Below are 141,089 nucleotides of genomic sequence, written 5' to 3' on the forward strand. Positions count from 1 at the left end.
CAACTTATTGGGTCTTTTTATTTGATGAGTTTCCTGTCAGGAGACGTTTCAGAAGTTTCATTTAAAGGAAACAAACAATGAAATCTAAATTCATTTGAATAATTTAAGCTGCTGATTTTGTAGAAAATAGAAATGAACAGAAATTTTCCTCACTGACAGAAAATCAAAAATTCAGCGGTTAATTTGTTCCAGCTGCAATTATAACATCGTCTTTTTGGACAACTTTGTTTCCAGATCTGTTTTCCATCTTAACTTTCATCTCTTTAGGACCAAAGTTTACAGAAGAAGCCACCAACGCTCAGCAAGAGTCAAACTCCTCACAAAATTAACCACAGCTTAAGAAATACAGGATTCATCAAAGGAGAAAGTCCAATAGATGCTAGAAGCATCTTTGTTTTAGACTTTACATTTTGTGTCAAAACAAAAAGCTTTGTTCAGGAGGGAGCCGCTTATCTGGCTGCGGGAAATTTTTTAGGTTTAGAGGAAGCTGGGAAGGAAGGGCGAAGTGGTACCGGTTGTGTTTATTTTAGCTGGTGTAACTGGTCTGAAATCAGTCAACTCAGCAAAGACAAAGTTCCTTCAAGCAGTTCACTTCTAATGGTGCAACAATGATGTTAAAAGGTCAACGTGGACATTTTTACTTTGTGGATTTAAAGAAAATAAAAACGTCAGGGAGAAAAAGAAAAGTTGCTGAAATAAAACAAAAGCAGCATAACGAGAGAACATACTGGTAGGACAAGAAGGAAGAAATCAAAAACAGGGAATCATGAAAAGAAAACTTTATAAAACATTTTCTGAGAAACGCTGGGAAGAAAACAGGAAAAGGGGAATTGGAGTTAAGATGAGGCCTAACCGTCTGTTTTCATCTGAAAAAGAGAATCTGATTCTGGAGGGTTTCAGATGTTCATGTCAAGGCCAATTTCCCCTCCTTTCATCATTTCAACATATGTAATCCTTACTGGTATGTTGCTGGTCAATGAGCTCATTGCTGTGGAGGGAAATCAGCTGCTGAGGTTTCAGTTACCAACAACAACCAGGAGCTCCAGACTAAACCCAGGAACTAAACTGCTACAAAACCAAGGAGCTGAAAACAAGAAACAAACTCAGGAATTAAAGGTCAGACGTTTACAGAGTCAGGAAGTAAACACAGGGATCTGAGAAAATGATCCGAAGGGACTAAATCTAGAAGTAGAATCAAAGTAAGGAGTTCTGACCCCAGATTAAACCTTAAACAACAAAGTCTGGGTCACAGATGGTAAAATCAGGCTACATTAAGAGATTAATTCTGGAAATAAACTTCAAAAATAAACTCCGAAATACATTTAAAGACTAAAGTCGGAATTAATTCCAGCAATAAAATGAGAAAAAGTAAAGAACCGAACAGAAACTAAAACTGTTCAGATCTAAATATCACTGCTGTCAGACAGAAACCTCACGCCTCCAAAAAAAAATGATAAAAAAAATGAAAAAGAAAATATTGCTTTTAAAAGTAAATTCATACAGTTGGGTCAAAGTTTCAGGCTCCTTTTAATACTTTTAACTGGAAATGTTTCACTGAAACCACGGACAGATGATCAGTCAAGGCAATTTTCACAAGGAAACAAAAAAGACTAAAAATGAAGATATGAGCACTAATCTTAAAAAAAAAAAAAACAAGAATATTAACTCTGGACCTCAATTCTGGACCAGAAATCTAACCATTAGAACTGAACTTTTCAAATTTCATATGGAACCTCTAAAGTAACATCTGGACCTCAGTCTCCCAAACTAAAGTCTGGAACAAAGTTTTTACATTTTTCTCTGTAACTAAACTCTGGAACAATTTCAAACTAACCTGAAACCATCTCTGGAACAGAAATCTAGTTTCACACAAACAAATCAAACGAAACTCTGGAGCTAAACCAGAAACTCCATGTCAGGTCTCACAGACTAACTTCAGGCAACAAAATCTGGAGCAAAGATCTCAAGTTAAGCCTGAAAATATTTGGATCAAACTGGGACTAAAATCTGAGGCAACGTTCTAAAAATAAAATCTGGGGCCAAACTTTCATAAAAAACCTCTGGAACTGAGTCTGGAAATATACATTTAAATACAAACTTATATTTAATATATCCAGCTAAATTAAGGCACTATTTGCAAATCCTTAAATTGATTCTGGTAAAAACAATTCTTACATTTCTTTGTCAAACTAAACTCTGGAACTAAATTCAAGAACCACAGACAGAAATTAAACTCAGACAAAACTCTGGAACTAAACACTAAAACTAAACTTATCAGGTTTGAGGAGCTTTAAACTGTAAATCTAATCATTTAACCCTGGAATTAAATTCTGTAATACAAAGATCTAATTTCAGGACTAAAATGACAACCAAACATAAAACCTTTCAAAGTAAGTTCAGGAACTGACCAGGACCGGTTTGGACACAAGTTAAACGTAAATCCTGAACTTAGTTTTTAAATGATTCTCAAGAACTAAAGTTTGAGAACATTTGTGACTAAACTTAAACTTTTCTCTGCAATTAAATCCAAATAATGTCAGCAAACAAAATCATTTCTGGGCTTTAAAATCTAAAATAAAACTGACTATAAACAGAAAAGTTACATTTAGGATTTATTTGTAACTGACCTCTCAAATTAAACTCTGGAACTAAAATGTAAAAGGTAAATTCCAACTAAAGTCTGGAAATAAACTCTGAAACTATTTACAAACTGAATTCACTGCAACTCAAACACTTGAAAGCTGAACGTTTAAAATTAAAATTTCTAAATTAAATTATTCTAAATTATTATTTTTTTATTAAAATTCTAAATTAAATTAAGAACCCTACACTCAAGACTACATTTTGGAAACAAATTCAGAAATTGAAACTAAAAGATGAACTTTATTGCACAAAAGATCTTAAACTGTCTCTAAATCCACCTCAGACGAGGCGAAGTTGATGATAACCAGACCGTCTAACTGTTTGTATTTTGGAAGAAAAGCTCTCCTGTCTCCACTGCATAGATGACCCAGTATGTCTGAGATGCTGATTATATTCTTGAAAATGTTTTACAGAAAATCAATATTTATATTTTTTAAATTATTGAACAGCTACTTGCTTTCTGCGAGTTTCATTTTCAGAGGTTTGTCTATGACTTTATTATACTGACTAAAGAGAATATATGTACACATATAGTCTAAATAATTTCATATATATACGTGTGTGTGTTATAATTAGGATTTTTATTGTTCCACCTGTAGAAGCTGTATGGACAATGCTTTGTACTACTGTGTGTTGGATATTAACCCATTTCTGCAGAGCATTTCTATGCAGAGTTGTTACAGTTTAAAAGGGTTAAAAACTAAGACGAGTTCAACGTCAGCTTGTTTTAAATCCATGTCCAGTCTGGAACATCTTCAGGGTTCAATGTAAGTCAGTGTGCCAGGTGTTCCTGGAGTTCCTGTTCTTGGAAATTCTGGAGGAGGACCGACCTTTGACTCTGAAGATATGTACACTGGTGCCGTGACATAGTCAAAGCCTGTGAGAGAGGGGCATATATCAGCAGTTTATACGTTCCCATAGGGCAGAGATAATCTTAAGCTTTCACCGGTGACAGGCAGCAGAGTAGACTGATAAGCACCACCATCCACGCCAATCTTAAACCCAACATCTTATCCTGAGGGGGATGACCCTCAGAGGTCAGAACCCTCTGAGGACTGAGCAGAAGGTCCTGAAAATCCAAATATGTTATTCAGTAATGTTCTACCTCTGTGATTACATCTTCACAGAAATATCACCACTGTCCATAAAAAGAACGGATATCTTTATGAAGTTCTTATTTTCCAAAAATGTCGCAAATTTGTTAGAATTTCTTCATTGTAAAAAACTGTCCCTTTAAATTTTATTTTTCCATAAAATGTCCCCACCAGCACATCAAGAGGTCTCTGCTTCAAACTATTCCCAAATTTACAAACCGGGTCACGGTTCTGTTGCTTTCTGCCAAAACATATCTTCACTTTTCAAACCTTAGATGTGCGAAACACAACCAAGGCGCCTTATTTTTACCGAACATGTTTGCAATTTTCTAGAAATAACCTGGCTCTAAAAATGTTCCCGGTCTGGGACTGCAGGTTATCAGTTCCCAGTGTCCTTAGAAGCTTAACTTTTTTTTAAATTTTCCCTCTTTTCTAATTATTTTACATTTTGGAAAAAATATCTTCAATTAGAAATATTCAAGGGGTTTGTCAGATACCATTACATTGATTTCCAGAATGTCCATGAAATATTCTTTTATTAAAATGTCCAGAAATGTAATCCTCTTTAAAGAAATGTTCTTATATTTCAGAAACCTTTTTTAAACGCTGACATGACTGTCCATGTCGGTGTCATCTGCGTCCTCGTCCTTGTAGTGATAAAAATGTCCTCCCAAATATTCCAAGACAATTTCAAAAGCATCAAAATAATTTACAGATGGTCAGAAAATATTCTTTTTAACATTAAAAAATGTAATATTATTCAAAAATTCCAGGAAACTTCTAAACAATTTTTACGAGGCCTTTTGAACTAACACTGTAATATAAATACTTGAGATTAAAAGATGGTTTCAGTTTCCTCTATGTCCCTGTCCTTCTGGTGACAAAAATGTACTTATAAAAATATTCCAAAACATCTTCTAAATACATTTAAATAATTTCCAGAACAGCCCAAAATTTCCCTAAAATATTTCCCTTTTAAAAATGATGAAAATATTTCTTATTTTCCTGAATCTTATTGAAAGCTTCATAAAAACGGACATCCCAGTGCGTGCTAACACCGTAACGTCATTTTAAATATTTTAACATACGTGTTTGGCATGATTAAAACAAGGTCACCTTGAGAGGGATGGACCATGACTCTCCCGTGTTTTTCAAAACCTAAAATACTTCTTATGCAGTCGAATAATCAAAGTAAAAGTAATAGCCTTCTTACAGCCAGCTGGCGGGCAGTGTGCAGCAACAGGTGGGGAAGGGGTGATGGTCAGGTATTTAATTGTCCGTACAGCCGAAAAAAACTAGACGTTTTTTTTTTTTATTGAAACCATAGAAACGGGATGACATTTTTTGGTTTTAAAACCGTAATTTGTTAAAAACCTGGGTGTCCCTCCGGAACCGACCCACGCCTTATACTGGGTTCATTCAGGCTCTTTGTTTCCATGGTGACATCCAGACAGTTCAAAAATATAGTATAGTATAATATATCTTACACTGCAAAAACTGATCAAAGAAATAAGTAAAAATATTCTGAAATAAGTGTATTTTCCCTTGATTTGAGCAGATAAGTAAAACAATTTGCCAATGGAATAAGATAATTTATGTTTATAATAAGAAAAAACGAATTATCTGATTTTGAGGGAAAAATACTCATTCAATTGGCGGTCATCTTATTTTCCTGCTCAAATTAAGGGCAACTTAATTTTGGGAAATTTTAACTACTTTTTTATCGGTTTTTGCAGTGTACTTAGCAAAATGTTCAAATTTACAACAGCAATACCCTAAGGTAGTAATTTTCTTCTCTTCTTTTATATTTAGACATTTTTACCCATTTTAAAAACTGTGTTCACTTTCTAAAACTGTCCTATCGGGTAGAAAGGTCCTCAGATCTTCACTACATTTATGGGGTAAAACAGAAAGCAGGAGCTGTGACTTTTCAAAGCTTGGTCTGTTTTTAATAATGACCTCAGAGTTCCTCCCAGTTCACTTGTTTTCACACTCACTGCTGGGGATTTTCTGGACATCAGAGGTGTTTTGGGCGCTCAGTAAACCACCTTAATAAACAGGTCTTTAGCTTCACAGAAACAGTGTTCAGAATCAGGAGTGGCTTTGGGGTTTTGTGGGTTCGGGAAGAAATGGGCTGGAGGATTTTTCCTCCTGGCTCCCTGAAACAGCTGAGCTCAGTCTGTGATTTCCTCCTGCACAAGTCTAGGACTGTTTTCTGCCTGGAAACTGTTTTTTATGGACAGACCGCCAATGTGTTTCCCTCTTTTTCCCCCTTTTTTTAACTCCACAACCTCAGTGAACCTGGAAGCCGGAATGAACTCACGTCACCCTGCCTGCTGCTGCCAGATCCAGACTTTGTCCCTGTTCCTGCCTGCAGCGGAGAACCTACAACCCCTTACTGTTAGCATTAATGTGTTAATGTATGTGGACATGAACGCTGCAGCTGTCAGGTAAACTCAGGAGAGCAGGTGACGCCTCTTATCAAACACATCACCAACAAGGCGCTTTGTTTCACACAAAGCTACCATCTCATCTTCCTCCCTGTTTGTCCATGATGATGATGATGATGATGATGATGATGATAGTGACACCCCTCTTGCCCACCCTCACCAAGCTGCACCTAAAAGGGTTAACATGCAGCTTCAACAAAGGAGCCAGTGCAGGGCCAGCATGTGCACGAGCCTGGGTGAGGAAAAGGGGGAGAATGGTGGTGGTGGTGGTGGGTGCTCCGGCTGCCTTTTAGCCCCGCCCTGAAATTCTTCACTGGAGAGACTGTTTACAACCTCTCCGCTCAGGAGTCCCTGGGTTCATTGGCCTGGTGGGGAGGGGGCGAGTCACAGACAGGAAAACGGTGCAAGAAAAAGACAATAAGGAAATATGTTGAGGGGCTCTGGAGCTGCAGAATCTCAGCTCTCTATTGTCTCACCTTCACTCCTTGTTTCCACTTTAAAAATAATTTTAATATGCAGACCGATGAGACAGAGCATGCGCGTTAGGGTAAAAACTCACCATCCCTGCAACCTTCTAAGAAGTCTGTTATCTCATGAACTGCTGTTCCCTGCAGCAGAATTCCCATGTCCTGCACGTAAACACAAGCTGGACTCCCCCGACATATTGTCTGCAGCTTCAGTTTCTGACTCCTTCAGGGAACAAAGTAACACTTTGACCTGTTGTCATCGGTGTGTTTTTTGTTGCTGTCCAGATGTGTGTTTATGTGTCTCACCCATGTCTACCTGCACGCTTGTTTTCACAGCCATGTCAGTCTAAAATATTCACACGGAAGAAAATAAGTTTTATTATACAAGTTAATTACAGAGCTGTGAAAAGTATTCAGCCTCTTACAAATCCCTATTCTTTTACCAGATGTACATGTTTCAGATAATTACATTATTTTTTTAATTAGACAAAGATAATCTGAGTAAATACAAAAAGCAGTTTTTTTTACAAAGCTGACTTCAATTTCACCATCCATACTCAGGCTCCATTACTGCCAATCAGTAAATCACTTAAACAGAACCTGTCTGACAACATGAAGTAGGCAAAACATTTTAAAAAGCAACATATGGTGTCCCAATTTAAAGAAATTCAGGAAAAGATGACAAAAAGCTCATGGAAATCTATCAGTTTGAGAAGGATTGCAAAACCATTTCTAAGGCTTTGGGACTCCTGGGACTCCAGTGAATTACAATGACAGCCAGTATCCACTAATGCAGAAAAACAGCTCAAAATCCTGTACCAAAATTACTCTAAGAGCTCGTCAGCCACTCATCCAGGAGGTCAGAGGTGAACCCAGAACAGTATCTAAAGCTCTGCTGGCCGCACTGCCTCAGTTAAGGTCAGAGGTCATGATTCACCAATAAGAAAGTGAGACTGGACAAAAATGGCCTCCATGAAAGAGTCCCAAGGCCAGAACCACTTCTGACCCAAAAGAGCACAAAGGCACATCCCACATTCACTAAAAACATCTTGATGATCTTCAGGATTTCTGGGAAAATATTCTGTGAACTGATGAAAGAAAAGAGAAACGTTCTGGAAGGTCTGTGTCCTGTTACATCTTGGCTAAAACTAGCAGCATTTCAGAACAAGAACATTATACCTACAGTTGAACATGGTAGAGGTGGTGTGATGGTCTGGCTCTGCTTTGCTGCTTCAGGACCTGGGCATCTTACTACTCACTATGATCTGCAATGTCAGTGCAAACATTAAGCATATATTAATTTATTAAGCTATCCTAACGTCTAATGTTATCCAGAAAAGTGTAGAATCTTACTACATTCGTTCACAAAATCTGTTCCTACGATGCCAAGGGCTCACACAGCGTTGGGAATAAAGTATTCAAGTACTTTGCCCCTTATGCATGGAATCAGCTCCAGAATGAGCTGAATTTTAAGGAACTTGTTTCTTTGAGTGAGTTTAAACAAATGCTTAGTATTTGAAATAGTCAAAGATGCAAGTGTTTGATGATTTTTTTTGACTACCTTGTTGAAAATGTTACTGGACTTTTTTGTTTATATTTTGGTGATCACTAATGTTTAATCAATTGTAAAATTGTATGTGTAATGTCTTTTAGAGCTGTTTTTGTCCAGGTCATCCTTGTAAATAAGATTTTAAATCTAAATGGGTCTTTCCTGGTTAAATAAAGTAATAATAAATAATATTAAACTTCTTGTAATAAATGAAACTATGAATTGCACTCTACTGGAAAATCCCAAAAGAAGAATGTCCAGCCATCGGTTTGTGACCTTGAGGTCAGTAAGTTTACCCCTGAATGATTAAAAAAACAGGTTTTATAGATGCCTAGTCAAAGTCTGGAACTAAATTTAATTGAGATGCTGTGGCATAAGCCTTAACAAGTTGTTATTGCCGGAAAGCTCTTCAATGTTGTTGAATGAAAAGAATTCTGCAAAGCAGAGTGGGTCAAAATTCCTCCACAGAGATGTAAAACAAACAATTGATTGCAGCTCCCACTGCCAAGGGTGTAGCAAAGTGTTTAGGGGCAATTACTTTTTCATATTGCCAGTTTGGTTGGGATAGCAATAAACCTGATCATCATTTGAAAAATGCTTTTTGTATTTATTCAGGTGATTTATGTATAATCTTAACATTTATTTGCTGATCTGAAACATTTAATTGGAACAAAAATGCAAAACCAGAATAATTCTGTAGGGGGGTAAATATCTTCTGCTGCATCCTGTTATCATTCTCCAAGTACTGTTATATATAACATTAATGTTATATATAACATTCTATCATCTATTCTATCATCAATTCTATCATCTATTCTATCATCAATTCTATCATCTATTCTATCATCAATTCTATCATCAATTCTATCATCTATTCTATCATCAATTCTATCATCTATTCTATCATCAATTCTATCATCAATTCTATCATCAATTCTATCATCTATTCTATCATCAATTCTATCATCAATTCTATCATCAATTCTATCATCTATTCTATCATCTATTCTATCATCAATTCTATCATCTATTCTATCATCTATTCTATCATCTATTCTATCATCAATTCTATCATCTATTCTATCATCTATTATATCATCTATTCTATCATCAATTCTATCATCTATTCTATCATCTATTCTATCATCAATTCTATCATCTATTCTATCATCAATTCTATCATCTATTCTATCATCAATTCTATCATCAATTCTATCATCTATTCTATCATCTATTCTATCATCTATTCTATCATCAATTCTATCATCTATTCTATCATCAATTCTATCATCTATTCTATTATCTATTCTATCATCAATTCTATCATCTATTCTATCATCAATTCTATTATCTATTCTATCATCTATTCTATCATCAATTCTATCATCTATTCTATCATCTATTCTATCATCAATTCTATCATCAATTCTATCATCTATTCTATCATCAATTCTATCATCTATTCTATCATCTATTCGATCATCAATTCTATCATCAATTCTATCATCTATTCTATCATCAATTCTATCATCAATTCTATCATCTATTCTATCATCTATTCTATCATCAATTCTATCATCTATTCTATCATCTATTCTATCATCTATTCTATCATCAATTCTATCATCAATTCTATCATCTATTCTATCATCTATTCTATCATCAATTCTATCATCTATTCTATCATCTATTCTATCATCTATTCTATCATCTATTCTATCATCTATTCTATCATCAATTCTATCATCTATTCTATCATCAATTCTATCATCAATTCTATCATCAATTCTATCATCAATTCTATCATCTATTCTATCATCAATTCTATCATCAATTCTATCATCTATTCTATCATCTATTCTATCATCTATTCTATCATCTATTCTATCATCTATTCTATCATCTATTCTATCATCTATTCTATCATCAATTCTATCATCTATTCTATCATCTATTCTATCATCTATTCTATCATCTATTCTATCATCTATTCTATCATCTATTCTATCATCAATTCTATCATCAATTCTATCATCTATTCTATCATCAATTCTATCATCTATTCTATCATCTATTCTATCATCTATTCTATCATCAATTCTATCATCTATTCTATCATCAATTCTATCATCTATTCTATCATCAATTCTATCATCTATTCTATCATCTATTCTATCATCTATTCTATCATCAATTCTATCATCAATTCTATCATCAATTCTATCATCTATTCTATCATCAATTCTATCATCAATTCTATCATCAATTCTATCATCTATTCTATCATCAATTCTATCATCTATTCTATCATCTATTCTATCATCAATTCTATCATCAATTCTATCATCATTCTATCATCTATTCTATCATCATTCTATCATCTATTCTATCATCAATTCTATCATCTATTCTATCATCAATTCTATCATCTATTCTATCATCTATTCTATCATCTATTCTATCATCAATTCTATCATCAATTCTATCATCTATTCTATCATCTATTCTATCATCAATTCTATCATCAATTCTATCATCTATTCTATCATCAATTCTATCATCTATTCTATCATCAATTCTATCATCTATTCTATCATCAATTCTATCATCTATTCTATCATCTATTCTATCATCTATTCTATCATCAATTCTATCATCAATTCTATCATCAATTCTATCATCAATTCTATCATCTATTCTATCATCAATTCTATCATCTATTCTATCATCTATTCTATCATCTATTCTATCATCTATTCTATCATCTATTCTATCATCTATTCTATCATCTATTCTATCATCAATTCTATCATCAATTCTATCATCAATTCTATCATCTATTCTATTATCTATTCTATCATCAATTCTATCATCAATTCTATCATCAATTCTATCATCAATTCTATCATCAATTCTATCATCTATTCTATCATCAATTCTATCATCAATTCTATCATCTATTCTATCATCAATTCTATCATCTATTCTATCATCAATTCTATCATCAATTCTATCATCAATTCTATCATCTATTCTATCATCTATTCTATTATCTATTCTATCATCAATTCTATCATCAATTCTATCATCTATTCTATCATCTATTCTATCATCAATTCTATCATCTATTCTATCATCTATTCTATCATCAATTCTATCATCAATTCTATCATCAATTCTATCATCAATTCTATCATCTATTCTATTATCTATTCTATCATCTATTCTATCATCTATTCTATCATCTATTCTATCATCAATTCTATCATCTATTCTATCATCTATTCTATCATCTATTCTATCATCTATTCTATCATCAATTCTATCATCTATTCTATCATCAATTCTATCATCAATTCTATCATCTATTCTATCATCTATTCTATCATCAATTCTATCATCAATTCTATCATCTATTCTATCATCAATTCTATCATCTATTCTATCATCTATTCTATCATCAATTCTATCATCTATTCTATCATCAATTCTATCATCTATTCTATCATCTATTCTATCATCTATTCTATCATCTATTCTATCATCTATTCTATCATCAATTCTATCATCTATTCTATCATCAATTCTATCATCTATTCTATCATCAATTCTATCATCTATTCTATCATCTATTCTATCATCAATTCTATCATCTATTCTATCATCTATTCTATCATCTATTCTATCATCAATTCTATCATCTATTCTATCATCTATTCTATCATCAATTCTATCATCAATTCTATCATCAATTCTATCATCAATTCTATCATCTATTCTATCATCTATTCTATCATCTATTCTATCATCATTCTATCATCTATTCTATCATCTATTCTATCATCTATTCTATCATCAATTCTATCATCAATTCTATCATCTATTCTATCATCAATTCTATCATCTATTCTATCATCTATTCTATCATCTATTCTATCATCAATTCTATCATCTATTCTATTATCAATTCTATCATCTATTCTATCATCTATTCTATCATCAATTCTATCATCAATTCTATCATCAATTCTATCATCTATTCTATCATCTATTCTATCATCAATTCTATCATCAATTCTATCATCTATTCTATCATCTATTCTATCATCAATTCTATCATCAATTCTATCATCTATTCTATCATCTATTCTATCATCAATTCTATCATCTATTCTATCATCCGATCCGAATATTTTGATGGTTTACTTTTTTGAGGCGCTCATTGTGTCTCACTGCAGCCTGTCGCGCGCGTTCCCGCGGGTTTTTCGCGGGCTCGCCTGCCTCGTCTGTCCCCCCCCCCCCCCCGCCGCTCACCCCCCTCCTCCCAACCTTTCTCCCACTTCGCACGCGCTGCCGGGTTCACCGGGTTTGTTCTGACACCGCTGACTCCGCAGCCACGCCCCCTGCCGGCCACGCACCCCGCCTCTGACCAATCGTTTCGCGGCCACGTATTAATCTCGCACCGCCTCGCTGGTGATTGGCCCCCGCCCGCTACACCTTTAGCTGTGATTGGCTGCGTGTTACCACCCGCCAGACTTGCTCTGAATTTCGTTTCTGTGTTGTTTTTTTTTTTTTTGGCTGCTCACAGCTGAACTGAAGCTCGATGCGGACAGAACCACAGCGCTCCTAACTCACAGGACTCCTCTGCTCCTCTTCGTTCTGCTCGAGGAGCTCCGCGGCGGAGACTCCCTGTCAGGTGAGTCCATGCTGGCTGCAGTTGTTCCGGTCCGTTCCGCCCGGTCCGTTTTTTCGGGTGAAAGTTGGCGGTCATCTGCCCGGACTAAGATCAGCCTGCGGCAGGCTCTGTACCGGCTCTGGTACGGTGCGGTTCCGGGACTGTCAGCCGGTTTATCCGAGGTCACAGCGAACCTGATGAACCCCCGTGTGCGCGCGCACGTTTGTTTGTGTGCATACGCAGGGTCGCACGTGCCTGTGTGTGCGCGCGCTCGCGCTCTAACAACAGTTGCATCCCTGCAATGCATCCATTTATCGCTGGATCACAAAGTTTGCATGTTGCTGTCTGGTTAATGGTTTCACTGGTTTCCATCGTTACTGCGCAGAATTACATTCTGGAACAACAATCGACCCAATCGGGAAATTATTCCCCACCTCTTAAATCGATCCGTTTTCTCTTTGTCGTCATGAAAAATTAACCATATTTCATGTGATGTTTTCTTTGTTATTCTCTTGAAGTGAACACATTCACCTCAGTGAGACTAGTTTTGATCAGAAAATTAATGTATTAATAAATAAGGATGTTGGAGTAGTGATGAAACATTTATAAACATTGATAAAAAACTTATTAATGTCCAATAAAACAAAAAACAGGAATTTCCTTATATAATTTTCATTTTCTGTTTAGTCTGCAAAACCAAGAAGATGTATGTTTACAAAAAAAAAAAGTGAAGATGTTAAGTGTCTGTGTTCAGAATAAAGTGCAATAAAATCAGTTTTTAAGGTTCTAAGAAATGTTTAAAATACATGTCACTTGTATACAAAGCTGTTATGTTCAGGAATCAGTCCTATAATATGCAACAAGGGATTTTTTGGTTGTAGTTTTCCCAGACATTGCTTATAATTCGGTGGAGCTCTTTTAAAGTGTGGATTTGATCAGGCAGTCATTTCCAGGGTCAGTCTGCCATGAAAGCGGCCCTGAAAACAAAGACCGACAGACGTGGGTGAGTGTGGGAGGGAAGGAAAACACAGAGACACTGGGAGAGAGGACAAAACACGGTGATCAGGAGCTGATAGCTGCTCTGTGATCCTGATCAGTTCACCTGATTGATGGATTGGTTGGTTGTTGAAGAGACTTTAACGTGTCAATGAATCTGTGTTGTTTATAATCAGGCGGTGTGTTCGCGTGATGCTGGGAAATGGGAGTTTTGGCGTGCTTGTTGCAGATTGACAGTTTTGTTTGACTTCCTGTTGTTATGCTCGTTCTCTCTCTCTCTAGGTGAGTCGGTGCATGTAAAAGTGGTAGCGATGAAGGGGGCGTGGTCTATTTTTAGGGGGTGTAACATCTTCCGTCATCTATTCTGGGTGCAGGGAGGGTCGCCTGTAGCCTTTGTGAAACACAGCAGAAGGGGCGGTGGGGTGTCTCTCCCCTGCTCGCTCACTCTCCTCCACCCTTCCTGCATGTGCAGCTGAGCCTTTGCTGCACAGGGTCCAACTCGGTCAAATACCCGAAAGCCTTTTGTCCCTGAGTCGCCTCCCAAAAACAGCTCCTCAGTTTATGTGTCCATAATTTATATCTCTATATGCTTTTTTTAAACTGATGTGGTGGTTCAGGCTCAGGAGCAGCTGGGGGAACTATGATATCATTGGTAATTAGATGGGTGGTGTTCGCCCTCGTTCCCAAAGGAAGAGGAGAGCAGGCTGGAAAACCGCCTCCCTACAGTCGGATGGTGCATCCAGTTCATGAGGGAATGATTGGCTTGTTTGTGCTGCTGCTGCTGCTGCTGCTTTTTGCTCACTAAGACATTACGAGCTCTAGAAGCGTCTTGGTCGAGATTTTCTTTGTTTTCAATACAAACCATTTAGAATGCAGTATTTACCAACTTTAAAACTCACAATGTTAAAAGAAATGCAGTTTTCCTGTGATAACAACACAGTTTCTTTCATTGAAAAGGGAAGATTTTAAAATACAAAACACCTTCAAAGGAAGCCCTCGCACTGCAACAGTTGACTCTGGGACATCAGAAAAAAGCGAAAGCTTTCAAATAAAATGTTTCATCCTGAAATTGAATGTACCACTGGTTCTCAGGGTCAAGGAAAAACTGGGATTTTTGAAGTGTTTTTTAGGTTTGGATGAACATAGAAAAATATTTGTTGGTTATTTTTTCAGGCTTTATTTCCTATCCCATTTTCTACTATTCAATCATCTACATATCCATCCATCCATGTTGTATTAATGCAGCTGCACATGAGGCAGTACTCTCAACTAATAGTGAAACGTTTAGAGCGTTGCAGTTTTTTTAGTCTTTCATTTTTCATACTTTAAAAAGAAACAAAACTTGCACATTCGGTTAGACAAGCAGGAATGTCTCAGTCTCAGTCATTGTGCCCTCAGACAAGACACTTCATCCACCTTTCCTGCTGATGGTGGTCGGAGTGACGGGTGGCAGCGATTGTATGGCAGCCCCACCTGGCAGCTGTGGCTACAGTGTAGCTCACCGCTGTCTGTGAGTGAATGTGTGGATGACTGATTGTAGTGTAAAGCGCTTTGGAGTCTTCGGACTTCAAAAAGTGTTTTACAAGCACAGGCTTTGACATGAAAGCATGCTAATCTTTAAAAACAGAGACGTTAATGAATAAAAAGCAAAAACTGACCTCGTGATCTCTTCCAGGTTGATCTTGTGAACAAACACACGGCGGCGCTGGCGGCCATGGAGCAGAAGCCGTGCATTGAGAACCACGACCTTGAGGCCGCCGAGGCACTCGTCAGCATGAGCTTCTGGTGTCAAAGGCCTCCAAAGCCCCGCCCTCTCACTCCCACCTCAGACTCCTGCGACTCCATCCAGCTCCAGCCAGAGGGAGGGGACGTTCCCAAAGATCTGATCGCTCTGTCCTCACTGGTAAGAAACATCTCGTTAGAATCCAGCTGATGTTAATGACTCTTTACAAATATTACAAAAAGGTTTTTCTCTTTCAGTGTATGACTCCGCCTCACAGTCCGAGCTTTGCCGAAGCATCCACTATAACTGTCCTCACCACAACCTCCGCCCTGAGCCCCGCTCCCAGACAGCTCCTGATCTGCCCCACCTGCCCCCCACAGCCCTGCTCTTCTCCCAGCTCCACAGAGATCTCCACACCTCCACCTCACGCCGTGTCATCCTGGATGGCTCCAACCAGTAAGGCAATGGCCACTAGCGTCATCCGCCACACTGCCGACAGCCTCGGCATTCCTTCATCACCACCCACTACCCTGCAGATGGAAACATCCACTCCACCTCAACTGCAAACCCCAGAGTTGCCTTCCATGGAGAAGAATGCACCTCCTCCATCTTCCCCACTACTTTCTGCTTCACCGTCTTCCTCTGTGGTTCCCTCTTCTCCAGTTCTCTGTCAGGTCTTCCCAGTCAGCAGCCAGACAGGAATGATTTCAGCCTTTGTCCAGGGTCCAGTTCAGGTGCAGACTCAGGGTGGACCAAAGCCCATCCTACCCCAGTCACCACCTCCTACCTTCGCCCAACCCTTGCTGGTTGGCTCCACCGTAGCGCAGGGGGCTGTTATGTTTGTGGTGCCCCAGGGACCCATGTCGCAGACAGCACATGGTCCTCAGGCTGTGATGACCCTGGGCAACACCAAGCTCCTCCCCCTGGCCCCTGCCCCTGTTTATATGCCATCAGGATCAAGCAACGGCGCCTCACAGACAGACTTCTCCCGCAGGCGGAACTATGTTTGCACCTTCCCCGGCTGCAAGAAGACCTACTTCAAGAGTTCGCACTTGAAGGCTCACCTGCGCACTCACACAGGTACGGGTCAGACACTGAGCAGGACAAAGTAAACACACTGTGGTTCTGGTCGCCCTCTAACCAAGCTGTCATATTTTCCTGCAGGGGAGAAGCCGTTCAGCTGTCACTGGGATGGCTGCGACAAGAGGTTCGCCCGCTCCGATGAGCTTTCCCGCCACCGCCGAACACACACAGGTGAGAAAAAGTTTGTCTGCACCGTGTGTGAGCGCCGCTTCATGCGCAGCGATCACCTGACTAAACATGCTCGCAGGCACTTGACCACCAAAAGGGCGACTTCATGGCCCACAGAAACCAGACAACTTGTGAAAGGAGCTGCACCCAAGGGCCAAAACAAAGGCCCCACACTTCCTCTTGGCATGCTAGTCCCGACCGCCAACTGAAAGACTTGTGGAGGCCGTAGGGCCAACTCAGGACTCCAAGGGTTAGGATCAGCTCCATCAGGAGTGTCTTCAGGGCCCGGCTTTGTTTACAAGACATCAGAACAGGGTCCGAATATCCTGGTGAACTCAGATCAAGAACTTCCTGTAAAGATGTCCGTCCTCATTGTGATTGAAGAAACACTACAATCCCTTAATTAGACTGAAGTACTGCTTCACATACACACCACAGTCACTCGAGATGTTTTAAAATATTTGTATAAGATCCGAGTGCTGCCATAACCCGGACTCACAGCTTTTCCGCTCTACTCAGGACATTTTACTACCAGAACCACAAAACTTGCTGCAAAAGGAAGGAGAAGAAGACAAAGGCTGCTACTCATCCACAAACAGAAACCTACAAAAACCTGACTTTGCACTGGATTTTTAAAAATAAAAATCTTACTTGTTTTTATATTCTCTCTATGTATGATGTTTACTTCATGTGTAAATGTCACATTTAGCAAAATGTATGCACACGGTTTATTGTTTGCCAAAGCTTCTGTATCGTGCTTCTGTTACTAGCCGACTTCTGTTTGTTTGGCTGTAAATATTGTAAATATACTGATATCTATATAAATGTTACATGTATTCCAGTCTCCATTTATTGACGATAGAACTTATTAATATTTTTAAAATGTCAGTGGACAGTATTCATCACTGTGATACTACCTATATTTACTTTATTCATTATTATTATTATTATTATTATTATTATTATTTAACATTTGTTGAGGAAAAGTGCTGTTTTTAATATCTTGATTTGGCCCATAGTGTAGCCAGTAAGAATACCTCATGTTATTAAAATGTTATTCTCAACAATTTATATCAGAGTAATCCCATTTCCATACATTTGTTTGTTGACAACAGTGAACAACATAGCTTTTATAATAAAACTTACAGTGACATTTTGGCCGTTTTGTGTTTTTGTTGTTTATTGTAAGTAGGGGAGATGATATGGGGAATTTACAGTACTTTTTATGCAGCATTTCTAATAGAAAAATAAGAAAATGTTAATATTTGATACTTACTACAATTAGTGATCTATAGATCAAACAGCCATATTGTAGATATAACATTATATTTCCCAGGAGTTCATAAACAGTTTCAAATGAAACTATAGCAAAGCAAAGATGCAAGAATCAAAGTAATGATTCTTCAAAAATAAGAGAAATAAATAAATTTTATATAAAACGATACAAATACAAAGGTAGAAATAAATCATAATAGATTCAAAGCAGCCGAGTGTGAAGCAGCTGGGATGAAGATCAGCTCCTCCAAGTCCGAGGCCATGGTTCTCGACCGGAAAAGGGTGGCTTGTCCTCTTCAGGTTGGAGGGGAGTTCCTGCCTCAAGTGGAGGAGTTTAAGTATCTCGGGGTCTTGTTCACAAGTGAGGGAAGAATGGAGCGGGAGATCGACAGACGGATCGGTGCAGCTGCCACAGTAATGGGGGCGCTGTGCCGGTCCTTTGTGGTGAAGAGAGAGCTGAGCTGAAAAGCAAAGCTCTTGATTTACTGGTCGGTCTACGTTCCTACCCTCACTTATGGTCATGAACTTTGGGTCATGACCGAAAGAACGAGATCCCGGATACAAGCGGCTGAAATGAGCTTCCTCCGTAGGGTGGCGGGCTCTCCCTTAGAGATAGGGTCAGGAGCTCGGCCATCCGGGAGGAGCTCGGAGTAGAGCCGCTGCTCCTCCACATCGAGAGGAACCAGTTGAGGTGGCTCGGGCATCTATACCGGATGTCTCCTGGACGCCTTACCTGGGAGGTGTTCCAGGCACGTCCCACCGGGAGGAGGCCCAGGGGACGGCCCAGGACACGCTGGAGGGACTATGTCTCTCAGCTGGCCTGGGAACGCCTTGGGCTCCCCCTGGAGGAGCTGGAGGAGGTGTCTGGGGAGAGGGACGTCTGGGCGTCTCTGTTGAGTCTGCTGCCCCTGCGACCCGGTTCCGGATAAGCGGAAGACAACGAGTAGGAGATTCAAAGCATTCACATGAAAATGCAATAATAAAGTTGTTGAGTGTGAAGTTGCCAGGGTGAGAATCAGTTCATTTAGCTCTGTAGTCAAGAGTTGGGCTGCTAACTGGGTGAGGGAAGTCACCCTGAAGCAAAAAGGTTCAAGTATATTGGCACCATGTGATGGCATAATGAATAAAAAGATCTGGGTATTTCTCTGAAGCATATATGGTCCAGCAGCGTTGTATCTCTCACCCATAGTCACAAAATGTGAAATATGACAGAAGAACTCAGATCCAGGAGACAAACAGCTAAAAGGAGCTTCCTCTTAAAGGTGGAAGGGCTCTGCCTTAAAGAGAATCCATCTTTGGACTTTCCAATGATGAGCTGGTGATTTACACTGGAAAGAGGGAAGTCTAGGTTTCCTTCCTGGATCTGTCCACTTGGCAATCCAAACTCACATAAGCAGAAGAAAATGAAATTGGTAAATTAGGTTATGCTGCAACATAAAAGAAGTAACTGCTAAAATTAAATCACCTCCTACTTGGACAATCTCAGAGATCTAGATTATTTCTGATAGTTAAACATCATGAACAGGTAAGATGGAGCTGAATCAGTAAGAACATTTAATACCAAAAACTAAAATCTAAAAATAAATCCTGTAACAGACAGGATATCAGTGGACAAAGGCCAACAAAGATTGTATTTGTTCATAGTATCTCTTCGATCTCTTAGGTCCAGTTGAACCTAAACAGCAGATTTCCCTTTATTAGGATTTAAAATAAAACTAAACAAAAAACTCTTAATATAGATTGAATTTAAATAAAGACAAACTTCCAGAAGAAATGGCAGCTGGATAAACATTGATTGATTGAAATGATTTGCCAAACCTAGCATATTTAACGTTGCTAACACAGACAAGCAGAAAGATAAGCTAACACAGCAATATTCAAAGACCCTTTTAATATTTTTTCCTGGATAATGTTGTATTTGGCTTTTCTTCGAGTACATTTACTATTAGGCTGAATTATTAGTTTTTGTTTTCTAAATTTTGTTTTATCCACCGGAGCTGGAGTGAGACTTAATTAGCTTAGTTATCATAGTAACCAGTTATATGAAGCTGAAAAATAATAAATCCCAAATCGAACCAGAATAATTGCAGTTAATTGTATAAGAAGAAGAAGTTTTTTATACATTTCCTACTGAAGAAAGGATGTTTTTATAAAGGTGTGTACTCCATAGAGCTGAAGAAGCATCTCATTAGGAAACAGTTCAGAGACTGAATTCCAAACATTATGGATCCATCCAGCTTTTGAAACTTCTCCTTGAAGGAGACCTGTGACCAGTCAATTCTCTGAACCAGATATGTTGATGGTAACAGACAAAATAACTGAGGATCTGTAAGACGGCTGAAGAGTCCAACTGATCCATGGTGGAGCCAAACCACAAAGGTAGCTGGTGCAGAAGGTGTAACTGTTTCCCACCTAATGGAAAATATCAACAGAAACATAATCTAGGATTAATCCCATGAGATAATTTTCTCCTGAAAGTGGTTTTGTTAGTGCTATCTTTAATACTATTTTCTTTTGTTTAAGTCCATCTGTGCTGTGATGGGATAGTTTTATGTTAAAATGTGGCGCAATAACTCTTATTGTTCCATAAATCATTATCAGGAAGACAAATGTGGCTGTAATTGTTGCTCCTAAGAACCTAAAACCTTACGTTTAAGACATTCAGGTGATTATTAAACAGCAAAATCCTGGCTTTAAATGTTGGAAATTGCAAGAAAAAAAATCATATATGCTTTTTTTGCTCTTTTTTTTCATATTTTTATTTCTGTTCATTTTTTTTTCTGGGTCAATTATTGTGTCTTTTAGTACATGAACATAGAAAAAATGTCATAACATACTTCATAATGCTTGCAGATTTTTGCGTTGAATTGAAACAAACTGAAGTTCCTTCACCTTCTTTTCTGCAGACTCTTATATAAACACAGCGTCCCGTTTATGACCGCAGAACTGACGTATGAAGTTACGAAACCGTAGCTCCACCGCTCCCTCCTGCACCACCCGGTAACAACCATCATCCAATCCTGGGACAGCGCTGAGGGGGCGTGACCAATGGGAGACCACGGAGGCGTGTAACTAAAACTTCGTGTCTCCGCCCCTTTGCCTTACTGACCGACATTCATCTGCGGCCAAAGTGAGAGAGAGAATCAACAAAAAGACCGCGGAGTCTGGCTGGGGTTGCATTCTATAGGAAACAGCGACACGATGTGGCCGGTTGAGGGCACTGCAAATTGCAACAACCCTGAGTTACATCTCAATATATTAAAACAGCACTGAAAAATGTATATAATTGATGTAATTCATTCAGTAGGAGAAGTATTGACTAGATATTCTTCAGTGGATGTACATACTTTTCAATCTGCCCACATTTCGTGTATTAAAAATCCTTTTTTATTGGTCAATTTTACAACAGATGTAACAGGATGCACACTTTCCAAGAAGTTTAACTTTTGTCTCATGAGTACACAGAACATTTTCCCAAAAGTCTTGAAGATCATCAGGATGTTTTCTGGTAAATGTGCAATGGGCCTTTGCGTTCTATTGGGTCAGCAGTAGTTCAGGCCACTGCAACAGGTGAAGTCTGCAGTGCTTAGGATGTTGCTTTGTGACCTCCTGGATGAGCCGTCATTCGACTCTTGGAGTAACTCTGGTAGAGGAGTTCCATGTTTTCTCCATGTGTGGATAACGGTTTCCACTGTGGTTCTCTGGCATTCCAAAGCCGTAGAAATGGCTCTCTAACCCTTTCTAGACTGATATGGCAGCAACTTTGTTTCTCATCTGTTTTTGAATTTCTCTAGATTTTAGCCTACTTCATGTTGCCAGATTGGTTTTCTTTTAGTGATTTCTTGATTCTAGAAATAAATCAGTAATCAGACCTGAGTATAGCTGGTAAAAATCAGGCCATAAATTGTTAATTGCTGTTAAATCAGGATTTAACAAGGGGGGCAGTTCTATTTTATCATACAGCCAGGTTGGTTTGGAAAGCTGTTTTTTCACCGAAAAAATTAAATCATCATTTGAAAACTGCATTTTGGTTTTAGAGAACGGCTTTTGGACTCATACTCTTAGTTCCAGTGTCAGGAACTCTTAATATCTCACCTTATCCAGACATTTTGATCAATTCCATGCTCCTTACTCTGCACGCTAGCGCTCAAAACATGGTCCATAAGGACATGAATGAGTGAGTTTGGTGTGGAAGAACTTGACCAGCACAGAGTTCTGACTTCAACCTGACAGAACACCTTTGGAATTAACAAGAGTGGAGACTGCCTGGCCTTCTGGTCCAATATCAGTGCATGACCTCACAAATGGGGTTCTGAAAAAATGTTCAGATACTTCTAAACCCTGTAGACTGCCAACCGAGACCAAGGAGGAGGTTGATAGAGGAGTTATGTATCAAAGGACGGGAGGAGGAAGGACTTTTATATTAGAGGTGAGAGAAGAGGTTCCAGAGCTCGTCCATAAAGAGATAGAAACCTGTGATTGTTTGGACCATCAGTTTTAATATGGTTACTCCGTAGAGTGGAAGTGGACTGGTCAGTAGAGGAGGTGCTTAGAGGACAGGCGGAGGATGTGGTGAGAGAGAGAGTGCTATCCAACTCGGCTTTTCATTTGCAGATCTTTACTGATGGATCTGTTGACCCATTTAATCAGAAATCTGTATTTGGAGTTTATATTCCAGAGTTGTCCCTGAGCAACCCAGTCGGATAACAGATGGAACAGGATATTTACATCTAAGATTTTGGCTATTCTATGGGCAATAAAATGGGTCATATGTTCTGACTCAGCTGCTGCTCTGATGTCCCTGCAGTCAGGTCCATCCTGGATACGCCCAGATATAATTTTTCAGACTCTTATTCTCTCCCTTCCACGCTTATGGGTTCTGGTCCATGTTGGGGTGGTAGGGAATTAATGCATCGACCTGATTGCCAAAGAGGCTTTGAAACGGGCCAGCAAAGACATTCAAGTGACATGGGGATTCTCTGAAGTTCGAAGTTTTATTCAGAAGAAAGTTCTTTGTCAGTGGCAGAGGGAGTGGAGTGATGAGAAAAGAGGAAGGCATTATTAAAGCCCTTAATGATCTAGCTCCATCATACATCAGAGATCTGATTGGTCCATATGTTCCTAACAGAGCACTTTGTTCTCAGACTGCAGGTTTACTGGTGGTTCCTAGAGTCTCTAGAAGTAGAATGGGAGGCAGATCCTTTAGTTATCAGGCTCCTCTCCTGTGGAACCAGCTCCCAGTTTTAGTCCGTGAGGCAGACACCCTGTCTACTTTTAAGGCTAGGCTTAAAACTTTCCTTTTTGATAAAGTTTATAGTTAGAGTGGCTTAGTTTATCCTGAGCTATCTTCCTTATTTTTTTTACCTCCGTCTTCTTCCCTCCCTGTTGGTTGGAGTAAGGTGGAGTCAGGTTTAGCCTAAACCGGCTCAGTTATGGTTGAGGTGCAAACACACCCTCCATTTCTGCTACCTGTATGACCCCTTCTCTTTTCCAATGGTTATAATCAGTCTGACAGAGAGAGGTATCCCAATCCTTGTGGTTTTTAGTATAACAATGACCATCAGTTGGACCCTTTGTGGGGTTCCTTGAGACGACATTTTTGTAAATAAGCGCCGTTTAACTAAATAATCTGAACTGAAACTATCTGTGTAGTTATGCTGCTATAGGCTTAGGCTGCTGGAGGACATAACGACCACTTTCACCCTCTTCGCTACATTCTCACACTACTCTCCAATTTTGCATTATTTGCTGTTATTTAACCTTGTTCTCTCTTTTCTCTTCCTAGAAGCTACACCTGGCCTGACTCTGTATCTACCTGTGACACCTTTCTGGAGAGGGGAATCGTCCGAGCTTCTGCTGGTAACAACTTAATGCTCACCTTCTACAGATGATCCACATGGCCCTGTCTTTCAGTGTTTAACCCTTTCTCTCTCCTAGACATGGCTACTGACTGAGCTTCTACTGTAACTAACTCTATGTTCTCTCTTTCAGACTCTAACCTTGAAAACTGGCTCAGAGTTTATCTGTTCTTTCTTTCTAGATGAAACGACTAAAGGAGCTACATCCATTAACATTTACTTTTCCTTCCCATAGAAAGTACTCCTGGATCAGTGCTTCTTTGTTCTCTTTGTGTCTCTGCTCTGTTCTCTCAAACCCCCAGTCGGTCGTGGCAGATGGCCGCTCACACTGAGCCTGGTTCTGGTTCTGCTGGAGGTTTCTTCCTGTTAAAAGGGAGTTTTTCCTCTCCACTGTCGCTACATGCATGCTCAGTATGAGGGATTGCTGCAAAGTCAACACCAGTGACTGTCCACTGTCTCTACATGCTCATCCAGGAGGAGTGAATGCTGCAAGTCACTGGATGCAATCTGCTGGGTTTCCTTAGATAGAAAAACTTTTTATCCAATTTGAATAAATAACTGAATCTGACTGAACTGTTCAATGATTAGGATTAATTGAAATGTATGAACCTGACTGTTGTGAAGAACCTTGAGACGACATGTGTTGTGAATTGGTGCTATATAAATAAAACTGAATTGAATTATTATAACATTCAACAGTGTGTGATGGGAGAAGTTACCCAGGGAAATAACAGAACAGAACCGGTCCTTAAAACAAGGTGGACTGGCCTCTGATCCCAATCTCATTGGAAAGCACAATAAACTATGTGAAACGTGTGGCAAACAAGAAAGTTAAATGATCATAGAAGAATCCTCTTCTCAATGATGTTCGATCCGGAATTTAAATCAGTGTCGGTTAAATTATTACTTGGTCCAACAAATTACCAGCAACATGCGTACAAAGCCCTGTTGATATTTGCTCTTGGTACAAGACTTAAGACGCTGATTGTACAATGGAGTACGTCATATCCGCCAGTGAAAGGCAGCAATGCGCCACAAGGCGCGTAGTCTGCCGGAACAGAAGAAGAAGAAGGAGGAAAAGGAGGGAAAAATAAGAGAAGCAGCCATTTGTAGATGTGAGTGTCGTTGTTAGCTCAGCTTTCTGCTCCGTTTAGCCGCAGATTTTCCGATTTTGACCGTCAGTATCTTTTTATTTCAGGAGGTTTGTGTGAAACCGAGGCAGCGACGATGCATCTCTCCGTGAAGAACCGGCAGACTCCCCGGAGTCAAATGGACGGCGGGTGGGACTCTGGACACGGAAAACACGGTGAGGAAATACAGAAAAAACCCTACTGCAATATTTTAAAGAAATGTTTAATTATTTTTAAGAAGTCAACCCGGGTTTTAATAATACGTTTATTTATGTCAGACCATGGCTCGGGAATTCAATGTAATAAGCCGTTAAAGACAAATAATGCTTATATAGTCATTTCCAGGCCATTTACATCAATAAATTTACTCTTTAAGTCTTTTCAGGCCCTCACAAAAGTAGAAAAATAAAGTTTGGGTGACTAGAAAAATGTTTTGGACTCACTGCCACAAACCACTGAGCAAAACGTTTATCTTAATCTTTCTTTTATAAGATAGAGCTTCTAATTAAAAACGACAATTTTCTGGTGAGTGTTTTTGTATGTCTAGGGTGACAGTAATAAAGACCTAAATCAGTGAAAAGGTGATGACCTCTTCTAACCTCTGGAGCAGCTCGTTGGAGGAGACTCATCCATGCCTCATCATCCCCAGATGACTTGTTGATGTCATGTTAACATCTCCTACATGTCCAGGTGGATTTGACCTGCAGCAAAGTTAGATATTCCTTCAGACCTCTTTATTTTTACTTGCATCCTCCCTTTCATCCCACCTTCTGTCTTCCCTTCATTTCTTGTCTTCGTTCATCTGTCTTTCCATCTGTCCTCACTGCCTTGCAGTTTTTGGTTCTAGACTTAACGTCGGCCCGTCGTAGGAATATCTGCCTTAAATTGAGTCAACTTTTATTTTCTAAAACGAGGACTGAGAACTCTGGAAAGTTGAGACTAAAGTTTTTATGAAGACTTTTGTAGAGTTGGCTACTGGACTCTGGTTCTACTGGGTTCAATAAGAGTCTCTGTGTCTCTGCAGGAGTTCCTGACCGACGTTCTGCCGGTGAAGCTGATCGGGATGAACTGTGACATGATGAAGCGGTACATCGAGTTTGTGGCTGACAGGCTGCTGCTGGAGCTCGGCTTCTCAAAGGTACGGACAGAACCAAACCCGAAGTCTGTTTCCGTTACGACCTGAGATCAGCAGGTGTGTGGTGATGATCCGCGCAGGGGTACGGACCTCAGCCAATGATGGGGGCTGAGCGCTGCTGCAGGAACTGATCAGGAACATGTGGTTCTGTCAGAATCGGCAGCAGAGCGACAAAGACGCCTGTCTGAACACACCTGCAGTCTTTCCATTGTCATCTGTTGCTTTGGGATCCTGAAATCTCATCAGAGTTTGACCTCCTGCCTTGTTTCTATGTGTCAATCTACAGGTCCTTGAACCTCTTTGACTTCATGGAGAACACCTCCAGAGAGAAAGAGCTGCGAAGCCTGAAGGCTCACCTGTGATGCTACTTCTGCCTGATTGGACCGACACAACTGCCATATTCCTTTCATTGATACAGAGCACTTTGACCTTCTTTACAGTTTTTCTGCTCCAGAAGTTTAAGAACCTTTAGGTCCATCCTACCTCATTCAGTTTAGTTACAGTCTTTATGTGGAAGATTTCTTCAGTCCTCCTAATCTTCTCAGAAGCAAGTTTTGTCATCATCTGTGTGAAGCATTACGTATCTGTGTTTGTGAAAGACTTTCTTTTGTGTAGAAAACAAGTCTGAACCTAACTGAAGGTCCCAGTTTTCTGAGTCGAGACCTTCTCCCCAAGATCTCCTTGGGCTGTGCTGACCATCGGGTGTATTAATGACTGACCCTGCTGAGAAGCTGTCTGGTCAGATGTTGATATGAATGAATGAACTGAGCTCCGGCTCCAGAGTACCAGGGGTCATCTAGCCTACTACCACATGTAGTTCATTCTTTTCAAACAACGCTTCCTTAGAAAACATGCAAGCTACACGATGAACCAATCAGTGGAAGGTATTTGAGTTTTGTTGTGGAATTTTCTTATCAAAGTGGGTAGAAGTTGACTCATAACGAGAAAATCCAGACTTTGTCTTCATAAGTTTTATTCAAAGGCATTCAGCGTTTGAAGACCCTGACACTGAGGTTAGTCAGTGAAACAGAGCCCCGATCAACATTTACACACAGTATTTATACCAGAACATGACAGTGTTATTTCAACTTCAATGAGTCTGAGTTTTATGACCCCAGACCCTTCTCGGGTTCAGAGGTGAGAAGGTTACCTAGGAACAACCATCTACTCTCCCCGAGGCATCACCCTAACAAATGTCCTTAACCATTAAACTTCTGATAATGGCTTTTACAGCTTCCTCCTCTAACACAGATGTTCACAGGAGTGAGGTAAACCAAAGGTCACACTGTGAAATGTTTACTGCAAGAATTTCCATCACACTCCTTTCTTCTGATTACAAGATAATCACAACTAAAGGAAAATTCTTCAAAACCATCACCGCTCTCAGCTAACAGATAATCCAAAGCCATTCTGGTTTGCAAATAACATACTCCAGACCACTTAGCAGGCAGATACAGATATAATCTATTTCCACACATCTAACCCATGTTCTGAGGACATGAGAACCCATCTCTACTAGGAAAAGGAACAAAAACCCTGGTTAATTTACCTGCCTGGTCATACAACTAACCTCCATCCAGTAAAGCTGTAAGATTAAAAGTTAACACAAAGGGATCTGGATCCAAAGATTCTGAAATAGTATAAGGATCAGTTCTGATAGGACATGACTCAAATTTATGTCTGTTGATTAAAGCACATAAAACACATATAATAGCTTCGCACCTACTGTCTTCCCAAGGAAATAAGGTGTACTTTCCTCCTGTGTAATACAAATATCTGGATCTTTAATCGGATTTCTATTACCCCGAATTCTATAAAGAGTTCCTGTAGACGCACACGTTAAATTAATCTCACTAGAAAATCTACTAACATTTCTGCTTTCCCTTACACTATAAGTCCTCACAGTTTTGATGCATCAGTTGCCACCAAACATTATCAGTATGATCATAGTAGTCAGAAAAGTGATGAATCTCTCTTTGAATCCGCTGATGAATATTATTAGTCAGATTAACCACACATTGTCTTTGCTGTACCTTTTCCCAAAATGAACACAAGAGTTATAAAAATACTTGCAATACCAATCATTAGCATCAGAACAAACCATCTTCCATATAGCTGCATCGTGACCTTGAAGTGGAATGTCCTTTCTTCTGGTACTGAAAGCAAACAGTTTTTTTTCAAAGAAAACTAAAAATCCTGCTGACTCTTCTGAGTGGCTTCAAGCTGCCCTGTTACCAGTCTGGTACAGGTGGGCGGTCATAGGAAGCTCCTCTAGAAATATATTTAGAAACAGGAACTCTAACCTGCTGGAAGTTAGGCTTCCATAGTCCAACTAAACAACGGTGGAAATGAACACATTCAAATTTATAATAATACCATAATGATAAATATCAAGCAATAAACATGAAAGTTAGATAAAAGCATCCAAGATTTCCTCCTCAGAGTCAGTCTCGCTGTCAAAGTGGGAGGAAAGAATCTCTCACTGTGGTGTGTGTGCAGTGAGGCAAATGACCTTATGATTTTTAACTTTCAGGCAATGCGATGGCCTTAAGTAGATTCTGAAATAACGTTGCACTGCCCAAGGGATTATTGTGCCCTTGTAAGAACAGTGTTCTTCAACCACCTCTTCAATCACTCGCCAGTGATCAGCTTACAGTTCTTTGTCTTGTGGTGGTCCGCTGTCCTCACACCTTTCAGGCCGTGGATGATCCAGTTAGAAGATGACTTGTCCTGGAAGCCAGATGAAGCTGGAGCTTTCCTGCAGCTTTCCTGGGTGTCTAGTAGGATCTGATATGGGCCATTCCAGCACCTGGACTTCCTGTGTTTTCTCCTAAATTCTCTGACCAGAATCCAGTCGCCAGGAATAAAGGACTGGAGGGTGGAAGTTGCTGTTTCTGGTAATGCAGACTTCACCGTTTGTGAAACTTGAGAAAACACAGTGGACAGGTTTTGACAGTAAAACAACATCCTATCTTCACACAAAGATGTGGAAGAAAATGATCTTGGCAATATCCCCATGTCCAAATTAGGAGACCTGCCACACAGCACTTCAAAAGGACTGAGATTTGCCTGTGTCCTTTGTCTCAATCTCATATAAGTGAGAACAATAGGTAGAGCCTTCACAACGCTTGGCTAATTTTCAATTCAAAGTCCCATTCTCAAACCTAAGTGCTTAACTACATGAACTCCATCAAAACATCCAACAAAATCCAAAGAATTAATGTTCTGACTTCACCTGATATACTAGCAGTGACCATCAGCTAAATATTCTGAATATCAAAAATGTGACATGATGTTTGAGGAAGGTCTGATTACAGGTCAACATTTCATAGTTTCAGAAAACCCAAAAAGAATTTCAAAAATGGTCTAATCTGTGGAGATATAAAATTTCACAAAAGAATCAACACCATAATTTCAGAGAGGTTTTCATAATGTGGTCTTAGGGAGCTATGCACCATTTATAGAAACAAAGTACAACGTCTCTCTCGCATTGTCACTAAGTCCTCATTGGAGGTCTGAGCTACCCTTTTTCCCATGAGTGCTACAACTTTTGGAACCCCATGTTGCTTTATTCTGACATTCCTCTCTTCTGGCGCAGGGTCCAACCCATGCGACAATCCAGCAAAAAGTTTGTACAAAAATGTTTTAATAACCAAGATCACATAACCTAGAACCAAAGAAATGAATTCTGACATAACTATGTGTCTCTATGAATTTAACGAAAGCAACATAAAGAAAATCCAGATGTTTTTAACTGCAATTCAGTTCCATTAACAACTAAACACAAACTTTAGTTATTCACGTCATCAATGTCTCACTTAGAAATTAGTCACATATCATCCTAATTTGTCTTGTACAAAGATGAGTATTAGATTAATGGACATCCAATGTAATTTGGATGAATAAACCCTACAAATTGAATCAAATAAATAATTCCCACCAAGTATAAAGTCATAACTCAGATTCTTTATCAAAAATATATTCCTTACTTTTGGCATATCTTGAACTGTCAGCTAGTTTAATGGCACCAGGGAAACTTTCAATCTAATAAATCACCAATGATTCTTTATGCAAAACTAATTCTTCAAACTAGTTTAAACTATTTCATTAACCTTTTAATAATAAAACACATAAATCTAAAAGTCATGCTACATCCTTAATCATTATACAAAAAAAAAACATGTTATTAAGGCAACAATCACTACAAGCATTTTGATTCTATTGTCTCTTAAACAGTGTTAAAACTCAGGAAGGGAGGTGCTGAGCGTTACCATGACAACAAAGGCGTGAACCAACCTAGTAGGTGGGCGGAGTCAGGCAGAACTAACCTCTGATTGACAGCCTATGGGCGGATCCACAGTTTCTTCATCCCATCCCACATTAGTGTAACTTAAACTACAAAACTGTTAACATGAACCTACCTCAGAAACAAGCTGCTTCTTAACTCTCCTGAAAACTCAAAGTTTTAATCAATCTGAGATTTAGAAACATTATTTTAAACATGGATTATTGTTTCATGCAACATATAATCAAACATTCATACCAACAAAACAAACACAAAACATCAGAGACAAACAAATGGCCAAATTTGAAGCTTCAAGAATTCAAAGAAATTTTTAACAATCTCTTTTCAGAATATGTTTTCTCAGCCATATCTTTTAATGCTGTAAGTGATAAATTTTGTTATGACAATCGTCAGGATCCTTTTTAAAAATGAGTGCACATAGTCCAAAAAATCTCAAAGTATTTAGAAACACAGCAACAGTTTTCTCTTAAATGAATCCAAATTTACTGATGCTGAAACCTTTTGCTAATTCTTTGTACTGTAACTCTATAATAATAACTACAATCCTGAGAGTTATTGTTATAGTTCTCTTTTTGTTTGACTCAATTTGATCGCAGCTGCATTGCAGAATTTCAAGTTAAATGCAAAGAAGTATTTTTAATTTAATTCAATTCAAATTCAAAGATACTTTATTGATCCCCGAGGGGAAATTAGAAAAGTCAGCGTTGACATTTTTATGTTATACCCAAACTAAACAAAACTGCAGTGTTTGACTTAATCAGAAATTAAGATAAGAAGCTTGTCTCCAAACTGGACTTTTTCCCACATAGTGTTTCAAAAAGAACAAACATCATTTTCTTTAATTTGGACTATTTAAATTTTGAGAGTTGGGGAGAACTTATTACTATAACCCCTCTTTAATAATCCAAATGCTGATAAATGTTTCAATATTTTATCTCTTAGTAATCTGGAATCACCTTGTGTACCTTTGTATTCCTATGTATTCCTTTAATCTTTAAACCCTAAGAAATCAAACAAGGAGACTGGAGTTTGAGCCGACCATCCTCTTACTGTTAAGAGAGCCTTTATTTCTTTTCTTTTCCTAAAATGAAGGATTTTACTTGTCTTGATTCTGTTATAAAAATCCTAACCTTGGTTCGAAAACTAAACTCTTCAACCCCAATCTGTGTTCCCCAGAGTAGACATTTTGAGTATTATTGCATTTCAAAACCACCAAATGACTGGAACTCATCATTGGCTTAGATCTGTTTTAATAGGTAATCGGTCTACCTTTAATTAAATATTATAATTTTATGGACCCAGAATCTATGGCTTACGGGCTTCAGGAGTCCAGGAACCACAGGTTGAGTACTACTGCATTGAACAATGGTGTTAACTTTCTGCAGAGATTGAAGGATTGGCTAAATATATTATTTCTGCTTGGACAATAATCAGATTTAAAATTATTAGTTCACAGCTCCTAATTTACCTCAGATCATAGTTGCTTCTAACACAGTTCATAAGAAGCTTCAGACAAACTTTATGCTAAAAAAACCAAAAACAAAACAAACAAAAACCCAGATCTGTTTTAAAATAAAGAAAAAGCATGCTTAAAAACTTGTTACTGTGGTGGAAAATAACTCCACAGTTCTGAAGGCCTTTTCATGCAGAGTCTTTTAGGAAACATGAGATTAATTTAATTTTTGTGTGGTACCACTGTCCAATCAGATTCTTTCTAAATAGCCCAATTTTTCATACTCATTTTAAAGGTTTGTTTTACCAAGGGAAATGTGTTGAACAAAACCAATGACTCTCAAAAGTTTTAAAAGTTTTAGCTGGTGATATCTTAGAAAACAACAAGTGTTTTAATATTTCTATGCAACACAGAACTGATCCGGTGTCCTTTCCTTCTCCAAAGGGAGAAAAAGAACCTGCAGAACCAAACCTTTCATAGTTTTTGTCAGGACCTGATATAAGGTACAGTTTAAATCAACATGCTGCATGAATCAGAAGAGGGAAGAAAAACCTGATATAATAGAACTTGCTTCTCTAAAAGAATTAACTGGAAAGTATCAAATGAGTTAAGTTATCACCCTTTTAAAGATACTTTTCTAACCCTAAAATAATATTTTAACCCGCTATATCTGTCAACGTCAAGCAAGCGTCACATGAGCAGCGGTTAATAAGCGTTCTTCATTGCAGAAAATAGGAAAAGATTTATGCAAATGTGTGTTTGTACGTTACCCCCATCAGTTTCTTAATCGCTCCAGAGTCAGACTGTCATGGCACACAGTCCTCTATCAGTCCAAAAAAACAACCAGGCCCTTCCCAGGTCTGTTGGTGAGACATTCAATCATTCTTTGTCCACTTTAACTTCTCCAGGAGGGAGAAAGAAGAAACTTTTGCTCCGGTTTCTCTTCTGCCCGCATAAGATGCTTTCAATATAAATCCAGTGTATCGCTCTTCTGGCTCTTGCAAACAGCATGGATCTTTGTCAATCTCAGTGGGTCCAGACTTCTTCTGAGTTTCGTTTTTTTTTTTCCTTGTAGAAAGTCACACTGCGATTTTCAACAAGCAGGAAGGCAGATCTCTCTCTTTCAGGCTGTGCTGGAGAAGCGTCTCTGGCGGAGTAGCCATGGAGAAGGGCAGGTTTCTAAAATCCAGACTCAAAAACGCAGATGTTGAACTCAAATCCCATATATGTGTGTATTTGTGTGTGAGAGAGGCAGAAGAAAAGTTTAATATAGGTTCAGATTTTGCACAAAGAAATATTATCAGTCAGTCAGTCAGTTGTCCACCTGCCTGTCACTTCCTTCCACAACATGAACTATACTCCTTTCTAAAACAACTTTCTTTTCGACTCTCTAATGTCCCTTTTCACTTTTACCTTCTTTACCGACTGATCGCAATATTTAAGACAAACAAAACTTCCTTCAGGAAAGTTTTAACTCTTTAACCCCTTAATTGATGCACTCTGTGCTTTTTAATATTTTTCTCATGTTTTTATTTTTCCATCAACTCTTTTACTTGAAACTATTGAAACTATTTAACTTATTTACACTCAAACTTCCACGCTGTGAAAAACCAAACGTATCTTCCAAATTAAAGCACATTTAACACAATCATCCCCACTTTTTCCTTTCATTATTTTATAAACCAGATAATGAAGAAGGAGACACCCCTGATGCCTCAAGGTTCCGGAACCATTTTTTTTTTTACCCGTTCAGCGGCACGTCTGCCGTCTGGCTTTTCTCCTTTATGAGGTGTAGAAAATTGCTAAAAACCACCCCGCAAAACCCTGTGTTCTGCTTTATCTTATTGTTACCAATAAGTTTTTCTTTCCTCTATAAAACTCTACATGTTTTCAGCCTCGACATCTACCATGTAAGATATAGAACAAGGTGTAAAACAGTGGAAAAAGATCATAATTGGTAGTGTCAAAACTCTCCCCGTGTTACAACCATTCTCGGTCTCTTACAATATTTAGTTCTGGTTTCACAGATAAATTAACTATTTTAGGGACATAGCGTTCCATTTTACGTGTTTTATTTTATTAAACAAGTCGTTATTAAGTACTAAAACTAACATATGTTAAATTATTCGTCTAAATGAGTTAAACGTAAACTTTGGGTGTTTATTTTATTCAGAATACCAGGTTGATGGGAAGAATTGTGCTGGTTTCTCAGAACTTTCCACTCACAATATGGCGGACATCTGACGTATGGCCTCTTTTGATGAGGCGTCTGTTCTCCACGTTGAGAACAAGCTGTCATGTGACTGCTACACGCGGTCTCATTTGCTCTGTTGGTTTAAAGGGACGGCACCCCCCCCCCCATTTCCTATTGGCCAGAGCGACTTCCAGCGCGAAGCTTTCAATATAGAACCAGGCGGAACCGGGAACCGCTTCACTCTTTCTGACATTTTTAATGCTTTAAGTTTTCCCGCTGTCGCTCTTTTTAACTTGCTTTATTTGTCGTGTTTGGGTGACACGGAAATAGTGACGACATGCAGTCTGCTCGCTCTCCTCTCTCTGTGAAGAACCAGCAGAACCTCAGCGGTCAGATGGACGGCTTGTCGCTGGACAAAGAGAACACGGTGAGCGGAGAAACACAGTCCTCCACCCCGGAGTTGGTGGCTCATGTATCGGTAAAGAATATCCCGCTGGCCCCTCTAAACGTCTTGGTTTCTTTTACAGCCTCCGGGCTTGAGCTACAGCCGCTTCCTGGCGTCCAGAACCGCCCGAAAGATCTTCACCGACACCCCGGTGAGTTAATGGAAATGATTCGGAGAAAGTTCTGAACATGGACCGAGCCGTAGTGCCGTTTAAACGGGCTGAAAGTCACTGGAAGTGGCGCCAACAGGCTCCAGTCAGAGCCGATGTAGCTGGAGCTCATCTGAGATCATTCCTTAATAAACGTGGTCTCCATGATGTCATTAAAATGGCTTTAAATAAAACGCTTGGATCCTCACATGTTTTAAGTCTTCATGACTGGAAGGTCATGAACCTTGGCTTATAACCTGCAGAGAAATTGGTTCCCTTTTTTTAAATTCTATAAACTAAGACCAGTCAGTGTTAAACAAAAAGCTTGGCTGATCTGTAGCTGATGTTTCCTTCTTTCCAGCCTGAAGCTGTGAAGACCAGCTTGGAGGAAGAGGAGCCTCTGCTGAAGGAGAACCCTCGGCGCTTCGTCATCCTGCCGATCCAGTACCACGACATCTGGCAGATGTACAAGAAGGCAGAGGCTTCCTTCTGGACGGCTGAGGAGGTACGCTGCAGCAGTTATCTTGGATGTATTGCTCCAATTCTTCCTACTGCAAGGTCCCACGTTTTCACAGCAGGAAGGATGCATTTAGATGGCCCATGTTGCATTGGGTTCTCTTCTGAATCAGTTGTGAATATATTAAGCAAAACCCATGGGAACTACCCCATACTGGAGAAGTTGTATTTAAAAGGTTACTAAATTTGACTTGCCGAAACTTGCCAAAAACCAGATTTTGGAGTTTCTGAGAACTCTTTAACTGGAAAACCTTTAAAATAAGTATTTAAAACTGCACGATCAGAGGTGGTTCAAACACCAAAGCACTGAAACATACCTCCAACACCAATCAGAACACAACTGGTTTTAGAAATCTCATCTGATGCTGGTACAGAGTTTGAGGTCCATAGTTACATTACTGTAGTTCAGGTGAAGCTGAAGCACAGTGAGACTTTTAGCTGCTTCCATTAACTACAAGTTTGGTTTAACAACCAGCTGATCTATGCTAAGACTTGAAGATTAATATATCACAAGTAACTGTTTGCCCTGTAGTGAAATGCAGGTAGACTTTCCATAAACGTTTTAATGTGACACGACATCCCTGTTTTAATGGTAACACCTCAGATCTTCCCAGGTGGATCTGTCCAAAGACCTGCAGCACTGGGAGTCTCTGAAGGATGACGAGCGCTTCTTCATCTCTCATGTGTTGGCCTTCTTCGCCGCCAGCGACGGCATCGTTAACGAGAACCTGGTGAAGAACCTGCTGCTGGTTATTGATCTGTTATTGCAAATCTTTTCATGCTTGACCTGTTTCCTAATGCTGTTCCTTGTTTTGGCCACTAGGTGGAGCGCTTCACACAGGAAGTGCAGGTGACTGAGGCCAGGTGTTTCTATGGTTTCCAGATCGCCATGGAGAACATCCACTCGGAGATGTACAGCCTGCTGATCGACACCTACATCAAGGATCCCAGTGAGAGGTGAGCTGCTCTAACTGGTGATACTGGGAGGAATTACTGGGTTCTACCTTTTCTGACGGTGTGTTTAATGACCCTCAGGGAATACCTGTTCAACGCCATCGAGACTCTGCCCTGTGTGAAGAAGAAGGCCGACTGGGCGCTCAACTGGATAGGCAACAAGAACGCCGCCTACGGTAACTCCGCCCTCCGTGACGTCATAGTGGTGTTGCTGCTGGTCTGGGTGCTGATGTTGATCAGGGGTGTTTTTGATCATTCAGGAGAGCGTGTGGTTGCCTTCGCTGCCGTGGAGGGAATCTTCTTCTCTGGCTCGTTCGCTTCCATCTTCTGGCTGAAGAAAAGAGGCCTGATGCCCGGCCTGACCTTCAGCAACGAGCTCATCAGCAGAGACGAGGTGACCACACGCTGATCAATAACTGATCGCTTCCTTTAGACCTGATCAGGTTCTGCTCAGGTTGTTGAAGATGTAACCGTTTCTGTGCTGCCTTCAGGGACTGCACTGTGACTTCGCCTGTCTGATGTTCAAACATCTGGTGAACAAACCGTCATCAGAAACCGTCACCAAGATCATAAAGAACGCCGTGGAGATCGAGCAGGTGGGTCAGCAGCTGCAGATCTGGTTCCTTCAGCTGGTCATACTGGTTCTACTGGGTTCAATAAGAGTCTCTGTGTCTCTGCAGGAGTTCCTGACCGACGCTCTGCCGGTGAAGCTGATCGGGATGAACTGTGACATGATGAAGCGGTACATCGAGTTTGTGGCCGACAGGCTGCTGCTGGAGCTCGGCTTCTCAAAGGTACGGACAGAACCAAACCCGAAGTCTGTTTCCGTTACGACCTGAGATCAGCAGGTGTGTGGTGATGATCCGCGCAGGGGTACGGACCTCAGCCAATGATGGGGGCTGAGCGCTGCTGCAGGAACTGATCAGGAACATGTGGTTCTGTCAGAATCGGCAGCAGAGCGACAAAGACGCCTGTCTGAACACACCTGCAGTCTTTAAACTGGGCCATTGGTTTATTAATCTCTCTGTTTCTGCAGATCTACAGGGTGGAGAACCCCTTCGACTTCATGGAGAACATCTCTCTGGAGGGAAAGACTAATTTCTTTGAGAAGCGAGTGGGAGAGTACCAGAGGATGGGCGTCATGTCGGGCTCCACAGACAACACCTTCAGACTGGACGTTCATTTCTGAGGACAGTTACCATGGATGCTACCTCTGCCCTGGTGCATGCTGGGACAAATGTTCAAAACTAATGAACTGTTAGTTCATCCAGAAAAATCTAGATTTCTGCATCGGTGTACAGTTGGCACTAATTTTATCTGATTATCCAGATGTTCTGGTTAATGTTGGACTGCAATAAAGTAAATCAACCTCTTTAGTGGCTGTGCTTAATTTTTGGCATTAAGGTTTTGTAAGTATATTAAACCTCCAGTTTTAAAGGTAACGTCAGTCTGGAGGTTGGTGTCAGGATTCTTCATGCTGTAAAAAGCTGCATTTAACTAAAACCTTCGTTTTCTGGAGGTCTCAGACTCAGAGCAGCTAAACACTTTAGATGATTGTAATTACTTGATCAGACGCTTTAATTTCTGGTCACTGGTATATTCTGATAATCCTGGTTTGTAATGGCTGATCAGGTGGGGAATGGGTCCATCTTAACAAGTAACTATTTAATCCTCCAGCTGCACAAGGAGCCCAACACCTTATACATCGTACTATACTCCACGATATAAAATGCATCATGCTGTGCACTGTCATTGTGAAATAGGTAATACGATATGTGTGACACAATAGTATGTGATAGAAATACATCATACTCTACTACATCTAATCTCTTCTACGCAGTAAATAATCCGCCAGCAGCTTCGACCTTCAGCAGAGAACATGGAGCATCAACAACAATGATGACGCTGCCTCCAACAACTCCAGCAGAAACAATCAGCCAGTTGGCTGAGAAAGAGAGGTCATCACTCCCCGTTGAAATCCACTGGAGAAGTGGACCCCCCTTTTAATACCGACCCAGACCACACAGAACTCTGGATTCTGATAGCATGGAAGGAGCTCTTAAAATCAGAACCCAAATGGTTCTGACATCTTCTCCATTCAACACCCCCCGTGGCCGAAGCCCTGCTACTAAACCAACATCTTCCAAAAGCCGCAGAGCTCCACCACCTCCTAATCAGGACCTTTAAATCACTTCTCTGTGATACAGTCTGGGCCCCAGTGGTAACTCTATCAGAAATGATCATGTCCAGGAAAAACTTGGGCCCCTAATAGGAGATAGTTGTAAAATCTCTGTGCTTATATGTGACAAAGAACAAAGCTAAAAGGATAAGAGACAGTAATAAACAATCAAAAAAAGCCATAAACTGTCAGGAAAATCATTTTTAATCAATGACTTCATTACTGACCACGATCTTGATGTTCTGTTTTTAACAGAAACATGGTTTCATGAATTTAATGAAGCTCCCATTCTGATAGAGGCGACGCCTCCAAACTACAGTTTTCTTTGTGAGAGCAGACAGCAAAGAAAAGGTGGAGGGGGGGGCCACTTTGTTTAAAGATTTATTAGAGTGTAAAAAAGTATTTCTGGACAAATTTGACTCTTTTGAATATTTGGCTCTCCAGGAAAAGAGCCCGGTCTGAACCATGTTCTTGAATATTTACAGGCCTCCTAAGTCCAAAACAAACTTTATCAGTGATTTTAATGAACTTTTATCTGTGATATGTGTTGATTATGACTGTTTAATTATTGTGGGAGATTTCAACATTCACATGGACAATCCTGAAGACAGAAGTACAATAGATCTATGTGACACTCTTAGAAATATTGGTTTGACTCAACATGTTAAACAGCAAACAGGGACATATTTTAGACTTGATCATCACTAAGGGTCTAAACATTTCCAAGGTGTCTGTAACTGATGTTGCTCTATCTGACCACTTTTCTATTATTTTTGAAAGCATCATCTGCAATGACTCAGTTTGCCGAAGAGACATGATAAGAAAACGTATCTTTAAGGACGGTGCTGCTGAAACCTTTAACCAGATTTACTCTTCTACCTCCACTTTGCCCTGTAACACTGTAGATGAGCTGGTAGATAACTTTCATTCTAAAATCTCAGACATCATTGATTCAATTTCTCCAATTAAAGTGAAAGTCATTTCTGGGAAGATATTGTCTCCATGGAGAAGTGCTCCACCAGTCAGAAGTGAAAGAAAATGAGTGTTGAAAAGCTGAAGGCAGGTGGAGAAAGACTGGACTCCAGGTTCACTATATTATCTATAAAGAGAGACTATACAGATATAACCTACAACTGAAAAATGCAAGAGAATCTTTCTTTTCTGAGATCATCAGCAAAAACATAAACAATGCTCGTACATTATTTGCCACAGTCGACAGGTTAACAAACCCTCCTGTAACTGTAGCATCTGAACTCCACTCTACCAGGACCTGCAATGAATTTGTTAACGTCTTCACTGAACAAACCCAAAAGATCAGAGAGGCAGTCAGAACATCCACATCAACTCCAGGACCAAAGTTGTCTCCAACTAGAACTGATTTTGACAAAATGTCCAAATTTCACCAAATAAACAACAAAATCTTAGAAGAAATCGTACAGCAACTAAGCTCTTCTTCCTGCTGTCTCAATGTTTTACCAACAGCTTTCCTTCAGAAAGCTTTGCCTGTAATAACATCTGATTTAACACAAATAATAAACACGTCCCTTTTGCCAGGAGTTTTCCTGCAGGCCCTGAAAACAGCAATTATCAAACCTCTATTGAAAAAGAGCAACTTGGACAAGCTGCTACTGCAGAACTACAGGCCTATATCAAACATCCCCTTCATCAGTAAGATTATTGAAAAAGCTGTGTTTCAACAGTTAAACAACTTCCTAACAACGACCAACCGCTTCGATGTCTTCCAGTCAGGCTTCCTGCTCACCACAGTACAGAGACTGCTCTTGTCAAGGTGTTCAATGACATCCGTATAAATGCAGACTGTGGAAGAACCACAGTGCTGGTATTATTGGACCTTAGTGCAGCATTCGACACTGTTGATCACTCCATTTTATTAGAGCACCTGGAAAACTGGGTCAGCCTTTCTGGTACAGCACTCAACTGGTTTAAATCCTACTTGAAGGACGGACTTTTTTGTGTCAGTAGGTAACTTTACATCAGAGACCACAAAAATCACATGTGGCGTTCCCCAAGGGTCCATCTTAGGGCCACTCCTATTCAATATCTACATGCTCCCCCTAACTCAGATTTTAATAAACAACAACATAAGTTATCATAACTATGCAGACGACACACAGCTATATGTGACGATGTCACCAGGTGACCATGAACCCATTCAAGCGCTGGGTAAATGCTTAGAAGAAATCAATGCATGGATGGGCCTAAATTATCTTCAGCTGAATCAAAACAAAACTGAAATAATAATCTTTGGACCAAAGGAAGAGCGTTTAAAAGTTAGCACACAGCTTCATTTAATACAGCTAGAAACCACCAGTCAGTCTGGAAACCTGGGTGTAGTGATGGACTCAGACCTGAACCTTCAGAGGAACATAAAGACAGTAACAAGGTCGGCCTTCTATCACCTAAAGAACATCTCCAGGATTAAAGGACTAATGTCTCAGCAGGACCTTGAAAAACTAATTCATGCGTTCATCTTTAGTAGAATTGATTACTGCAACGGTGTCTTCACAGGTCTGCCTAAAAAGTGGATCAGACAGCTGCAGTTGATCCAGAACGCTGCTGCCCACGTCCTCACTAGAACTAAGAAAGTGGAGCACATCGGCCCGGTTGCTGAAAAACGCTATATAAATAAACTTTCCTTACATGAAATGGTAAAAATGCATCATATTATAGTACGTGATACAGTGCAATACGTCATACTATAGTATATGACGCTGTTGTCGCATCGTCACCTGTGATGCCCATGTTTTAGTGATTCTTGTTACCACTGCATTTCAGTGATGATGGGAACAAAGGTTCAAACTCCAGATCGGTTTTATAATTACTTTATCATATTTTTTATATCAGACTGAAAATAAAATAATCTTTCTTACATATTTCCATCTCAGAGTGCAAAAACAATCATTTCCTGCTTCTCAGAAGGGACAGCGATTATACATTAAATTATCAATGGTAAAAACCAGTAAGAGTGCCATTTTACTTTCAAACTGTAAACTAATCCTTAATCCCACTTGATTATAGAAATCAACGCATTATGCAATTAGTTAGTACCAGAATATTAGAGAGAACTCCAGTCTTCAGTATCAGGCTGTTAATTAAGTTAGTTCAACATTTAATGTTCCTGAACTGATTAGTTCAAGCGTTTAATGTTCCTGAACTGATTATGGTGGAACTCAGAGCATCCTGACTTCAAGCAGCGAGACATCTCCTATCACCTCCAGGTGGCCTATGGTGCTCAGGTCCTGGACTCGGTGTCTGTAAAGGAATTGGTGGAGTCCATTAACGGCCACCCTGAAATGCTGCTGGTGGCACAGAACGATCATCTGCAGAGAGAACAGAGGAACCGACCCTCAGAACCAACCAAGCTTCATTACAACAAGCTGTTATCACAGGTTTGTGTGAACATGGAAGGTCACCTCAAAGTACTGTCCTGGTGCGAAGGGGAAGGTCTCCAGGTCCGTTTCCTCTGGGCCCCAGCACTCAAACAGGAAGGAGTTCCTGACGAAGACCTGTTTCTTCAGACGGGGATTCAGATGAAGAACGATGTTGTGGCCACTCACATCTCGCAGATTAACACCAAAACTGAAAAATGACAAGCAATTTGGAGTAAAGTGTGGAAAAGGAATCAAAAATGAACCTATTAACTCAAAGTTTTCCTCCATCCTGTTAATTTATTTGTCAGAAAAACAAAAATATAAACAGCTCCATAAAAGCCATCCATGTACCTTCTCTGGACTGTGGTTAGTTTGCATCGATAAAGCTAAATGGGATGGCAGAGTCTGAAATCTCAGGTGGGTTTTACCTGTTTGCATTCTGACTGGTTTGTCCTTTGATGATGATGCTGTGTCCGACCTTCAGCCCTTTGTCCAGCCGACCTCTGAAGGGAACTTTCTACAAACGACAGGAAGTCAATAGATTTTAGAGCCGATTTGTAGGAAAATGTTTTTGCACCAAAAATCCCATTAATTAGCACCACGGTTAAGGTTAACCCTGTGTGTGACTCTGATCACTGCATGTAACAGAACCTTCAGCTGTGGAGCAGAGGAACCTACCAGATCACCTAATGACGAGAGTATCGCCTGACGGAGGAGAAGAAAACAGGATTAAGCACTGAAACAGCAGGAAATGGAAAACTGTTTGATTTTTAGTTTGTTTACCTCTGCGTCTGAACTATTCAGACTGGTCTGAATGGCAGCAGGAGAAACGGGACTCTAAAAGACACAAACAGTTTGATTGGACCTCTCTAAGAGGAAACTGGTCTTCTCTGTCAGCAGCTGCTGGGACTTACAGAATCGGGAGGCAGGACAGCCACAGTCTGAACGTTGACTTTCCCAGCGATGCTTATGGTGTCAACTCGGTCCAGATCCACACGGTGTTTGTACTCCAACACATGTGCTCCGTTCACAGCAACCTGAACAACACACAACAAACCTCCAGAACTGAAAAATGTTGCCAAAAATATAAAAATATAAAGTCACTGATTTACAGAATGAACAGTTTCTTTTACCTTCTGAACAGACTTCCTAAAACACACTTCAGATTTATATGGATTTATTTCTTACTTTTCAGAAAGGTGACAAAATGACAGAATCCAAAGTATATTTGCTGATGACGGACCTTTTTCCAGAATGGTAACACGTTTGTGCTCCACGCAAAGACCGGTTCTATCTTCTCTTCAGAAAATGGTCTCAGTTCAACTGGAAACCTACGGTGGAAACCAACGAGGCTCCATCCAGCAGATCCGATCTGTTAGCTCAACCTGACTGCTTTTTTTGCTTCACATTTTCACTACTTGATCTAAGAACTTATCACATACAGTCATTTTGTCAGGAATATTTGGTTTCTTCTTCTACAAAATAAAACAGCTCTGAGGACAGTGATGTCCCTGCAGCAGCTCGTCTCTCACCTTGTACTTGTCCTTCAGGACCAGGATGATGAGTTCAAACCCGGGTCCAACTTTTAAAGGCATCTGATACAGGATCTCCTCCTTGCCCCACCGCTCCTTCTCCATCGTGTTGCAGACGATGCACGACTTCTTGATCCTTGGGTTGAAGTGAAACGCCACGTCGGCCCGCGGCTGCACGCTGCTGCCACATGTTAGGTCCACCTGAAACCTGAGAGACGAAGATGAGCTCTAACAACCGCAGCACCTCACACTTCAAGCTCAACAGTTATGTATTTTTATTTAGGGATGCGCCATATATCGGCATTAACGTTGGTACTGGCTGATGTTAGTCTTTTTTTTACATTATTGGTCCCATAAGTAAACTGGGCTAATACTACATACACTGTGGCATGTGGTATTTGTTTGGTCATGTGACAGTGATGCAGCGCAGGATTGTGGGATGTTTAGCTAATAGAGAAATATATTTAATATCAGGAAATATCGGTCATCGGCAATAGCTGGAATGTAACATCGGTGCATCCCTACTTTTATTTACAGTCTATGATCTTCAGATATGGACATTTTCTGTGCCTTCAGTCTCAGGTGACATTAACATAAATCTGGGTAAATATAAAAAAAAAATAAAGATATTTGTCACCTGTCAGCACCAGATGGTACCGAACCTTGGATCAGAACCATCTCCCCTGGCAACAAACCGCCCAGAATTGTACCAGCGAAAGGGATCAACTGCAGACACACAAACAGAAATATCTGGAAGTCTTCAGACAAACCCATGAGGACACCATAGAACCAGGGGAAAGCAGCAGCTTCACAGAAACATGTTTCTACTGAACTGTCAGCAGCAGAAAATCGGTTTATTTTTCTGTTTTGGTGCCAACAAGTTCTTTTTTGAAGTGCTCTAAGCTAGAAACCCAAAGAGCTGCACACAGGACAACCGGAGGCCTAAAAAGCCCAGATTGGTGGGACAGCTGGAGGCCGACAAATTCACATGACAACAGGCCGGCCATGTTTGGAGGGTAAAACTGCCTGCGATGTTTTCTGATCTTTCAGAACAAACAAGGCTTTCAGCTCAGAGCGCAGGAGCTGCAGTAACTTTCCTACATGGGGGGCTCCATCTTTAAAATCATTTTCTGTGGCCTAACGTGAATTAATTAACTGTAAATGGATTGATTCGTTCTCATCGATCACAAGTAGGGAATGCTACAATATTTAGGCCAGGAGACTAAAGGTGGTACACACTAAAGTATTTACAGATTTCCTTAGTCTTCATAAGATCATGGAGGAACCTTCAGCTCAGGGAAGGAGGGTCTGAAGATAAGGTCATAGAGGGAAGGTAGAGATGGTTTGGACATGTGCAGAGGAGGGTCTAGACCTACTGGACTAAAGGTGGATATTGGATACAAAAAGAGGAAGACCTTATTGAAGGATAATGGTAGTGATGAAGGAGGATGTGAATAAGCTGAGATTAGAACTGGGTCACAGCTCTGAGTTAAGTGGCAAAACAAACACAAATGATCTCAGAGAAAAACGAGTGAAAAGCAAATCCTGCCTCATCTCCAGAGAGGAAGACTCCAACAAACCTTCAAGGGGAACTGTTGATGAAGATCACAGGAAGGTCTGGATCTCAGGGATGAAAACATAATGGATCGTCCAAGACTTTTACTCAGAATCGGTATATTTCCTTCATCAGCCAAGATTTCAACCCAAACATCCTTATTTTAACTGACGTCACCGTTACTTTTACTATCCCAAACTGAAGCATCTAGCAGACAAGCGCTCAGAGAACCACATCCGCTTGTTGGGCTGATTATGAGATGGAAATAATTACATCCAAATTAAACTAGAATATTTGAAACATTTATTAACAGTTTAATTCAGTCCCATTCAAAGCAGCTAAGCTAACATGCTAACCCGCAGAGCATTCCCGGTTTATTGAATAAAAAACGAATTAAACGTTTAAATTTTAAGGTTAGTTTGTAGCTAAAATGTATAAAGAAGATTAATAAATCATCTTACCAGGTTTGAAAACACTTGCCTCGGATTAGAAATCGACATTTTGACGCAGATAAAGAATAATCAGTAACCTTCGGCTCTTTGTTTACTTCCTCGTATGACGTCAGACAGATCACGTGTTAAAGGATCAACTTCAGTGCGGTTCACTCCGCTGCGCGTTAAAGTCAAGTTTAAATTAGACTAATTAAACAGAAATAAATGCAAACTAAACGTTAGAAATAGGAAAAGGCATGAAGGTCTGATTGAACTTCATTTAATGTCATCCATGAATATTTCTCAGTCTCAAAACACCCTGAGCATGATGGTACCACTTCCATGCTTGAAAGTTGGTACCATTTTCCAAACGTTAAAAGCTGCATCAGTGATGCTCAGAATAACAAGCAAGGCTCAAACTGGAAACTGCTGGACCGTGGGTGTCCCGGGCCACAGTGAAGCCAGGCTGATACCAACCGGAACCAAGATAGTGGTAAAAAAAGAAACTGCTGCTCCAAAAGTTACACCTTAAAGCTGGACAACTGGACAGAACTCTGCAATTGCTCAGAGATCCGGTGATTTCTGGAAACATGACACTGAACCAACTATCACCAGCGTTTGATGTTCCAACAGGACGGCCCCAAACATATAACCATACTGGTTTAGGACTGGAAGCAGCTGTTTCCAGCTCCAGCTTCACCTCACTGAATGAATTAGTGGCTGTGCTTAAAAAAAGCTGCTGTAGTCTCAAGTTTGTCATTTCTTTTTTGTTCCTGGTGCCACCAGCAGCTTTTCTCAACTCTATGACAATGTTTTGGAAACACACTTTCATGCCAAACGTAAGGATTTAATTAACTCTACGTGGATTTTTTTACGACCACTAATAGTACATGAAAAGGGTTGGCCATGGACTTGAGCTAATGGTTGAAGTTCTTCTGCTTAATTGGGCTTGAATGAATGAAGGTGTAGTGACTCATACGTCTTATTTTGAGCAGCTGAGACATGTTGGCGAGTAAAAAGGTCAAAGAAGACATCGAGAAAAAAAAAAAAAAAAACTTCTGATGTGATTTTTAAACATGATCGCTAACACTGATGAAATCCTTTCAGAAATTCTGATGTAATAAAGAGCTGAGAGACATTAACCTTCACAACACGTGAGTTTATTAAAAAAAAAAAAAACAACTCATTTACAAATTCAACAGAAACTGTAAAAAAAACAACAAAAAAAACAATAAAATCCTGTATTAAGTTAGTTTATGTACAAATAAAAAGCCGAGCACTGGTCCAGGACCAGTTATTGCAAGTGCAGCTTGTGTTTCATCCGTGACTCCAGGTGAGCCGCAGCACTCTGATTGGCTGATAGCTTCAGTTCATTATGACTGCAGTGGCTACTGGAGTGGCTAGACAGTCTGAGGTCCACCAAGTGGCTCAGAAATCAGCATCCAGTCTGAAGGTGTTGTCTGTGGAGCCCGACATGACGCCCATCCTCTGGTACTCTCCCACTCGCTTCTCAAAGAAATTAGTCTTTCCCTCCAGAGAGATGTTCTCCATGAAGTCGAAGGGGTTCTCCACCCTGTAGATCTGCAGAAACAGAGAGATTAATAAACCAATGGCCCAGTTTAAAGACTGCAGGTGTGTTCAGACAGGCGTCTTTGTCGCTCTGCTGCCGATTCTGACAGAACCACATGTTCCTGATCAGTTCCTGCAGCAGCGCTCAGCCCCCATCATTGGCTGAGGTCCGTACCCCTGCGCGGATCATCACCACACACCTGCCGATCTCAGGTCGTAACGGAAACAGACTTCGGGTTTGGTTCTGTCCGTACCTTTGAGAAGCCGAGCTCCAGCAGCAGCCTGTCGGCCACAAACTCGATGTACCGCTTCATCATGTCACAGTTCATCCCGATCAGCTTCACCGGCAGAGCGTCGGTCAGGAACTCCTGCAGAGACACAGAGACTCTTATTGAACCCAGTAGAACCAGTATGACCAGCTGAAGGAACCAGATCTGCAGCTGCTGACCCACCTGCTCGATCTCCACGGCGTTCTTTATGATCTTGGTGACGGTTTCTGATGACGGTTTGTTCACCAGATGTTTGAACATCAGACAGGCGAAGTCACAGTGCAGTCCCTGAAGGCAGCACAGAAACGGTTACATCTTCAACAACCTGAGCAGAACCTGATCAGGTCTAAAGGAAGCGATCAGTTATTGATCAGCGTGTGGTCACCTCGTCTCTGCTGATGAGCTCGTTGCTGAAGGTCAGGCCGGGCATCAGGCCTCTTTTCTTCAGCCAGAAGATGGAAGCGAACGAGCCAGAGAAGAAGATTCCCTCCACGGCAGCGAAGGCAACCACACGCTCTCCTGAATGATCAAAAACACCCCTGATCAACATCAGCACCCAGACCAGCAGCAACACCACTATGACGTCACGGAGGGCGGAGTTACCGTAGGCGGCGTTCTTGTTGCCAATCCAGTTGAGCGCCCAGTCGGCCTTCTTCTTCACACAGGGCAGAGTCTCGATGGCGTTGAACAGGTATTCCCTGAGGGTCATTAAACACACCGTCAGAAAAGGTAGAACCCAGTAATTCCTCCCAGTATCACCAGTTAGAGCAGCTCACCTCTCACTGGGATCCTTGATGTAGGTGTCGATCAGCAGGCTGTACATCTCCGAGTGGATGTTCTCCATGGCGATCTGGAAACCATAGAAACACCTGGCCTCAGTCACCTGCACTTCCTGTGTGAAGCGCTCCACCTAGTGGCCAAAACAAGGAACAGCATTAGGAAACAGGTCAAGCATGAAAAGATTTGCAATAACAGATCAATAACCAGCAGCAGGTTCTTCACCAGGTTCTCGTTAACGATGCCGTCGCTGGCGGCGAAGAAGGCCAACACATGAGAGATGAAGAAGCGCTCGTCATCCTTCAGAGACTCCCAGTGCTGCAGGTCTTTGGACAGATCCACCTGGGAAGATCTGAGGTGTTAATAAGAAATCACCCCAAAGCTTCTAACAAGCTACAATAAACAGTTTTTCCACAATTTCCCCTTCAAAACTCTATTCTTACAGACTACTGTCTCTCAGTTCTCAATCCCTCCGTTTTAAAATTCAAATGCAGAGGTCAAGGGTAAACGAAAAGGTCAATTCATATCACATTAAGAATGGGCCATGGTTTTATGGTCCAACAAGGCAACGTTGTTACTGTCTGTTCACAATGAACACCATGTGTGGAGGAGAGGATACACTCAAAGCTAACATTAAAACCACTTTTAAGGATGGGGTGGTAGCATCAGGCCATGGAGTCCTTCTGCTGCCAATGCTGAGTGCATGGCATTAATGTATATCTAGATGTATATGCACAGCTGCTATTATGAAGTATTAGTATCCATAACGCAGGTTGTAAGATGAATTTCCATCCTATTATATGTTTTAACAGCAGTAGGAATAAATCAAGTAAAACTGGTTACTGGTTCTTACCTCCTCAGCCGTCCAGAAGGAGGCCTCTGCCTTCTTGTACATCTGCCAGATGTCGTGGTACTGGATCGGGAAGATAACGAACCGGTTAGGGTTCTCCTTCAGCAGAGGCTCCTCTTCCTCTGAGCTTTTTTTCACAGCTTTGGGCTGAAGAATAAAATAAATGTCAACAAATAGGAAAACACAAATTAAGGTGCAGGATAATTAATCTGATCCAGAGCTCGGGTCTGATCGCAGCCTGTTGGCGCCACTTCCTCCAGTTTAGGCGCCACAACAAGCGGCTCTCGGCTGATTTTAGCGTGTTTAACCAACACTACGGTTCCGTTCATTTTCGGATCTCTCTCGGGTACATTTCCATCAACTCACCGGGGCTTCGTTGAAGATCTTCCGGGCTGTTTTGGACGCCAGGACGCGGGTGCTGTTGAGGCTCGGAGGCTGGAAAGGAAAACGAAGACGTTTAGTGGATCGAGCGGGATGTTTTTAAACATAAATGTTCCGCTAAGTCCGGGTAGACATGTTGTTTCCCCCCCGCTCACCGTGTTCTCTTTGTCCAGAGACATGTCGGCCATCTGCCCGCTGAGATTCTGTTGGTTCTTCGCAGAGAGAGGGGAGCGCACAGACAGCATCGTCACTATGTCGGTTTCACACAAATATAAAGAATAGAGAAGAAAATAAAGAAGTTAAAATGTCAGAAAGCTAGACTAAGAAGCAGCGAGCAGAGAATGAAGCGGCTTCTGCTGTCCGCTCGCCTTTTTATTGAAATCTTCCCGCTACAACTTAACTGGCCAATCAGAGCAGAGCCCATGGCACCCCTTTAACAACTGAGCCAATCAGATGATGAAACGTAGTTACGTACTACGTGCAAATACTGCGGGAAATTCAAATGGACAAAAGTTACAAAACTGCTAAAAAAAAAAAACCGGGGTTATGAAACAATTAAAACGGGCGCTTATGAAACCTAAAAAATCTGAAAAAAGTTACATATTTCATTCAAATGTTCTGTTATTGCAAATCTAAATCACAATGTTATCATAACAAACATACACCCTAAAGGCAAGTTTATCTTTTTATTCACTGTATAATTACTATAGATTATTTTACCAGTGAATTAAACACACAGTAATCCCGATGGCTTTTAATGGTAAATTCTAAAATTACACATTTCAGTTATATTCAACAAGAGAAGTATATAATCAGCGTAACTGCGTATGAAACCGGATTTATTATATTGGTTTTAACATGTTACACATAAATGTATGTTAAGGTGAAACTATATAAATACACTATAAGTGTGTAGTGATTCTTTTGAGCATTTGTGTCCAGCTGCCGCGCTTTTGCCGTTGTTTATGTCATCAAAAGGCAACAAAACTGTTAGCGCCAAATTATGTTTTATACTGAAAAAAAAAGCCAAAACCCTTAAAAAACACGTCTTACGAGTGTATCTATCGTTGTTATGAGATGTTTCAGCATGAAGTCCCCCAAAACGGCTTACAAAAAAATAACACATTCCAGCAATTCAGTTTGTTTCTTAAAAATCGGTTTAATAAACTTTTACTGATTGAAAGGTTTATATTTTATGTTTCTGTTGGACTGCAGCTGTTTTTACCTTTCATCAAACTCCAATTCACAGTCTTAAGCAGAACCTTTCGCCTCGATTTTCCCTCTAAAAATCTGCAGACGTCTTTTAAATCCCTCTTCCCTCGCAGCTGACGAGGGCAATCTGCCTAACAACTGTATCCAGGTTACTGTCTGGGGCGGCCGCTCATTGGCTGCTTTGGAGCACCACGGAAGGCTACTTCTGCCATCTAGCGGCCTGGATGAGCCACGCATTGCGTTCAGACGGTCTTTTTCTTTGTTGGTACGTTTTAAGGGGAGAAAAGTTACATTTAACTGCACCTTAATCACGTTTAATCAGATCTGCATCCGACCTTTAAGGAAATAGTTGAAGAAACTCAAAGGAATATAAGTCTCTGTGCAACATCTCTCTTGAAAACCAGAAACAGCGGCAGAAGCGCCTGACCTGGGCTACAGAGAAGCAGCACTGGACTGTTGCTCAGTGGTCCAAAGTACTTTTTTCAGATGAAAGCAAATTCTGCATGTCATTCAGAAATCAAGGTGCCAGAGTCTGGAGGAAGACTGGGGAGAAGGAAATGCCAAAATGCCAGAAGTCCAGTGTCAAGTACCCACAGTCAGTGATGGTCTGGGGTGCCGTGTCAGCTGCTGGTGTTGGTCCACTGTGTTTTATCAAGGGCAGGGTCAATGCAGCTAGCTATCAGGAGATTTTGGAGCACTTCATGCTTCCATCTGCTGAAAAGCTTTATGGAGATGAAGATTTCATTTTTCAGCACAACCTGGCACCTGCTCACAGTGCCAAAACCACTGGTAAATGGTTTACTGACCATGGTATCACTGTGCTCAATTGGCCTGCCAACTCTCCTGACCTGAACCCCATAGAGAATCTGTGGGATATTGTGAAGAGAACGTTGAGAGACTCAAGACCCAACACTCTGGATGAGCTAAAGGCCGCTATCGAAGCATCCTGGGCCTCCATAAGACCTCAGCAGTGCCACAGGCTGATTGCCTCCATGCCACGCCGCATCGAAGCAGTCATTTCTGCCAAAGGATTCCCGACCAAGTATTGAGTGCATAACTGTACATGATTATTTGAAGGTGGACGTTTTTTGTATTAAAAACACTTTTCTTTTATTGGTCGGATGAAATATGCTAATTTTGTGAGATATGAATTTTGGGTTTTCATGAGCTGTATGCCAAAATCATCCGTATTAAGACAATAAAAGACCTGAAATATTTCATTTAGTGTCCAATGAATCTAAAATATATGAATGTTAAATTTTCATCATTACATTATGGAAAATAATGAACTTTATCACAATATGCTAATATTTTGAGAAGGACCTGTAGTTTGTGCATCTATTGCCTACTGTAATTATTTTTGTCTGGTGGCCCTGAGAAAATCAGTTATTTATGTAATCTTAAGAAGTAGGTCAATTATAAGTATTTATTTATTTGCACACTTTTGATTTTTCCTTTTGTCTGGTTCATAAAAGAGAAAGGATTTATTTTCATCGATTTTTAAAAATGTGATTTAGTTTAATGCAGCCTTCAGATTTTTGCTTTTGGCTAAATATAAAGAAGACATTTTTGATATTTTTCATCAAATTTAACTTGGTTTTAAACTTGTTCCCATGCATACTCATTCCTGATTTTCAAGACAAAATTATTTATTTTATTAAGATGTTATTTTTAACCATCCGTCCGTCCGTCCGTCGTCTTCCGCTTATCCAGGACCGGGTCGCGGGGGCAGCAGACTCAGCAGAGACACCCAGACGTCCCTCTCTCCAGACACCTCCTCCAGCTCCTCCAGGGGGAGCCCAAGGCGTTCCCAGGCCAGCCGAGAGACATAGTCCCTCCAGCGTGTCCTGGGCCGTCCCCTGGGCCTCCTCCCGGTGGGACGTGCCTGGAACACCTCCCGAGGAAGGCGTCCAGGAGGCATCCGGTATAGATGCCCGAGCCACCTCAACTGGCTCCTCTCGATGTGGAGGAGCAGCGGCTCTACTCCGAGCCCCCCCCGGATGGCCGAGCTCCTCACCTTATTTCTAAGGGAGTGCCAGGCCACCCTACGGAGGAAGCTCATTTCAGCCGCTTGTATCCGTGATCTCGTTCTTTCGGTCAGGACCCAAAGTTCATGTCCATAGGTGAGGGTAGGAACGTAGACCGACCAGTAAATTGAGAGCTTTGCTTTTCGGCTCAGCTCTCTCTTCACCACAATGGACCGGCACAGCGCCCCCATTACTGTGGCAGCTGCACCGATCCGTCTGTCGATCTCCCGCTCCATTCTTCCCTCACTCGTGAACAAGACCCCGAGATACTTAAACTCCTCCACTTGAGGCAGGAACTCCCCTCCAACCTGAAGAGGACAAGCCACCCTTTTCCGGTCGAGTACCATGGCCTCGGACTTGGAGGAGCTGATCCTCATCCCAGCCGCTTCACACTCGGCTGCGAACCGCCACAGCGCATGCTGTAGGTCTTGGCTAGAGGGGGCCAGCAGGACCACGTCATCCGCAAAAAGAAGAGACGAAATCCACTGGTCCCCAAACCAGACCCCCTCCGGCCCTTGGCTGCGTCTAGAAATCCTGTCCATAAAAGTTATGAACAGGACCGGCGACAAAGGGCAGCCCTGCCGGAGTCCAACATGCACTGGGAACAGGTCCGACTTAGTGCCGGCAATGCGGACCAAACTCCTGCTCCGCTCGTACAGGGACCGGATGGCCCCTAATAAAGGGCCCCCGATTCCATACGCCTGGAGCACCCCCCACAGGGCATCACGAGGGACACAGTCGAATGCCTTCTCCAGGTCCACAAAACACATGTGAACCGGTTGGGCAAACTCCCATGAACCCTCGAGCACCCTGTAGAGGGTATAGCGCTGGTCCAGTGTTCCACGGCTGGGACGAAAACCACACTGTTCCTCCTGAAGCCGAGGTTCGACTATCGGTCGGACTCTCCTCTCCAATACCCTGGCGTAGGCCTTACCAGGGAGGCTGAGGAGTGTGATCCCCCTGTAGTTGGAACACACCCTCCGGTCCCCCTTCTTATAAAGGGGGACCACCACCCCAGTCTGCCAGTCCAGAGGCACTGTCCCCGACCGCCACGCAATGTTGAAGAGGCGTGTCAACCATGACAGCCCTACAACATCCAGAGACTTGAGGTACTCAGGGCGGATCTCATCCACCCCCGAAGCCTTGCCACCGCGGAGCTTTTTAACCACCTCGGTGACTTCAGCCTGGGTGATGAAAGAGTCCAACCCTGAGTCCCCAGCCTCTGTTTCCACCACGGAATGCGTGATGGCAGGATTGAGGAGATCCTCGAAGTACTCCTTCCACCGCCCGATAATGTCCTCAGTCGAGGTCAGCAGTCTCCCGCCCCCACTATAAACAGTGTTGGCAGAGCACTGCTTCCCCCTCCTGAGGCGTCGGACGGTTTGCCAGAATCGCTTCGAGGCCAACCGGTAGTCCTTCTCCATGGCCTCACCGAACTCTTCCCAGGCCCGAGTTTTTGCCTCTGCCACAGCCCGGGCCGCAGCACGCTTGGCCTCACGGTACCCGTCAGCCGCCTCAGGAGTCCCACAAGCCAACCACAGCCGATAGGACTCCTTCTTCAGCTTAACAGCATCCCTTACTGCCGGTGTCCACCACCGGGTTCTGGGATTGCCGCCACGACAGGCACCGCAGACCTTACGGCCGCAGCTATGGGCAGCAGCATCGACAATAGATGCAGAGAACATGGTCCACTCTGAGTCTATGTCTCCAACATCCCCCGGGATCTGGTCGAAGCTCTCCCGGAGGTGGGAGTTGAATACATCCCTGGCCGAGGGCTCCGCCAGGCGTTCCCAGCAGACCCTCACTATGCGCTTGGGCCTGCCGAGTCTGTCCGGCTTTCTCCTCCTCCAGCGGATCCAACTCACCACCAGGTGATGATCAGTGGACAGCTCAGCCCCTCTCTTCACCCGAGTGTCCAAAACATGCGGCCGAAGGTCTGATGATACGACAACAAAGTCGATCATCGACCTCCTGCCTAGGGTGTCCTGGTGCCAAGTGCACTGATGGACACCCTTATGTTTGAACATGGTGTTCGTTATGGACAATCCGTGACTAGCGCAGAAGTCCAATAACAAAACACCACTCGGATTCAGATCGGGGAGGCCATTCCTCCCGATCACGCCTCTCCAGGTGTCACTGTCGTTCCCCACGTGGGCGTTGAAGTCCCCCAGCAGAATAATGGAGTCCCCGGGAGGCACTATCCAGCACCCCCGACAGGGACGCCAAGAAGGCAGGGTACTCTGCACTACCACTCGGCCCGTAGGCTGAAATGATAGTCAGAGACCTCTCCCCAACCCGATGGCGCAGGGATACAACCCTCTCATCCACTGGGGTAAACCCCAACATGAGACGGCTGAGCTGGGGGGCAACAAGCAAACCCACACCAGCCCGCCGCCTCTCCCCGTGGGCCACTCCAGAGTAGAAGAGAGTCCAACCCCTCTCAAGGAGATGGGTTCCAGAGCCCACGCTGTGCGTGGAGGCGAGCCCGACTATTTCTAGTCGATATCTCTCGACCTCCCGCACAAGCTCAGACTCCTTCCCCCCCAGCGAGGTGACATTCCACGTCCCTAGAGCCAGCCTAAGCATCCGGGGATCGGGCCGTTGAGGTCTCTACCTTCGTCCGCCACCCAATCCTCTTTGCACCGGTCCCTCACGGTTCCACCTGCAGGGGGCCCATTTGATCTTAAATGCACTTTATAGTTTTCCGCTCTTTGTCTTATTATATCTTATATCTTGTTTGTTTCACAATAAATAATCTGTTGGATATTTAAAGTGGTAGTTATGTTGTGCAGATTAGGATTGAAACCACCCAAAATTCCTTTTAAATTCCAGGCTTTAAGGAAACTTAACAAGAAGAATGCCAAAGAGAGCAAAGTGCTGTTATCAAGCTGATGCAGTCATTTAAACTATTCTTGAAAAAAATCTGTTATATATAAAACATAATTATATTTAAATGTAGACGATAAAGTACTTTTTGATTCCATGTCATCAGATGTACAAACTCACAGAAGATCTCTGATAAGTTCATGTTTGAAAAGCTTTAGTTTTTCACTGTGAAAGTTTAGTTTCCATGTGGATTTTTTTTTATCATGAAAGGTTTTAGCAAGAAACAACAAGGTGTGGAAAAATGGACATCTATGCCCATGACCTTCAGAATAAAAGCACAGAATGGTTTAATTTAATGCAGCGATGACATCACAAGTATAAAACTAGACACAGTCGTTGTGACGAATCAATGAGGTGAAGTCCGACTCGGGTGTGTGGCAGTGTAGCTGGGCTCCATCAGCTCCAAAACTCCACGGAAACAATCAAACAAGAAGAAGAAGAAAGAGTTTTGTGGTTTTTGGTGCAACATCTCATCGGCACTAAAATAGCTTATTCTGGATTTAAAGTTCTCTGTTCAATAAATTCCTCTAAGAGGAGGAAGATGAAAGTAGAAACAAGAAAAAAGTCCAACGTTGGTCCTGGTGCAGCTCCTCCTCTGAGTCAAACTGCTTCACCTGAATGTTAAACACCTGAAACCATACAACCCAAACTTCTGAACATAAATACAGAACCCTGTGTAAGTATTAATTACGCATTAACCTTTTCCACATTGTCAGATTAAAACCACAACATTCACTGGATTTTACTGGGATTTATGAGTCAGATCAACACAAACTAGGCCATCGCTGTGCAGTGGAAGAAAAACGATTCAGGGTTTTAAATTTTTACCCATCTGAAAAGTGTGGCATGCTTTTGTATTCAGCCCACCTGAGTCAGTACTTTGTAAAACCTCCTTTGGTTGCAGATCTTTTGGGTTTTTTCTTTGAACATCTATAAACTGACATTTTTGCCACATTCTTCTTGCAAAACATCTCAAGCTTCTCATCTCATGTTGGATGGAGAGCTTCTGTGAACACCAGCAACAGATACTTGGTTGGATTTGACTAGGCCATTCCAACACATAAGGGGTTGCTGGAAGGTACCCCTGCCCCCAGTCTCAAGTCTTCTGCATCCTCTAACAGGTTTTCTTCCAGGATTATCCTGGATTTAGCTCAGTCTATCTTTCCCATCAACTCCCATGCAACAAACTCTAGTATTTGTAAAAAATGTGTAAACCATCTTTGTTCCACTTCTCCACTGATACACTACTTGTGTTGGTCTATCCTATAGAATAGACTGAAGGGCTGAAATAGTTTGATGGGTATAAAAACGTTTGCAAGGCGCTGTGCACTTTAGAACCTTGTAAAAAAGTCATAACAGTATAAAAAAATCACCAACATCAAGTTCATTGTTTGTGTTTGCAGAGGGGACTATTGTGGCAGTTTTGCACTCTTTGCAGCACCAGGTTGGAGTAAGAAACTCAAAACTTTGAGTAAAATAAAAACCATAAAGATAACATTTATAATATTAAATGTTAAGGTTCAGGAGATTTTTCAAAAGTTCAGTCTGTGTCTTTGTTACATTCCTGAAGTCTCTTCCCATCCTAAACTCCTTCGGCTCAGACTGAGCTGAGTTTCACCAGCCCTCTGACCGAGTCTTCGTGCAGAGCGTCCTGAGTGACGGGGTTGTACAGGACAGGTGGGTGGGGTAGCGGTGGTGGTGGGTGCTGTAGGTGCACATGGGCGGGGCAGGACAGGGCACCCTGCGGTGTGCTGCATGGCGTCTCCTCGGGGCTGGCGAAGTGGTGGTGATGGAGGTGATGCAGGTGCAGGTGATGGTGGCAGTGGGAGTCAACGGTGGGATCCCTTAACGTCATGACATCTCCGGCGCAGGACGGCAGGGACGGCTGCGTCGGTGCCAGGTAGGAGCAGGGACCCCCCAGCGTGGGGGTCTTGGCGGGCAGAGGGGCCAGAACGACAGGGTTGCTGTGGAGTAGGGGCGTGGCTGCAGCCTGCAGGACGAACTTGGTGCTCTGAATGCACTGATCCTGGTCACACTGAGAGGACAGGAAAGGAATGGTTAAACCGAGCTGGAAGTAACAGGAAACTCTGTCCTGATGGTGCAGACTCCCTCCAACTTCCATCAGCAGGAACTGTCTCCACCTACCATGTGACTGTGGAGCTGTGTGGAGGTGTAGCTGCTGCTTCCGGTCCCGTTGGACTGGGAGACGGTGTGTGGAGTGTCGGCCTGGATCAGACCCCTCCTGTCAATCAAACTTAAACACAAACATACTAGACAGTTCAGAGGTTATACTGGTTTACGGCTTTATAGTCTTATCTATCAATGTATCTATCTATCTATCTATCTATCTATCTATCTATCTATCTATCTATCTATCTATCTATCTATCTATCTATCTATCTGTCTGTCTATCTGTCTGTCTATCTATCTATCTATCTATCTATCTATCTATCTATCTATCTATCTATCTATCTATCTATCTATCTATCTATCTATCTATCCATCCATCCATCCATCCATCCATCCATCCATCCATCCATCCATCCATCCATCCATCCATCCATCCATCCATCCACGGAGGAGCAGATGTTTACTCCCAGTTCTCCTGGATGATGGAGCTCCTCACCCTTTCTATTCAGCTCATTTTTCTCCATGACAGACTGACGTATTGCCCTTATTATTGAAGGTGAAGCCCATCTTACACTCCATCCTGCCTCCCTCAGGAACATGACACCAGAATAGCTGAACAGCTCTGCTTGAAGCAGATACTCCTCATCCCCATCTGGAGGTAGCATCCCACCTGGTTCCAGTTGATAAAAAGTGGCTTTGACCAGTCTGTTATTTACTGACTCTGGGAGTAAGTAACACCTAGCTGGAAGCTCAGACAATGATCATCATCTTCATGTTTTTTGTTTGTCTTATTGTGTGTGTGTGTGTGTACACAGATGGATACCACCACCTGTCAAGGTGTGAGCAGGTGGAGCAGACATGTTAAAGCTACTAGATGCCTCCACAAACAAACAGACAAACTGCATAATTCATCTCCATATGTGACGTAGCGAAAAACAAACATGCATTCGTTTAGCGGACTGGCATGCTTTTACTTTGAAAATCCACCTCTGCGTTTCTCATCAGGTGGCTTCGATTTCTGTCATCCATCATCGTCTTCCAATCAGGAACCTAAACAAACAGAAGATCTCCAGACATCCTCACAGAAAGATTGGAATGGACTGGATATTTCCTCCTACGCAGCAGAATGTCATAAATCAAGGGATATGGAGGAATTTCAGGGAGCAACCTGAAGTTGGATCAGAACTCCGATTCCTTGGACGGGTCTGCGTCGAGAACTATCATTCTTAAACAGCTGATAGAACCACAAAGACAAGGGATTAGTTTGGGAAACCTGTCAAGCTCTACCATACTGAGTTACATTGTGCAGAAAAGCAGGTGAAGATGTTGGGAAAATCTACAACCAGGAGAACGTGAGAGATGGATTCAACCTGCCCACTGACTCCGTATCGCTGATAAACAGTAGGAGGTCTGGGGGGAGAAGATCTGAGGAGGACCAGGATGCTGGGAGAAGATGGAACGATCCAAACATCGAGTCTGACCGTTTTTATCGGGAATTCTTCAGCTTCTATCGACAGCAACAGAAAACTGAGGATGGAGGTGTCTAGGCGACAGCCTTAGTGTTACTTTAAATCTACTTTACAGTCCTTTTTCTAGACCAGACTTTAGTCTTAGTTTTAAGTTTAGACCTAATTCACCACCACCATTATAGCAGTCTTTAGTTTAATTGGTATTCCAGGCCAGACTTTAGACCCAGCTCTAGCCATGATTTCATTATCAACTTTAGTCATTATCAGTCGTGGCTGAGTTAAGATTATCAGGATTTTAGTCTTGACTTTAGTTCAGTTTAGTCCTCATGTTAGCCCTGACTTTATGATCCTGATGTTAACACTAGCTTGAGGCCTGATTTGTGTAGTTCATGACTTTAGCCTTTTTAGTCCCGATCCTAAATCTAGTTCTGTTTTTCCTAGTTCTAACTCTGGTTTTAGGTCCAAGTCTTGTCTTGATTTTAAAAACTAACTTTAGTCCTGATATAGGACATGATTTATGTTCTGTTTGTCCTCATTCTAGCTCTCATTTTAGTCCCGGTTCTTGTCCTGATTTTAAGACTTACTTTAGGTTCTAGCCCCGATTTAGTTCCAGTTCTGATCCCGATTTCAAAACTGAATTTAGTCCTAATTTAGATGACTATTTTATGTTTCGTTTCCAGTCCTGATCTCAGCGCGAACTTTAGTCCTGATGTAGGTAACGACCTTAGTTCTGCCAAAGCATGATTTTAGTTTTGACCAAAGTTCAGTGTAGTCAGTTCTGGTCCTGCTCTCAGTACTAACATTGGTTCTGTTTAGCTCTTAATCCAGTCCTGGCTTTTGCCTGAGCTCTGTTCCTGATATCAGTACCAACATTAATTCTGGGTTTAGTTGCTGACCTTGGTGGCAGAGGTCCACACAGAGCTGAGCAGCAGTTGGTGAGGACACTTCCATAACTGTAGGGGTTGTGTTTGTCCTTCCCCTCCTTTTTGGACCAGGTTCCTTTGATCTAAACAGTAACATCAGGATCAAGATTACAACATTAGAACTGATCCGCAATGTGAGAACCAGCAGGGTTTCTGTGTTGGTGTCCCTGGATCCCACACTGGGAGGCGGTGTACTCACGTCCTCGTTGGTGGTTTGGTTGGAGCTGATCAGGTACGTATGGAAGCCCGACAGGCCGACGATGGACCAGACAGAGAAGAAACACACCACCACCTCCAGGATAGTGCAGACTAAAGTCAAGGACGGATTCAGCTTTTAGATTTAAAGGTTGACCGAGGTTCACAATTTAAAAACAACATCTGGAGTGAAGATTGAGAGGATTTCTTTCTCCACATCAGGTCTGATATTACAGGAGAGCAGCGTGCTGATGTCTGTCAGGGTGGGACAGAAACCCTTTGACCTTGGCAGTCCATTATAGCACATATTGAGCTGTATATCGCCACAACATCAGAAGGATTGATTTATAAGAAACACAGACATTGGGGGGGGGTTGGGGTGTATGAGAGCTAATTAATGTCTGGTTGATTTTCTGAGTCAGATGTGAACTCCGTGTTGGGAAGACTGGATGTTTACAGCTTTTCCAGTCCATTTGTGTCTCATTTTAGTTCTGATTAGTGCGTCTTTTAGCCAGAATGACTTTAATTCAACACTTACAGCTACATTTAGACCTGGTTTGGTCCATCAGTTTGACTGTTTTCTCAAGTCTGCATTAAAAATCAAGTAACGTTGTGTTTTGTACATAAAAACATGACTCTGGTGTGCAGACATTTACTGACCTCTATTTCTGTCAGGAGGAAAAGCAAAAGCATGTTCAAAAACTTGAAAAACAGAACTTTTGGACCTCTAAAGGATATCTAGCAGGACTGTCTTTGAGTGTGGTCAGGAATCCTGTCCGGTTTGATCCTGGAAGACCAAAGAGAAGAATAAGAAAAGATTTATAACTCCACCAACACTGTTTACAACCCAAAAAAGGAATGTCCATCCATCCATCATGAAAAATCTCCAAAGGGACGTGCACAGGAGTCATCCTTAGATTAGATAGAAGCTCCGTCTGGATGATGGAGCTCCTCACCTTATATCTAAGGTAGAACCTGCAGAGGAAGCTTTTTCAGCAGCTCTCATTCATTATCTCTTTTTTACAATCAAGATCTACATCTCAGTCTGGAACCTTCTCCATGGTGCCAATATACAGGAACAAGACACCAAGTCTGTCCATCAGAAATACGCTACGTATGTCTGTCTACTTATACATGTACATGAAGAAGGTTGAGGTCAAGACTCTGTGCAGGCCAGGCCTGTTTCTCTACACCTGCAGCCATGGAAGTGGTTGGAACACCAGAATTCATTCATTCGTTGACCCAAAACATTAGGTAATCCAGCGTACGTCATGGATGACACAAAGACACAATTTGTTCCTTATTTTAAGTTGAATCTATAAAAATGGGGTCTGTCCAGTTTGACAGACAGAAAGCAGAACAGCTTTAGCTCCAACAAGGTAAATCCCAGCAAGGTGTGAATCTAGACAACTGGATGAGACCTAAAAACATGAGAGAAATCACAGAAACATTTGAAAGTTTTTAACCTTTGACTGTTTGTGGTGAACGCGTCAGTCTGGTCTGGAGTAAACCTGGGTGTTTTAAACACACACAAACACTCCGCAGCAGTAAAAACACAGAGGAGAGGTAAAGGCGTCAGAGACTTTCAGTGAATTTCATGCAGATCAAAGTCACCACTCTGTGCTGGATCTTTTTATAGCAACGCTGCTAAAAACAGAAAACAAGGAGCGCTCAGAAGAAAACACGAGTTTATCTGAAACAGTCTGCTGGTTGTTAAAGAGCGTCACAGCTCTGGAGTTCAGAACTTCAGGGCAGATAAACAACTTTAACGGCCTAAACAGAGACTGGTAGATGTGAGGAACTGGAAAAACCAATGACCAACGTTAAAACTCCTTCAGAGCAGACGCTGCTATCAACCATCTAGTTCAGTTCTTTAGTTCACTTCTGAAAGATGACAGATTCTGGAAGTTGTCCTGAACCATTATCCAGCTTTGGATAGATGCAACAATTGCAGAGAAGTGAAAGTCTTTTAGGTATTTTAATGCAAAGCTACAGCTTTCTGTCACACTCTGATCTGAAAACACCAACAGACTTAAGCATCAGCATCTTTGCAGGCAGAGCTAAAATGGTTCATTACCGGGTCTTTCAGTAGGATAATGATCCAAACATAGTCACATTAACACAGAAATGGTTCAGCAGATACAAAATCAACCTTCTTCTATGGTCATCTGAGTCTGCAGATCTAAATCCAACAGAAACCTGAAGAGAAGAGAGCATCATGGAGGATCTAAGAGTCTGGACAATGTGGACAGATTGTGCAAAGATGAATGGTTAAAGATATCTGTCTTGGTGATTCAATGTGGTGACACGGAAAGTTTTCATGTAGTTAAATTAAAAGCTGGATTTTTCAGAAATCGGTCTGGGATTATGCTGCTGCTATGCGTTTTACACATTGTTCTTAAGCTTTGTCTCTTCAGACCAGAAACCTTCAAACAAGCAGACAATGCTGTGTTTTTAAAGAGATCAGCTGTTGAATCACACCAGAAGCAGTATGAAGAGGCGGCAGAAGCAGAGTTACTCACTGAGGACGACGTGTGTGACGACGAAGGTGAAGATAAAGATGGTGAGGAAGGAGAGGGAGAGGATGAAGAGGTAGAAGAAGCGGTAGTTCCTCCGTCCGACGCAGTTCCCCACCCAGGGACAGTGATGGTCGAAACGCTCTGGAGAAATAAAAGAAATGCAGAAATTGAAACATAAAGAACCTGGGAAACAAATGGCGCTTTGCTGATTTTCACTGAAAGAGTTCAACAAAATGTAAATTCCTGCGGAAATTGAGAGAAAACCACAACATACGAAAAGATGCGTGGAGCTAAAACAAATCAACTCATACTGACCGACACAGTTGTTACAGAGGCTGCAGTGCGATGCTCGAGGCGGCCGGAAGATCTTGCACGTGAAGCAGTACTTCAGTTTGACCGTCTGTCCGTTGATGAGAACCTCTCTGGTGCGAGGCGGAGGCTTCGAGCATCCCGTCGAGTCTGAAATTGCACAACAAGCAACAAATTACTGGAGAGCTGCTGAGCTTTAACCCCCTCAGACCTGAGAGGTCGCATCAACAATCAGAAATAAGAACAAGAATCCAAATCTTTGACTGAAATGATTCAGCTGGTCTCTTCCCCACAAATAAGGTAAGGAACTCCATCATCCAGGAGGAGCTTGGAGTAGAGCTGCTGCTCCTCCACATCAAAAGGAGTCACCTGAGGATGTTCATCTGATCAGGATGATCCTGGATGGCTTCCTTTAGAGGATTACCAGAAACATGTCACCAAGAGTTTAACTAGAGGATGGATGGATGGATGGATGGATGGATGGATGGATGGATGGACGCATGGATGGATGGACGGATGGATGGATGGATGGATGGATGGATGGACGCATGGATGGATGGATGGATGGATGGATGGACGCATGGATGGATGGACGCATGGATGGATGGATGGATGGATGGATGGACGCATGGATGGATGGACGCATGGATGGATGGATGGATGGATGGATGGATGGATGGATGGACGCATGGATGGATGGATGGATGGAAGGACGAATGGATGGATGGATGGATGGATGGATGGATGGATGGATGGACGCATGGATGGATGGATGGATGGATGGATGGATGGATGGATGGACGCATGGATGGATGGATGGATGGATGGATGGATGGACGGAGGGATGGATGGATGGATGCATGGATGGATGGATGGACGCATGGATGGATGGATGGATGGATGGATGGATGGATGGACGCATGGATGGATGGATGGATGGATGGATGGATGGATGGATGGATGCATGGATGGATGGATGGACGCATGGATGGATGGATGGATGGATGGATGGATGGATGGACGCATGGATGGATGGATGGATGGATGGATGGATGGATGGACGCATGGATGGATGGATGGATGGATGGATGGATGGATGTTCTACAGATTCAATCTAAATTCTTGAATAAACTGAAAATTTTCCCTCCCTGTGAAATCTGGAATTCGTTTATCTGACATCCAAACGACTTTCTGGATTAAATTACCGAGTCTCATCACATCAAGCAGAGCAGAGAGAAAAACTCTGAAGCTATCCGTTTCCTCCATCTCTAACCCTCTCTGAGCTCTGACAGCGATAACATCACCCATGTCAGAACGTGATCCGTCTCCGAATGCCGGTTGGTGATGACTGACAGCATCCTCACAGAAACATCAAGAAATAAATAAAGGAATACGATAACAGGTTTCCAGAAATAGACCAGAGAGCTTAGATGTTGACGTTCAGTTTCTGTGGAAATGTTTCTGGGAGAGAGGGGGTGACATGTTACCCAACTCTCCAACAGCAAGTTGGAGCAAGGAGGAGGAGGAGAAGCAGCCAAACTCCAAAGACAGCCCTTCCTGGAAAACTACTTAACAACACATTCAGAAAGTCTGAAAGTTCTGGAGGTCTTACTCAGAACTTTTACACAAAACCCACAAAGATTTGCAAAATATCTCCCGCTCCATGGTTACCGATCTGCTTCTCCAGGTCTGCGGCCTCGTCCGGCGTTGCTCTGGGCAGGACGCCGGGGTCACTGAAGCTTGCCCTGAACAGCATCCCCATCACGAAGACAAAGAGGACGGCGCCAGCGGCCGGGATGGCCGGACTCAGGTGGGACGCCAAATAGGGACAGCTGAGGACACAGAAACAGGCTGAGGGTCTCGACCAATCACAGAGCTCAACACATTACACCATTAGGAAAACTGAAAGATAAAACAACAACCAATTAGCCTTTATTCTTATTTAGGTATGGGGCAAAAGTGGGAGGGGCTAAAGAGTGTCTAAAGAATCAGGAGCCAAAAAATATGAGGACAGAAAGTTAATGGCCGGTAAGTTAGGGACCTGAAGTGTTGAAGGCCAAAGAGTGAGGGGCCCAAGGTGTCACTGGTCTGAAATTCAATAGACTAAAGAGTTGGGAAAATGACAGTCGAGAGCCCTAAGTGTTAAATAAACCAGGGGCCGTTGAGTCAGATATTCTCAAGGGTAAGAAGGTGGTAATTAGCATGAGGAAGTCAGGGGCCCAGTCTAAAGGGTCAGGGGCCTGAAATATTACAGGCCAAAGACTTTAGGTCCAGAAGATGCTTGAAGTATCAGTGGCATGAAATGGAAGAGACTAAAGAGTCAAGAGTCAAAAGCATGACAGGTCAAGGGCCTGAAGAGACAAGGACCTGAGGAGTAAGAGGTCAAAGCCTTGAGGACCAGAGAGTGAGGGGCCCGAGGTTTCCGGGGCCTAAAATGAAATAGAATGAATCGCTAGAGGCTAAAGTGATTTATCAGGGGTTTAAAGATCAAAGAGCCAGGACCCAACATGTCATGGGCCCACGAGTTAAGGGCTTTAGGTGTAAGAGCCTAAAGAGACAGAGATCAGACCAGAGAGTCAGGGGCCCAAAAGTGCTAATTACCTATTGTTAATGGGCTAAATGTGTAACAAGCAAAGTATCAGAGCCCAGAGTCAGGGGAAAATAACCTAGGGGTCCAAAGTTTCATTAAGTCAGGCATCAAAGGTCAGGGACCAGAACTTTAGAAGCTAGAGTCAAGGGCCAGCGAGTAAGAAGCCAAACAATCAGGGTGAGAAAAGAATCAGGGGCCAATGAGCCAGGAGCCACAAAGTTGAGGTCAAACGTTAGAGCAGGGCACATCCACTTGGAGCTTCATCTGTATCTCAGAGAAATAAAATCCTTCAATTTGAATAATTTGAGGATTAAAATCCTCATTTCAAAGTTTAATGTTCCAGGAAAAGTTTAGAAAATCAAAGGTTGAGTTTTGATCCGACATCTGCTGGTTATCTCTAAAATATAAACTTCACTTCCTTTAAACAAACAAACAAACAAACAAACGTGTGTGACTCACTCAAAGGCGAAGAAGAGGCCGCTGGTGAGGAGGATCAGGACCAGGGTCAGGTAGAACACCCCGGTCTGCCTCGCCATCATTATCCGCCCGTCGCAGTAAAACCGGTTCCTCCCCGGGAACACCTGCCACTTCTTGCGGGGGTTTCGGCTACAGTGTCCGGTGCAGGGGGGTGGCTCTGTGTCGGGGGCGGAGGAGGGCGGGGAGGAGCAGCTGTTGCTGCGGGTGCAGATCTGGTTGTACCGGCCCGGTCCGCCCGGAACAGCGTGCTGGATCTGAGACATGAGTCCTGACAGGGGAGCGTGCACGTGCGGGCGGAGATGAAAGACAATCAAAGGTGTGCGCGTGGATCTGCCTCCAATGAAAATCCTCGCGCTCGCTTTTCATCACGAACCCGAACCCGAACAAAGCGACAATGTTTTATTATTGTTATTATTAAGATTATTATTCTGTAAACAAAACACGCACTGGAGACCCCAGTCTGGTACCCGATCTGCGTTCTGCTGACCCAGTCTCTAGACACACCCCGGGTAAACTGGTTCCAGTTCTGGACAGGAGTGGGTGCGATCCAGGTCCGTTGACAGGAGCGGCACCGGGCGTTCTGATGGTCCGTGCCTGTGCAAAAGGAGGAAAAAAATGAGAAGAAAAAGGAGGAGGAGGTGAAAAACATCCCGATCCTCTGCAGAGCCGCTGAAGCTTGCGGAGATCTTCTGTTGTTAGCAGGATATATCACTACGCAAAAAACCAAAACAGACATAATGAAGTCAAAACCTTCCAGTCAAAGCAGAGGGCTTACAAAAACACTTTTAATGTTCTTTTTCCTCAGTTTTGTCTATCAGGTTGTCTCACTCCATAATAATAAATAGGAAACAGGAAATAAGACCGAAATCCGTTAAAAAGATAGGAAAATGTAAAGGCAACCTGTTTTTATTTGCATTTTATTGAAAACTGCCATTTAAAAAAGAAACATTTCTAACGTTCTCAATAATCAGTGGAAAAATATTTATTGGCATTACAGCAAAAAAACAAACCAACCTGTTCTTTTAATCGCTTCTCCACATTATTTAGCAGACCGGCATTTAATGTATGAGCCCCCCAGAGCTCTCATAATGACATTTTCTTAATTTCCAAAGTCAGAACTAATTAAAACACTGATTAATCCATTTTCAGATTGCCTCCCCGCCTTGGGGTGGGCTGCAATGAAGACAACTTTTTCATCTTTTATAGCTGCTTTGCTCAAGTACAATATTCCTTTTTATTAAATTTTCGGTATATATAAAAGTATAAGTTATCTCTCCCTCGCCTGTCAGAGAGAGAGATGTCATTGTAGTGAGACATCTTGCTTTCAGTTTCCGTTTTAATGTGCATTCCTCAAAATATAATAAACGATCTTTGGTTCTGGATTCCGTCTCGTTTTCTTCTGGTTAAAATGTTCAATTCAGTTTTATTTCTATAACACCAATTCACAACACATGTCGTCTCAAGGTTCTTCACAACAGTCAGGTTCATACATTCCTATTAATCCTAATCATTGAACAGTTCAGTCAGATTCATTTATTTATTCAAATTGGATAAAAAGTTTTTCTGTCTGGGTTGTTTAAGTTAAAACGGTGTGAATCTTAAACCTATGATATCTTTTCAGTGAAGTCGCCACGTTTCTGATTTACTTTCTACTTCATGGGAAAATATTTTTTTTATTCCTCTTTAGTGTTTGTACCCGGAGGTTTTACGGAGACGGACCGAAGCAGCATGACGGCCGCGAATGTTGTTGGAGACTCAAGTGTCAGAAAAGACGGTGTTACTGACGAAGAAGACAAACTGCAGGTGTTAAAAGGTGAGTAGCTTCTGATTGGAGGATAAAACAAAGGCCAGCCGCTGCCGCCGAACTCCAGTCAAAATTCTGCCAATTTAAGGTCCAATTCACCTGCCTGCTGCTGCAGGGGTCAGGACTCACTGACCTGTTTACGGTAGACTTTATCGATCTTCCTCCAAAGGTTCTGCTGACAGTTTACTCCCTGAGACACAAAACCGCGTCCACGCTGTGGTCCTACAATGCCAGGGCGGAAAGACATCAGCAACGACGTTAGGGAAGCAGTTGTTTCTGCACATCAGTCTGGGAGGTTTTTACCTAACTACATGAAGTCCACCATTTTACAGAGACAAGTGGAAAACATTTCAGACAGCTGCCAATCTTCCCAGGAGTGGACGTTGCAGGACGTTCAGCTCAAGGTCAGACAGATGACAGAAGAACCAAGAGCTTCATCTCAGACTCTGTAGGCTTCAGTTAGCAAGTTAGTGACATGTAGAAAAAGACTGGAAGTGTTGCTTGTTGGAAAAGGACTTGGCCGTAATGCACACTCTCCTCTGTCAAGCACGGTGGTGGAGGTGTGATGGTATGGACTTTGTTTGAAGTAGGACTGTATTATCTTATGTATAAAGGAATTTTTTGAAAAGGTTGAAGGAAAAAGCTTATTAATAAAAAGTATATGGCAGCACATCTTTGGTTTGTAAAAAATCACCACAAGACTTCTGGAACAGCTTCCTTTGGACAGATGAGACCAACAGGAGAAGTCTGACGTTTATACTTAGTGGCATGTTTGGACAAACCCAAACACCTAATAACAACTGTTAAGTAAGGTAGTGGAGGTATTATGTTGTGGACCATCATCTCTTCTGTATATCAACATATTCTAGAGTCAAACCTGAAGCCATCTGTCTAACAGCTGCAGCTTGGCCTGAACTGGACCATCAACAGAACAACAGAAAATCTACTGCAGAATGGCTGAAAAAGAAACAAATCAATGTGCTCAATGGCCTAGTCAAAGTTCAGACCCGATTGAAATGATGCGGTTGGATGAATGTCTGGAAGCCTCAATGAACTGAAGCGATGAACAGCTTCTCCAGTTCGGCTTAATCTCTGATAACGAACATTGAAGATGAAGGATTTTTGTGTTTTCCAACAATGAGATTAAAATACTTTTAGAACCCGGTGAAGACAAAGATGTCCATGAATGTGAAAGATTCCCCCGGTTCCCCTCTCAAATCCGCCCATGTCAGCGAGGTCTGATGTAGCACCTGTCTGCTGTGACATCACAGCTCACCTGACTTCCTGTTTCCAGGTGCGGCATTTTTGACCACGGTGGCCTCGGCGGGGATGGTTGCAGGGTTCGGCTCCACGTTGGCGCTGGCCAAGAAGAAGAGCCCGGAGTGGTTCAGTAAGGTAAACTCCGACAGGTGACGGGCGTCAGGGTTGGAAGAACAGGTGAAAAATGCAGCTGTTTTAGTCATAAACTGAACAAAAAGTTCCAATTTTCCAGAAAAGAGGAACGGATTCAGCATTTTTATATAAAGTGGACAGATAGGAGAGGATATAGTAGGAATTTAAAGCCTTAATTAGAGACAGAACCAGAACAAATACAGCCTCATGCTTAGTGTCGTCGTAATTTAGTTTGAAAAGTGAAAGAGGTGTTTGTGAAAGGATTACGTCTGTTCACCCTCCTGACTCCGGATCTGACAGCAGTTCTGAGAAGACAGCGTGCCGGACTCGTCTGTGTCCGAGATAAACAATCCGGCGGCTGTTCCTCGCTTCTATTTCTGTCACAGAGCGGCTTTGTTGTCTGCGGCGGCTCTCTGACGGGAGACTTCACTTGAGCTGGAGGCCCCTGCTGCTTCGCTCCTGTTCCAGTTTTACCAGAAAATAGTTTAGAACCAGAACTGCTGAAGGTTCTGGTCGTTTCTCCATCACGTATTAGAACAAACGCGAAGTAGGGATCTGAAAAATGTCACAAAATAGGATTTTTTTTTTATCTTTGAAAGTAAACCTTCGTTCCTGTTCCAGGTTTTACGTCTGTGCTCAACCAGTCCTGTGTCAACTGAGGGGCAGTGTGTCAGGGGCCGAAGCATCAGAGTCAATGGAGTCAGGGGCCGAAGCATCAGAGTCAATGGAGTCAGGGGCCGAAGCATCAGAGTCAATGGAGTCAGGGGCCGAAGCATCAGAGTCAATGGAGTCAGGGGCCGAAGCATCAGAGTCAATGGAGTCAGGGGCCGAAGCATCAGAGTCAATGGAGTCAGGGGCCGAAGCATCAGAGTCAGTGGAGTCAGGGGCCGAAGCATCAGAGTCAATGGAGTCAGGGGCCGAAGCATCAGAGTCAGTGGAGTCAGGGGCCGAAGCATCAGAGTCAATGGAGTCAGGGGCCGAAGCATCAGAGTCAATGGAGTCAGGGGCCGAAGCATCAGAGTCAGTGGAGTCAGGGGCCGAAGCATCAGAGTCAATGGAGTCAGGGGCCGAAGCATCAGAGTCAATGGAGTCAGGGGCCGAAGCATCAGAGTCAGTGGAGTCAGGGGCCGAAGCATCAGAGTCAATGGAGTCAGGGGCCGAAGCATCAGAGTCAGTGGAGTCAGGGGCCGAAGCATCAGAGTCAATGGAGTCAGGGGCCGAAGCATCAGAGTCAATGGAGTCAGGGGCCGAAGCATCAGAGTCAGTGGAGTCAGGGGCCGAAGCATCAGAGTCAGTGGAGTCAGGGGCCGAAGCATCAGAGTCAGTGGAGTCAGGGGCCGAAGCATCAGAGTCAGTGGAGTCAGGGGCCGAAGCATCAGAGTCAGTGGAGTCAGGGGCCGAAGCATCAGAGTCAATGGAGTCAGGGGCCGAAGCATCAGAGTCAATGGAGTCAGGGGCCGAAGCATCAGAGTCAATGGAGTCAGGGGCCGAAGCATCAGAGTCAGTGGAGTCAGGGGCCGAAGCATCAGAGTCAATGGAGTCAGGGGCCGAAGCATCAGAGTCAATGGAGTCAGGGGCCGAAGCATCAGAGTCAATGGAGTCAGGGGCCGAAGCATCAGAGTCAATGGAGTCAGGGGCCGAAGCATCAGAGTCAATGGAGTCAGGGGCCGAAGCATCAGAGTCAATGGAGTCAGGGGCCGAAGCATCAGAGTCAGTGGAGTCAGGGGCCGAAGCATCAGAGTCAATGGAGTCAGGGGCCGAAGCATCAGAGTCAATGGAGTCAGGGGCCGAAGCATCAGAGTCAATGGAGTCAGGGGCCGAAGCATCAGAGTCAGTGGAGTCAGGGGCCGAAGCATCAGAGTCAGTGGAGTCAGGGGCCGAAGCATCAGAGTCAGTGGAGTCAGGGGCCGAAGCATCAGAGTCAATGGAGTCAGGGGCCGAAGCATCAGAGTCAGTGGAGTCAGGGGCCGAAGCATCAGAGTCAGTGGAGTCAGGGGCCGAAGCATCAGAGTCAATGGAGTCAGGGGCCGAAGCATCAGAGTCAATGGAGTCAGGGGCCGAAGCATCAGAGTCAGTGGAGTCAGGGGCCGAAGCATCAGAGTCAGTGGAGTCAGGGGCCGAAGCATCAGAGTCAGTGGAGTCAGGGGCCGAAGCATCAGAGTCAGTGGAGTCAGGGGCCGAAGCATCAGAGTCAATGGAGTCAGGGGCCGAAGCATCAGAGTCAATGGAGTCAGGGGCCGAAGCATCAGAGTCAATGGAGTCAGGGGCCGAAGCATCAGAGTCAGTGGAGTCAGGGGCCGAAGCATCAGAGTCAATGGAGTCAGGGGCCGAAGCATCAGAGTCAGTGGAGTCAGGGGCCGAAGAGTCAGTTACAGGTGACCAAAAATGTAAGTTAATAAAGATTTGAGGACCCGAGAGTCAAGGGGCCCATAGTGTGATGTGGATGACATATTCCCCTGAGCAGAGATGTGATTGGATGATATCTGAGTTCTGCCCATATTTGGTTTAATTAATAACCAACAGAAATTCATATTTGTTTTAGCATCGCCATGGTTACAGTCTCTGGACTCCTGTTAGTCGTCACCCAACGGAACGATGAACCCAACCTGCTCATGTAAAATCTGTTTCCTCCGCAGGGTGTGGCAACGTCGGCCCCTGAGACCGGAGCCTCATTGGCCCTCAGAGCTCTGGGTTGGGGCTCCCTGTTTGCCTGGTGTGGAGTGGGTCTGCTCAGCGTCACCGTGTGGAAAGCTCTCGGCGTTCACAGTGTACGTTTTTTTTTTTTTATCCCACAGATTCTTTTTGTGCCAGGAAATCAAACAAGAAGGTTTGGAATATTTCTTGAAAATTGTGAATTTGGGGGGAAATTTCAAGAGTACTTTTTTCAAATATTGTTTTAATTAAAAAGGCTGTAAAATTCAGAAAAATAACAGAAAATAAGTGTTGAAGTATTGATTAGGTTGGTTAAAAACATTTACAAATGTTTAATTATAATTTATTCCTCACAATAATCATCATACTTCAAGAAATATTTCTTTTAAAAAGATTCAAATCTGGAGAATAAAATAATTTTCTAGAAAGTTGCTCCAGATTAAAATCTGGTTTAGAGGAGATGGTGGAATGTTTGTCGTTTCCTCCGTCTGACCCGCTGGTCCTCTCCGTCTCTTTCAGTTGGCAGAGTTCAGGCACAAGATGCAGTCGTTCTTCCCGGCCATCCCGAAGAGCCCTGAGGCTGCGGCCGGATCAGAGCCGCTGGACTGGGACTCTGTGTTCGGGTCCAAGTGATCTGGGTCAGCCAGAGACTAAAACCCAGACTGATCCGCAGCAGTTTGTACCCAGTTCTGGTGGAGTCCACCGGGCCTTGGGTTTTCAGGACAGAGACGGAACCCATCAGTTCCTCAGGATGTCTCCTGCTTCTGTAAAGATTTTACAGCTGAAAACTGAAAACGTGATGCTGGAACAAGAACCGTCACCAGATGTAAATAAAAATATTTATTTAAAACTTTAAATGGAGGAATTTGTTCTTTTGAGAATCTTAGGGCAGGATTCCTTATTTTCTCTCTCGTGTCATACAGCTCTCCCACAGAACCACACAACCCTCAAAGTCTTGCTTGTTTCCAGATGTTCTCTGCTCTCAGATCTGTTTTCGGATCTCTGGAGTGAATTAACGAGCACGCCCCAAAGAGGCAACGATGTCCCAGTAAAACTGTTAGTCTATAGGCCTATAAGAGCGCTGGTTTTATCCCCACAGAGAAGCTTAAAATGAGCAGAACCTGTTTTGAGCAACAGGTATTAAGATGAGCTCAGAAGATATTTTTAGTTGAAAGTAGGTGAGATTTTTTTTTTTGTGTGAATTCAAAGAGTAAAAAATAAGGAATCCTGCTCTTAAAATGTATGTAAATGTTTTGAAGTCTTTGGAAGATAAAAATGTCCATATTAGTTGGTGTTTCTTCAACATTAGGCTGTTTCAGCAGCTCTGATCTAACAGAAGAGAGAAATCTCCTGAGAAGGCCACCGTACAGCAGACCCGACCGTTTGGTGGTGGTACCGACTAAACCAAGTGAATTTTGTTGTTTCCATAAATCAGTTTGTGTTCAGTTAACTGCTGTGATCCAAACGGTTTCCTTGTATTAATCATAGAATCAATAAATCGGTGAAACATTTCAGAGTTTTTACCTTTTATGAATCTTTATTGACCTGTGAAAGTATTTATCTCTACATCTTCTGATCTGTGAGATTTGACCAGGCGTCCCACAGTCTGACGTTAAACTGTCTGCAAATTTTTGTTTTGGAGGCCTTTGATTACATTTTACCCAACATTGATGTTTTTTTTCTATTAAAAAATAGCTTTGTCAGTTTTTGTAATGAACATTTCAGCCTCATGAGGGCGCCAAACAACCATTTTTTTTTAATTCTCATCTTTAGGTCCAGACTTCTTTGGTCCTACCTGTAAGTAAGTCCTGTAAGTTTTTGTTTTGTTCCTGCTCCAATGCGCCTCAAACGGCTAAATTATATCCTCCGAATGTCAACAGGTTCTCCGGGAGCCCGCTGTCGACCCGTTTATTCTAGTCGGGTGCTTTGAAGCACGAATAACCTACAGTGGCAAACTTGGGTTTGGGTTCCATAAAGTTTTCCACCGTTAATGTGACATTTATCCTGCAGAAAACTAATCTGTTGGAAAAAATAAAGAATGCTGCCAACATCAGACAAAAGTAACATCAGAATATAACCTTGACTCAGCTAAAACCCACGTCAACACCATGGAGAATGTGTTAAAGTTCTGATTCCGGGCTCGGATCCTGTGGTTCTGGAATAGTTAAATACGAATTTCTGGAAGCCTTTCACAGTTCTTTAGACTGCGACTGTTTTTCCCACTTGGTTTCAGTTAATTTCTCACAGCTGACCACGATGTGCAGCAGGAGCTCAAGGACCAGAGGAAAGCAGCCAAAGTCCAAAGAAAAACCCTGGAAGACCTTCAGAAAAGCAGGAGAGCTGCAGATCAGAACCACAGTAGAAGATTAAAATAACCTCTGATGTCTCGGAGAGAAAATGTGAAGCGACGGGAGACAGATTAATAAAACCAGGAGTGGACCAACAAGTCGAGGATAATAACTGAAAACTGCAGATGTTTCTGACTCATTTTATCTTGTTGGATTTTCTTACCAGTTTTGACACAAATAAAAACTTTGATACTGAATCATGAAGAAAATCAATGTTTTCAGTCAAGGTGACATGAACATGCATGGTGGGCTTCAGGCTGTACCTCTGTTTAGATTCTTCAGATCTTGAGCTCGTTTTCTTCATCGGTTTGACTAGCTGGTTATTTCGAGAAAAGGTGTGGAGCTTGTTTTGTTCTACTAATTGCTTCATCATGTCGAGATGTGTGAAGATACGGGTTGGATATTTATTTCTGTCAGTGAAGCTGCCATCCAGAGGTTTTTACATCCAGATCCAGCTGTAGGATCTGCTGAGCAGGAATGCTGCTCCTCAGGTTTACTCTGGATGACACAGCTGAGCGTGGAGCTAATGAAGGAAAGCAGCTGGCGCTTGGTTCACAGTGCTCAACCAGAGTTCATGTACATTTATTCTTTAACACGTTGTGGAACATATAAAGATCTCATAGTGAAGAAGTCATTTTTCTCTCTTTACATTTGTTTACAATCATTTCTGAAGTGGCGTCGGTAAAAACCCCGCCCCCACAGCCTGTACACGCTGTCCGTCAAATCAAGTGCACCCTTCCTCACTGGCGCCATCTGCTGGAGCTAAAACGTCCATTGTTTATTTACAGGAGGATGTTGGTGGAGAGAGATTTGGATTTAAAAGGTGGAGCAGACATAAAAGGTCCTTAGAAACAGAATGGGATGCAGCCCGGCCCGCTTCACCTCGTTCTACGGCGGTGAAGCGAAGGTCAAACACTGGGGGTCAAACTGCAGATGGTTCAAAAAATTCACATTTAAAAACGGCCAAAACAAACTTATTGCACCAGAACAAAGAACACAACTGAACATCAGTGTTTCCTCTGTTGTAACACTAAAAAAGGAAGTTTATCTACAACCTCTGACCCCGCCCACATCTACCAAACCCCGCCCCCACAGAGCAGCCCTGCAAACGGAAAGAAACGAGCACATCTGTTTAAGAAAAGAACCGGAACCGCGACTTCCCACCGTCTCACATTGGTTCAAACAAAACACAAAACTGACAAAACAATTTAAAAAAATGTTAAAGTATTAAATATTTTTTGTATTAAAATTACTTAAAAACTCCAAATAAACATCTGTGGATGGAGCTGAGGAGCTTTATATATTCTATATATTCTCATATGTACTTAAAAACTTCTGTTTTCTGCTCTTTAAATAAAAAATAGAATCAGACCCAGTTACACAAGTGGCGCCGCTGTCGGCGCCACCGAGCACGCTCCGTGGCGTTCTGTGTGTCACGAGCGGCTGAGTTTAAACAGTACTTCACACATGATGGCCGCCACCGACGAGTTGAGGGCTGACGACAGCGAGATGTCCAGCAGCCGGCTCTCGTACAGAACAAACTCCGCACGGTTCTCCTCCACGCTCGCCACGGCCAGAAGTGCCTTGGCCGCACGGCACATCATGTTGATACTGGGTGGCTCTGGGGGCGCCGTGGCACTGTGCACCAGGCTTTGTGGGTTCTGTTGGTACTGAGCCATGGCCAGGCTGTCCTCCAGGAAGCCGATCAGAGTTCCCACGCTGCCCTTCTGCAGGGCGACGGCCCTCGCCGCCGTGGCGTCGCCCTGTGCCAGGTTGGACAGCACGGCCACCGCCATCTCCCGGCACACCTGGCTCCTCCTCTCGCCCACCAGGCGCACCAGCGTGGAGAAGAGCTTCTGCTGGCGGCTGAAGGGCGGCGTGGCAAGCAGCAGGTCCACGTTGCAGTCCTGGATGCTCAGCTTGCACAGACACTCCAGGACGAGCCTCTGAGGCGAGAGCGACGAGGAGCCGCCTGCTGAGGAGAACGGGTCCTGGGCTTCTGCGGACGGACACACCACCCAGTGCTGCAGCCCGTCCAGGATGGGCAGGATGATGTTCTCAGGGTACTGGGACAGGTCCAGCTGGCCCGAGACGTTGGCCAACGTCACCAGCGTGTTCTCCCGCAGCGCCGCCAGGCAGTCCCACCACCACTCGTCTCGGCTGCAGGCCAGGCCCTGCTCCTCCTCCAGCTGGTACGTGGAGGGCGCCCGTTTCCTTCGGGGGTGATGGTGGTGCAGCAGCACCAGCCGGCCCAGGATCAGAACCAGGCCGGGGTGCCGTGACAGGACGGCGTCGTTGCCGGGGAGAAAGGAGAGGTTGCGGATGATGTTGGAGATGCAGATGCAGCGTTTGGCCAGAGAGTCCTGCCAGGATTCGGCCGTGGACAGCGGGGCCTCGTCCCAGCAGCGCGCCTCGTCCTCCAGGAGGCTGATGGGACTCTGAGGTTCAGCTGGAGCAGGGTGCTGACCTCTGACCTCAGATGGCGAGCCTGCAGAGCAGAAAGAACAACAGGGTTTTGTTTAAAAATCACAATCTTTTAAAAGGTCAGTTTTATTAGATTTTTCCATCAGTTTCTACGACATTATGGACATCGGAGTATAAAATATTGGCTAAACTGGGTTTTATTATTACAGTTTTTACCACAGATAATAAAACGACCCAAGACTGAAGCTGTGGTACCGGGCTGGACAAACTTTGATCAGTTAAAATATACAATATTGACAAAACTCAGTTTTACTAAAGTTACTGAAGTGTAGTTTATGATCACTGATTTTTCAAAATCCCAAAGAACAGGAAGTACAGCACCGAGCCCAGCTCCAGAACCGTGGGTTCAGTTAAAACCCAGAGGCAAAGGCAGGTAAGTAGATGGAAATAAACTAAAGTTATGACGGTACAAACCAAAGATAAAGATGACCCAAATACCAATCAACAGAAAAGATGATTATTTTTCATAAATCACAGTTCCTAAATATCTTTCATGTAAAAACTCCAAACTTTTCCAAACTCAACTTTCCAGAGTTCTCAGTTCTTTTAAAATTATGAATAAAGTTCAAAATCAATTTATGGCAAATATTTCTACAACAGTTGGGATTTATAGAAACCTGGAAAGTAAGGAAACACGTACAGAAAGAAGGCAGGTAGGACAAGGATGGAAGAGCAGAAGGAGGGACAGAAAGACAAGAAGGGAAGGAAGGAAGGAAGGAAAGAAGGAAGGAAGGAAGGAAAGACCAGAAGAAAAGGGAAAGTAGAAATAACTTTTAGACGACAGAAATTAAAGTCTGAAAATAATGTAATTATTGCAATTTTTTCTAAACAACCTGGAAAATACTGAAATCAAACTTTTCCAGCCTGGATGTTTCTATTTTATTTAATGGAATAAAGTCTTGAAACTTTTTTCCAAACATTTCCAGACTTTTTAAGACCACGTGGGCTAACCAGAGTCGGAGCTGCAGAGTTGATTCTGATAAAACCCAAGAACATATTTATCTGTTTACCTCCTTGCTTATCAGGCTGCTCCTCCTCCAGTGGACGCCCTCCCTCTCCTCCACTCAGATCTTTCTCCTCCACTGGATCTGGGGGCTTGAAGTCTCCGGTATGGGACTCGAAGTGCGTCTGGATGTGAGTCGTGGAGTCTCCTCCTCCCGCCTTCCAGTGCAAGAGGCCGCTGATGAAGCCATTGGGTTGGTTCAGTTTGGCCCAACGCTCCTCCACCTCCTCCCAGCACTCCCCCGTCTCCTCCACCCTTACAGGCCGCTTGTCGTACTTGCTGCTATGTTGAGGGTGGGACTCTACCTGCTCCTGTGGGACGGGTCTGATGTGCTCCAAGTCCTCCTCAGATGAGACAAGCAGTGATGGCGCCTCCTTCAGCTCTTCAACGAGGGGCCCCAGCAGGGTGTTCTGGCCCTCATTCCCCACCTCGCACTCCTGCAGGATGCCAAACATCTGGATGAGGCAGCGGCGATAAAACTCCACTACGAGCTCAAGGAATCCCGGCAGCTACAGGAGGAGAAACAATTGTTTGGTTCTGATGGTAAAAACTTGGAAAGTAGATGATGATGATGTTGGGTGAGGAGCCTCACCTGCGTCAGGCTGAAGGAGCCCACCGTGCTGTCATCATACAGCAGGATGTTGATGGTGTCCAGAGCCCACGTGCTCTCTGCCAACAGGCCCGACTTCAGTGACATCATCACTCGCCACGCCTCCGGGGTTCCTGACAAATCAGATCTCAGAGTGAGCCTCAGCTGACCTGTGTGTGTGTGTGTGTGTGTGTGTGTGTGTGAGGGATGTTGATCTCACCTGTGTCCTTGGATGTGAGTCGTCGCCGTGGTTTTAGTCTGGGGTGTGTGGCCTCCACAGAGCCGGGGGGAAAGCTAACCTCTCTGTGCATGAGGGAGAGGCCCTGAGTGGCTGGGGGCCCAGTTGGGGCCCCTGTCACCCCTGGTTTCTTAATGGAGGACATGTAGGGAGAACTGTTGGGGGACAGAGAGCCCACTGGGGGGCGGGGGAACGACAAGGGGCTTTGAGAGCGAGTCACGTGATTGGGTATGGTGGGCGTGGTTTGGAAGGAGGAGGGGGTCTGCCTGGAATGGATGGGGGGCATGGAGGAAGAAGAAGAAGAAGAATGGGGGGGGAAGGGAGGCTGGCGTGGGTTAAGCTGACTGGGGGGCCACTGGGTGTCCTGGGAGGGCCTGCCCTCCTGGTTGTCCCCTCTGTTTATGCCAGGAAAGAGGGGCCCCTGGCCCTGCCGATTGTATGTGTAGCCCATATCTGTCCTTGGGGGCCACAGGTTGGGCTGAGGCCCCTCTCCCAGGCCCCCAGGAACTGCTGTAGGGCCTGAACCCATCATTCCATGCTGTGGGGGAACCTGCCGGTCCCTGCTGTACGGATATTGATACTGTCCAGGGACGGGTCGACGTTCAGGGCCCATGTAGCCCCCGGCTCCTGATCCATACGGGCCATAAGGGTCTGTTTGCTGAGAGCTGTACTGCTGCACGCCAAAGGCCTCGCCCTCATGACGCTTAGCAGCCGGGAACATCCCCTCCATCGGACGCTTGTAGGCCTGCAGACACAGAGACCAGGACCCATCAGGGACCACAAACCACTCAAAGAAATGAGCTTGCTAGGAACCAGACTCTGAGGGGACCAAGATCTTGTTCATTCTCTTGCTAAATATCCAACAGATAAAGTTTTCAATCGACTCACAGTGATTGATTACTTCCTGTTTCCTGTACCATGTGACCGAACTGGTTTAATCTGCAGGGCCAGAGTATGAGCACTCACCTGCTGCTGAGGGTAAAGGGGCTGATGCGAACTGTAGGCCACGCTGTGAGGGTACTGCTGACCAAAACCATCGTGTCCATGCCTGACAAGACAAGACAGAAACTGAACTTTAACACCTTAGACCAGTGGTGTCGTCAAGGGCCGGTGTCCTGCGTGATTTACACGTTGTCCTGATTCAACACACCTTTATCAGATTAATGGTTGAATAGCAGCCCAGGTGACATGCTAAGGAAGGAATTGGGCTATTTGCATCTGTGTTGGACCAAGGACACATCTAAACCCTACAGGACACCTGCTCGAGGACTGGAGCTGGACACCCTGCCTTAGACTATTCGTCCAGATTACACTGATGCTGTTACATTTAGCAAAACAGGTTGGCCATATTTCCATTAGTGTTGTCACGATACTAAAATCTCATCCTGCGTACCGATTTCCTATATTTCTGGTGACAAATTCCTACATTTTCCTCACTTTCTCGCCATGACATCACCGGACGGGGAGGCAGAGCTAATTTGCCGTGTAGCTTTGGAAAAACAAAAAAAAGCAGGTGGCATCTAAGGCCATTAAACCAGCGTAGGAACGGAGAAGGGGAATATTAGTGTGGAGCATGGAGTGGTCATACTCCTGACTGGTTCCTTGGAGCAGTGTGTCACATATAAGACAGGTTGATGTCGAGACCTTTAACCGCCGAGCCGTTTATTGTGTGACACCGCTCCCCTGGTCGTAAAAACTGAGCATGTCCTGGCGGATGTCCGCTTTGAGATCGCACAAAGTCCATCTGCCTATGTTCTGTCCTTCAGAAAAATACTCAATACCATTTTTGTTACCGTGGTAACATTTTTTAAAGGCACAGGGTTCTTTATAGTTAGTAGCAAAAATAGGTTTAATTACAATATGATAATATTTTAAGATCCCTAATTAGGGTAAACCAATGCGTAGGTTTTTGTGAATAACTGGTTAACGTCATTTAAAATGTCATCTCCATGTTTGAAGAAACACAAGACAAAATAACAGTTTAAACACCAATATGCTTTATGGAAGTGTACCTTTGATTCAGTCGTTTCATACCTTTATCTTATTATAACTGCTTATCTACAGTGAGCTACTGTGTGCTTCCATTTGTCTGTCAATTTGCTGCTGAGACAAATAAATGTCACCACTGAGGGACAAACATTCTATCCTATAATAGATTCAAAGCAAACATGGGTCTGCTGCATGTTTTTTACAGTGTAAACAAGGATCTGGTCATGGAAATGTATCAGCAGCAGCCCTGTACAATTTCTGGATAATATTTTCTTCAGTGATCAACTACAACAGCAGGGTAGGTTACTATGGGTTCCTACTTTTTTGCTAATTGTCAGCGTCAGTCGGACTCCATCATAACCTGTGTTGTTATCAACAACGTCTTACGACTAAACAGAGGAGTAATGGAGAGGATGGATGGATGGTTTGTTGCTTCACTGTTTAGTAGCTGGCTGAGCCATCAGCTAATTAACATTTTCCTGCCTTATTTTGTCCCTGAGTAGAACGACGCGTTGCATGATTAGAACTTGGCGTAGTGCAGAATTTTGCATCTTGGAGGAGCTCAGAGCGACAGAACCCCCTCATTGGGCTGTCCGTGTTGCTAATATGTAAAAAGATAGCGTTAGCTTGCGTTCTCCGGGAGGTTTACTACTTCAATGCTGCAAATACAGGAGCTTTACTGAGCTTTTTAAGTACAGGGGTTGGACAATGAAACTGAAACACTTGTCATTTTAGTTTGGGAGGTTTCATGGCTACATTGGACCAGCCTGGTAGCCAGTCTTCATTGATTGCACATTGCACCAGTAAGAGCAGAGTGTGAAGGTTCAATTAGCAGGGTAAGAGCACAGTTTTACTCAAAATATTGAAATGCACACAACATTATGGGTGACATACCAGAGTTCAAAAGAGGACAAATTGTTGGTGCACGTCTTGCTGGCGCATCTGTGACCAAGACAGCAAGTCTTTGTGATGTATCAAGAGCCACAGTATCCAGGGTAATGTCAGCATACCACCAAGAAGGACGAACCACATCCAACAGGATTAACTGTGGACGCAAGAGGAAGCTGTCTGAAAGGGATGTTCGGGTGCTAACCCGGCTTGTATCCAAAAAACATAAAACCACGGCTGCCCAAATCACGGCAGAATTAAATGTGCACCTCAACTCTCCTGTTTCCACCAGAACTGTCCGTCAGGAGCTCCACAGGGTCAATATACACGGCCGGGCTGCTATAGCCAAACCTTTGGTCACTCATGCTAATGCCAAACGTCAGTTTCAATGGTGCAAGGAGAGCAAATCTTGGGCTGTGGACAATGTGAAACATGTATTGTTCTCTGATGAGTCCATCTTTACTGTTTTCCCCACATCCGAGAGAGTTACGGTGTGGAGAAGCCCCAAAGAAGCGTACCACCCAGACTGTTGGATGCCCAGAGTGAAGCATGGGGGTGGATCAATGATGGTTTGGGCTGCCATATCATGGCATTCCCTTGGCCCAATACTTGTGCTAGATGGGCGCGTCACTGCCAAGGACTACCGAACCATTCTTGAGGACCATGTGCATCCAATGGTTCAAACATTGTATCCTGAAGGCGGTGCCGTGTATCAGGATGACAATGCACCAATACACACAGCAAGACTGGTGAAAGATTGGTTTGATGAACATGAAAGTGAAGTTGAACATCTCCCATGGCCTGCACAGTCACCAGATCTAAATATTATTGAGCCACTTTGGGGTGTTTTGGAGGAGCGAGTCAGGAAACGTTTTCCTCCACCAGTATCACGTAGTGACCTGGCCACTATCCTGCAAGAAGAATGGCTTAAAATCCCTCTGACCACTGTGCAGGACTTGTATATGTCATTCCCAAGATGAATTGACGCTGTATTGGCTGCAAAAGGAGAAAAGGAGGCCCTACACCATACTAATAAATTATTGTGGTCTAAAACCAGGTGTTTCAGTTTCATTGTCCAACCCCTGTAGTTCTCAAACATCAGTGTCGCAGCGTTAGCTTGCAGCGTTAACGTAACCAGCATGTGGCACCTGTGGCATTTCGTTATTTTTCTGTCTGCCTCATACGGAAAGTACCTCCGAACCACGCTTTTGTGTTTGCCTCGTCGACTAATGAGTGTTGCATGTGTTTTTTCTGGGTTTACTCAGCATGTTTTTTCTAGCATCAGTTATATATCGATTATGTTGACAACCCAGTTCACCATATATGCATCAAAAAAACAGGGATCCTCATAGACAGCCATGCAGAACACCTTTTAAGTTAAGTGGATAAACTGAAAGCAGCTGTAGTTTATTCATGTTTCCCAGCCTTTTCACACCTTTGGTTGGGGTATCTGTTCGGGGCATACATGCTGGCTTCATTCGCAGATGGGACCATGCTGTTCTGACCTCCAGGAGGCACCATGCCTCCCTCTGGACCCATCACATGATCCAATCTGCAGGACAACACCACACAGAAGGTGAGAAGTTTAGACGTAGCATCTGATGCCCTAAAAATGACAAACTCAAACTGGATCTTACCTCCGATCATAGCCAAAGCTGTAAGGGTACTGCGGTCGGGGTCCCATCCCTGATAGGGGTCCAGAGGATGGTCCACGGGGGTACATTTCCTGGGTTGCACCACTGGACATCTGACTCTGACCGAAGGCCTCGCCAGGAACTGGACCTGAAGAAGCGAAGTGAGGTACAAAATCCCTTTGAGGATGCTGTTTAATATCTGCATAAAACAGTTCTTCTAGCTGAAAGGAAAATAACCGAACACTGGTGATGGAGATAGTCAGTGGTGATGCAATGTGGATGTATGTGAATACCGTCTACAAGAAGAGTTGATATGTGACCACCAGAGGGCAGCAGAGCACACATGAAACTGGAAGCCCTGCACCCATATTGCAAATCATAAATGAGAGCCCCTCTCAGATGGAACATTTTCATTAGATTCTGATGTTTAATACACAATTTTTTATTCTCAGTCTGGTTTCACCTCTAATTTTACATTTGTTCCAATTTATTTTCTTGACTCATGTCCAGCAGCACCAAATTGTTTTATAGAGTGAATCAAGTCGTCGTCGGTAAACAGTTCCAGTATGTCAGATATGAGCCCATGAGAGAGCGGAGATCCCCTCCTCACCTTTCCTCGAACCTCCATACGGGTCTTTGCTGGCATCATATTGCATCCGCATTGTAGGTTCTGTTGGACCCGCTCCCTGCTGGTAGGGGCCACCACCGGGCCCTGGGCCTCGTTTGTTGTGAAAGGGTGGATCGCTGCCTTCGGAAAATGGGTCCTGGACACTCATGCCTCCCATGGTTCTAAGGGATATGCGGCAGAAATACATGTAGAGACAACGCTGGTGAGCAGCTTAAATGGTAAATTCACAGAGGAAAAAAAAAGGCTTTACAGTAAACTGTTTATAGGTCCAGCTTCTGTTCTGGTCTTTGTTAATCAAAAGATCTTAAACAATATTCTAATATGAACGTAATATTTGCTGAATTCATGCTGGAAAATCTGTTTGTGGTATATTAGGGTCAGTCCATTTAGAAATGAGGCACATTTACTGGACTAGTCTCATTTTCTTCAGTTGTTTCAGATATACAAGAAAATTCAACATGATTTTTTAATTTTATAATAATTCACACAAATATTTAAGCTTAAATTAGACAAGTACCACCATTAAAGCTAAATTGACCTTTAAGGTGCTCTGATTGTTGCTTAAGTAAAAGTGGTCTTAAGCCCCTCCCCCACCTGTTTCCAGCCTGGGGAGCCGTCTGGTTATGCGGGGTGGAAGAAGGGGTCGGGGGCTTCAGGTCTACAGGTGCTTCGGTGAGAGAGCTGCTGCTGGGGCCCTGAAAGGAGCCTGAATTGGCTGCAGAGACACAGACCAGACAAATGCCATCAACACATCCTTCATAAAGCCTGAGTTTGAAAACATAGCTTTAGATGCACGACGGTAACACCTGACCCCTGACCCTACTCCTCTTCATCAACACACAAACCAAAATCCATCTCTAGTCATCTTTATTCAATAATTATTTCTTACAACTTGGTGGTATCACTAATTAACCTCGTCCCTCTGTAGAAATAGTTCTACTACAACGTATCTGTAACTTGTTAATTGTTCAGTTTTTACACAGTTCCCATTTAAAGCGTTCAGTCTCACATTACTAGACTCCTGGTTTATTTTCAGGCTGTTTTCATATTGAAGCACAAACCTTTACTGTAAACACAGAGTTCTCTAGAGACGGGCTGCAGGGAACGACGTCATGTTTAAACTCAAACTATTTTCCCATCTGACGGGGCGAACGTGTGAATATAACAAATATAATGTTTAATAAATGGTTAAAAATAAGTTTAAAAACTGGCTACATCGCCTTGTAAAAGTATTCACACCCTATAACGTTGTGTCAACTTCCAACCATGAATCTCTGGATGTGACAGACCAACACAGTTTCACTGCCAAGTGGAAGGAAAAGAAAACATGATTTAACATTTGTGTGCCGCTCTCCTCTTTCTAAAACAAGTAAAGCTCAGTCAGATTGGATGGAGAACCTCTGTGTTGCAACAGATTCTCAATTGGATTCAGGTTTGACTTTGACTAGGCCATTCAAACACATGAATATGCTTTGGTCTACACCAGTGGTCCCCGTCCCCTGGGCCCCGGACCGGTAAGCAGTCCGTGGATCAATTGGTACCGGGCTGCACAAGAAATAATTAAACTTAGGCCCCACCCCCTCTAGGTTTTTTTATTGCTCAAACTTCCCTCAGTTAAACATAGACATGTGAGGTATCCTCTGAAACATCAGAATCTTGGCTAAAAGCCGATATAAACTATTTCTATGAACACCAAACAGTTTAAACTACAAGCAGTTGAATCAGAAAGTAAACACACCCTATAAAATGGAGTCACCAAAGAGTGACTAAAGGTCTGTTCATAAAGATTCAGGTGGATTCACTCCTGCTACTTTTGGTCCGCTTTAAACAGAACAAAACATCTGTTCGAACGTAAGCCATTGTCGCTGGTATCAAAGGTGTATAAAGTTATAAAATCATACCTGTTCCCCAGCCGCAGTAAAATTGCCAAGCGATGACCGGTCAGCGGTGCTATAAAGGTTGGGGACCACTGGTCTATACCAGACCATTGTCACTCTGGCTGTATGTTTAGGGTGACTGTCCTGCTGGAAGATGAACCTCCACCCCAGTCTTAAGTCTTCTCCAGTTGACTGGATTTTATTTAGGGGTATCAGATTAAGAGGGTGAACAAAATTATCCACTACTTTGTTTTGGTCTTAGAAAATCAGAAGTGTGAAAAGGTTAAATGATGCCATGATGTCTTCTTAAGTTTTATATAAGATTAAAAAAACCAAAAACTTGTTCTTTAGAATTTATTTATTCCCAGAAATTTAGATTTTCACTTAAAAAGAAACAAATAAAGGCTTTAACTCTGGAAAGGGAAATGTCTTTCACACTAACTTAGATCCATATAAATCAGCTGTAGGAGCCTCAAGGTTTTTTATCAGGGCTTCCATTAGTTGATTCAGAAATCAGCTGAAACACGCTTTGTTTTCGCTGTAGAGGGGAATCACAGCGGCATTGTGGGAACTGGGTCAAACTGTGGTCACCAATGTTTATATTTACATTGAATTCACGCCTGACAGCTCACTGTGAGTCCATTACATATTCTAAGTGTGTGTGTCTGTGTGTGAAACAGGATCCTTGACAGCCGCTGCTTTCTTCCACACTTTAACTGAATCATTCACCTGATCGATCCCTCTGCTCCGTTTCATCTTACCTGGAGAAGGCGGCTGAACCTTGGCCTGCAGGGATGTGGGCTTCTTGGCGTCTCTGGCAACCTCAGGCGGAGGCTCCTCCCCTCGCTCCACCTTGCACTCGTAGGCGAACAGGTACTGGATGTACTGCTTCTTCAGAGAGCTGGCCGCGCTGCTTGACGTCCCAACATTCAGCAGGGACGACAGTTCTCGCCATTTCTTGTTCTTGTTCACCTGTTAGGAGAAACACAGATCCAGACAAGATCCATCAAACTAAAAAGTAAACAAATCTAATAAAATATCTTTATTAATACAGAGGACAAAAACCCTCAAAGAACAAAGAGGAGAGTGGATAACATCTCACCATGGCCAGTCCTCCAATCTCTCGAACAGCCAGGTAGAGCCGGCACAGGTCCAGTGGCTTCTTCCCGACTGCCGGCAGGTTTGAGACCGGTGTCCCTCTCTCTTCCATGTAGGAAAGATAGCGGCCAACCCACAGCCTCCTCTCCGGCTCGGAGCCCATCTCATACAACCTGGTGATCTTCTCATTGGTCATGGTGGACACATTTGGCTTCTGAACACACAGAGACAACATCAGCTCATGGCTCATTTCATCACAGCAGGAAACTGTCAGAGTGAAACTGCTGAACGGAGCAGACTGGGTCCGCCATGTTTTCTTCTAAATGTACTGTCTCTTTAAATGAATATAACAGCAGTTCAAAGGAAAACTAAAAACCATGAAGGAGAGAAAGGAAAAAGCTATGTGGGCGGGACTTACGGGGCTGGGCGGAGTCCTGAGCCAGGCAGGGCTGCTAATGCTATCATTGTCCTCGCCCACACAGGAGGACACACTAGCTGAGCTGGGGGACACAGGACAGGGGGCGACGGGCGGCGGCAACACACTCTGAGAGCTGTAGCTGTCCTGCTATAAAACACACAGACATTGGTCACACACTCAGAGACGTGCCCATCAACCTGTAAAGAGCTCAAAGGACATTTTTAAACCATCTGAAATTCATCATACGAACAGAACAAATTTTAGTGAAACACATTTCAGACAGCTTCCAATCTTCTCAAGAGTGGACGTTCCAGCAAATTAACCCCAATGTCGGAGTGTGTGATGCTCTGAGAAATTACCGCAAAAAACCAAAAGCTCCATCTCAGACTCTACAGCAAGTCCGGTCCTTGAGAACTACCACTCTGAAACTTTTAGATGCATCCCTTCTCCAACACACCTGGATTCCCTGATCAGCATCCAGTCATTCAGCTTTACAGAGACCTGCTACCAAGTCATTCATTTGGTTCAGGAATGCATCTAAAAGTTGAAGATAGTAGCTGTGGAGCTGGACAGCCCTGTCCTCCAGGCCTCATTCAGCATGATATATTCTAAAGTTAGCATATGTGCACACACACAAGTATGTGTTGTTAGGAAAGGGTTTTGGGCATAGAGTCATACAAACTGCCAAGCAAGGTGGTGGAAGAGTGATGATTTGGGCTATTTTGCAGCAGCAGGACTGAGTGGCCTTATGCACTAAAGGTTATCTGTAAGTCAAAAATAAGATCCTGTCTCGTTTAATAATTATGGCTGTTTGGAAAGATTGAAGGAGAAAGCTTCATCTAAATGAAGCACAAAACATCTGGAACATCTGGTGGAATGGAATTTGGGTCCGAACTGGTCATCAACAGGACAACGGTTAGAGACACAGCAGAACCTTTACATAAGAAAGCCTGAAAGAGTCGAGGTGTAGCAACGGCCTAGTCAAAGTCAAGAGCTCAACCTGATTAAGATGGTGTACTGAAATTTATGTCTCCAATGTTGGAAAGAAGAGTGGGCCAATTTCCCCCTGATAACTCAGGACCTGAGGGACACCTGACCCACTTAACCTTCAGCCTGATCAATAACCAGAGATACATGAACATAAACTCCTGTTTGACGCAGAACCTCGTTTCTCCATCATCCTTTCATAGTTTGAATTGATTTGGCCTTCCCTGTTCCTTAATATCCAATAAAAAATGAATTCAAGAACAAAGAGGAACTTTTTTCTGTACGCTGAGCTGACATGTTTCTAACAACCAGGAATTTGTAGTTTTACATTGATGGAGAAACAAGTGGCTTTGTTTGTCACATCTCATCTATTTCCAGCTTGAAAGGAGCAGCAGCAGTCGAAGTCCTCGACAAGCTGCAGGATCAAAGCTGCGTCATCCTGAGTTAAAGTCATAACCACGGCAGCCAGAGTTGGATCTGTGCCGGCTGGGATCAAGGCTTCCTCCTCCTAATGAGGAGAGCAGAGTCAGACGGGAGCAGCGAGGTGGAGACGTGGGCGCTCTAAAAAAAACAAGCTGCAGCTCCTCGTTTTCAGCGTTCTGCTGGAGACCGACAGATCAACACAGTCAGCCAAACAGGCACCAGCTTGTTTATGGAGCCTCTCCGGCACCGAGACATTCCCATCCCAGTTTTATTCTGCCTCAGAGATTCAACCTGGAACCCGAAGCTTTATCATCCCCCTCCAGTTAATAAGTTATTAACAGATAAATCATCTGCATCATTAAAGCTGTAAAACTAAAAGCCCAAACAGCTTTTGCTGTCTCATTAACACAAAGGAAGCAGATTCTGAACTTCTAGTCAAAGAATCTTAGATGGTGACCAGTTCATCAATCAGCTTCCCAGTGTTCACCTGAAACCATGAGCTTCAGTCCATGAAACCCAACCCAGCCGGTTCTTCTGTTCAGGAGCTTTAAAAGGAGATAACAGATGACTGAAATGAATCTGGAGTTGTAGCTTAATACCGTAAAATAAAATGATCCCTGAAAAAAAGCTGAAGATATTCTAAATCGCTACACTTTTGTTTGCTAGAACGTTTTCATGGAACCCTGAACATTCATCTCCAAACGACTGAGTCCTTCATACAAACACAAGTCCTTACAAACTGTCTGGGATAAAAGGTTCGATAAAAACATGACTGCAGCTGCTGTGACTCAGCAGGAGGTCCATCTGCAGCAAGTCTTTCAAGTTCATGCTGAATGCATCAGAAACATCTGGAGACCTACTGAAACACATTGAGGGACTTGTGTGGCCAACTCCACTTCTGCTGTTCTGATCTGATCTGTTCAGTTCAGCATTCATGCATCTGTTAGATCCAGCAGAGGGGAGGGAACCCGGCAGAGCAAACAAGCCGACGAACAAACCTTCATTTTGGCTGGATCGGCAGCTGGACCGACACCCTCTCTGCTGAGCTCAATTCGCTGCTTTGGTTCTCCATGAGGGCCCATCCCGTCTGTCGCCATCATCCCTAAGCCTGAAAGGATGAAGGAAAACCCACAGATGATGAGACATTCCTGATCCCAAACCTCTTAGTGATGAGTGTGCCGTCCAACCTGGAGAGGTGTAAGGGGGTCCCTGAGGGGTCATCCTGCCAGAGTTGCTGGCGGGCTGCAGGCTGTAAGGTCCTCCAGAACCTCCCATCAGGGTCATTGTTGAGTAGCTGGCCTGCCTGGATATTAAAGAAGACTGATTTTAATAAGGTCAGAGGTCATCGACAAGGCAACAGAGATGCAGCAACACTGGAAACGTAATTTGAATGTATTCCCATGTTATCGCTCTTAGAATGAAACTGGTATCGTTGGCTCAAAGCTTTACTAAATCAGGATATCAGAATTCAGCCAGAAATGATATAATAAAAAAGTGCTAATTTTCTAATCTAGAACTTGCTTTATTTTCCATTTTCTATTTAGTCTAATAAACGTTTTCTATACAGGTTATTTTATCGAGACATGACTCCTTAGTTGCTACAGAGACTCATTTTAAACGGTTAGAAAACTGATTAAACAGAAAATGAATTCTACAGGAACCTACTGCTATCCAACCAGAACGGCTGTACATCATTAAAAGCCATTTTCAAATTGCCCTAAAAAAGGTTCTTCTGTTTCTTAACAGTTGGTCACTGAAGGCCATGAAAATGACCTTAAATTGCTCCATTCCCTCATTTTGTTTCTGGGCTTCCCTACAGTTCAGAATCAGAATCAGAACCAGATTTATTGCCAAGTTCGTACAAACAAACACATTTTTTTTTTTTATAGTTTTCCTATTTCAGGCCAACAGTCAGTGAAGGAGGGGCAAAGATGATCCCTCAGACTAGAAGATGGATCTTAGTCCATATCAGAGATTCCAGGTTAATTTAGAGGTTTTGATTAAACAGAAAACCCTTTTTTTGTTCTCTACGATCACTCTTCCTTTGAAACAAACTAATCTCCTTAGTAATGTACAAAATCTACAAGCCTGTAAGTTATATGCAGCATAATCAGATTCCTACATGGAGATCTGCCACTGCATTAGAACCTTTGACAACCACACACCAGGGGGCGCTTTTCTCCCCGAGTACCACCCGTTTCTCACCTGCTATGAGTTGTAAGTGAGGAGTTGGCACTTGGTCCAGAGTTGGGGACCATCTCAGATGGCTTGCAGCTGGTAGTGGGCCCAGGGGGCCCCATGCCCTGGCCAGCAGCTTGCGGCATGTTTGGGGAGGTGGGGGCCACAGTGCTAGATCCAGCAGTGTAGGGGCGGCCCCCAGCCCCAGGTCCGGGGCCACGGCCTGAGGGAGTTGAGGGGCCCTGACCATGCATGGGGCCAGTAGTGTTCAGCCCCATGTTATTGGCCAGGCTGGGCCCCGGGCCGCTGTAGCCGGCAGCAGGGATCCCACCGTAGTGGGGGGGTCGGGTGTAGTTACCTGAGGAAAATGAAAGAAGACATGACACACAGACATATTTATTCATCTCTAGCTGCAGGTGTCTTCATGTCTTACCTGGGGGACCATAAGAGTGGCTGCCCTGCTGGTAGGAGCTGTGGTGCATGGGACCCACTGGTGCTGGGTGGGTGGACATGGGTGAGGGACCAAAATGGGAACCCTGGGTGCTGCGGTGCATGGAGGGAGGGAAACCTGAGGCAGATATAAACAGAAATGAGACTTGTGGTCTGGTAGTTGAGTCTCATGAGCTGCTTGTATCTCCTGTTAAACCCAGTCAGTCAGTTACAGGCTGCAGCTCTGACTGGTGAGGTACACGTTCTCCTGTGAATAGGTGCGTTTGATTTATTAACTTGGGACATTCATGGACTGTGAGCTGTTCATCACTCAGAACAATCATGTCAGGCCTTTCAAAATAAAAGCAATTTTTACATTTATTAAGAAATTAAAAATGGTCTCTGTGGTTTGATTATGGCAGCATTTCTGACCAGAAGACACAGGAGCTGAGCTTGAGGCCTAAAGTACCACAGCAGTAAGAAAATGATGGAAGGACGTGTTGTACCTCTGTCTGGAGTCATGGCTGGCAGCGAGGAATGAGGACCAGCATCTGATCCGGGACCAGAGACCTGAGGGGCCACTTGAGACCCTGAGACACACACAGACCCAGTGTTACAACAATGTTTCAGTCACACTGCTTTTCCTCATCATCTTCATCCCACCTGGCCCGTTGGTACTGGTGGGGGACAGGGGCCCTGAACGGGATCCGGCTGGGGACAGCGACGGGGAGGGAGAGGGCCCTGTTCGAGCCAGAGGGGGGAGACGTGGTGAGACGTGGGGGGAGAAAGGTGAGCGGGCCCCTGGAGTCGCCTGATCTCCTCGAGTGCTGCCTGAACCAGAGGCCCCTGAACTCACTGCCGCCTCTGTGCCGGTGAGAAGGTCTTCGATGGAGCGGGAAAGATCCTGGAAGAGAAAGAAAGACTTACTGATGTTCTGGATCCCCTGCATGGGGGGATAGTTCAGTCTGATCTGTGTGTGTTGTTCCAACAGGTAATAAAACCTGGACTCAGATACAGACTGGAGTCAAATCTCATTCCTTAGACCCTCAACCCCCTACAGCTCCTTAATTAATGGCTGCAATCACTGTTTCCTCAAGCTCTGATTGGACAAACAGATGACATCATTGTCATTGCTCAGTTTTTTTAGAGGGACGAAGGGAGGGAGGGAGGAAAGAGTTGGGGAAAATAAAATCGAAAGAAAAGAATAAAAACGATAATGAAGCCCTGCTTTCAATCTGCCCCACAGCTTTAAGCCAGCCATCAGTACTCTCAGCCCACCCCCTCCAACAGCTCAACCAATCAGCAGCTCCACTCCACAAACAGCGTGTTTCTCTGTAGCTCCACGTTACTGCAACTGTTTGTGTATGTCAGTGAGGACCAGAAGCAGTTTCAGTCCAGATGTTTGCACAGTTGATTCTTTACGTCATTCTTACATCGCAACCTGAATGATCGACACGTCTCTCTTTACATTGATCATGGTTCCACCTCCTGGAGGCATTACAGCTGCATGTTTCAGCAGGTAAACTGAAGCTGGTCGTCTCGGAAACGGACTGATCCAGGTTGTTCAGAATCAGACTCAGGGTCAGACTACTCCTGGAAGCAGCACAATGGGCCCATAGGAACCAGAGCTATCATGGATGATGAAACCTGATGTCAGAGAAGAGAATCAGGTTGCCATAACAACCAGCAGCCCTCAGATGGAACAGAGACAAATTGATTGAACCAATCAATCAAAAGAGGCATGTTGTGTTTCATAAGTTTAAGAAACTGTCAGTTGACTCAGAGGTGAGGTCAGACTGAACCTCTGATCTGAAGTCAGCTTAATGTAGAGGCCCGTTTAAGCAGCAGATTCTGCTGAGTTTCTTTAGTTTCTCTTCTTCTCGACCAACAGTCGCCACGGCAACTGCATCAGCAGCAGAATTTCAGACGGAGCAACAGGAGCAGAGAGACAGGAAGATGATGGTGAAACAACATCAGAGAAGAATGTCAGGGAAAGCAGAAGGAAGAAGAACCAGGGAAAGATCAGGGTGCAGGAGAAGAGACGGATGGAGAGATGATGAGAAAGAGGGTAGATCACAGTTGGAGGTGAAGGTAATTTAGTTCAAGCAAAGAAGCCGACACACTTTCTCTGTTATGATGGAAGAAAACTACAGAAACATCTCAACATGAGCAAGAGGCATCAAACGTCAAATTAACTGAGAAACAGACTGTGGATCCAGGTTCTGGGTTCTGAGAATTTCCAAATTTTGCGTGTTAGAACATGAGCTGATGTAGATATCTGACAATAATATTACTGTTCTAGCCGGCAGCTGATATTTACTGATGTTCTGTACATTATATATCTATTTATCTGTCCTTTTAACACGCCGCTGACATTACCTCTCTGGTACAAACTACCCACAATCCTTCACTGCATCAGTATCACATGACCAAACAGATGCCGCTTGAACATCTCACCAGATGGAACGTCGGTTGTTATTATCGGCCCAGTTTTAGTTATAGGGCCAATATGGTTCTAAGTGCCAGTAGGTCGGGCATTGCTGCTTTTTTATTCATACTACTTGAACTTTCTCACATCTTCGTATGTAAAGTACGGTAGTTATAACGTAGTGGTTAACTGTGATACATGGTTTTCAACATTTTCCAAAGAAAAATCAGTAAACTGTGGCATACATTATATTCACTCCTCGAGTCCATAGTTTCTAGAACCACCTTGTTCCAGCTGCGGGTTTTTAGAATATCTCTAGAAGCTCAATCCCAGTCAGACTGGATGGAGAGCGTCGGTTAATATAGGTTCTAATTTAGATCATTTGATCTAAACCATCTCATTGTATCTCTGGCTGGATGTTCAGGGTGGTTGACCTGCTGGAGGTGAACCTCTGCCCCAGTCTCAAGTCTTCTGCAGCTTCCAACAGGTTTTCTTCCAGGAGTGTCCTGGATTTAGCATCCTCACAGCATAATGCTGCCACCACCATGTGTCACAGTGGGAAAGTTCAAGGTGAGTCAAGAGGAGTGATTCTTAGTGTTTTATGTAGGTCCTCATGATGCTCTTTGTTCAGTAATGTTCTCTGATAAACCCGAGGCCTTCACAGAACAGCTGCATTTATATTTAGATCAAATGACCAATGGGTGGACTCTGTGTAATAAGTAGGTGACACAGGGAATGAGTTGGGCTGGATCATGTTTAGTGGTATCAGAGTAAAGGGGGTTGCATATGAATACATCCCGAAATTTTCATTGTTTTATTAAAAAAATGAAAAAACACCATGTCATTTTCGTCACAATTATGCACTACTTTGTTTTTTTCGGTCACATTACATCTACATAAAATACAGTAACGTTTGTGGTGGGAACATGGAATATGTGGGAAAAATAAAGTATGTAATGAACAAGGAGGAGCTGCAGGACAATCTGAGAGCAAACGCAGCAGCGAGGCCTGAAACCTGTTCAATCTGCCACACAAACAGCTCCGCTCTATGTGTCAGATCTGACCCAGCCGGATCCACTGGGTCAAACTGGAACTTCAACAAAACATAAACTTTAATGATGAAGGAAGGGAAACGGTGTGTCCACCTGCAGCTTTTCAAAATAAAATGTCTGCCTGCTACTGACAGGAGGTCACTACAGGATGGCACAGATTTCATCAAATGTTGAGTTCATGCTGGTATTTTGTCAAGTCATTGCATCATTCCAGTGGTTCGGTCCGTGGTTCTGAGCATCGGTCAGCAGAAACCACTGCTGTGCTTGGACTCACCGGCAGACTGGATGGTCTCTCCTGCTGGCTCAGACTCATGTCTTCGAGGCTCGGTTTCCCAGGAGTCATAGCTGCAGACTTGCCCCGCCCACCATACGCCTCCTGAGGCACCTCCTGCATCAAAGCAGACGGATGAATCCATCATTAGTTCCACGTGTCAACAATGAGGGATGTTCTAGAAATGTAATGATGGTCAACAGCAGGTTCTGTCTTTGTATCCTGAACCTTAAAGAACAAACCGGGCCACCTTCTGCCGAGTTCTGTCTGGACGTTACTTTCAACCAATCAGCATCTTTGAAATCCCTTCAAGTTCTGATAAACATTGTCAGCATTTACATCTTCAGCGAATGTTAAACTAGTTTAGTTTTAAAACCTTAAATAACCATTCAAATGATTCCCAACCTGCTGGATTCCAAACTGGGAATAAAACCTGATGTTTCCCAAAAAGGTTCCAGTCTCCGTTATCAGCTTCAATTATCTCTAACACTATATGGTAAATATTTTATTAATTTACCTTCATACTTTCCAAACCTACTTTAGATAGGAGAACTCTGGGACTATAAAACTCATCGGCCCAGAAGGGGGAGAGAGGCCGGTAGAGGTCCGGTTCTGTTGGTCAGATCTACTTCAGGCCTGACAAACAGAGACGTCGCTGAGGTCCTTGGTCACTCAGCTGACGTACAGTAATATTTAATATGAGGGTCAGAATCTGGAAATAAATCTTTTAACAAACAAAAGGTGATTCTGTTGTTTGGGTGTTTTTGGTGTCATTTTGCTGCAAACGAGGACAAAGATCAGAGTCAGGGGTTTTCCTCTGACCTGCATCCCTGACACACACACACTGAACCTCTGACAGTGTTAAACCATTAGATACAACCCAGAAGTGTTATTGTTTTCTGATTTACCAGAACCAGGAGCTGACCAGCACCAATAACACCAATGACTGGAAATGATCCAGACAGACAGAGGTCAGCAAGTCTCCATGTTTTGTTGAGCAGTGGATGTGAACATGGGCAAGCGGGGTCCTACCTGCGGCGGCAGCGGGCAGGGCTGCATGTATGCTGGCTGGCTGGGGGCGGCCGGCTGCTGCTGTGGGGGGCTGAAGTACGGCGGCTGACCCGGGTGACCGTAACTGCTCAGGTTCTGCTGCTGTGGGCTGTACTGAGACCCCATCTGAGGAGAAACGAGTCCGGTTAGTGAGGAGGTCCGTAGGTCAGAACAACTTTAGTTACAGAAGAAATTTCCTGTTTCTCTGCTCAGGTCGACAGCAAGGCCTCTGGAAGGGTTCTGAGACCCATTTCTACAGAACAGAACCTGTTGCTGGGAAGTTATTAATCATTCATTCCCTGATGATAAACTGTAATTCATGGTTTCTGAGGTTCTGGCTGTAAACAGCAACAGATTTGTCACCAAAAAGACTAAATATTTCTGTTATGAACCCGAATGCTTTGTGACCAGATGTCCACAACGTCCATCGCTGCTACAGCCCCTCCTCACAGCTAACTGTACGATGTTTGCTAGCAGTCAGTCAGTCACCCGATGCAATCCGCTGGGTGTTGATGCTAAACTGAACTTGTCTGCATTGTTTCATAACCAGAGTTAAACAGGGAGAAATGTGTCTGTATGACTGGAGTTTTGGCTCCTAGAGACAAATTCTGGATTTAATTAAACTGAACAGTTTGAATAAAGTCAGACTTATTGGAACCTCGATAAGCTGTTAAATGTTTTCTAGACGTCCGTCTAACAACCAAACCAAAGCTTCTGCTCAGTTTCTCTGATAACTCCTTCTGTCTTTCTGCTGAGAAAACATTACTGTGCTCTAAACTAAATTCTAATTTTTTGTCTTCAATTCCAGGCTTGATATCTGAGAATTGTGGGTAATGTAGTATAGAAACCCTAATATAGAGAAGAAAACATATTCCATTGAAATAAAAACACCATCTGGAGGCAAAGATTCCCAAATATAAATCTTGATGAAATCTACTGCTTCTCATCAGATTTTGACTTGTTTTCAGCAACACGGACATCAACAGAGACCTTTGACCTCGCAGACCTACTGGCTGTTTGTGCCTCTGACGTTCAGTGTCCCCAGATAAACAAGAAAAATGTTCTCCTCAGGATAAGGAACAAAGAGTGATGAAGAGGAGACAGACTGACAAGTTTGTCTCCAATCAGACAAACGTTCGGGGCTGAAACAGAAACTCCAGAATAATTTAGTCCTTCATTCAGAGAGAGAAGACAACCAGGAGCAGCTACAACGGAGGAATGACTTTGCTTCCTCGGAGCATTGGAGGAGCTGCAGTATGCAAACATTCAGGTGTAAATTCATGCTTCAACAGAGCCACCATCTGTATCTTTGCTGCATTTGAATCAAAGTGTGTCACAGAAACAGTGAGTGATAATGAATGGTTCTATAATTAATTAGTACAATGCTCTCCTCTCTGGTCCTTCTAGGAACATCCAGGCTCCTCTACAGTCTAACTTCACACGGATTCATAAGAGGGCTGCAAGACATCAGGAAAATGTTTTACTGCAAATTCAACAACAATATTGGTTATGATTAAACTATATTTTCATGACACTTTTCTTTCTTGACCATCACATAATGTCCACATCACTCTACCATCGGGTGTGAGCGTTAAAGCTAATTCATTTCCATCCAGATGGCCAAATACAGACACATCTACAGAGATTAGAATATCGCCAAGAAGTTCAACATCGTTTGTCAGTCATTTCAGAAAGTCAAAGTCACTTATTAAAATGATTCATTCCACAGTGAAATATTTCAAGCCTTGTGATTTTGATGAATACGGCTTACAAAGACTGAGAACCCTAAATTCAGTGTCTCAGAAACAGAATATTGTGGACAAGTTAAACAATGGAATCTCCTGATTTCACATCCTAACCAGCTGATTAACTCCAAACACCTGCAAAGCTTTTCTGAGCCTCTAAACGGTGTCTCAGTCTGGGTCAGTAGGAGACGACCATGAAGACGACTGATAACTGGACAGATGTACTGAAGACAGTCACTGACACCCTCCACAAGAAGGGTGTCAGTTCCTCATTCCTAAAGAAGCACAGAGTTCTTCACAGAGTGCTATAAGCAATTATTTTCACAGAAAGTTGAGTGGAAGGAAAAAGTGTGCCCCAGCAACAGGGATAATCAGCCTTGAGAGGATTGTCAAGCCAAATGCGTTGGTGAATTAAGGGGAGCTTCAAGGAATGGACTGAGGCTGGAGTCAGAACATCAGGAGCTGCTACACATCATGAATCCTACGTCAACGCAGTCATCTACCAGAACATTTTAGAACACTTCATGCTTCGTCCTACTGACAAGCATTATGAAGATGCTGATTTATTTTCCAGCAGGACTTGGTACCGGCCCACAAAGGCAAAGGTATTAGAAACTGGTTCGGTGATCATGGTGTTGGTGCTGGATTGGCCAGCGAAACCGGCCTGACCAGAACCTCGTAGACAATCTATGGAGTTCTATCAAGAGTAAGATGGACACCAGAACCAATAATGCAAATGGCCTGAAGACTGCCATCAAAGTCTGGGCTTCCTGAAACCTATAATATAAATTATAAACTATATAACATATGAGTTTAACTTTCTGAACTGAGTGACTGAAAATATTGAACTTTTTTGTGATTTTCTAATTTTTCTAGAAGTATCTGTTTATCATCCATTTGCAGAACAAGAATAATTGAAATCATTGAAACCTCAAACATGATGTCAAGCAGATATTATATCAAGCAGTCTTCTACCATTACATTATTACACACTGATCTGACATTAACGACTGGGATTGGAGAAATAGTGCAGCTCTGATTTGAAATCGTCTGAATTGACCATCTCTGCATCTCAGAGCTGATATAAGTTGCCTTTATTTGTTTTTATTGTTTTAGTGATTTTAATACAACCTAATTATGTTTGCTTCTCCTCCACAGAAGGCCGGGGAAAGGGTCTCTGCTCGCACCTAAAACTAAAACTCAGTGACGTGTCCTCAGATGGTTTTTAGCCTGACTTTTATTTACAGATGGAAATACTGCAGGAAGATCAAGGATGGACATCAGAAGACCTCCTTCTGATTGGTTGGAACATCTGGAGAAAATCAGTTTAGAGCAAGGGTGTCCAAAGTTGGTCCTCGAGGGCTGGTGTCCTGCATGTTATAGATGTTTCCCTGCTTTCACACATCTTCAGATGATTTAGATGATTACAGTTCAGCAAACGCCTGTTAATCAGTCATCAATGGAGATCAGGTGTGCTGAAGAAGGGAAACATGCAGGCCACCGGCCCTCAAGGACTGACTTTGATCACCCCTGGTTTAGAGGTACCATGAGTCCGGTGTGGTGTCAACAGTCAAGCTCCAATATATGTGTGGGGTTGTTCCTCAACCAAAGGTCCGGGTTTCCTCCTGATTCCATCCAAGAAGACAGCCATTAATAGAGTGGGATAAAGACGTTCCAAGAGCAACCTCTTCCATCAATCCAGGAACGGTTTAGTAATGATCTGTGGATTTTACAGCATGATGGAGCACCAGGTCACAACATTAACGTTATAAAGTGTCTCAAAGATCAGAAGGTGTACAGTTGGGAAATTGGGTCAGGATGCTCCCCAGATCTGAGCCCCACTGAGAAACTGTGGCCAGCTTTTCAGAAACAAGCATGGAAACAGAAACCAAAAAAACTGGGATCATCTCCAGGAGACTCTCGAAGGAGTCTCATTTGTGCAGGTTTCAACATGTTTTACAGCGTGACAGTTTGTGTGACTGAACTCATTTTATCCCATGTGACCCAGAAAAGGGAAAAACCGTGAAATGTTTGCTGAATAAATGCTTAAAGGGCTAAATGTCAGACTGCTCCTTTAAATGGAGGAATCCCACAGTTGTTGGTGTCGACTCTGAACGTTGTTCTGCTGCCTCTGAAACCAGAGTCCGTCTGAACAGCCCTGAAACAGAAAGCTGCTCAACGTCTAATTTCCCTGGAATCAGGTGGGAAATAAATGAGGATCCCCAGGGCCACCTGGGGTGCTGGTGTTGAGACAGAAGTCATTACTTCCTCCTCTCTGCCTGCACACTAATGCTCGCCTGAGCTTCGGTGTGATCTGTCAGCATCACCACGGCTTCATTCAGCCTGCCAGTCTGGAACACCGTAATAACATCACTGCAGGACCCCGGGAGGAGCTCCAGGGGGTGGAGGATTTGACACTGATGTTTGAAAGCTTCCACCTCTATCTGCATGAGCAGAACCGGTCCTCCACCAAAAACAAAGCTGGTTTATTTTCTGATCCTGACTGGTTCTTCCTCTCTGCATGCTCTGACATGAAAACCAGGCATGATGACACCAACGATCACATTCCTCCACCTCTGCTCTCATCTTTAACAACAGAACACCAGAATTATTACGGAGAACGTCAAAGCCTTGTTTTTACTTCAACGCAGTCCTGGTACCAGCATACATCTGGCGCCGACAGCTGTTTGTCCATATGAAGAACCTTCAGACTGCAGAGAGCTTTTCACCGTTCTTCTTAGCACTAAAAACAGCTCCAGGTTTTAAAAACGAAGGAACTGAGAACAATCTGAGACCTATGAACTCTGAACATGTGTCACAGTTACAGAAATTACCGTAACAACAAAAAGAGTTGGGATAAACTAGCGAAGTCCTCCAAACCGGTCCAATAGGTTTTAGGAGTTCCTGGAACCAAGTCAGAAAGGGATCCCTTCATTGTTTGACTGCATCAATGGGGGTCACTGTACTGTGTTTACCGCTTCAAGTCCTCCTTACATTATAAACCAGCTTCATCCTTCCACACACACACAAAATCAGGAGATCACGGAGAACCTGAAGGAGAAACTTCATCAGCAGGAATGGAGAAGCAGTGACATCTGTAGTTTTAACATCAGTCACCATCATTTCCCCTTCACCTCCTAAAGAAGCTGAAACTCTGACCATCTGAAACCTGTGGTTTAAAATGTTTCTAATATCCCTACAGGCTCAACCAATCACCATACAGCTGCATCACCAACAACCTGAGCAGCTGCAATTCATGCATTTAGTTTAAAAAAAAATACACAATATATTTTCATGTGCATGGATTGTATTACAAACTGTGCACATTATTTTATTAACAAGATCTGGCCTTTGTTCTTTGAATCTTTAATGTTTTCACCCTTTATAATGATGTTTACAGTGGAAGCTTTGGACTCAATGAAGCTTTGGACTAAATGAAGCTTTGGACTGAATGAAGCTTTGGACTAAATGAAGCTTTGGACTCAATGAAGCTTTGGACTCAATGAAGCTTTGGACTCAATGAAGCTTTGGACTCAATGAAGCTTTGGACTGAATGAACCTTTGGACTAAATGAAGCTTTGGACTAAATGAAGCTTTGGACTCAATGAAGCTTTGGACTGAATGAAGCTTTGGACTAAATGAAGCTTTGGACTCACTAAATGAAGCTTTGGACTGAATGAATCTTTGGACTGAATGAAACTTTGGACTGAATGAACCTTTGGACTGAATGAACCTTTGGACTAAATGAACCTTTGGACTAAATGAACCTTTGGACTGAATGAAGCTTTGGACTAAATGAAGCTTTGGACTAAATGAAGCTTTGGACTCAATGAAGCTTTGGACTCAATGAAGCTTTGGACTCAATGAAACTTTGGACTCAATGAAACTTTGGACTAAATGAAGCTTTGGACTAAATGAAGCTTTGGACTCAATGAAGCTTTGGACTGAATGAAGCTTTGGACTAAATGAAGCTTTGGACTCAATGAAGCTTTGGACTCAATGAAGCTTTGGACTCAATGAAACTTTGGACTAAATGAAGCTTTGGACTGAATGAATCTTTGGACTGAATGAAACTTTGGACTGAATGAACCTTTGGACTAAATGAACCTTTGGACTAAATGAACCTTTGGACTAAATGAAGCTTTGGACTAAATGAAGCTTTGGACTAAATGAAGCTTTGGACTAAATGAAGCTTTGGACTCAATGAAGCTTTGGACTCAATGAAGCTTTGGACTCAATGAAACTTTGGACTAAATGAAGCTTTGGACTGAATGAATCTTTGGACTGAATGAAACTTTGGACTGAATGAACCTTTGGACTAAATGAACCTTTGGACTAAATGAACCTTTGGACTAAATGAACCTTTGAACTAAATGAAGCTTTGGACTAAATGAAGCTTTGGACTAAATGAAGCTTTGGACTAAATGAAGCTTTGGACTGAATGAAACTTTGGACTAAATGAAGCTTTGGACTGAATGAATCTTTGGACTGAATGAAGCTTTGGACTGAATGAAGCTTTGGACTAAATGAAGCTTTGGACTGAATGAAGCTTTGGACTAAATGAAGCTTTGGACTGAATGAAGCTTTGGACTAAATGAAGCTTTGGACTCAATGAAGCTTTGGACTCAATGAAACTTTGGACTAAATGAAGCTTTGGACTGAATGAATCTTTGGACTGAATGAAGCTTTGGACTGAATGAAGCTTTGGACTAAATGAAGCTTTGGACTAAATGAAGCTTTGGACTGAATGAAGCTTTGGACTGGGACTTGCTATGAGCAAACACCTGTTCTAAAATACTTGGACTGGTATTGATGAACCTGTTATATTCTGTTGTTTTTACTTAAAGTTTTCCATCATTAATATTACACTCACTATTCTGCTTCATTTATTTTTTCAAAAAGTTAAGTTATTAAAATAAACAATGTATTTTTGATGCATATGATCAGACACAACAATCTGACCTCTGCAGATCAAACCAAATCCAAAGTGTTAACTGAAAACCTGTGAAATGAAATCAATTCCATATTTTACAAAGATGAGCAGTAGAAAACATCCAAACCAAACAACTTCTGACAAATCCTCTGAAAGTCCACCATCTGTGACTGAGAATCATCACCACGGCGCCGCTTCCAACTCTCGGGGTTTTTCTGCCAGAAATCATCGGCAAAACCCGAACAGCAGCTCTGCTTGGAGCAGAAGCCTCAGACCCAAATCAGCAGTCTGGACTCTAAAAATAACCGGCACCAGAAATAGACTGACCCAGACCAGCTGGGCTCGACCCGCTCCACTGTAGCCATGTGGTCTGACAGCACCAACACGTCTGTTGTTCTGACAGAACTGGACAGTAAATGAGCCACTGGAACCAGAGAGCAGAACGTCGATGTCTTCAAATGTTGCTGCAGATTTAGATACTGGGATGAAATCAGTAGCATGTTTCTATCATATTATTAAAAGTATGAGAGACACAAACCAGTCACCAAAAATCCTCCACCTACACCTCAAATAAAATACTGGAGAGGAGATTTTAACAGCCAACAACAAACTAGCCAGATTATCCCAGAGATGGTGTCAGTAAAGCTCCAATCGCCTGCAGGACGCAGCGTTTAAATAACCATAAATAACGATAAATACAGTTCTTACTGAAGAAAAGCCCACAGGTCCACCAGCTTCTTTCAGAAGATGCATCTGCATAGAAGACCTTAAATCTGATGGATTGAGTTTGATATACTGTGATAGATTTTATCTGAATTATTACCTCAGATTGCCAACCTGGTGTCCATCATATTACAGATAGAAGGCGTGTATTTTGGATAAAGTTTAAATAGTTGTTTCAAGTTAAGCAGGAAGGCAGACATGTTAGAAAACAACTAAAAATAAGCAACAACTAAATTATTTGGATTTCTAACTCTGTAATGGTCTTTAGGAGCTCTACACACAGGTAGTAAGTTTTGTTTCTGTGGGTTAAGGTGTTTTATAGTTAATGTGGAGTTCCCCAGGGTTGATGTCTTGGCCCATTCCTATTTCATTCTGAATGTTTCAAAAATTATTTTGTTTAAAAAAGCCCCAACTCTTTTGGTCTTAATGTAAAGCAGTGGCTCTCACTCTGTAGTCTAAGCCCATCAAAAAGCTGGAAAATATTCCAGCCCTCCTGCTTTAACAAGACTGGAAAATATATTGGTGAGGTTTATATTTTAGTTACGGAAGAAAGAAAACGTCGATACTGTTTGTTTTTTTTTTCTCTATTTCTATTGTTATTTGCTCACTGATATGTGAAAAAAGCAAACTGGATGGTGTTAATCCTTTTCTTCTGCATTGCTTTGATAGTTCTTCTCTATGGTTGCATTTTAGAGCAGTTTCTGGCGGTGAAACAGAGAACGAAAGATTAATTTTGAGGTTGAAAAGTATTCCTAGTTTTATAACCCACACTCTTGTCATGAGGACAAAGGTTAACTAGCTTTTCTTGTGAGAAATACAGTTTAAGTAAATATTAAAACGAGGAATGCTAAGCTAATATTTTGAAACTGTTTAAAAGATTTACACAGTAAGCCTTTTGCAGTATAATAAATAAATTTTGGTGTAGTTAGAGTTTATTTAAGTATTCTATAGTAAGCAATGCCACCTGCTTGCATAAACAGAGAACAGTAATTAGCTAAAATCCATAGAAATAGTAATCGGTTCTGTACCGGCACACTTCAGTGAAATACGTGTGTCAGTAAAAGGAGTAAAAAACGTGCCGCAGTGTGGAGCTCTCGATCTGCACTGCTCTTAACACTACTGAGGAACAAAACCTGGTTCTGCTGATTTGCTGACTGTCTAACAGACGGGAACACTTTACATTAGCTCTGCTAGAAATGATACAAATCAGTACGCATTTTGTTCTTTGCCCGTTGTGACACCAGGCCTCCCCCAGGGGGCGTGACTAACACGTTTAGGGCTAAGTGGAGTACAACAATGTTAAAGAGCCATCTATCATTTAATTATAAACATTTTCCAGTTTGATTCCGATCATTGGAACATTTTTACATATTTAATCCTGATACCCTGCTTAGTTTAATCCAAATGATGCTAGTTTCATCTGATATTCTGTTCCAGGTTAACTTAAATATGGACCAGAAACTATTTAAGACCATGTCAACACCACTATAGGAAGACCATGCGCCTCCTACCTGCTGCTGAGGGTAATGTATCCTACCCATTCCCATCTGCCCCCTGCCAGACATTCCCATTGGGTATCGTTGGGGGGATGGGGAACTGTATGGTTGTCCGGGATACGGCGCCCCCTGCTGCTGGGAATATGGGCTATTGCCCATTCCATAGAGCTGAGAGCGCTTCATCGCCATCGGGTCCATAGGCGGCACCTGAAGACGAGGACAAACAGATAAATGATGAAGCACATTCTCTAAATTCAGTTTAAGTTGAAGATGATTGCACAAAGGTGTATGTTGAGTTTAGAGCAGCCAAATTTAATGGAATTATTTTGTGTGATAAAATATTTTATGTTTTCAGGCATTCTCACGCAGCGTACATACTTGGTCAGTTGGACAGACTGTAAATGGCCTGAATGCTCAGACCTGGTGTAGGTCCTGCATGCGAGCTTGTGCATCTTACAGAGGGTGATGGGGACGTATGATTGCAAACAAAGTGTCAAGAAAATGGAAGTTATACATTATCAATCTAGTCATTGTTATTTTCAACAGAAGTATTGCTGTTTCAGATTTTCCTGGTATTGCACACCTCTAGTTTGGTGAATATTTTTATGTCAAATTCTATAAAAATCTTGCTTGACAGATTCTCATTATCATTACCTTCTTCATGCAGAAGTGGCCAGCTCTACAGTTCAGGCAATTTCTACAACTACTCTTAAAACATTTTTTTCTTGGCAGCATCAGGACGGTCACAAATTCTCCAAATAAAAAACTATTTTCACAACAAAAGTTATGGATAAATGCTGAGATACATTTCATGATGTGCTCACTGCTGCTGCACCACACTGAGCATGATGTCAAGACGTGGAGCAGAACAAGTCCGCCTGCTGCTTCCTGAGGTCTTCTCTGAGCCCTGAAAGCCCACAGCCAAGCCTCTCTCACTGCATGTGAGCAATCCAAGAAACCTGGGAGGCCACTTTAAGCTTCTGTCAGCAGTCACGCCTGGATAAACTTTAATATTCACGCTCACACAGAGTCTGACACACTGCTAGACCAGAATGTGAGAGCCATGAGAAAACATACGTTACCACAGAGCTGTAAACAGGATGTGATGCAGAGCTGAATCCTTTCTGAATGAAACATTTCTGACAGTCAGCTGAGAAGCGTGAACAGACCAGCTCCACACGGCTGATCAATAACCAGGATGTAAACAAATAAGGAAAGCTTGGCTTAAAAACATCTGACAGCTCTGATCTTAGCTCTGCTAAGAAGCGCTCTGATGTTCCTGGTTTGAAGCTGGACATTTATGTTGTCTCATGGAGTAACAGGAGGAAAGCACACTATGGCTTATCTGGTACCTAAACGCAAACTCTGAAATAAAATAGCAACACGGCAATCTAAAGCGAGCGTTATATCCGAGAATTTCAGGTGTATTCACAGCCAGCAACAGAGCTCATCTGTGCGGGTGGAATTACCAGGTTTTCAATCCAGATGAAGAAGGAAAGCTCTCAAACATCACGATTTTAAACTGTTCTTATTCATTTTCAATGCAGCATTTAAAGTCAACTCCAGTTAGTAGCATCTATAGACCTGAACTAACCTGAAGAGTTCAGTCAAAGTTTTAAAACTACAGCGTCTTGCAAAATTATTCATACTTTTCACGTTTGTCACATAAAACCACAAACTAGAATGTATTTCTTTAAGATTTTATCTGGCAGACCAACACACAGTAGTGATTAACTGCAAAGTTGACAGAAAACCATTCATGGCTTTAAAACTTTATTACAAATAAAAATCTGCCAAGTGTGACTATCATATGTATTCATCCCCCTTTAGTCCAACACGCCTAAATAAATGGTCCTCTGCAATCGCCCTATTAGTAAATATGGTTCATCTGTTTAATCTTAGTCTGCAGCTTTTCTGTTTTTGGCCTCAGAGGTTCTTTACAGAACAACCGGCATCATAAAGACCAAGGAATACATCAGACAGGTCAAGGAGGAAGTTGTGGAGAAGATTAAAGCAGAGTTAGCTTCTAAAATAATCTCCCAAGCATTGAACATCTCACAGAGCTCTGTTCAATCCAACAAGAGGAGAGGATGGACCAACTGCAGACCTACCAAGACATGGACATGCACCTACATTGACAGCAAAGAGGATTAATCAGAAGAGCAGCCCAGAGGCCCATGGTAACTCTGGAAGAGCTGCAGAGACCCACAACTCAGGTAGTAGAATCTGCTGACAGCACAATTAGTCGTATACTCTACAAGTCTGGACTTTACAGAAGAGTAGCAAAAAGAAAGCAAATGTTGAAAGAAAAGAGTAAAAAGCCCCTTACAAGCCCCCTACAAGCCATGTAGGGGACACCACAAACATGAGGAAGAAGATGCTCTGGTCAGATGACACCAGAATTAAGCTCGTTGGTCACCATGCAGAACACACCATCCTCACAATGAAACATGGCGGAGGTAGGCTCATGTTGTGGGGACGCTTTTCTTCAGCAGGGACAGGGAAGCTAATCAGAGGTGATGGGAAGCCAAGTTCAAGAAAATCCTGTTAGAGGCTGCATTAAGACATGAGACTGGGACGGAGGTTCATCTTCCAGCAGGACAACCGTCCTAAACATACAGCCAAAGATACAATGGATGGTTTTGATCAAAGCATATTTATGTCTTTGAATGGCCCAGTCAAAGCCCAGACCTAAATCCATCTAAGAATCTGGCAAATCTTTGAAATTGCTGTTCGGAGAAGCTATTCATCCAATTAGGACTATTTTGTAAAGAACAGTCAAAACTTTCAGTTTCTAAAAGAGTAAAGTGGGATACCCCAAGAGACTTGATGGTTCTATAAAGACAGATGGAGTCTGAATACTAATGCAACATATTTCTTTATTTTTTTTAAACCATGTGCTACCTTTCTTCCAGTTCACAATTATGGACTTCTATTGTTTGTCTATCACAGGAGGTTGCCCAAGTCCAGCCTTGGAGAGCTACTTTCCAGCAACGTTTAGATACATCCCTTCTCCAACAAACCTGAATCAAATGGCTGAATTCCCTCATCAGCATCCATTAATGCAGCTCTGCACAGGCCTGGTAACAAGCCATTCACTAGATTCAGGTGTGTTGGAGCAGGGATGCATCTAAAGGTTGAAGGATGCTAGCTCTAAAGAACAGGACTTGGGCACTCCTGGTCTAGCAAATAAAATCCCTAAAAATACAATGATGTCTCTGGTGAGTTTGACAAAACATAAAAAAACAAATGCTATAAATAATTCCAACATAGAACTGGTCAAGTGTCATTATTATAGAGGCGTAACTGGAAAAACCTTTTTATCTCCTTTCCAGTCCATTAAATATAACCTAGCATTAATGACTACCACAATAACTGGATCCCATCTCTTTTTTGATAAGAGATCCTTGTGGATTCATTGTTAATGATAATAATATTGTTAGTTTCTGCAATTGAAAGTCGATGCTGGAAATCCTCTGTCCCGGACACGGATCGTAGGATGACCGGTGTCAGAGACTGCTGCCTCCGGCTGGCTGGCAGCTGTAGCTGCGGGGGCAGCTGTGTTTTTATCCCGATGCTGATGGGCACATGGCTAATCTGCATGTGTGAAGGTCAGGGCTCCTGTGTGGAGACTGGAACACAATGGGCGTTTTGCCCATACATTTCTGAACAGATCAGGGGCTAAAAGCTAAACAGCTCTGATGAATAAAACTTGGTTTTAAGCCACACTGAGCTGTTTTCTGAAAGAAGTAACGGTGAAAAAACAACCTAACGGTCGCCTTTATTGACTTAAAAAGAAGGGATAATTAGCATATAATAAGTGGTTAATGGGTGTCAGGGAAGAAATTACCTGTCAGCTGAATTCTGACACCAGTCATCACCTCATAATATTTCCAGATGTAGTTAAATTACACTAAAGTTGATTAAATTAACAAATTTGGCCGTTAACAGTTTGGTTGTGTCCTAGAGATCCGCTCAAGGCCCACGATGCTAACATTAGCTTAGCCTAGCAAGCTAAAAATGGAGTCACCTTGGACACAAAATAAAAAACGTTGAGTTCAGTTACATTTTTTACCTCTGGTGGATGATATTCGATATTCCTCGTACAAATAAAGAAGACAGTGTGGTTCTTTGTTAAGTTAGTGGTACAAAATACCAAGAATCCGTGTGTCGTGTTGTGTAGATCGGGTGTCAGTGATACCAGTAAAGCTAACAAGTTTAGCATAGCGGCTAACTGAGACATAACGGGCGGTGGTAGGTATCTTCACTAGTAGAAAACTGACGTTAATTCGGCACAAATCACCTGAGATCTGCCGCTGCTCGGTCCGTTGTTCCCCGGGTGACTCCTCTGTTGTCCTCCCCAACCATGAGCTACAGCTGAGCCGTACTGGGAGCCCGTGTCTTCCGCCGGCCCCACGGCCGATTGGTGCTGCTGTGCGGCGGGATTGCTGTAATCTGAATATCCGCCTCCGTAGCCGCGCATCATCGGGCTCGGGGAAGTTAATAACTGGTTTAAAGTCGGCGTAGCCCCTGAAGGGTGCTGCTGACCCTGTCCGGGAAACCGCTGAAATCCTCCTCCGCTTGCAGCCGGAGAACTGGCGGCAGCCATAACAGCTTTGGCCGGGTTAGCAGCGGCCGGGCCCATCAGGTTGTTCCCCTGCCGTGAGGGGCTCATCATACCCCCGTAACCGCCGCTCCCGTAGCCCGCTCGGTAGTTCGGATAGTGGTTGTACGGGCTGTTGTTGCTGTAGCCTTCGTGGGAGTTGTGGACCTGGTCCATGGTGCCGTGTACCGTGTGTGCTGCTGCTGTTACCCCAGTCCCTGGGCTTTGTTGTCCGCCATGTTGATCGAAGCAAGGCCCTCCTCTTCCATTCCCATAATAATGATTAAACTGGGAGCTGGCCCCAGTCGGAGGAGGGTTGTTGCTACTGTTGCTGTCTGATCCCAGGCTGGCATCCATCCGCTCCTCCTCCTCCTCCTCTGACTGGCTCAGCTGGTATTGCTGATGTAGCTCCTCTTCTCGGCTGCTCCCCTCCAGGAGGAGGTTCTCTTCCCCTTCATGGTGCTGTCTGTCCCCGCTGCGGTATCCCTGCTGCTTCCCCTGACCCTGCTGGATGCTTTTGTTGGGGGTTTGCTTCTGGCGCTGATGCTGCGGGATAAACCAGAGAGTTTGATGAGATGCTGATGATGACGAAGATGATTGAGGAGGGGGAGGAGGAGCGATTCTCTCCTTTATTCTGAGGATTCTCTCTTTATACCTGCTGAGGATCACTCTCCATCTGGGTCACATCTGGCCTGAGTCTGACAGTCTTTGTGTTTGGTGGGGATTGCTCTTCTTCCTGCAGTCCAGCTTGGATCCCCTCTGGTGTTTGTCATTCATGCTCTTACCTCCTGATGGTCACCAGTGCTCCCAGACTCAAGTTATCTCCGGGTTCTTGTTACCATCCATTGCCACATGCTCGGCTGTGGTCAGATGTGCACAGACCAGGCAGTCACCCCTTCCAGACTGTAGGGATAATTAGAAGATCTTAAAAATTTAAATTGTGGTTGATTAAATGCAGTTTTGTAGCATTTAAAACACTTAAAAACACTCCCAATCCCAGATTATTCCAAACACTTCCATATGAGAATCAAGGCATTTCTTGGTCTTTTGCATTTTGAAAACAGTGAATGGATCGTTAAGCTTGTGAATGAATTCATTGCATCAAATAAAAGTGTATAAAGTGCTACAATAAATGGCAACAGGACTCCTGTTGTTGGTTTCTAAGGAAGTTTCAGCTCTTATCCGTAGAAATCATTCCAATGCTATAAAATCTGCAAACCTGATCAAATTCCAGGCTTTTAAGATTTAAAAAAGATAAACACTTTTACCCTTAATGTGCCAACGTATCCTGGATTATTCAACTAAAAACCAAACAAGGGGATAAAATGATAACATTATGCAGTAGCCTGGTTGCATAAGCGTGCAGGTTCCAAATACCAGTTGGTTTTGACCCAGAACCTTCAGGTGTCGGTTCCATAGATTACAATTTTTCTATTTTAATTAACTTTTATTTTACCAGAAATAATCTTCCTCTTTCCAAGTCAGTCCCAGCTCCACATTATCAACCAATATGAGACAGAAACTAAACAAATCGTTTACATTCGACATAAAGCCACAGTGATCACCAGCAGCTTTCAACAGCAGAACATGTACATTCAGGGCTCAAAAAGACGGTAATCTTGCTTTTAAAATCAGCCACGATTGGCAGATAATCCAGTTTAGGTTGTCTGTTTAACTAACATCAACATTTCGGTGAGAATAATTTAAAATATATCAGCCAAACCCAGTTGGTGTTTGAGGGATGACAAACATATTTTGTTTGTGAGTAAAGATTGTAGCTTATGATGGCTTTAAGGGTCAGGAGAGAACATGAGTGAGAGGAGAACCACCTGTTATGGCTTTTTAAAAGTGTACCAATGAATCAACCTATGACTATTTAAAGAAGACCATCGGGGTTTCTCATACAGGCTGCTATGATGTGTACAAAAATGCGTACAAAGTTACAAATATGAACGCTGAATGTTACACTGAGTCTAACATTTTCAAAAAAGAAACATTAGCAAGCATGTATAAACTGTCTCCATATTGATTAGTGATATAAATGCACTGAAATAGAAACATTTTGTCTGAAATAAACACTAATTTTGAAGTTTTTGTAACTATTTAAAGACAAGAACATTGTAAACGGCTGCGTTACCTTATCATGAAGTGTCACAATTCCTCAAACATTTTCTTCTCTGTTTTTTAATTGTGGAAAACACATCATTCAGTCAATCATCAGTCATTTTCTACCGCTTATTCCATAGTGGGTCATGGACAAACTGGTGCCTATCTCCAGCAGTCTACGGACGAGAGGCGGGGTACACCCTGGACAGGTCGCCAGTCCATCGCAGGCCAACACACAAACAACCACGCACACACTCATTCATACACCTAAGGGAAATTTGGAGAGACCAGTTAGTCTAACATGCATGTCTTTGGACTGTGGGAGGAAGCCAGAGTACCCGGTGAGAACCCACGCATGCACGGGGAGAACATGCAGAAAGTCCCCTGGCCGGGAGTCGAACCGTACTACCAACCGTGCAGCCCCACATCATCAAGTGTTAGTTTCCATTTATTGAGCTTTATCAGAATTATTTTTACGGTTGAAAGCAGATGTTCTGTGGGACAAAATATTGGCACAAAACTGTATACAATTATTTTATCTGCATAAAGATAAAGCTTTGCATAAGTCACATTGTGATAGCTAATTTATGTAAATAGTAAATAAAACTGGAGCCAGTATGAACCCCTGGGGAACATCATTTTGAATAATCAGGGAGAAAACAGAATGTACTGGAAATACCACTGAGATGTTTTCTACAAGAAGGGACTAAGCAGACTGTACTTCTTGAGGAAGCTTTGGTCCTTCAGGCTTTGCAGCAAGCCCCAACTTGGAGTTCCCATGTTCTCCCTGTACATGCATGGGTCCTCTCTGGGTACTCTGGCTTCCTCCCACAGTCTAAAATCATGACTGTTAGATTAACTGGTCGTTCTAAATCGCCCTTACATATGAATGGTTGTGTTTGTCTCTCTGTGTTGCCCTGCGATGGACTACGACCTATCTAGGATGTACCGCCCTCACACTGCTGGAGATAGACAGCAGCTGCATCGCGACCCTGTACAGAAAAAAAGAAGATGGATGAACTTGATTTTCAACTCATATTTAGAGATGTGAAGCATTAAACCTGAATAATGAGGTTGTACTCATTCCCTGAAATAAAACCTTAAATAAGGATTTGTGGTTAATCTAAGGAAAGAAAAAACATTAAAGTAACCATCATTGGACTATCAATTTACAATTAGGCTGAATATAATATTATTGTATATTTTTGGTTTAATCAGAATGCAAAAAAAAAATGTAATCCTTTAATTTTTTTATATCACAAAGATGTTTTTATTCAGGTAAAAACAACATCCTTTATTCTTACAAATTGACTTATTTCTCATAAACTGTCTAAAGACAGATTTAAAAAAAAATGTTTATTAATATATTACCCAAACCTCTCTTAGCGTTCTGACTTTTCTAACATTTCAGTGTTGATGTGAGGAATAAAAATGTATTTAGAGGATGATTCAACCTGCAGCAACACGAAGCCCTGCAAGCAGAAAGTAACAGCATGCTGCCCTCTGCTGGAGCTCCGCATCACTGCAACCCAACGCTGCTGAATCTAGAGCTTTTTATTAGCGTTGATGATTTTCTACAACTTCCTGAGCAGAAATCTCAGTCTCTCTCACAGCTTTAATATCTCATACTATTTTGTAAAAACATCATCAACGGTTTACTGAAAACAAATTACCAGGTTGTCACTTACTTTCATGTTAGAAACTTATTTCAAATAAATGTGAGTGACAAAAAAAAAGTTGAAATAGAGGCAGGATGTGGGGCTGCATGGTGGCAGTTGGTAGCACTGCCGCCTTGCAGCCAGAAGGTCCTGGGTTTGACTCCCGGCTGAGGTTCTTTCGGCATGGAGTTTGCATGTTCTCCCCGTGCATGCGTGGGTTCTCACCGGGTACTCTGGCTTCCTCCGCAGTCCCAAAACATGACTGTTAGGTTAATTGGTGTCTCTAAATTTACCTTAGGTTTGAATGAGTGTGTGCTTGGTTGTATGTCTCGGTGTTTTCCTGCGATGGATTAACGACCTGTCCAGGTGCACCTCGCCTCCCGCCCGTAGACTGATGGAGACAGGCAGCTCCACCGTGACCCAAAGGGTGGTATAGATGATGATGAATGAATGAATGGAGGCAGGATGTTAACATGTGCAAAGCATGAAGGTATTTAAGTGATTTTTGTCATGGTTGATCCAAAAAAAATTGTCACGTCAAGTTTTTAAAATATGAGACTGGTGCAAATTATTTGGAGCGCAGTAAAAAGTCAGCGGACAAAGAAAGCGTTTGTCTGTAATGATACCTTCATCCCTCTAGGCAGTGTTATCTGTCTGGAGCGTATTTGAATCTCTTGGGTCCTGATGTAAAGTCTAGGAACATACAACGTTCAGGCCACATCATCAAACTTAACTCTGAAAACAGGAAGCTGACTGTTAATATTAATAACAGTGAACGGAAGGTTGCAACAGTTGGTGTTTAGGAAACACATAAACAAGAAGGAAAACTTGTCTGGCTGGAAGACACCTTGACTCCTCCTGACTTTCTTTTTGTCTTTGAGTCCAAACCACTACTGGGCAAACAGGTCAGCAGGTGATGCAGTTACCTTGGGACTAAACTTCATCCTCCACCATCTCGACTATCCAGGGACGTACGCTAGAATCCTGTTTGTATACTTCAGCTCGGCCTTCAACCTCATCCACTCAGACATTCTAGCAAGAAGCTCACCTCGCTCACAGTGCCGGCGGATCACCAGTGTCACCAGTGTCAGTGGATCACCAGCTTCTTGACAGACCAGCAGCAGCAGCAGGTGAGGCTGGGGAGCTTCTTCTCCAACACATCAGAACTGGCGACCCCCAGGGGTTCGTTCTCTCCCCACTCCTCTTCTTCTACAAGGGAACATGTTAGGTACAACACACAGTATTAGTCTTTTTCACAATAATACTTATACTGTTTATGCTGTTTAATTTGTACTGTATTGCACCGACTACGCCAAAACAAATTCCTTGTATGTCCAAAAACGTACTTGGCAATAAAGCTTTTCTGATTCTGATTCTGATAACCAAACGTTTTGCCTTTTTTCATAGTAAAATGACCACATCTATCTAGTGATTTTTGCTCAAAGACTTTGGTTCACCCAGATCTGCTTTGAATTAATTTTTTTAACTTGGCTAAATGCAACAAATGTGACTAAAAAGAGTGACCCAGATCCTGCTATTACTGCTGAAAACTGACTAAACGTTTTTCTCAGTTTCTACGATTGAGCTTAAATGTGCAAACTGGATTCTTTTCTTTTAATACGGCAAAACTCTTTTTAAATTCTGGATCTACAATGATTTCTACATCTCTTTACTACCAAAAAATCTGATAACTTTATTTGTTCATTAAAATATTGCATGCTTAATAAAGCTGGTAAAAAGAATCACAATTCTTATTTTTAATTCAATTCAGTTTCAATTCAGTTTTATTTATATAGCGCCAATTCACAACACATGTTGTCTCAAGGCTCTTCACAACAGTCAGGTTCATTCATTCCAATTAATCGTAACCATTGAACAGTTCAGTCAGATTCAGTTATTAATTTTAATTGGATAAAAAGTTTTTCTATCTAAGGAAACCCAGCAGATTGCATCCAGTCAGGGACTTGCAGCATTCACTCCTCCTGGATGAGCATGTAGAGACAGTGGACAGTCACTGGCGTTGACTTTGCAGCAATCCCTCATACTGAGCATGCATGTAGTGACAGTGGAGAGGAAAAACTCCCTTTTAGCAGGAAGAAACCTCCAGCAGAACCAGAACCAGGCTCAGTGTGAGCGGCCATCTGCCACGACCCACTGAGGGTTTGAGAGAACAGAGCAGAGACACAAAAAGAACAAAGAAGCACTGATCCAGGAGTACTTTCTATGGGAAGGAAAAGTAAATGTTAATGGATGTAGCTCCTTTAGTTGTTTCATCTAGAAAGAAAGAACAGATAAACTCTGATCCAGTTTTCAAGGTTAGAGTCTGAAAGAGAGCAGATAGAGTTAGTTACAGTAGAAGCTCAGTCAGTAGCCATGTCTAGGAGAGAGAAAGGGTTAAACACTAAAAGACAGGACTATGTGGATCATCTGTAGAAGGTGAGCATTAAGTTGTTACCAGCAGAAGCTCGGACGATTCCCCTCTCCAGAAAGGTGTCACAGGTAGACACGGAGTCAGGCCAGGTGTAGCTTCTAGGAAGAGAAAAGAGAGAACAAGGTTAAAAGCTGAAATAACAGCAAATAATGCAAAAATAATAATTCAAGGAGAATTAAGTCTTCAATTCAATTCAGTTCAGTTCAATTCAATTCAATTCAATTCAATTCAATTCAATTCAATAACCTCACTTGTTTGATTAATTTTATTTTAATTAAATTAAAGATCTTCAAAAGACCCTACAAGGTTACTTGGATGTTTCAACTCAACCAGACTGTTACATTTTTAAAATTAAAATTATAATGGCAGTATTATAATTTTAGAAGTCATTTAATAATAAAGTTTTTTTAAGAATAACATAAAAACAAATAATTCAGGGTCTCCCTAAATATTTTCCTTCATTGTAAACTTTTAGCCAGTAATCATAAATGTGTGTTTCTTTACAGGGTACCTTCGAAAGTGAAAGAACACCAATCTGCAAATAAAGAGATGATTTCTTTTAAACCACGTGATTATGAAAAGTGAAAGTAACTTGAGGAGGTTATTTGTCTTGCAGCAGGGTCGTAGCTCTGTTCATCACCAGCTTTAGTTGGAGGAATCCACATCGTAAAGGTCAGTTGTGTTTTTTTTTTTTTTCATTTTCAGTTTTATGGCTCAGTTTGCTAAAGTGTAGAAATATTTAATGACACATGTGACCACTATTACCCCATGACTGTTGAAGATCTGTTTTAAACTGCCACATTTAAACCACATTCAGTGATTCAGACTGTCTAAATCTGTGATAAATGTTTTTATTATTTTTTAAATTTTATTATTGGGGCCTGCCATAGCAATGCATAGGAGAGCAGTGCATTTAATTGCACTTCCTCCCATGCAATGCATGGAGGTGTTACGTCGATTTGCGTTTCCTCATCAGATAAGGTTTCCACACCGTCTGCTCGCCGCTCATGCAGCAAAAGGCACCTATTACTATTCACCTCTAAACCGGACTCTTTATTATTTTTATTTATTTATTTTTCTTCCGTCCAGATGAACCGTAGCACGCACCCCCACAATATATATATCAAAACGTCCGGCTCGGTCTCGAGATGGGTGCTATTACTTTTATTGGCGTTTCGAGTTACCATGGCGACGTAATTAACGAAAAACCACCCCCCAAAATCCCATAGAAATGAATGGAGTCAGGGGAGGAAGGAATCCTCAAAATTCACTGTTTTCGAGGCTCTACTGTATCGCCATACTTTCACCTAGAAACACAGTTTAACTTTCAGTTTATAGAAAAATCGGTTTGTTGATAACTGCTACGGTTTCTCTAAAATTAGACTCCAAGCGACACAAAGTTTGCGAGAAAATCACTCTAACAGTGGAGATGGCAGTTACTAGAGTGTAGAAAGAGGGGATTTTTTTTTTTAAGGAAAAATCATTTTTAACTGGCTCTCACGGCCACAATTTCGCTCTAAAGTCACCATTTTCAGTCAGATTGTAGGGCCGGGCCTCTGCTTTCACACAATAACTTCAAAATTGTTCTAAGTCTCATAGATTTCTGTCATTCCTCACTGTTCTATTTATAGCTCTGTGTATCTCCTACTTTGTTTCTGCATCTATTCTCTCTGTGTCTCACACTCAGACACACCTACACACACCTACACACACACCTACACACACACACCTACACACACACCTACACACACACCTACACACACACACCTACACACACACCTACACACACACACCTACACACACACCTACACACACACACCTACACACACCTACACACACACCTACACACACACCTACACACACACACCTACACACACCTACACACACACCTACACACACACCTACACACACACCTACACACACACACCTACACACACACCTACACACACACCTACACACACACCTACACACACCTACACACACACCTACACACACATACACATGCATGGATTACTATCTTTCTGAGGACTTTGCATTGACTTTCATTGATATTCATTCATTTCTATGGCTTAAACCTGACCTGACCCCTAACCCTTTGACCAGCTTCATAGGAGGCAACTACATGGCGGCCATTTTGTGCCTGTACTGCTGTTTCAACACCCAGACAACAGTGATTAACCCTAAAGGACAATTTCTTTCATCAACCTTCCATGGTTACTCATGATTTTTGAAAGCTGATAATAGCATACACAATGATTTGAGAATAGCAAACAGGTTCTATATAATTAATCGAAATAACCCCGACCTGAAAGGAAAACCATGCTAGATTTTCAAAATAAGACAAAACATGCTCTACAAAATAAAAGCTTATACATTTTTACAAATTTTCTAGTTATTATTATTAGAACAGTATTAAAGTCAGGATGTTTCTTGATTTCAGTTATGGGAGGTATATTGAGCTCTTCACCTCCTCCTCCTCCTCCTCCTCCTCCTCCTCCACGTAAGTGGGCTTTAAAGTTGATATTTATTTATCATTACAAATGACATGTAATTTGAATATTTCCATATTTAACAGTTCTTGATAAACCACGGCTGCAGATGGAATGGGGGTAAGCAAAAATATATTGTATAACAAAATCTGTATTGAAACAGAGCAGTTCCTCTTTGAGCCTCTCTTTCCTCTTTTCTAGCCCACTAACCTTCCCTCAGAAAAATATGTTGCTGCTCTTTCATCCAAGCATTTGATTAGGGACTGCTGTTTGAGTCGATGCATATACAGTTAGTTACAGCTAGGGGGCGATGTGATGTTTGTTTTCCTGAGCAGAGACAGAGACAATGACCTGCAGTTCATCAACAACTACACACCTAAAGCTGATGGTCAACAGCAGTTCAGGATCCTTCTCCAAGGACCAGTTGGAGCTGGAAAATCCAGTTTCATCAACTCTGTCATCAGCAGCTTGGAGGGTAAAATCTGTCACAAGGCTGTTGCATGTAACACCGGTCAGAGTGGCTTTACCAAAGAGGTAAAAAGAAAATATATGAATAATATAAGAGAAAGAAATTATAATCATTCCCTCTTTATCTATTAATTCCCATCATTAGTTCTGATCTAAGAAGTGATGACTGATCTAATGTTTGGCCAAAGAATATTTATACATTCCCATCACGCTAGTGGTGTAAGGGGTTAAGAGCGTGACTAATTTACAGAGGCCTCAGTCCTTCACGTGGCAGTCGAGTCCCCATTTCCTGTCTGTCAAAAAATACTGGGAAAAATAAAGGCCACTATAGCTGCACAACCAAAACAGACTTTTACCTGAAATACTCGATACAAAACATCACAATTGTCAAAACACACAAAAAGGACTAATTTAAACTAAATAAACTGATCAAAGGACAAAATATAGTTTTTGAAATGTATATTTTCTTCTGGTTAACAGTACAAAACCTAAAGGATTAAAACAATAAACCAGGAAAACATGAGTCCTTTGGTACTAAATGACATGATGGGTCTGGAGAATATCAGTCGGAGACACAGAAGAGTCCATGTGAAAGATGTCAAACTGGCCATGAAGGGACGCATCAAGGATGGTTACACAGTAAGGTTTCTGCTGCAGCTGTGAACGCTAAAGGAGGATAAACAATTAGTTTTTATTGTTATAACTATTTGACTGTTTAACTGTTTTCAGTTCAACCCTGAGAGTAGTTTGTCTGAAACTGATCCGTTCTACAACAAGACTCCAAATGTCAACGACAAAGTCCACGTCCTGGTTTCTGTCATCGATGCCGACACAGTAAATCTACTGTCAGATAAAGTTGAGGAGATAATTCAGGACATCAGGGATGACGCCACTGACCTGGGTGAGAGAAACCTTTATTTACAAGAAACTATAAAAAGCCAAACTGAAGTCATTTTACTTTTGATAGTTACTAAAAACACAATTTATTGTATTTTCTACATAATTGATCAGAACTTTACTTTGTGTAACAGTAAGATGTAAATGACCTTCTGTGTTTCCTCTCTGCAGGGATTCCTCATGTAGCCATTCTCACCAAAATTGATAAAGCCTGTCCTGAGATCAAAAAGGATGTAAAAAATGTCTTCAGGAGCAGGTTGCTGCAGAAAAATGTACATTATTAGAGAACATCACTAAATCCTTATTTTCAGCCTTTTCAGTCCATCTTTCTCTAAATGTACCTGATACTTCTAACCTGAGATGTTTTTACTTGCAGGTTCAGGACTTCAGCAAACTGGTGGGAATCCCAGAAAACTGCATCTTCCCTGTGAAGAACTACCACTCAGAGAGGAACGTGGACAATGACACCGACGCCCTGGTCCTGAACACCCTGAGACGCATCATCGAGATTGGAGATGAATTCCTAAAGACTTAAAAAAATGATCTAAATCTAACCAGTTGTGTGAAGACATTTAAAGAATGACAACCTCTGCATGTCAGTTATTAACATGATCTAAACTATAACTGCACCCATAGTGTGTTTGACAAGTTTAGCACTGGTAAAGTTAAATAAATAAACCTGAAAGTCCAGAATGAATGTTTGACTCTATAATTGAGTGATGCAGCAGGAAGTTTGGATGTTGTGTTGATGTTTTAACAGGGTGAATTTAAAACCAGACGGGGCTGGTTTGAGAATTTTGAAAAGAGGACCGACATTCACTTTGCTGTCAGGCACAGTGAGGCAGTGAGCAAATATATGAAGGCAGCGTCAGGCAGTCCTGACGTTAAAAAATATCTCCAGTAAAATAGGCTACCCCTGCAAGCCCTTCTAGTCCTGACAATGCTCCTTCTCATCCACCTAACCTTGAAGATGATATTCTCAATGAGTTTGAGTTTTCCTTCCACCCAACACCCCCCTATCCTGCAGCCTATGATTGATAAATTTAAGAAGCTCTTTGACACCACGGCCCATATTCACAAAGCTCGTCAAAGGCCTCTCAGAGAGCTCCTATCTTAGCCTAAACATTCCTGCCAAGGAGTCTCACCTTCAGAGGGATTCAGTTCGCTGCTGAGAGCGACTCTGAGCGAGGAGACCACAGAATCTTAATGAGGAGGTGTGGAGGTGTGGTTGACCCCGTTGCTAGGTGTGACACTGTCTTCTAAAAGCTGTGATTGGTTGTTACAAAACACAAAAAAATAAATAAAATGCACTCCCAGTAATCAATGGAGAGAAATGAACTAATCATAGAATTTAGACTGGATTCAGAAATGTTTAAATTATGATGATAAAACTTAACTTAGCAAAATTAAAGTACTTGTCACACAGCATCAACATGTGTGAACCTTATTTACATGCTCATCATTATTTTGATTGGCTTATGGTTATGTTTACTCGCCATGCTGGTCATTTTCCTACTTCATCTATTTCTTATTAATATATACATATATACACATATTAATATATAATTTCACCTGTCAGCATTTTACTGTGACCTCCTTCTTGTGTAAAGAGGTTTGATTTGATGAAACAAACAAAACAAAACGGACAGAAAAAGGCGGAGAAAACCGAACTGGACAGAGGAGCAGAGCCTGCTGCTGGCACAGCTGGTGGAGGAGAAGAGAGGAGTGTTGAAAATGTGTTCCTGGGATCATGGTGGGAATAAACAGACATTCCCAGTAGATCAATGCGTCGTTCCCTCTGCTTTCAGCACCAGCCTGGAATGTGAGCAGCTCTGGTTCCTGCTGCATTCAGAAGCTAGAGAGGAGATAGCAGCACCAGAGAACTTCTCCACAGACGGGGAACGTTGGAGATGACCATTTAGACTGAGGCTGCTAACATCAGCAGATACTGATTCACCTCATTTCCTTCTATGTATATAGTGTATATAGAGTGGGTATTTATTAATATACTTTTTTCTAACTTGTTCAAAACGTTTTTTTGAAAGCATTTTACTGTAAATAATATTCAAAATCTTCCGTACTGTTCTGTTTGCACACTTTTTCATTTTTTGTTCATGGTTATTCATTAATTTTCACATTTTATTTCTGTATTCTTCCCAAAAGTCAAATAAAATGCAATTTTATGAGCACAAATGCAGAAATGCAACTACTTATACAATTAAATCTCAAAACCAAACTTTGCTCCTCTAGTTTCAGTCAGAGGCGAACGAAGGGGAACTTATTCCCTCCCTGGCAGCTCTCCAGAGACCTTATAGTGGACCATTCAAATGATAATACTTATATACAAGACATTACTTGGACTTCTGCCAGCCTATATCTGTACTAATTACATAACATTAAGGGTCAATCATCCTAAAGGGTATTGATTTCTAATCCGACAAATAATAGTTCCTTAAATGTTATTTTAATAAAATAAGGATGCTAAATTAAACATTAATAACTCATTATGCAAAAAGGTTTATTTCTAATTTGGCAAGTCATTCTTTGAAATATTATTTTGTTAAAATAATGTTTTACTTACCTTCTGATTTTGCTTTGTGACCGGTTGTTTGGCGACATACTAATTGTTGTCCTTAATTAGTTTGAGCTAATTTGACCTCATACCGAAATTCCTCATGATAAAACGTTCTTAAACATAAATATCAACAATGAACTATCATATGATTGCATCATTTCTATTGTTTCCCTTGTTCCTTTATTTCCACCGTCCACATAATTCATTAGTTTCTTTATTCTTTCAGGTTTGCTTGGTAGTCTGTTGTATTGTTTCTAGCCTCGTCAAAGAGTGTTTATTGAAATATGTTTAACTTAGAGTTTAATTGTTCAGTTAATAAATTCTTATATTTTTGAGAGAAGTTGTTGTGAATTTATTCCATATGTATGCAGAGTTTGCTGTTCAATAATGCTAGTGCTCAAATCACTCTTTCACCTATTGTCCTATGACCACCATCTCACTGGGCTGCTATTCCCAGGACAATATGTGACAGGCCAAATGGTTATTTAAGTAAATATTAAATAATATAAAAATCCTGATTGCACAACAGGTTAAATAAAAACAACTGCCCGACTCATCTTAACTTCTGATTTTAGAGATGAAGACTTCCTTTACAAATATCAAAGTGAACCAGAAGTTTTCTGTTCCTCTAAAGCTGTTCAGCTTTTCTTCACTTTTCTGCACCTCCAACTGTTGGAGCATTGATCAATGGGGACTTTTTCTTTCCAGACAAATCTTTGGTGTTTACTGGGGAAATTCCTTCAAAGGCATCACAAGATTCACAGTCAAGCTATCTGCAAGGTCATCAACAGAAGCTTAGGGCAGACTGGGTGATGGTAAAAACACCTGAGCGAATATTGCAGAGGTGTTATCATTAATGCAACATTTTGTGATGATCTCTGCTTCGCATTTCCTGGTAATACCAGGAATGTTTGTTTTTAACCAGAACACAGTAATGGTCAGAAAAAGCAACATCAGTCACAACAACATCAGCAATGTTTAGACCTCTGGAAAATAACTAGATTCACAACATGTCAAGACTTCATTTAAGAAGAGTGCATTTACTGCACCAGTAAATCTTGGCAACAACGTGGGTAGATCTGATTGGTGAAGTAGATAACAGGTGGCTTATGTGTTCTCTGAGGTCAACTTGGTGCTTGTTGGCTAGCTTAGTGCAGTATTTCTATCTGTAAACCTAAAGCCTTACAAACTAAAACATTGATCACAATAAACTGAAGATTACAACCAGGTTTATTGTAACTTAACACCTTACATGGGATACATGGTGATAAACAGTTGTAGTATTTTTCAGTGTAAGACATGGAGAGTTGAGTATATAATACAGCTAAATCAAATATTTTCACAAGTTGCAACAATTTTTCAATCTTTACAAGAAACCAACTTATTTTCTGATCTGTAGAGGAACTAAGAGAATCATGCCACGTTCCACAAATAAGATTTATGTGTTATAAGTCTGATTTCATTCACACATTGCTGATTTGGCACCAATAATAAATCATCAATAACAAATAGGTTTCAATGAGATTCAAAACGGTTCTGACTGAATTTAATGAAATCATCACCATACTGGATCATGTGTCTCATGGCGCACAGAATCAGAGCGTCAACATGTGTGTTCATGTTGATTTCCTCATGATAGTTCTTTACAGGAAACATGCAGTTCAGTGGGATGCCCACATATGCATGCACCCTCTGCATCTAAAAAAGAAACAAAAAGCATCATGTTTTTACCAACAACAGTTCAGAGTTCAAGGATCTGACCTCTTAGTGGGGTACCATAAGTGTTCAGCAGTCAGACAATATCAGATGTTAAAACATTACTCTAAAATGTCAAAAGATAGAAATGTTTCTGGGATGCGGTGGAGCCATGAGAATAGTAATGTGTCACGGCAACATTAACATAAATCTTAAAAAGATATTCAATTAAAAATATAGGCCGTTATTATCTAAACAAGTAAAGTACACAAAATATGCCAAAAAAAGCGATCAGAGCCAACTGGAAGATCTAGTTTCATAGATGAAATTATAAAGCTCACATACAAAAATAATCTATTTAGTTTAAAAATAAAAATAATCATTACCAGTAATACAGATGGGCTTGGCATTTTTAAATATTGCATAAAATAAAAACATGAACCTAATTACCACGTCCTCTTCTTGTTTTAGATTTAAAATATGTTTTGTTAGGTCTATTTAAAAAAAAATATTTCAATAAGCGTATTTTTAGACATCAATGTTAGGATGATCATCATTTTATTTTAAATAAGATGAATCTGATAACTGATAAACAATTATCAGGAAAAACAGCTTGTTTTAAAAGAAAGAGATCAATTTTTCTAGTAATCAACCTTCTGTCTGTAAAATATTCAGTACAAAAATACACAAATGTCTTTTAAGGGCTGTTTTCCAGTAACGTATGAAGAGAATACTGCTCTTTTTTTAGGCAAAACAAAAGATTAAAAAACCCAAAACTATTTTAGAACAAAGAGCATTTATTCTCTGCCAGGTCATCATGGATTTTATCCATTCAAACAATAAAGATGACGTCTTCATTAACTAATTAGCTCACATTGTGGGGGAATGAATGTTGGGGTTCATAAGGGGTGGCAGTTTCATGGAGTTAGGACTGGAATTCATTGGGGGGTTGGGTTAGTTTCGTCCTGGGGTGGCTCTGGTTGACTTGCTTGAGAGCATATTTTTATGGAGAAACGTAAATACACAGGTGTGCTCACACATGCTCCCACAGGTATTTGGATTCAGGTGTTAGTTGATACGCAGATACACTCTATATTGAGCTGCAGTCGCCACTAAATACGTTGTTGTTGTTATATATGCATTTGTTGTTTGTTTTCTCTCTCTCTTTTTGTGGGGATAGAAGCAGACTTCTAGCTTGTCATCTTGTATTTTATTTATCTTTTTTTCTCTCCTCTCCTCTCTTCTCTTTCTCTCCCTTCTACCTTTTTGCCCAACCTGTCATTTTACAATATATCAAGCAGAGCATTCTAGAAAAAGTCATAACACACACACACACACACACACACACACACACACACACACACACACACACACACACACACACACACACACACACAAACACACACACATACACACACACACGCACACACACTCTTGTTTTGCTATATGTAGTGAGGACCATGTGTTGACTCCCATTGACTTCCATTGATTTTCAGTCATTTTCAACCCTTTCTATGCCCTAACCCTGACAATAACCCTAAACCTAACCATTACCAGTGCTTACCTAACCCTAACCTTAACCTAAAGTCAATTCACATCTTAGTCCTAAACCTAACCGTTAGCAAAATAGGTCGTGAGGACCAGCAAAATGTCCTCACTTTGGTACAAACGGTCCTCAATTTGATGGTGAAATTGGGAAAATGGTTCTCACTGTGATGCCAAGACAGGAACACACACACACACACACACACACACACACACACACACACACACACACACTCTATTAGATTATTTTTAGATTGCTTCTACAAATGTTTTTTAGAAGTACACTTTTCTTTATGCTTATACAATGATGTTATTTATTAACAATTAATCAAATTATTAATAAACAAACCTTTTCCTTTATTTCTAGAATCCTGTAGACATTCTTTACATCTGCTTGTATCTCAGTAAAGAGCTCATCAATTTTGGTGAGGATGGTCACCTGGGCAATATCTGTCAGCACAGCAGGAAGAAGCATTAACAAAGCATAATATCTCCAGCAATGCAACAAGTCTTGGCGGCTTTTCTGTGTTATTCCTACAAACAACAACAGACAAAGCTATGCATGCAGCTCAACTTTATAAATGTTTGTTTTTAAATTTGAATTCAGGCACATATTCAGATAAAAATATATTAAACATCCAACTTCTTTATCAGTTTACAACTTGGCACAAGTATTATATCAAAACACCTTGTTGAACCTGTTTTGATAGATTTTATTTCTTTGCTTTCATGCCTGTTGTCGTGCTATCTTTTGGTTTGGCTATCAGGGGCTTAGCAGCATTTTGTGGCCAGGAGCATATATCCACTGCTCAAAAAAGTTAAAGGAACACTTTTTAATCAGAGTATAATTTCAAGTCATTTTCTCTTTTGGAATATTGTTTGAATTGTTCTGTAAAATGGGGTATTGTGTGTAGAACTTACAGGATTAATTTGATACCATTTGGAAAAAGGATTAACATAACTAAATATGGATAAACCGCAGCACTGAATACTTTCCGGATGCACTGTATCACATGGTGAATGTTTACATGTTTATAGTGTTATTAACTGTTATAGTATAAATTACAGTAGATTATTTTAAGTAATCATAATATAGACCCCTGGCAGGGGGCTTCTTTTGAAAACATCATTCTAGCTGTAGGTTAACAACAGTTAAACTCTCTCTCTCTATAACAAGAGTTTAGACAAAACTACAGAAAATAAAACATTTCAAAAGTTAACCCAATGATAAAATAACACATATTTGCACTTACTCAGCTTACTGGCTTCCACCCGGATTCTCCTGATCTTCTGAAGAACTTCATCATCCATTATGCTTATTTTGTCAGCTGGAATGACACAAACCAGAACCTGCACTTTGTCATTGGGACTTGGACTGGGGTTGTAGAACTGATTGTCCTCACATAACGGAGTCTCAGGGTTGAACTGAAAAAAAAAGGTTCACTTGAAATTAGTTGTATGTGTAAATAAAACTATAAACCTAAAATTGCCTTTTCAAAAGAAAAACCAGATTTCGTTGCAGTTCACCTTGTAACCTTCTTTGACATGACCCTTTAGTGCCAGTCCTACATCTTCTTCCAAGACACCTTTGTATTTGCTCAGGCCCATGATGTCATTAAAGATGAAAGGATAGAACGATCCGTCCGCCTTTTGGATTTTATGGGTTGTGTACTGAATCGCACAGATAAAGATATTTAAAAGTTACTGAAATGATTCCTACTAAAGTAACAGAAACACATCAGCCCTTTAAACACTTTGATTCAAACTCAGCAAAGCCAAGATTTCTCTGCTCACAACTCAAAAAAACGTTAGAGGAACAGATTTCTTAAAAGCTCTCATTGTTAACTACTGTTATTTAGTCATGATACCTATTATATACTATATTTCTAACTATAAATGTGGTCTGTATAAATCAAACTCCAAACGCAGGAGGTTTCAAGTACACTCTCTATTCTAATTTCACTGATAGTGTTCTTTGTGTTTAAATTCATGCAGATATACATAAATTGGTGACAAATACATCCCAGAAAGAGAAAATAAAAATCAAGCTAAAATGCTAGGTTACCTCTTTAGTAAAACAATCGTGACCAGTGTTATCAACCAAAGCCTGTCCGTAAGGTCTGCCATGCAGGACACTTTGGACCGAGTTGATAAAACTGGACTTCCCAGCTCCAGCTGGTCCATAAAGTAGAATTCTGATTTTCTGATCCTCAAGCTGTGGTTTGTAGTGATTCAGAAAACTCAGATCATCCTGGGTGACACTAGTCAGAGAGGGAAACACAGACAGCATGATCATTTTCCAAAGGTAGCAGTTAAAAATGAGGAAATAACTTGGATATCCATCTGTCTTCTATTCCTCCTGCAACCCTAGTTCATCATAGGGGTGAAAACCATGCCTCCCCGAACACACAATTTCAATGAAGGTAAGTATTTTTTATTAATATAACTTCATTACTAATTATTCTTAGGGCCTTTGAGTCCCCCCCCCACACACACACTTTGCGGTTCTGGCCGTGGGCGTGACCCGATTGTGCTGAGAGGTTGTGACAGATCTCTCTCTCTCTCTCTCTCGCTGTCTAGAGACAGACAGAGTCACAAACAAAACGTTTGTGTCTCTTGAAACCTGACAGCATCCGCAGAAACACGTGCAGCGTGATATACTGACATGCGCAATGACATCGGAAGCGCAAAAAAGACCCCTGTCCAGTTGCCTCAATGAATGTGCAATACTGGACGTTTCAGCGCTAAGTTGTCAAATTCTGGGAAGAGTTGATGCCAATATGTTTCTATAACACCTGTAGTGTTAGTAGCTCACTAAAACTGCGTTCATTATTAGTCTGTCATCCATGCGTGATCCAAAAGCAGCTGCCATTTGCAACAGCACCGCGCAGTGCGCACCGATGGCAGGTCGCTATGTGGAGATGGAAAGAACAGCAACGACCTTCTCTGTTCGTGTGAACATCTTTGAAATAATAGAATAAAAAATAATCAGGACCTCTTGCAACCTGTCAGGGTCATTGTTACGTTTTCTGAATGCAACGCCAGTCAGGAACGGCCGTCACATAATCTCTCCTGGGATTATTTGTGATATAATAATAGTCTATAACATGAACATATTTGGTATTCCCGGGATATATTAGATCTCAGTTCAGTGACGTGCGGTGAGGTCCATGACTGGTGAAGCCCTTAGAGTCGGATGTACAAATATATGATCCCAATATAGAAACTGATATTTAATTGTTTTTAAATCAGTTCTTTTAAAAGCTTTTAATTATGCTTTAATTAATTCTATACTGTTCAACAATACGACAGCAAGAAAAACTAAATATTTAATATAAGGTCAAATTTGATTATCTAAAATAATTTTTTATTTTCCGCTGATCCTGCGGCTCCTCCATGGGTTGCAGGAGGAACTGTGACCCGATCCAGAGGCTGCGGGTTCAGCCGAACTGGAGCAAAACCACCAAGGGGCGTCTTCGGCCATGGACTGTGAGGGAAGTCGTCCACTCCTGACAGCGGATCCTCCCGTGGACTCAGTGAGAACCACAGCTGTTCTGGCACTGCGCTTTTTCCCGTGTAGAGATGCCCTCTGCTGTTGTGCTGCGTCATTATGATCCAGCTGCTCATGTTTTCCCTTCTGTTATGTTTTGTTGCTGCTTTTCTGGACTGTTACAGTTTGCTAAGCCGTGTCGTCACTGTCCACAGCAGCTGGTTTGTCATGTCAGCCTCCGCCCTGATTTATCCTCCCTGTTCATTTGCGCAGGGTGCGTCAGACTGCGTTTTTACGCACTCGAAGCCTTTACGCTTCTCTCTTACGAATCTGTGGTTACATAACCCTAGATTCTATGAGAAGAGGCACAACCCTTTAAGGTCTGGGTTACTGGTTCCTAAAGACTGAAGAAAAAACGTCTTCTTTGGGAACCGCTTGTCCGGTCTCATTATTTATACTGAGACCAGGTGAGACCCACTCAGCAGGTAACTGCGGTCACGCCAGCCGACGCCAGCTCGTAACTTTACAATAATGTCTATTACATCCATCCATTTCTATTCCAAATTTAATTTAATAAAACACACTTACTCCCAGTTTATTGTCCTCCAGGGTTCGACAAGAACTGAAATGAATCACAACACAGGTTAAGGCAAATATAGATCAATAAACTACATGAATATGAAAGTAAATACAAAAACGCGATATTTCAGCAAAGTTTAACACAGTAAATGTTGTAAATTGGACAAAATATTTAAAGCAAAAATGAAAAAAAATAAATAAAAATAATAATATATATATATATATATATATATGGAGACACTAAATTACTGAAAACTGAACAATAAGCTTTACAGTAGACTCACCTGGGGATTTAGAGTTAGATTTTCCCATTGCTAGAAAAGAAAAACAAACCAGCTTATTTGTAAATAAACTTTTCATTTTATGCAAACCAAATATCATGTATTGATATTTCTTGTACAATGATTTCTAAACGTTAAAATTTTATAGCAAAATCCTGCAAATATATAAAATAACTCAAATTCTTGAAATAAAGGTAAAACAGAACAGATACTTTGATAAAAATAATAAATAAACATTTTTTAACACAGCTACATTGGCATGATATTCAGTTTTATAATCAGGAACAACTGCATTTAAATCTGACATTAAATATGTAAACATATTTCTACCTTTTGTTACCTGAACAGAAATTTGAGAAGCAGACCAGTCACCTGCCAGGTTAGGACTGAGGTTTTCCACAGACTGTCCTAATGTCTAATCTCAGTCTTGGATGCACTTTCAGTTTCAAACCGGTCAGTTTCTGGAACCTAGATCACCCTGATCTGTTATTTTAGAAACATTTATTACAACATTAAAACATTTTACAGCATCAGTAAAAAACTGTCACATGTTGAGGAAGAGAAAATCATACATTATAACAGAAACACATGAAAGACATTTTACTTACAGCTTTAACCATTTAAATGTTTTTCACCCAAAATAATTCAATCTGAAAAAGAAAAACATATTGTAGAAATTTTACCTTTAAAAATTGAGCCAGTTCATTATTATCTAAAAACCATGTAACTTTAATTAGTTTAATTTATCGATCATGTTTAATTAATAATGTCTGGATTTTAAAGTCAGTTGGCATCTCTCTTTTCAAAAAAAGTATCAAAATAATGATGTATATTAAATTATATTTTACAAACTGGTAACATTTTTATCATCCTTCGGTTTGGCCTCTGTGTGACCTGATTTGTTTAAACAGATAAGATCCTTTTTAGATGCTGTGATCACATGCTGTCTGGTTTGATCAAATAAAGCTGCTGAAAACAGACGTGACGTGTTAAAGTTGAAAGTAAAGGGCTGTCTTAAAGATGTTAGGAAACAAATACCAGTTTGTCATCATTTTTTATAACCTTGATCAGACTCTTCAGTCAGTTTGTGAGAGGATGGGTACAACCTCGATAGCAGTCCTCCATGGGACCAACACGGAGACACATGAGAAAACAACTAACAGCACCCACTAATTTCTAAATAAAGGTACTTGTTTTTGGACTAAAGGAGCATAGTCCAAGCTTCTCATGAACCTAAGAAATATAATAGAGGACAACCCTTACAGGTTGAGTTATTTCTATGTGACAATAGAAACTACAAAGGATTCTGGTTTCCTTCTGCAGGTGTTTTAATAGGTAAGACGTGTCTCATTGTTTAGGGTTTTCTGTATGTTATTATATTTCACATATTTCACACAGAAAGCAACCAAATGGACATTTAAGAAAACACATAAAGATTTTTATAATAAGGGAAGTAATGAGTGTAAATTTTGCTTCATACCTTTTATGTTTCAGATGTTACGTTCTTCATGGCAGCCAATGGTTGTCTGTAGATCTGCAGAAATGGTTTCTATTAAGCAGGTTGACCTTGTTGGACCTGGATTCCATTTTGGTTGTGATGTCAGACATCTTTAGGCCATTACTCACCTTTACATCTTTTTACTGCACACAAAAAGCTTTTGTAAAATATGTCCTGCAGGAATGTCAACACCTATTATGCTCTTGGCGACTTGCACATTATCATTTAAACTGTCTAAGGCTGATAAGGTTGGGTGAAAAAGAAAAAGTAAAAATGAAAAGCGAACAGATTATTCAGGTTTTCTATTTTGGTTCCCAGTTTTTACATGAAACAAAATTATCTGGTGGATCTGAAGACTTCAAGACTTCAAGAATCACGTTCAAATTAGTTTAAAACTACTTTGTTAATCCCAAAGAAAAATCAAATGTTGTAGTAATTAGAATTATGTACGTTTCTTCAGTCATTATAAATGCTGATGGCTGTGGCCAGGATCTCCTGTAGCGCTCTGCATTACAGAGGATCTGAAGAAGCCTCTGAGAACACCCTGTCACTGAATTACAGTCTAATGAAGAGCACGATCAGTAGTCTTTAGACATGTTCATCTGAAACCTGATGAATGCTGTTTCTTTAAATGGCTATTGAGCAACCAGGCATACAGCTCAATCCATACATGTCAACCATACTTCCTGTTTGCAGTATTTAACCTACCCAACCAAAGTTAACCCAACATTATGGCTCCAGTATAAGAAGAGAACGGAGTCATACACGACCTTTTCATCACACAGTCCCACCTACACCACACAGCAAAGCAAAGACCCAAAGTTCAGCAGATTCTCTTTCTAAAAACAGTTACCTGAAGCAAAAGAAGTTCTGACATCTGCTAAGAACAGTGCAGACACTAAGGCGGTTATAGGCAGGGACATTATTAGATCTAAAGCCATATCCCGCCACTAGATCAGAATACAAAGTCCAGGTCCAAAATACCATTTACATACTGTGTCCAGGAAAAGTATTTGCCTCCTTACAGATTTCTTCTCGCTTTCCTTCTGTGTGGCACTTAAGGCAAAGCAAGTTTACTTGTATCGGTCACTTCAGCATCATGAAAATGCAAAGTGCTTTACATGATGAACAAAGTGGCATCAAGGTGATGTGTCACTTAACAGTTTAAACAGAACAAAGGCAACTCTAAACAAATGAGTTTCTAACCCTGATTTAAAATAACTCAGAGATTCAGCTTCTCTGCAGCTTTCTGGAAGTTTGTCTTTGAGTAGTGGAGCATCAGAGCTAAATGCTGCTTCTTCATATTTGGTTCTGGTTCTGGGGACTTTAACAAGAAGACCTAAGTGGTCTGGAAGGTTGAGCAATAGATCTTTAGTATTTTGGTTCTAAGCCATTCACTGACCTATAAACTAACACAAGTATTTTAAAGTCTGTTCTCTGAGGTCCAGGGAGCCACTGGAAGGACTTTACAACTGGGCTGCTGCCTGGTCCTCACTAGGTTCTAGTGAGGACCAGGCAGCAGCATTCTGGATCAGCTGCAGCTGTCTGATCGACTTTTTAGGCAGACCTGTGAAGACACCGTTACAGTGATCAGTGCTACTAAAGATAAACACATAGATGAGTTTCACCAGATCCTGCTGGACATTAGTCCTTTTATCCTGGAAATGTTCATCAAGTGATAGAAGGCTGACTTAGTGATTGTCTTTATGTGGTTCTGGAGGTTCAGAATTCAGGCCTGATCTGTGGTTTTTAGCTGTAGTAACTGAGGCTGTGTGCTGACTCTCGATCGCTCCTCCTTTGGTCCAAAAATAAACCAGAAAGACTGACCCAGTTCTCCAGTTGGTCCAGTAATATACCGTGATCAACAGTGTTGAATGCTGTACTGAGGTCCAATGAGACCAGCACTGTGGTTCTTCCACAATTAGCATTTATTCAGATGTCACTGATGTTGGGACCCCAGCCATGGGTCACAACATGGATGAACATGGAGTCTGTACACAATCAATTGTTGGTATGAACCTTTCTACACCTTTCAGTATCACACTAACCTACGCCTAACCCAGCCCAGGAAGAGGAGAAGTCACAGCTGACTCTGTCACTGTTTGAACAAAAACGTGTTACCACAAGGCGGGCTCTTTCCAGGGGGATCTCAGATGAGAACCGGACAGGTGAGGCACAGCGCAAGTGTCTCCTTGTAGGCAAGCAGATATATCTCTCCAACTTGGATCCACAGTGACTACAGTTGAATCCCTGACGTGGGCACACAAAGAGCTACCCCCGCCGCATTAACACCTCACATTTTTTATCTTCCACCTCAGCCCTAAACCCTTCTGCTTCTACATGTTTGCCTTCAACCATATCAGAAGATGCTGATACTTCCTTTGCTTCCCCCTTCCACCTGTGTGTCTCAAGAAGTCAGGTGAAGAGACAACTGGAGACTGAATCGGAATAAGGCTGCAGGTCCAGATCATGTCAGCCCTAGAGTCTTGAAGGTCTGTGCAGAGCAGCTCTGTGGGATTCTGCAGCACCTCTTCAACCTTAGCCTGGCCCAGAAGAAGGTTCCGGTGTTGTGGAAGACCTCCTGTCTTGTTCCGGTACCAAAGAAAACTCACCCATCAGTCCTCAATGACTATAGACCTGTTGCCCTGACATCTCAACCCTGGTTACACAGAACTGGGTGAGTCGATGACTTGAGGATCATTTTTCTATTATTGAGTCAATATAAAAGCCATCTGCAGAACCAGATTTAAACTTTGTAAAGTCAGAAAACTCTAAACTCGGCAAACCTTTTTCTTCAGATCTGTGACCTTGTAGACATTCTTTAAATTTTCTTCTATTTCAGGACAGAACTGGTCAATCTTAGTGATGATGACAACCTGAGGAATATCTGTCAGGGAAAAGAAAGAGAAGAAAATTAACCAACATATAGAACCATAACTACAGCTTTGCTGGTTTAAATCTAAAGAAAAAAGATTTCTGCTCTCACTCAGTTCACTTGCATCTTTTCTGATCTTCCTGAGCTTCTCTATCACTTTGTCTTGCAACATAATGATTGTGTTTGCAGGAACAACACAAACCAATAGATGCAACATGTCTTTGGATGTTGGTGATTTATTATAAAACTCATTACAATCAGGAGATATTGGAGACTCAGGATTGAACTGGAAAACAAAGATTTCATATGAAAGTTGCAATATTTATGAACTGAGTCAAAAACTAATTCTGTTGATAAATATTTTGCTGAAGGGAAAACATTTACAACATTAGCATCAGTTTACCTTGTAACCTTCCTTTATGTGTCCCTTTAGCACCAACTTCACATCCTCCTCCTGCATACCTCCATGGCTAGCCAGGCCCATGATGTCAATAAAGACAAATGGGTACACTGACGTGTCATCCTTTCTGATTTTGTAGGTTGCGTACTTTGAGAAAATGGAATAGAAAATTTCATTATAGTAGATCATTATCAGACGATGCTGTAACAACCTTTAAAGAATCTGTTCCACTTTTAATTTCCTCATTATCACAGAAAAGCACAGTGGAGGGCAATAATTCTGTTTCTGCCCCTTCACAAATTGATTCTCTTGTTCATAGTGTTTTTTCATCATTGCATGATGCATTAGACAATGCAGCCCCCTTGAAAAAGAAGGTTATTATTCATAGACGACAGGCTCCTTGGGTTAATTCAGAGCTGCGTACTTTAAAGCACAATGTTAGAAAATCGGAGAGAAAATGGCGCTCTACACACCTAGAGGATTCCTACTTAATCTGGAAAAATAACCTACTGTTGTATAAAAAGACACTTCACCAAGCTAGAACAGCTTCTTTCTCATCATTAATAGAAGAGAACAAGAATAATCCTAGGTTTCTCTTTAGTACAGTTGCTAAACTTACACAGAGTCATAGCTCTGTTGAGCCATCCATTCCCTCAGCTCTCAGCAGTCATGACTTTATGGGATTCTTCTTAAATAAAATTGATTCTATTAAAAAGAAAATATTTGACATACTCCTGAAGATGATTACTTCATCCTCAGCAAGTGAGACAACATTGGAAATAACTGCAGAACCTGATTTGTGTTTGGACTGTTTTGATCCTGTGGAGCTTCCTGAGTTATTAGAAATATTAGCTTCATCTAAACCTTCAACTTGTATGTTAGACCCAATCCCGACCAAATTATTTAAGGAAGTGTTCCCTCTGATTACCAGCCCCATTTTAGATATGATTAATCTATCTTTAGTAAATGGATCAGAACCACAAGGTAGCTGTAATTAAACCTTTATTTAAGAAACCATCGCCTCATCGAGATGACTTGAAAAATTACAGACCTATATCCAATCTTCCATTCTTATCTAAAATTCTTGAGAAAATAGTTGCACAAATAACAATAATGATAGTAATAATAATGTAGAGGGACTGGTATAATGATCAAGCAAAAATACATTCTGTGATATAATCAGTTTTATTCATTATTGGGACACTTATTGACTGTAAAGCAGGTTGTACAGAATGCAAAATAATCAAAAGTGGGCCATATGAATGGTTTCTTGAGATAATGAACAACTTCCTAATGGTGTCCCTTTCAGATTTGGTCCTGTTGTGTTCTAAGAAAAAATAAAGCAAAATGACTACTAGTAATTGAGAGTGCTTAAATACTAATGAAATTTAGCATTTTATTACCATCATCTCTAAAATAAACTGCAGCATAAAACTGAGAAGATACCAAATTCTGACCAAACCAGAATTATTTGGATTTTGTTTGGAGGGGTGCTGTACATTTATTTGTTTAATGGCTTCACCAAAAGCTCATTGCTTTAAGGAAAAAAAAAACTAAAATCTTCTTAACGAAACTGAACATAATTGATTAAACTGTGGAGCTCTTAATCTGGAACATCTCCCTCCTTTAGAGTACTTTATGTGATTCAGTCATAGTAATATGTCCATTTAGTGTTTTTTTAAGCAAATGAAACAAGGGTGCAACATCACACAAAAAGTTAAGGGAAGTCTGGTCCTCAACAAAATCACATAGAAGTTAACATGTTTTACCTTCAGCACCTTTTTAATTTTGACACCAGAGTTTTATGTTTTCCCTTTCATTAATGTGATTAAATTTTCACCCCAACAGAAGCTGAAAACCTGCGGGGCTTCTAATAGTCGTATAAAACGTTCAGTTCAAATAACAGAAAGTCAAAGCAGCACCCACACTTCCTGTGTGCTGTGAGAATTAAATGCTTCACCTTCTGCAGACATGCAGCACTTGGTTCTGTTACAGTGTACACCCATGTGTGTACATACAGCTTATGTGCATGCATTAGGGTTTGGCTACACGAATTTGAGAGCTTCATCTTACCTCTTTAGAATGACAGCCATTAAAGGTGTTAGCTGCCAAGGCCTGTGTGTATATTCTGTTGTGCAGAATAGTTTGGATCGAGTTGATGAAACTGGACTTTCCAGAACCATCTGGTCCATGCAGGAGGATCCTGATGTGCTGACCCTCCACAGGACAGTAGGTTTTTACAAACTGCAGATCAGCCTGTTTGTTTCTGATCAGAGAAGAAAACATCAGTATATAAAGTAAACTGTTGCTGAATAATTGGTGAAATAAAGAAAAATATTTACCCCCAGTTTATTTCCCTCCATGGCTTAGTTAAAACTGACCAGATCATAGAGGTTCAAAGGAAAGGAATTCAAATTCATAGTCAGTATTTAAAACGGATTTGTAGTAATTAGTTTTTTTGCAAAACAAAAAAATTGTGATTTCAAATACTTACGGGAAGGTTTTGATTTTTTATTTCCCATTTCTGAAAAACAACACAGCTACTGTAAAACTTCACATTCAAAGATTTTTGTTATTAAACAAAACTACAAAACGTCTTGTTGGTGGAGTTAACAGGAGTTACCAAGAAACATTTCAAATCAGTTTTTCAGGTTATATTTTCATAATTTTGTCAAAATATTTTGATGACCTTTACATTTAACTTTCATATTTTGGGCTTTTGATTTAACCCTCCCGCAGTCCTGGCTAAGCGCTAGTACAGAGCGAGGCAGATGTCACGGGAAGCGGCAGAAAGAACTGCACGTGGGAATGGTCTGACCCCGCAGTGCATGGAAATTTCCAAAAGAGGATTCCTACTTAATCTGGAAAAATAGCCTACTGTTGTATAAAAAGACACTTCACCAAGCTAGAACAGCTTATTTCTCATCATTAATAGAAGAGAACAAGAATAATCCTAGGTTTCTCTTTAGTACAGTTGCTAAACTTACACAGAGTCATAGCTCTGTTGAGTCATCCATTCCCTTAGCTCTTAGCAGTCATGACTTTATGGGATTCTTCTTAAATAAAATTGATTCTATTAAAAAGAAAATATTTGACATACTCCCGAAGATGATTACTTCATCCTCAGCAAGTGAGACAACATTGGAAATAACTGCAGAACCTGATCTGTGTTTGGACTGTTTTGATCCCGTGGAGCTTCCTGAGTTATCAGAAATATTAGCTTCATCTAAACCTTCAACTTGTATGTTAGACCCAATCCCAACCAAATTATTTAAGGAAGTGTTCCCTCTGATTACCAGCCCCATTTTAGATATGATTAATCTATCTTTAGTAAATGGATCAGAACCACAAGCTTTTATGGTAGCTGTAATTAAACCTTTACTTAAGAAACCCTCGGTTGATCGAGATGACTTGAAAAATTACAGACCTATATCCAATCTTCCATTCTTATCTAAAATTCTTGAGAAAATAGTTGCTAATCAAATGTGTGAACATTTATACAACAATGACCTGTTTGAAGAGTTTCAGTCAGGTTTCAGAGCTCATCATAGCACTGAAACAGCTCTGCTGAAAGTCATTAATGATATTCTTATGGCCTCAGATAATGGACTTGTGTCTGTTCTGGTTCTGTTAGATCTCAGTGCTGCATCTGATCCAGTCGATCATAATATTCTCTTAAAAAGGCTGGAATATGCTGTAGGGATCAGGGGAACAGCGCTAGGCTGGTTTAAATCTTATTTGTCTGACAGATTCCAGTTTGTTCATGTAAATAATAAATCATCTTTAAACTCCAGGGTTAATTGTGGAGTACCACAGGGTTCAGTACTTGGGCCAATTCTCTTTACTATATATATGCTTCCAATAGGTCAAATTATCGGGCAGCATAGAATAACCTTTCACTGTTACGCTGATGATACTCAGCTTTACTTATCCATAAATCCTGATGAACCCAACCAGTTAGATAGACTACAAGCATGTCTTGAAGATATAAAAACTTGGATGACTTTACATTTTCTGCTTCTAAATTCAGGCAAGACAGAAGTTGTCGTCTTTGGACCGGAGTCTTTAAAAAAGAAACTGCTTAGTCAATCACTTAACCTGGATGGCATTAAATTGACCTCTGATAATAAAGTAAAAAACCTTGGTGTTATTTTTGACCAGGACATGTCATTTAAATCCCATATTAAACAGGTTTCTAGGATTTCCTTCTTTCATCTCCGGAACATTGTCAAAATTAGAAATATCCTGTCCAGGAGTGACGCTGAAAAACTAGTTCATGCATTTGTTACTTCAAGGCGGGACTATTGTAATTCTTTACTATCAGGATGTCCACAAAATGCAGTTAAAAGCCTTCAGCTGATTCAAAATGCTGCAGCTAGAGTTCTGATGAAAATTAAAAAGATAGATCATATTTCTCCTACTTTAGCTTCCCTTCATTGGCTCCCTGTTAAATCCAGAATAGAATTTAAAATTATCCTCCTCACATATAAAGCCCTTAATGATCTAGTTCCATCATACATCAGAGATCTGATTGTTCCATATGTTCCTAACAGGGCACTTCGTTCTCAGACTGCAGGTTTACTGGTGGTTCCTAGAGTCTCTAGAAGTAGAATGGGAGGCAGATCCTTTAGTTATCAGGCTCCTCTCCTGTGGAACCAGCTCCCAGTTTTAGTCCGTAAGGCAGACACCCTGTCTACTTTTAAGGCTAGGCTTAAAACTTTCCTTTTTGATAAAGCTTATAGTTAGACTGGCTTAGGTTATCAGGGAGGGAGCCTTCCTCCCTGCCTGTTGGATGGAGTAAGGGGGAGTCAGGTTTAGCCTAAACCGGCTCAGTTATGGTTGAGGTGCAAACACACCCTCCATTTCTGCTACCTGTATGACCCCTTCTCTTTTCCAATGGTTATGGTCAGTCTGACAGAGAGAGGTATCCCAATCCTTGTGCTTTTTAGTATAACAATGACCATCAGTGGGACCCTTTGTGGGGTTCCTTGAGACGACATTTTTGTAAATAAGAATCAGAGTCAGCTTTATTGCCAAGTTCGTATATACAAACAAGGAATTTGCCTCCGGTACACTTTGCTCTTTTGTTCTGTTTTTGCATTACAGAATATACAAATTTACAATGTACAATATACACATATCTAATAGAAAAGGTGCATTTGCAACATCTGTATGCTGTTGTTTTGTACTCTATTGAATGTTCAACAGAGAAACAGCCTGGGGGAAGAAACTGTCTCTGTGGTGGCTGGTTTTAGTGAACAGTGCTCTGTAGCGGCGGCCTGAAGGTAAAGCTCTAAACAGTTTATGTGCAGGGTGTGTGGGGTCTGCAGAGATTTTAGCAGCTCTTTTCTTGACCCTAGACCTGTATACGTCCTGGATAGAGGGAAGGTCAGCCCTGATTATTCCCTCTGCAGACCTGATTATTCGTTGGAGTCTGGACCCTATTAAGACAGTGTCTCACCCACAGCCAAAATTGAATAGATTAAAAAATAATCTAAAAGGAGGAAATCAGGAAAATCTCATAAAAATAAACAACTCAGACTAAAAAAAAAAATAAAACAATTAAATGTGGCTTACTGAACATAAGATCTCTCTCTTCAAAGACATTGCTAGTTAGTGACCTGATTTGTGACAATCAGATTGATTTACTTTGCCTCACAGAAACCTGGCTGCAGCAAGAGGATTATGTTACTATAAATGAATCAACTCCTACTAATTATTTAAATTTTCACATTCCTCGAATTACTGGGCGAGGAGGAGGAGTAGCAACTATCTTCCAGTCTGATTTATTGATTAGCCCCAGACCAATCAATAGCTACAACTCTTTTGAATATTTAATCCTTAGTTTTCCTCATCCAAATTGCAAAGCACTAAAACCTCTTCTGTTTGTTGTTTTGTACCGTCCACCAGACCATTGCTCTCAATTTTTAGATCAGTTTTCAGACCTTTTATCTGATTTAGTGTTAAATACAGATAAAGTTATTATAGTGGGGGATTTTAACATTCATGTTGACACTGAAAGTGATAGCTTAAATATAGCCTTTAATGCTATCTTAGACTCAATTGGCTTTGCTCAAAACATTAACAAACCTACCCACCTTTGTCTTCATTCTCTGGACCTTGTGCTGACATATGGCATTGAGTGTAAAGACATAACAATATTCTCTCATAAACCTGTCCTGTCTGTGTGAGTTTAATTTAACCAAGTACTCCACACCTGAAAGAAAATGTCATTATAGTAGACCACTGGACCAGCTCTATACCCTCTACAGGGTGCTCGAGGGTTCATGGGAGTTTGCCCAACCGGTTCACATGTGTTTTGTGGACCTGGAGAAGGCATTTGACTGTGTCCCTCGTGATGCCCTGTGGGGGGTGCTCCAGGAGTATGGAATCGGGGGCCCTTTATTAGGGGCCATCCGATCTCTGTACAAGTGGAGCAGGAGTTTGGTTCGCATTGCCGGCACTAAGTCGGACCTGTTCCCAGTGCATGTTGGACTCCGGCAGGGCTGCCCTTTGTCGCCGGTCCTGTTCATAACTTTTATGGACAGGATTTCTAGCCAAGGGCCGGAGGGGGTCTGGTTTGGGGACCAGTGGATTTCGTCTCTTCTTTTTGCGGATGACGTGGTCCTGCTGGCCCCTCTAGCCAAGACCTACAGCATGCGCAGTGGCGGTTCGCAGCCAAGTGTGAAGCGGCTGGGATGAGGATCAGCTCCTCCAAGTCCGAGGCCATGGTACTCGACCGGAAAAGGGTGGCTTGTCCTCTTCAGGTTGGAGGGGAGTTCCTGCCTCAAGTGGAGGAGTTTAAGTA

The 141,089-nt window shown here is 42.0% G+C and overlaps 11 protein-coding genes and 1 long non-coding RNA gene across 15 annotated transcripts; 5 read left to right on the top strand and 7 right to left on the bottom strand.

Moving 5' to 3' along the window:
• The first annotated feature begins 12,748 nt into the window (after positions 1-12,748).
• Positions 12,749-18,006, top strand: klf11a (Kruppel-like factor 11a). The gene is made up of 4 exons (XM_047388256.1): positions 12,749-12,899; positions 15,550-15,777; positions 15,855-16,677; positions 16,762-18,006. The coding sequence occupies exons 2-4, from the start codon at positions 15,589-15,591 to the stop codon at positions 17,055-17,057; spliced, it is 1,308 nt and encodes a 435-aa protein (XP_047244212.1). The 5' UTR covers positions 12,749-12,899; positions 15,550-15,588; the 3' UTR covers positions 17,058-18,006.
• A 6,942-nt stretch (positions 18,007-24,948) lies between these two features.
• Positions 24,949-27,123, top strand: LOC124881548. Its single transcript, XR_007041682.1, has 4 exons — positions 24,949-25,096; positions 25,180-25,287; positions 26,136-26,249; positions 26,533-27,123. It is a non-coding gene; the product is annotated as an uncharacterized LOC124881548 (long non-coding RNA).
• A 7,239-nt stretch (positions 27,124-34,362) lies between these two features.
• Positions 34,363-37,638, top strand: LOC124881547 (ribonucleoside-diphosphate reductase subunit M2-like). The gene is made up of 10 exons (XM_047387152.1): positions 34,363-34,626; positions 34,727-34,795; positions 35,154-35,297; positions 35,923-36,039; positions 36,132-36,265; positions 36,344-36,438; positions 36,523-36,656; positions 36,754-36,858; positions 36,943-37,056; positions 37,299-37,638. Exons 1-10 carry the CDS (start codon positions 34,537-34,539, stop codon positions 37,449-37,451), a joined length of 1,155 nt encoding a protein of 384 aa, XP_047243108.1. The 5' UTR covers positions 34,363-34,536; the 3' UTR covers positions 37,452-37,638.
• A 3,630-nt stretch (positions 37,639-41,268) lies between these two features.
• Positions 41,269-45,507, bottom strand: LOC124882127 (galectin-8-like). Its single transcript, XM_047388320.1, has 9 exons — positions 45,382-45,507; positions 44,003-44,091; positions 43,366-43,573; positions 42,748-42,870; positions 42,617-42,670; positions 42,512-42,538; positions 42,262-42,350; positions 41,876-42,041; positions 41,269-41,782 (listed from the first exon to the last, which is right to left on the bottom strand). The coding sequence occupies exons 1-9, from the start codon at positions 45,418-45,420 to the stop codon at positions 41,633-41,635; spliced, it is 945 nt and encodes a 314-aa protein (XP_047244276.1). The 5' UTR covers positions 45,421-45,507; the 3' UTR covers positions 41,269-41,632.
• Positions 45,508-46,495: 988 nt separating this feature from the next.
• On the bottom strand, positions 46,496-50,558 carry LOC124882106 (ribonucleoside-diphosphate reductase subunit M2). Its single transcript, XM_047388279.1, has 11 exons — positions 50,423-50,558; positions 49,353-49,447; positions 49,183-49,251; positions 48,820-48,963; positions 48,192-48,308; positions 47,966-48,099; positions 47,793-47,887; positions 47,575-47,708; positions 47,373-47,477; positions 47,175-47,288; positions 46,496-46,932 (listed from the first exon to the last, which is right to left on the bottom strand). The coding sequence occupies exons 1-11, from the start codon at positions 50,427-50,429 to the stop codon at positions 46,780-46,782; spliced, it is 1,167 nt and encodes a 388-aa protein (XP_047244235.1). The 5' UTR covers positions 50,430-50,558; the 3' UTR covers positions 46,496-46,779.
• Positions 50,559-55,585: 5,027 nt separating this feature from the next.
• Positions 55,586-66,610, bottom strand: LOC124882555 (palmitoyltransferase ZDHHC14-like). Its single transcript, XM_047389000.1, has 9 exons — positions 65,917-66,610; positions 64,539-64,699; positions 62,874-63,017; positions 62,562-62,699; positions 60,778-60,826; positions 60,044-60,146; positions 59,818-59,927; positions 57,468-57,576; positions 55,586-57,357 (listed from the first exon to the last, which is right to left on the bottom strand). The coding sequence occupies exons 1-9, from the start codon at positions 66,195-66,197 to the stop codon at positions 56,920-56,922; spliced, it is 1,533 nt and encodes a 510-aa protein (XP_047244956.1). The 5' UTR covers positions 66,198-66,610; the 3' UTR covers positions 55,586-56,919.
• Positions 66,611-67,623: 1,013 nt separating this feature from the next.
• tmem242 (transmembrane protein 242) lies at positions 67,624-72,639 on the top strand. The gene is made up of 4 exons (XM_047387607.1): positions 67,624-67,747; positions 69,033-69,133; positions 71,767-71,898; positions 72,302-72,639. The coding sequence occupies exons 1-4, from the start codon at positions 67,663-67,665 to the stop codon at positions 72,413-72,415; spliced, it is 432 nt and encodes a 143-aa protein (XP_047243563.1). The 5' UTR covers positions 67,624-67,662; the 3' UTR covers positions 72,416-72,639.
• On the bottom strand, positions 69,651-71,548 carry LOC124881979 (serine-aspartate repeat-containing protein I-like; the record flags this gene model as incomplete). The annotated part of the gene is made up of 1 exon (XM_047388004.1): positions 69,651-71,548. A coding segment is annotated over one exon (1,767 nt), but the record flags the coding sequence as incomplete, so codon positions are not given.
• Positions 72,640-74,681: 2,042 nt separating the features above from the next.
• Positions 74,682-109,985, bottom strand: arid1b (AT rich interactive domain 1B (SWI1-like)). 2 transcript variants are annotated; one of them, XM_047387606.1, is made up of 23 exons: positions 109,950-109,985; positions 108,995-109,840; positions 104,707-104,898; positions 95,777-95,920; positions 94,748-94,861; positions 91,657-91,897; positions 91,500-91,583; positions 90,998-91,132; positions 90,592-90,922; positions 89,574-89,689; positions 89,385-89,494; positions 86,977-87,120; positions 86,563-86,772; positions 86,222-86,432; positions 84,178-84,298; positions 83,566-83,744; positions 82,959-83,103; positions 82,757-82,873; positions 79,411-79,492; positions 78,427-79,189; positions 78,210-78,340; positions 77,625-78,126; positions 74,682-76,618 (listed from the first exon to the last, which is right to left on the bottom strand). In XM_047387606.1, exons 1-23 carry the CDS (start codon positions 109,968-109,970, stop codon positions 75,564-75,566), a joined length of 5,994 nt encoding a protein of 1,997 aa, XP_047243562.1. In that variant the 5' UTR covers positions 109,971-109,985; the 3' UTR covers positions 74,682-75,563. The 2 variants fall into 2 exon arrangements, with proteins under 2 accessions (XP_047243562.1, XP_047243560.1); XM_047387604.1 differs by having other exon boundaries at positions 86,977-87,123.
• A 7,946-nt stretch (positions 109,986-117,931) lies between these two features.
• On the top strand, positions 117,932-120,033 carry LOC124882453 (interferon-induced protein 44-like). Its single transcript, XM_047388862.1, has 6 exons — positions 117,932-117,989; positions 118,065-118,098; positions 118,314-118,512; positions 119,176-119,347; positions 119,515-119,615; positions 119,720-120,033. The coding sequence occupies exons 1-6, from the start codon at positions 117,932-117,934 to the stop codon at positions 119,876-119,878; spliced, it is 723 nt and encodes a 240-aa protein (XP_047244818.1). The 3' UTR covers positions 119,879-120,033.
• A 3,097-nt stretch (positions 120,034-123,130) lies between these two features.
• On the bottom strand, positions 123,131-131,050 carry LOC124882195 (interferon-induced protein 44-like). 3 transcript variants are annotated; one of them, XM_047388440.1, is made up of 10 exons: positions 130,989-131,050; positions 130,117-130,158; positions 129,881-129,991; positions 129,512-129,541; positions 129,237-129,270; positions 127,224-127,419; positions 126,686-126,829; positions 126,412-126,583; positions 125,508-125,608; positions 123,131-123,616 (listed from the first exon to the last, which is right to left on the bottom strand). In XM_047388440.1, exons 4-10 carry the CDS (start codon positions 129,537-129,539, stop codon positions 123,434-123,436), a joined length of 858 nt encoding a protein of 285 aa, XP_047244396.1. In that variant the 5' UTR covers positions 129,540-129,541; positions 129,881-129,991; positions 130,117-130,158; positions 130,989-131,050; the 3' UTR covers positions 123,131-123,433. The 3 variants fall into 3 exon arrangements, with proteins under 3 accessions (XP_047244396.1, XP_047244394.1, XP_047244395.1); XM_047388438.1 differs by having other exon boundaries at positions 129,849-129,991; XM_047388439.1 differs by having other exon boundaries at positions 129,839-129,991.
• A 2,727-nt stretch (positions 131,051-133,777) lies between these two features.
• LOC124882454 (interferon-induced protein 44-like) lies at positions 133,778-134,365 on the bottom strand. The gene is made up of 3 exons (XM_047388863.1): positions 134,285-134,365; positions 133,993-134,167; positions 133,778-133,893 (listed from the first exon to the last, which is right to left on the bottom strand). The coding sequence occupies exons 1-3, from the start codon at positions 134,363-134,365 to the stop codon at positions 133,778-133,780; spliced, it is 372 nt and encodes a 123-aa protein (XP_047244819.1).
• Positions 134,366-141,089: the final 6,724 nt, after the last annotated feature.

The sequence above is a fragment of the Girardinichthys multiradiatus genome, chromosome 15 (assembly GCF_021462225.1).
Source record: "Girardinichthys multiradiatus isolate DD_20200921_A chromosome 15, DD_fGirMul_XY1, whole genome shotgun sequence".
Taxonomy (NCBI): Eukaryota; Metazoa; Chordata; class Actinopteri; order Cyprinodontiformes; family Goodeidae; genus Girardinichthys; species Girardinichthys multiradiatus.

What these genes read in the sequence shown, in the direction of transcription:
- klf11a (XM_047388256.1), top strand. Translation starts at nt 15,589, where the DNA reads ATGGAGCAGAAGCCGTGCATTGAGAACCACGACCTTGAGGCCGCCGAG. An exon ending in TGATCGCTCTGTCCTCACTG is followed by an intron (nt 15,778 to 15,854) that starts GTAAGAAACATC and finishes TTTCTCTTTCAG; the next exon opens with TGTATGACTCCGCCTCACAG. An exon ending in TCACCTGCGCACTCACACAG is followed by an intron (nt 16,678 to 16,761) that starts GTACGGGTCAGA and finishes ATTTTCCTGCAG; the next exon opens with GGGAGAAGCCGTTCAGCTGT.
- LOC124881547 (XM_047387152.1), top strand. Translation starts at nt 34,537, where the DNA reads ATGCAGTCTGCTCGCTCTCCTCTCTCTGTGAAGAACCAGCAGAACCTC. An exon ending in AGATCTTCACCGACACCCCG is followed by an intron (nt 34,796 to 35,153) that starts GTGAGTTAATGG and finishes CCTTCTTTCCAG; the next exon opens with CCTGAAGCTGTGAAGACCAG. An exon ending in AGCTCATCAGCAGAGACGAG is followed by an intron (nt 36,657 to 36,753) that starts GTGACCACACGC and finishes TGCTGCCTTCAG; the next exon opens with GGACTGCACTGTGACTTCGC.
- LOC124882127 (XM_047388320.1), bottom strand. Translation starts at nt 45,420, where the DNA reads ATGTCGATTTCTAATCCGAGGCAAGTGTTTTCAAACCTG. An exon ending in GGCAAGTGTTTTCAAACCTG is followed by an intron (nt 44,092 to 45,381) that starts GTAAGATGATTT and finishes GTGTGTCTGCAG; the next exon opens with TTGATCCCTTTCGCTGGTAC. An exon ending in ACCAGTCAGAATGCAAACAG is followed by an intron (nt 42,042 to 42,261) that starts GTAAAACCCACC and finishes GTCATTTTTCAG; the next exon opens with TTTTGGTGTTAATCTGCGAG.
- LOC124882106 (XM_047388279.1), bottom strand. An exon ending in AGATCTTCAACGAAGCCCCG is followed by an intron (nt 48,964 to 49,182) that starts GTGAGTTGATGG and finishes TTTATTCTTCAG; the next exon opens with CCCAAAGCTGTGAAAAAAAG. An exon ending in GCATCGTTAACGAGAACCTG is followed by an intron (nt 48,100 to 48,191) that starts GTGAAGAACCTG and finishes TTTGGCCACTAG; the next exon opens with GTGGAGCGCTTCACACAGGA.
- LOC124882555 (XM_047389000.1), bottom strand. Translation starts at nt 66,197, where the DNA reads ATGTCTCAGATCCAGCACGCTGTTCCGGGCGGACCGGGCCGGTACAAC. An exon ending in ACCAAACCACCAACGAGGAC is followed by an intron (nt 59,928 to 60,043) that starts GTGAGTACACCG and finishes GTTACTGTTTAG; the next exon opens with ATCAAAGGAACCTGGTCCAA. An exon ending in TGTGGACCTCTGCCACCAAG is followed by an intron (nt 57,577 to 59,817) that starts GTCAGCAACTAA and finishes TTTGTGTTTAAG; the next exon opens with TTTGATTGACAGGAGGGGTC.
- tmem242 (XM_047387607.1), top strand. Translation starts at nt 67,663, where the DNA reads ATGACGGCCGCGAATGTTGTTGGAGACTCAAGTGTCAGAAAAGACGGT. An exon ending in CAAACTGCAGGTGTTAAAAG is followed by an intron (nt 67,748 to 69,032) that starts GTGAGTAGCTTC and finishes TCCTGTTTCCAG; the next exon opens with GTGCGGCATTTTTGACCACG. An exon ending in GCCCGGAGTGGTTCAGTAAG is followed by an intron (nt 69,134 to 71,766) that starts GTAAACTCCGAC and finishes TTTCCTCCGCAG; the next exon opens with GGTGTGGCAACGTCGGCCCC.
- arid1b (XM_047387604.1), bottom strand. Translation starts at nt 109,970, where the DNA reads ATGGAGAGTGATCCTCAGCAG. An exon ending in CCCTTTACCCTCAGCAGCAG is followed by an intron (nt 79,190 to 79,410) that starts GTGAGTGCTCAT and finishes CTGTGTCTGCAG; the next exon opens with GCCTACAAGCGTCCGATGGA. An exon ending in ACTCACATCCAAGGACACAG is followed by an intron (nt 78,341 to 78,426) that starts GTGAGATCAACA and finishes CTGATTTGTCAG; the next exon opens with GAACCCCGGAGGCGTGGCGA.
- LOC124882453 (XM_047388862.1), top strand. Translation starts at nt 117,932, where the DNA reads ATGGGAGGTATATTGAGCTCTTCACCTCCTCCTCCTCCTCCTCCTCCT. An exon ending in TCCTCCTCCTCCTCCTCCAC is followed by an intron (nt 117,990 to 118,064) that starts GTAAGTGGGCTT and finishes CATATTTAACAG; the next exon opens with TTCTTGATAAACCACGGCTG. An exon ending in GCAGGTTGCTGCAGAAAAAT is followed by an intron (nt 119,616 to 119,719) that starts GTACATTATTAG and finishes TTTTACTTGCAG; the next exon opens with GTTCAGGACTTCAGCAAACT.
- LOC124882195 (XM_047388440.1), bottom strand. Translation starts at nt 129,539, where the DNA reads ATGGGAAAATCTAACTCTAAATCCCCAG. An exon ending in GGTGGAAGCCAGTAAGCTGA is followed by an intron (nt 125,609 to 126,411) that starts GTAAGTGCAAAT and finishes CTGTGCTGACAG; the next exon opens with ATATTGCCCAGGTGACCATC. An exon ending in TTCTAGAAATAAAGGAAAAG is followed by an intron (nt 123,617 to 125,507) that starts GTTTGTTTATTA and finishes TTTCTTTTTTAG; the next exon opens with ATGCAGAGGGTGCATGCATA.
- LOC124882454 (XM_047388863.1), bottom strand. Translation starts at nt 134,365, where the DNA reads ATGGGCCTGGCTAGCCATGGAGGTATGCAGGAGGAGGATGTGAAGTTG. An exon ending in ACATAAAGGAAGGTTACAAG is followed by an intron (nt 134,168 to 134,284) that starts GTAAACTGATGC and finishes TTTGTTTTCCAG; the next exon opens with TTCAATCCTGAGTCTCCAAT. An exon ending in AAAAGATGCAAGTGAACTGA is followed by an intron (nt 133,894 to 133,992) that starts GTGAGAGCAGAA and finishes TTTCCCTGACAG; the next exon opens with ATATTCCTCAGGTTGTCATC.